The sequence below is a fragment of the Lissotriton vulgaris genome, chromosome 7 (assembly GCF_964263255.1).
Source record: "Lissotriton vulgaris chromosome 7, aLisVul1.2, whole genome shotgun sequence".
In the NCBI taxonomy this organism is placed as follows: Eukaryota; Metazoa; Chordata; class Amphibia; order Caudata; family Salamandridae; genus Lissotriton; species Lissotriton vulgaris.
The window spans coordinates 468,022,603-468,166,781 of NC_141695.1; the positions used below are offsets into that span (position 1 = coordinate 468,022,603).

General features: G+C 45.1%; 1 protein-coding gene across 1 annotated transcript; it reads right to left on the bottom strand.

Moving 5' to 3' along the window:
- Positions 1–49,772: 49,772 nt before the first annotated feature.
- Positions 49,773–113,416, bottom strand: LOC147701884 (vomeronasal type-2 receptor 26-like). The gene is made up of 5 exons (XM_086929382.1): positions 113,338–113,416; positions 110,399–110,646; positions 108,971–109,195; positions 88,261–88,360; positions 49,773–50,686 (listed from the first exon to the last, which is right to left on the bottom strand). The coding sequence occupies exons 1-5, from the start codon at positions 113,414–113,416 to the stop codon at positions 49,773–49,775; spliced, it is 1,566 nt and encodes a 521-aa protein (XP_086785508.1).
- Between the last annotated feature and the right edge of the window lie 30,763 nt (positions 113,417–144,179).

A 144,179-nucleotide genomic window follows, 5' to 3' on the forward strand; every position in this document is an offset into this window, starting at 1 on the left:
ATGTAACCTCTCTTTTTTTGTTATGTATGATGTCATGACTGACATCATGTGGAATCTAGAGGACCAGGAGAACAGGTAGCTCCAGAATATTCTCTGATTCCTGGGGATTTCCTAAGGGGTGGAAGGGGATAACCACCAACAGTTAAAACTCTTAAAAGGCGCATACCCCGACCAAACTAATTGGAATTCGGACAAAGAGATATAATGGGCACATTGATTCCATTTCATTATTAAGTAACATCCATCAAACAAAATGGAGTCATCTTAGTCCATTTTGGAAACTTTTTACTAAGAAAGTTGGTTTAGGAACAAGCTTGTCCGAATTCAAGAAAATGATTTGAAGGGGTGTCGTTTTTGGTTAAACCAGACTTCTCTCATGCAACAGTTGAGCGCAGGTGGCACCTTCATCAAATGTTTGTCCCTTCTCAACAGATTGAGGCCCTAGTCGACTTAATGAAAATGGCAAAGCTTAAAGTTAATCTAAATGGCCTTTCTCACAGTTTTACTTCAGGCTCAGGAATATCTCAACAAAATTAAGTTGAAACTGGGCAATGTCTACCACCCTAGCTGACCTTAATTGTGGTGTTGCAAGCTTTCCGTCCTCCAAAAATTGAGGAGGTGGAATCCAGGCTACTATGAAACCAGTCTTGTTTGGTAAATCAATTCAATGTTTTCTTTGATTAACACAGTGGGGTTGGGTGGCAGGGTCACTAGTTAGGCATACATCATTCAGGCATCTTCTGATTGCTTGGTTTTTGGAAGTATTGTGTAGATTTTTCTAGGCACGGTGGGGAGTAACCCAGATTTGCAAGAATTCTAAATATAGAAAATCTTAGGATTGTCACCCATAATGTTTGTGAATTAGGTGATCTGTGGAAAAGGCAGAAATGTTCACAGGGACTGCGACTTTTGAGAGCAGATTTAATCTACCTGCAAGAGACACACATTGAAGTGGCACAGAAAGGACTTTTTAAAATGATGGTACATACCCTGACAGGGGGTACTTCACAGAGCGCCTGCGACCGAGGGGTAGCAGTTTTTGCCAGAAGTAAGTCGCTTTAATGTACCCAAACCAAGGTGGACCCCCATGGGAGGTGGGTTTTAACTGAATGCAGGTCTTTATCCATGTCTTCTTTTACTTTATGCTCAGTTTACAGTAGCACCGCTGATGATCCAGGGATTTTTCACTGGCTCACAAGCGAGTTGGTACACTGGACTCTACCTATCATAATTTGTGGGGACCTGAATATTAATTTACTTTGGGATTGGGTCATGAATGGTTCCCAGGTTTATAATGGTCGAAAGGAAATTGCAAGCTCTTAGAGCTCTATGTCATGTCCACAGGCTTGTCAAGGTATGGTCTAGCCTGAGACAAATCAACTATGGGTATACCTGCTAATCCATGGCAAATCAGTCACATGCCCGATTAGATAATTTTTTAGTATCCACTTCTATGCTCCAAGATGTTAATATTGATCTTGTTCCCCGGTTTATGTCAGATCATAACCCTTTAATACTAGGGATTAAGAGGAAAGACCTCAGTAAATGGGCCTCTGCCTGGAGCTTTCAGAGAGCCTTATTATATAATAAGGAATACTGTAATCACTTGAAAGGGTGAATATCAGAATTGTTGGAACAAAATATTGGCTCTGCACAAATAGGGTGGTGTGGGATGCCCTAAAGAGATGCACATGGGGTGAAACTCTTCAGTTCTCAATAAGGAAGGGCAAAAAAGATAAATGTTTGCTACAAGAACTTCAAAAGAAATTGACGAGGTCTTAAGAAAAGCTTATTTGGGCAGTCGAGCAAAAGAAACAAGTGGATACGTGCCAGTTAGAGGTCGCGTCTGCTAAAGCAGCAATTGGCGAAATCCTAGCTGAAAAAGCCAGCTCCAGGTGGGCCGCCTCCAGGAAAAAGGCTTATGAATTTAGCAAATAAATTGGTCATCATCTAGCTATGAGAACTAGACAACAAATTACTAACAAAGTGATACAGTCGATTAATGATCCAATGTTTGGGGTGGTAACAGAGCCGGAGAAAATAAGGGCAGCTTTCCTTCAGTACCATCAAGCATTGTCTACCGAGAAAGGTTTTGGTGACAAAATGACTGGACTGTACGCTATTGATAAGTATCTTGACCCTATTTTGATGACTAGACTCAGTGAGGAGGATCATGACATTTTAGAAGGCCCCTCTTAGGAGGAGATTGTCACCGCACCGACCAGTCTGCCAGTTGTGAAAGTTGCCGGTTTAGACCTAATACCCATTGAATTTCATAAATCTTTATCAATCCAATTCAAGAGATTTTTAAAACCATGCTAGAGCAAATCTTGAGTGGTACTGTCCCTCCTCAGTCGTGGTCATCTGCAAAAAAAATTATTTAAAAAAAAAACAAATCTCTCCAGGAATAGGGCTCATATCACCCAACAACTAACCCTGGGCGAAGCACTACCTTACGCTCGTGGAGTTTGCAAAGTTTGCGCAACTTCGCACTACGCGAGGTGCACGTAGCACAGTGCGAACACGCGTAGTGCAGTGTTGCGTAATGCAGCGCTCATTTATTGCTTGTTCGCGGTCCTGACCGTCATGTTCGCGACCGCGAGCAAGCAAAATTACATCCCGGCGAGATTCTCAATGCGGGGAGGTAAGGTTTCTCATTGTGAGTGGTTGCGCTTGCTCGCGACCGCTCTCAATGAGAAACTAACAGTTCACGTTGAGAAAGCTGCAGCTCGAGTAATAATCTACTCGAGCAGCAGAAAACTACAGCTCGCACTGTGCAAGATGCCGTTTTTAATGATTGCACAGTGCCAGATGCTTGTCCGCACTGTGCAATCATTGAAAACGCATCTTGCACAGTGCGAACATGCTACTACGCAGCTCGCGTAGTGCTACGTGAAGTTCGCGTAGTGCGAAATGCACTTCGTGTAGCTTCGCGTAGCGCTACTTTGCGAACTACGCCCACCCCTACCAACAACTTTAATTAATGGGGACTCCAAAATCTATTCTAAAATACTAGCCTATCGCAAGTAATCAACAGATTGGTCTCCCAAATAGCAGCATGGGTTTATACCTGGAAGAGGTACTACTGATCACATAAGGAGGTTCATCATGCTGTTTGCTGCAACGCAGGTTACAGGGGACCCAATGGCGCTGATTTTGCTCGATGCCGAAAAGGCTTTTGATCAGGTCTCCTGGCTTTTCCTGTGGACCATCATGTGGAAAATGGGGATAGGGCCTGGTTTTGGCTTACGGAGCAATTTCTAATATCATGGAGAACTCTTCAAGGATGTCCTTGTTCTCCTTTTCTCTTCGCAATGTAAATTGACCCATTTATCAAGAAACTATTATGGCCTACGCTTATGATATAGTGCATGCAGCATTTGTTACTTCTGATCTGGTAAGGACAATTGAGGTGATTGAACTACAGTCTCAATGATTTGGGAATTTCTCAGGTTATGCTCTAAATAAAGAAAAGAAGCTGAATATTTTGAATAGGAAAATTTAACAGGCTGACTCTAGAGTGGTAAACAAGGCTAAATATCTTGGGGTGAATATTTAGGCTAATGTTGATTTGATCTTGGAAGAAAATCTAGCCCCTCTTGCCACCGAGATGAAGAGGTCATTGCACAGGCTGAATATTTTGCACCTTTCTTTAGCTGGTAGATACTCTTTTAGAGCCATTCCTGTAGAATGTGTGATTCAAATATTAAAGAAATTTGATAATTTCTTTGCACAATTTCTGTGGGCCTATTCTCAGCCTAGAAGATCTATAATGTTTTTATCACTCACAAAGGATAGAGGTGGACGGGTGCTCCCCAATTTAGAACTGTACTACTGGGAAATTATCTTTAAACAATGTTCCATATTGTTAGAAGACCGCTCCAATGATCAAATATCATTGTTTCCTTTGCCATTCAAACTTTTGGTTGGCCCAGAAGCTTGGAGTTGCTTGTGGCGGTGACTAGAACTAGGTTATTTTAAAGGAGTGAGGTTCAAGACACTTATGGGAGCCTACAATGCTGCTGTTCGTAAACGTCTCAGTATTGGCAGATTGAATTATAATACTTGTTGGACTTGGCCCTTTTGGCAGGTTCACCCCTGAACTTTTTGCCTTTTAATATTACATAATTATAGTGATTTCTGGTCTTTCCGCACTTTAACACTGTGTCCCAGTGTAAAGTGCGTGCGCAGTCTGAGTGCATGTGGTGAGATTGGCCTGCCCTCCCATAGGAATGCATGGGGAATATGTGACTCCATGGTAGTTCCTAATGTGTGGGGAGTGCAGGGTCGAGTTTGGTATGTGCGAACTCGTGAGATTAAATGCTGCACGATGATGTGCGCAGATTTATTGTGTCTGATGTGTGGAAGTGCCACTTTTAGAAGTTGGAATGTCTGTGCAGTGAATGTGAATTGACTGTCTGGATGGTGATTGGCTGGAGCTGGTTGGTGTGCCTGGATTCCAGGAGTCAGGATGGGTCTGCCTGGTGGTGAATGGGGAGATCTGCCTGTTGATGGCAGGCAGGGGTTGCACCTGGGACCTGAATAGGGCTGGGCCTTCCCTCCACAATGCTGGCTCCACCCCCTGTGGTGTGTCTGATGTCCCTGACCCATCCCGTGAATAGGTAGAGTAGCTGAGCAAAACAAAGTGCTCCAGAACCAGTTGCATCTGGTTGGCTCCTTGCCTGTACCTTTGGAGACAAAGGAAATGTCTGTATAAAAAGGCGCTGTGACCCCATGAAAATGTTCTTGTTTCCAACTCGAATCTACCAGAGGCGTGCTGCTGCTGGGGCCCAGGGGAAGGCTTACCTCCCTGGGCCCTGCCCAGCCCCTGGATGCCTGGCACCAGAGTGGTGCCCTTCTCCAGAGAGGCCCCGGATGGCAGTGGGCCGCTTCGCCGATGGCTCTCTTGTTGTTTCAAGGGCCCCGTGGGGATCAAGAGGTCCCCGGGACCCGTGTTCCCCCCCCAGAGCCATTGCGCTACACCAATGGGGCATTTCTTTTGCATAGAGGGCCCAGGGGCAGTGTCCGGCCCGTAGTTATTTCCCAAGTCAGAGGGCTCCAACGATGGCACCATTATTTTATGGCTGGCCCAGAGGGGCCCATAGTTTCCTCATTTTTTCCGCAGCCAGTGCGCTCCTTGGGGGCCATGTTTTCTGTTCAGAGCCTAGATGGCTCCAACGTTTGGGAGCAGTTTTATTCCTAAGGACCAGTGAGGGCCCATGCCGCAGTTTATTTCCCAACTGCCCAGCAAGTAGTGGGCAGCTGCACCGTTTAGGCATTGCTTTTAGGGGACATGTGATTTTGGACTCAGGAGTGGGATGCACTCCTTTGCCCCTACCTTGCCTTTTCACAGCTGCGCAGCACTTAGTACCAGCTGCAGCATTTAGGCTCCAGTTAATTATTCTCAGCTGCCCATTAAGTAGTGGACAGCTGCAACGTTTAGGCTTGGCGCAGTGGTGCAACCTTGACCTTCGCTGCTTCGGCAGCAGCCCTGACTTTATGGATATAGGGCGTTTGAGCCTCCTTATTTGAGATGGCCAGTTGGCCAGGGGGGGATTGTTACATTTATAGGGCGCAGGCCCTAATGTGATTTATGTGCTATTGTGATTTATGTGCTAATGCTTTGGGTGTTAGGAAATGTATTGTGTATAGTATGTTTTGCGCACCCTATTTTAATACCTCTAGATATGGTTTATGCATAGAAGGTTGTTTTACCTGTTTAGGCTTGTGTTAGGGAGATTATACTTCCCTGTGTGATTTACGCCCCTAGTGTAAAGTTTACTTAGGTGGTTAGGGTCTAATATAGTTAGAATTGTGGGATACTGTGCATGATGGATTTCATGTCACAGACTGTTGCAAAGCACAGTGGTTATCAGTGGTTACTGGCTGTACCTTCTATGACCTATTTTACTTGTATGTTTATGATTTAGTTCACTTTTACCAAGTTCACTTTGTGATGATCCTGACAGTGATCTATGTGGCCCTGTCAGGTGTAAATAATCCCATGTAAATATTGCCTGTGCCAGTTGGCACAATGTATATTGTGTGATTACTATCTGATGTGTTGTGAGAATACAAAGGCTGTTTTTGATATAACCTTGTGTGGAGTTCATTTTGTGAGGGGCCTGGGATGTTGTTGCTGGTGGGTGCGTGCGCAAATGCTTTACACATTGCCTCCGGGATAAGCCTTACTGCTCGTGTCACGTTGCCAAGAAGGTGAGCAGGGGTCATCTTGGCGTGTAACTCCCTTGCCCTAACTAGAGTTGTGGTTTATGCTTGGCTTTGGCGCAAGCCTTAGCCAACCAGAAATCTCATTTATAACAATACTCCAGCTAGAAATAATGAGAACCTTCCAGAGATATTTGGGGACCATTACTTGGCAACCTGGTTCAAGGCTGGGATAAACAAACTAGGAGGTTTTTTTCCCCTGATGCGATTATGTAATTTGGGAATGAATTTCGGTGTCAACCATAAGGAGTTCTTTACATATTTATTAATTAATAATTTTTACAGTGTAAGGGGGACGGCCCACTGGATTTGGCAAATGTGAACTTTTGGAGAAATTGGCTGATAGCAATTTTCCAAGAATTGGGACTATTTATAATATTCTTTATAGCCTGATGTCAGATGACATGAGTAAGATCTCCAGGAAATGGCATCTAAAATTAGGAATCACTAATGGCGTTTTTCAGCAAACCCTCCTATATGCGCAGACTGATTTACTCTCTGTTATGTTATGTTAAAAATTCTTATACCGCGCATGTTCACCGGAACGGTTTCTTGGCGCTCATAACAGATACAACGGGCAAGTGCCAATGATTACTCGAAGGCAGCTTTGAAAAGGAACGTCTTTAATGTCTTGCGAAAGCATTCATAGGAAGGGCAGTGACGGAGGAAGAGGGGAGGGAATTCCAAAAGGAAGGGCCAGGAAAGAAAAGCTGAGACTACCATGTTTCTTGCGATGGACATGAGGGATGCACAGGAGATTGTCGGCGGAAGAGCGTAGATTTTGTGTTGGTAAGTACCGCTTTAAGTTGGAAGAGATAAAAGCAGGTGCAAGATTGTAGAGAGCTTTAAAAATAGTGCATCCGAGTTTAAATGTGCACCGTTTGGCCACTGGAAGCCAGTGAAGGCTCCGCAGTAGTGGTGAAACGTGCTGGTGCTTGGGCTGGTGGAAAACCAAGTGGGCAGCCTGATTTTGTATCAGTTGGAGCCTCTGGAGCTGGTAAGCAGGGATCCCCACGTATAAGATGTTGGCCCTGGAGATGACAAGGGCCAAGACGACTAAAATGAGTGCCTCTCTGGTGAGAAATCTACAGATCATGCGTATCCTGCGCAGATGGTAGAAGCAGGATGATGTAACTGCAGAGATCTGCGACTTCATGGACAGATCACCAGAGATGACTACTCCGAGGCTTTTCACAGAGCTGACAGGGCGGGGGGGGGCACCAAGATAGAGGGGCCAATAGCTATCATTCCACGGATTGGCTGTGAATCTCCAAGCCCAGTTTCATAAAACTTGTTTTTCCCTTTATTACAAAGCGGGGCCCTCTCCGCGGCCACAGGCTTGCTTGCTGTTGCCACCAGACAGAGCAAAGCTTTAAGCCCATGAAGAAGTGCTAGGAAGCACGAAACGCGTCGGGCTCTGCTTTTAATTTCCTGTGAAGGCAGCTGTTCGTGTCTCATACCACAACCTCCATTAAATGATTGGTGAAAATTCTCCTGTGTGGGCCTTTCCATTTTCAGGCTAACTTTCGTGTGATGTTTAGCGGCCAAGCCTGTGGCCGCGGAGAGGGCCCCGCTTTGATACAAGTACCCTGCTGCAACGAGAAAAGCGTGTCAGCGTTTGGGACAGGAGGCCGGAAATGGAGGCATCAATAAGTTGGTATGGGGTCGAACCATGTCTCACAACCCACTTGGATTGTTTATTTGAACTTTGAGCACAATTCTGGAGCACGGCATCTCACTTGAGAAATACCTGCACTGCAAATACCATCATGCTACGGTGATGGCCACGCCCTTTGAGGCGGAGACTGTGACTGCTTTAATAATTGCTGTTGCCACCAGACAGAGCAAAGCTTTAAGCCCATGAAGAAGTGCTAGGAAGCACGAAACGCGTCGGGCTCTGCTTTTAATTTCCTGTGAAGGCAGCTGTTCGTGTCTCATACCACAACCTCCATTAAATGATTGGTGAAAATTCTCCTGTGTGGGCCTTTCCATTTTCAGGCTAACTTTCGTGTGATGTTTAGCGGCCAAGCCTGTGGCCGCGGAGAGGGCCCCGCTTTGATACAAGTACCCTGCTGCAACGAGAAAAGCGTGTCAGCGTTTGGGACAGGAGGCCGGAAATGGAGGCATCAATAAGTTGGTATGGGGTCGAACCATGTCTCACAACCCACTTGGATTGTTTATTTGAACTTTGAGCACAATTCTGGAGCACGGCATCTCACTTGAGAAATACCTGCACTGCAAATACCATCATGCTACGGTGATGGCCACGCCCTTTGAGGCGGAGACTGTGACTGCTTTAATAATTGCTGTTGCCACCAGACAGAGCAAAGCTTTAAGCCCATGAAGAAGTGCTAGGAAGCACGAAACGCGTCGGGCTCTGCTTTTAATTTCCTGTGAAGGCAGCTGTTCGTGTCTCATACCACAACCTCCATTAAATGATTGGTGAAAATTCTCCTGTGTGGGCCTTTCCATTTTCAGGCTAACTTTCGTGTGATGTTTAGCGGCCAAGCCTGTGGCCGCGGAGAGGGCCCCGCTTTGATACAAGTACCCTGCTGCAACGAGAAAAGCGTGTCAGCGTTTGGGACAGGAGGCCGGAAATGGAGGCATCAATAAGTTGGTATGGGGTCGAACCATGTCTCACAACCCACTTGGATTGTTTATTTGAACTTTGAGCACAATTCTGGAGCACGGCATCTCACTTGAGAAATACCTGCACTGCAAATACCATCATGCTACGGTGATGGCCACGCCCTTTGAGGCGGAGACTGTGACTGCTTTAATAATTGCTGTTGCCACCAGACAGAGCAAAGCTTTAAGCCCATGAAGAAGTGCTAGGAAGCACGAAACGCGTCGGGCTCTGCTTTTAATTTCCTGTGAAGGCAGCTGTTCGTGTCTCATACCACAACCTCCATTAAATGATTGGTGAAAATTCTCCTGTGTGGGCCTTTCCATTTTCAGGCTAACTTTCGTGTGATGTTTAGCGGCCAAGCCTGTGGCCGCGGAGAGGGCCCCGCTTTGATACAAGTACCCTGCTGCAACGAGAAAAGCGTGTCAGCGTTTGGGACAGGAGGCCGGAAATGGAGGCATCAATAAGTTGGTATGGGGTCGAACCATGTCTCACAACCCACTTGGATTGTTTATTTGAACTTTGAGCACAATTCTGGAGCACGGCATCTCACTTGAGAAATACCTGCACTGCAAATACCATCATGCTACGGTGATGGCCACGCCCTTTGAGGCGGAGACTGTGACTGCTTTAATAATTGCTGTTGCCACCAGACAGAGCAAAGCTTTAAGCCCATGAAGAAGTGCTAGGAAGCACGAAACGCGTCGGGCTCTGCTTTTAATTTCCTGTGAAGGCAGCTGTTCGTGTCTCATACCACAACCTCCATTAAATGATTGGTGAAAATTCTCCTGTGTGGGCCTTTCCATTTTCAGGCTAACTTTCGTGTGATGTTTAGCGGCCAAGCCTGTGGCCGCGGAGAGGGCCCCGCTTTGATACAAGTACCCTGCTGCAACGAGAAAAGCGTGTCAGCGTTTGGGACAGGAGGCCGGAAATGGAGGCATCAATAAGTTGGTATGGGGTCGAACCATGTCTCACAACCCACTTGGATTGTTTATTTGAACTTTGAGCACAATTCTGGAGCACGGCATCTCACTTGAGAAATACCTGCACTGCAAATACCATCATGCTACGGTGATGGCCACGCCCTTTGAGGCGGAGACTGTGACTGCTTTAATAATTGCTGTTGCCACCAGACAGAGCAAAGCTTTAAGCCCATGAAGAAGTGCTAGGAAGCACGAAACGCGTCGGGCTCTGCTTTTAATTTCCTGTGAAGGCAGCTGTTCGTGTCTCATACCACAACCTCCATTAAATGATTGGTGAAAATTCTCCTGTGTGGGCCTTTCCATTTTCAGGCTAACTTTCGTGTGATGTTTAGCGGCCAAGCCTGTGGCCGCGGAGAGGGCCCCGCTTTGATACAAGTACCCTGCTGCAACGAGAAAAGCGTGTCAGCGTTTGGGACAGGAGGCCGGAAATGGAGGCATCAATAAGTTGGTATGGGGTCGAACCATGTCTCACAACCCACTTGGATTGTTTATTTGAACTTTGAGCACAATTCTGGAGCACGGCATCTCACTTGAGAAATACCTGCACTGCAAATACCATCATGCTACGGTGATGGCCACGCCCTTTGAGGCGGAGACTGTGACTGCTTTAATAATTGCTGTTGCCACCAGACAGAGCAAAGCTTTAAGCCCATGAAGAAGTGCTAGGAAGCACGAAACGCGTCGGGCTCTGCTTTTAATTTCCTGTGAAGGCAGCTGTTCGTGTCTCATACCACAACCTCCATTAAATGATTGGTGAAAATTCTCCTGTGTGGGCCTTTCCATTTTCAGGCTAACTTTCGTGTGATGTTTAGCGGCCAAGCCTGTGGCCGCGGAGAGGGCCCCGCTTTGATACAAGTACCCTGCTGCAACGAGAAAAGCGTGTCAGCGTTTGGGACAGGAGGCCGGAAATGGAGGCATCAATAAGTTGGTATGGGGTCGAACCATGTCTCACAACCCACTTGGATTGTTTATTTGAACTTTGAGCACAATTCTGGAGCACGGCATCTCACTTGAGAAATACCTGCACTGCAAATACCATCATGCTACGGTGATGGCCACGCCCTTTGAGGCGGAGACTGTGACTGCTTTAATAATTGCTGTTGCCACCAGACAGAGCAAAGCTTTAAGCCCATGAAGAAGTGCTAGGAAGCACGAAACGCGTCGGGCTCTGCTTTTAATTTCCTGTGAAGGCAGCTGTTCGTGTCTCATACCACAACCTCCATTAAATGATTGGTGAAAATTCTCCTGTGTGGGCCTTTCCATTTTCAGGCTAACTTTCGTGTGATGTTTAGCGGCCAAGCCTGTGGCCGCGGAGAGGGCCCCGCTTTGATACAAGTACCCTGCTGCAACGAGAAAAGCGTGTCAGCGTTTGGGACAGGAGGCCGGAAATGGAGGCATCAATAAGTTGGTATGGGGTCGAACCATGTCTCACAACCCACTTGGATTGTTTATTTGAACTTTGAGCACAATTCTGGAGCACGGCATCTCACTTGAGAAATACCTGCACTGCAAATACCATCATGCTACGGTGATGGCCACGCCCTTTGAGGCGGAGACTGTGACTGCTTTAATAATTGCTGTTGCCACCAGACAGAGCAAAGCTTTAAGCCCATGAAGAAGTGCTAGGAAGCACGAAACGCGTCGGGCTCTGCTTTTAATTTCCTGTGAAGGCAGCTGTTCGTGTCTCATACCACAACCTCCATTAAATGATTGGTGAAAATTCTCCTGTGTGGGCCTTTCCATTTTCAGGCTAACTTTCGTGTGATGTTTAGCGGCCAAGCCTGTGGCCGCGGAGAGGGCCCCGCTTTGATACAAGTACCCTGCTGCAACGAGAAAAGCGTGTCAGCGTTTGGGACAGGAGGCCGGAAATGGAGGCATCAATAAGTTGGTATGGGGTCGAACCATGTCTCACAACCCACTTGGATTGTTTATTTGAACTTTGAGCACAATTCTGGAGCACGGCATCTCACTTGAGAAATACCTGCACTGCAAATACCATCATGCTACGGTGATGGCCACGCCCTTTGAGGCGGAGACTGTGACTGCTTTAATAATTGCTGTTGCCACCAGACAGAGCAAAGCTTTAAGCCCATGAAGAAGTGCTAGGAAGCACGAAACGCGTCGGGCTCTGCTTTTAATTTCCTGTGAAGGCAGCTGTTCGTGTCTCATACCACAACCTCCATTAAATGATTGGTGAAAATTCTCCTGTGTGGGCCTTTCCATTTTCAGGCTAACTTTCGTGTGATGTTTAGCGGCCAAGCCTGTGGCCGCGGAGAGGGCCCCGCTTTGATACAAGTACCCTGCTGCAACGAGAAAAGCGTGTCAGCGTTTGGGACAGGAGGCCGGAAATGGAGGCATCAATAAGTTGGTATGGGGTCGAACCATGTCTCACAACCCACTTGGATTGTTTATTTGAACTTTGAGCACAATTCTGGAGCACGGCATCTCACTTGAGAAATACCTGCACTGCAAATACCATCATGCTACGGTGATGGCCACGCCCTTTGAGGCGGAGACTGTGACTGCTTTAATAATTGCTGTTGCCACCAGACAGAGCAAAGCTTTAAGCCCATGAAGAAGTGCTAGGAAGCACGAAACGCGTCGGGCTCTGCTTTTAATTTCCTGTGAAGGCAGCTGTTCGTGTCTCATACCACAACCTCCATTAAATGATTGGTGAAAATTCTCCTGTGTGGGCCTTTCCATTTTCAGGCTAACTTTCGTGTGATGTTTAGCGGCCAAGCCTGTGGCCGCGGAGAGGGCCCCGCTTTGATACAAGTACCCTGCTGCAACGAGAAAAGCGTGTCAGCGTTTGGGACAGGAGGCCGGAAATGGAGGCATCAATAAGTTGGTATGGGGTCGAACCATGTCTCACAACCCACTTGGATTGTTTATTTGAACTTTGAGCACAATTCTGGAGCACGGCATCTCACTTGAGAAATACCTGCACTGCAAATACCATCATGCTACGGTGATGGCCACGCCCTTTGAGGCGGAGACTGTGACTGCTTTAATAATTGCTGTTGCCACCAGACAGAGCAAAGCTTTAAGCCCATGAAGAAGTGCTAGGAAGCACGAAACGCGTCGGGCTCTGCTTTTAATTTCCTGTGAAGGCAGCTGTTCGTGTCTCATACCACAACCTCCATTAAATGATTGGTGAAAATTCTCCTGTGTGGGCCTTTCCATTTTCAGGCTAACTTTCGTGTGATGTTTAGCGGACAAGCCTGTGGCCGCGGAGAGGGCCCCGCTTTGATACAAGTACCCTGCTGCAACGAGAAAAGCGTGTCAGCGTTTGGGACAGGAGGCCGGAAATGGAGGCATCAATAAGTTGGTATGGGGTCGAACCATGTCTCACAACCCACTTGGATTGTTTATTTGAACTTTGAGCACAATTCTGGAGCACGGCATCTCACTTGAGAAATACCTGCACTGCAAATACCATCATGCTACGGTGATGGCCACGCCCTTTGAGGCGGAGACTGTGACTGCTTTAATAATTGCTGTTGCCACCAGACAGAGCAAAGCTTTAAGCCCATGAAGAAGTGCTAGGAAGCACGAAACGCGTCGGGCTCTGCTTTTAATTTCCTGTGAAGGCAGCTGTTCGTGTCTCATACCACAACCTCCATTAAATGATTGGTGAAAATTCTCCTGTGTGGGCCTTTCCATTTTCAGGCTAACTTTCGTGTGATATATATATATATATATATATATATATATATATATATATATATATATATATATATTACCTACTGGCGGTCGCCAGTAGGTAGTTATAGTTAGGATTTTTTTCAATGTTAAATCTCAAAATTCTATTTGGAATAACTTTGGCACCGGTTGACGAATCTGCCTGAAAATTTCATGAAAATGGCCTCGTCGAGCTCCGGTCCTTCCCTGAAAGTTTGGGGGGGATACAATAAGCGGGGGCCGAGATAAAAGGGGGGTCCCAAAACGCGTTTTCCCCATGTTAATTTCCATAGGGCGGTCGATTTCACTTTTAGCCCGAACGGCTGAATGGATTTACACCAAACTTGGCAAAATTGTAGGGACTGGTAGCCCGATGTGCCTTTGCTATGTCTCAAGATATGTGCTCCAGTGGATTTTGAGTAATTTAGGTTCAAAAAAATATATATATCTATAGCAGCGCACCGGTGCGCGCACCAGGGAGCGCTCCGGGCGCGTGACGCGAGGTGCGCATGGAAAGCTGATTGGCTCTCGGGTGTCTGTAAACATTCCAAACAGTCCAGAGCGGTCGCCATCTTGTGTCTCGGTAAAATCGAGACATAAGAGGTGGCTAAAACAAAGTGGGAACTGACCATAAGGCGTCAGGGATAGACCCCTTTGACCCCCTAGGTTTGATGTGGGGGCTATAAAAGGGCCCCGCGGGGCATTTAAAATATATTTTTTTTTTTCGTTTTGCGCGGGGGAAGCGCTCGGTGCGCGCACCAGGTAGCGCACCGGGGAGCGTAAAATGAGGGGAAAAGATGACAGAGTTTTAAAAAAATGAAGTTTTTATTTAGAAATTGGAGGTAGTTCTTAAAAGAACTTTTTTTTTTCTTCTTTTTGTTGTTTTATATTTTTTTTGTGTTTTTGGAACTTTTTGAACTTTTTTTGGCTTTTCAAAACAGTTTTATATTTTTTTTGTATTTTTTTAGGGGGAGAAACAAAAAAAGGGAATTGAAACTGGCTCAACTGGAGCAAAAAAACAAAAAACCCAAAAAATTATTTCTTTTTGGGGCACTTGTGATTATCACCTGCAAGGACGATGAGCTTAATACTTTGTTCCCCATAGGAGATAAGCTTGCCACAAGCAGTACAAGTAATTTTAAAATCAGCAAATCTCGGCTGAATGCAAGGCATCACCTCAGATGTTTCTGGTTGCGAGGAAGTGGGTTGGTTTCTTTGGGAGGGGGTCCTTGATGACTGGGGGAGGTTACTGGCCAGTTCCCGGAACTCTGCACGAGAGTAGTTGTTTGGATGTTTTCTTGTCATGTGCCGAATCATGGTATAGTTACCAAAAGAATATTTCTTGTTTGGGTTGCCCCGTGAAAGTTCATCATTGCAGATGAGGCAAGTCACCTTGGGAGCATTCACCTTTTTTTTCCCCTCTGGAATTGAAAAAAACTGCCAAACAATGTGTGGTTTGGGTTTGTAAGGTGTATTTTCTTCTGGCAGCCATCTTCTTCTCCCCTCCTCCTCTTCCTCTTCCTCCTCCTCCTGTTCTTGACCACCAATATAATTTGGAGCTGGTCCTCTTGGTGGTGGTGGTGGTGGTGGTGGGGCAGATGCACCAGCTGATGCTACTACTGAAGCCATTATTTGGAGCAAAAAAGTAGAGAGAGCAACAAACAGGTCTTCCTCAGTCAAAGGACAAAGTCAGAATAAGGAAAAAAGGTGGGGTCTTTCATCATTTAGAAAAAAAAACTGTCCTGAACCAATGAGAAGTGTTATTTTCAGGTCACAAGACCAGGGGCTTCATCATTATGAAACTAAAACTGTTATGAACCAATGAAAAGTGTTATTTTCTGCTCACATGACCCGACGCGCTTACGCTACGCGCACGGGGGCGCGCAGCATAAGCGCGTCGGAAGTTTACGTTTTGCGATCGTATTCGCTCGAGTACTTCCGGGTGCGCTTACGCCGTGCGTATCACGCGGTCGCGGCTACGCGATACGTCACGATCATGTTTTCGTTTGCGATATTGGCGCTCACGAGACGCTCCCCGGAGCGCGCCCGGGGGCGCTTTTCAGAAATACGCTTTTCGGGCCGCACTCCGGGGCGCGCTCTGGGAGCGCTCCCCCCAAAAATTAAAAAAAAAAAATGGGATAATTGTAGAGACAGGTAGCCCTATTCTGAAGTGGTTTGTAAAAAAATTAACTTTAGAAAAATATGTATTGTGCTACATTGGGCTTAATATATGTTAGAGCCAAAATGTAGCCCAAATGTAGCCCAAAGTAGCCCAATGTAGCCCAAAGATGGCCACCAGAGACCAAAAATTGTAAATGTAGCCCAAATTTCAACTAGATGTAGCCCAACTGTAGCCCAATGACAGAATGTACCAGAGTGTTAAAAAGAACAACTAGAGTGCTAACAGTCTTATTTATAAAGTGAAACTTATAGTAAGGAATTAGCATTAAAAAAACCTTTGAAATTCACTGAAAAAAACCATAGGTTTCACACCAGTTATAGTTAGGAATTAGCATTTAAAAAACCTATTAAATTCACTGAAAAAACCATAGGTTTCACACCAGTTATAGTTAGCTGGAAATTTTACTGATATAAAACCATTGAAATTCCCACGTTATAGTTAGTCGGACTCACTATAACTTGCGCGTGCAATGCACTGCTGATGACATCACATATTACATCACTCATGACATGGTCAGTGACATCACTCATGACATCACTGATGACACCATCCAGTGAATATGTGTCTTTCTGAAAAATAAATATTAGTGAGTTATGTTTAAATATTTAAATACATATATTAGTGTTTCACTTTGTGTATAAGTGGCTACATGTGTTGATAAGTAGCTACATGCGTATGTATATGGGTTATTTGATATTTTTAGTAGTATCAGTATGAGTGTCTATGTGGTTTGGTGGAGGTATTACTTAGCACATAGATGCATGAGTGACTGACTCTTTGTTTGTATGTGTTTTGAAGACAGCATATGTACAGGACTGTATGGGTGGATGAGTGTCTATATGTGTTTGTTAGTGAGTGAATGACTGGCTCACTAGTGTCTTTATCAGTAACTACATATGTTTTAATCTAGTATATATGAATATTGATGTATATAAGTGAGTATATGTGAGAGTAAGAGATTGTAAGATTTCCTGTTTAAATAAGTATGTGTTTCTATAAGTGATTGTTTAAGAGAATAAATATGTGTCATTTTCAGTAGAAGTAAGGTGGAAGTGTGTGTATAACTCTATATTCAAATAAATGGTTGTTCAATAGTTTATTTGCACGTGTGAATATGTGTGTGAGTAACTTTTGGATGAATGTTGGTGTGTAACAGGATGTATAGGTGTATCTCTTCATATGATGAGTGAGTATATGTATGAGTGACTATATAGAACTGTTGGTGAATGAGTGGATGTGTATATAGATAGTGGAAGTACAGAATTGCTTGTTGTAACTGATATAGGTATGTCCATTTTTTAAAAATTTCAGTTTCTATTTTTGAATATGTGTCTCAAGGGTTACTTTACACTGAGAGGAGGTCTGTGACTGTGTCACAAGGATGGTGTCATCAGTGATGTCATGAGTGATGTCACTGACCATGTCATGAGTGATGTAATATGTGATGTCATCAGCAGTGCATTGCACGCGCAAGTTATAGTGAGTCCGACTAACTATAACGTGGGAATTTCAATGGTTTTATATCAGTAAAATTTCCAGCTAACTATAACTGGTGTGAAACCTATGGTTTTTTCAGTGAATTTAATAGGTTTTTTAAATGCTAATTCCTAACTATAACTGGTGTGAAACCTATGGTTTTTTTCAGTGAATATATATATATATATATATTACCTACTGGCGATCGCCAGTAGGTATATATAGTTAGGATTTTTTCTCTATGGGATTTTTGAAAATTCTATGTCTAATAACTTTGGCGTTTGTGGACGGAATTGGCTGAAATTTTCAGGAAAATGGAACATTTTGTTTCTGAGCAGCCCCTGACAATTTGGGGGGGTTTCATCAAGGGGGGGCCGAGAAAAAAGGGGGGTCCCAAAACGCGTTTTTCCCATGTTAATTTCCATAGGGCGGTTGGCCTCACTTTTAGCTCGAACGGCTGAATGGATTTGCACGAAACTTGGCAAAATTGTAGGGACTGTTAGCCCGATGTGCCTTTGCTAGGTCTCAATATATGTGCTCCAGTGGATTTTGAGTAATTTAGGTTCAAAAAAAGATATATATCTGGGCGGAGCCTAACCACACATCTGATCTGATTGGCTGTCAGCACTTCATCCAAGAAGTGTTGGCAGCCATCTTGGGACCAATATACATGATAGCACCTCATTAAAAAGCATTGTAGTTAATAGAGGGTTTTAGGACTTTAGTTACATTATAAATCATTTGTTGATGGTACCATACTCGTTTTAGGAATTGTGGTGGGTTCTAAGGTGATTTTACCATGTGAAAAAACCTTCTGCTGTGATATCATGAATATTGTTTGAAAGAAAACTAATATCTCATGATTTTCCCACAGTGGTTTGGAAGGGGATCTATAAGCTAAACTGAAAGCATATTTTCTGTAAATTCACATTATCTTTCTCAGTCATGTGAAAATGAAGTCTGACATTCTCAGTACAACATGTACATCCAACAAGGACAGAGACTGTCAGTTGATTCCTTTGTTCTCTACTGCAGCCTCCTAAAGTGTTCTAAAGAACAACTAGAGCGCTAACAGTCCTACGTATTACAAAGGTATAGCACACCTGGAGCCATCGTGATGGGAATAAAGTGGTAACTCTTAAAACATTTAATTTAAAAAGGAACAAAATGAGGGGGTATATTATGCAATAGAAGGTATTATTAGTGCTGCAGAAAGAAAAATTAGGGCACATTTTGAGTGACTTTTTAAATCCTCTTCTATTTCATTAAAAAATTCTGACATGCAGTCTCCCAAAATGGCCACCAGAGACAAAAGAGCCCAAATGTAGCCCAAATATCACCCAGATGTAGCCCAAGTATAGCCCAATGACAGAATGTCCCAGAGTGTTCTAAAGAACAACTAGAGCGCTAACAGTCCTACTTATTACAAAGGTATGGCACACCTGAAGCCATCTTGATTGGAATAAAGTGGTAACTCTTAAGACATTTAATTTAAAAAGGAACAAAATGAGGGGGTATATTTTGCCATATGAATTATGATTAGTGCTGCAGAAAGAAAAATTAGGGCACATTTTGAGTGACTTCTCAAACCCTCTTCAATTTCATTAAAAAATTCTGACATACAGTCTCCCAAGATGGCCACCAGAGACAAAAGAGCCTAAATGTAGCCCAAATATCACCCAGATGTACCCCAAGTATAGCCCAATGACAGAATGTCCCAGAGTGTTCTAAAGAACAACTAGAGCGCTAACAGTCTTACTTATGACAAAAGTATGGCACACCAGAAGCCATCTTGATTGGAATGAAGTGGTAAGTCTGAAAACACTCAATTTAAAAAGGAACAACATGAGGGGGTTAATTTTGCCATAGAAAGTATGATTAGTGCTTCAGAAAGAAAAATTAGGGATCATTTTGAGTGACTTCTCAAATCCTCTTCTATTTCATTAAAAAAATTCTGACATGCAGACTGAAACATGCACTTTGAATACCAGCAGCAGACGTCCCTGGTGAGCAGTAGCTTTACTACAGTGATCTAATGTGCAACTAGAGTGCTAACATTCAGAATTTATGGCAAATGTGTGACACATCTGAATGCCTTCTTGATGGAACCAAAGTAAACAAGCATTGAAAATGCAATAGATCTCGCCCTCGTTTAAGTTAAAGCCATTCTGTTTGTAATGAGGTGGCTTTTTAGCTTTGCTTTTATTAGTGTTTTTTCAACTTTCATGTAAATAACATGCATCTGTATGCATATAAGTATATGTATGCATGCCTTTATGTTTGTATTTATATAGATATACAGATGATATATGTTTATATATGTATGTATATATATATATATATTCACTGAAAAAACCATAGGTTATAGACCATATATAGTTAGGAATTAGCATTTACAAAACCTTGAAAATTCACTGAAAAAACCATAGGTTATAGGCCATATATAGTTAGGAATTAGCATTTACAAAACCTTGAAAATTCACTGAAAAAACCATAGGTTATAGACCATATATAGTTAGGAATTCGCATTTACAAAACCTTATTTTACTCACACAAAACCATTGAAATTCCATATATAGTTAGTTGCACTAACTATATATCGCGCACCCGCAATCCACTGCTGATGATGTCACATATTACATCATTCATGACATGGTCAGTGACATCACTGATGACATCACTGATGACATCTCAAATGACATCACTGATGACATCACTGATGACAACATCCAGTGACTGTATGTTTCTGTAAAGTTAAAATATGTCTTACATATTGAAGAATGAGTGGATGTATAAGTGTCTGGATGAAGGATTTAGTAGGTGCATGACTGACTGTATGAGTGAGTGATTAAATGTGTCTCACTGAGTGCATGGGTTAGTGACTAAACTGTCTTAATTTGTGCATCATTATGTCTGTTGTTCTGTAAACTGTTGCATGTGTTGATAAGTAGCTATATGAGTAACTATATGGGTTATTGATTGGTTGCCCAAGTATTTGTATGGGAGACTGAGTGTGTGTGTGGGTGGCTGGGAGGTGTATGACTCTGTGCATAGATGTGTGAGCAGTTGATTCACTAGATGTATGGTTTCAAAAGTGCATATGGAAACAGCTGTATGGGCGGTTGACTGTGTGCATGAGTGTATTGGTGAGTGAATGGATATCTCAGTGCTACATGTCAAAGTAAGTACATATGTAAAACACAGTACATGTGAGAGTTGACATATATAAATAACTGTGCATAAGAGCCAGTGAATGTGTGAGTGGCTGTATGGATCATTGTGAACTTGTATCAGGGATTGTATAAGAGAGTAAATATGTGTTAGTTTATGTTTGAATAAGTAAAGTTTGTATAACTGTATAGTTGAGGAAATGGAGGCGTGATTGATTCTTTGCATGACTGACTAGGTGTGTGAGTAACTCCATGGATGAGTGACAGTCTGTGAGTGTCTGTTTACACTGATTGTATCTAAGGTTATATTAGAGTCTGAATAGGTTCATCGTATTATCACATGAATGATATCATCAGTGATGTGATCAGTAATGTCAAATGAGATGTCATCAGTGATGTCATCAGTGATGTCATTTGAGATGTCATAAGTGATGTCATTTGAGATGTCATCAGTGATGTCATCAGTGATGTTACTGACCATGTCATGAATGATGTAATATGTGACATCATCAGCAGTGGATTGCGGGTGCGCGATATATAGTTAGTGCAACTAACTATATATGGAATTTCAATGGTTTTGTGTGAGTAAAATAAGGTTTTGTAAATGCGAATTCCTAACTATATATGGTCTATAACCTATGGTTTTTTCAGTGAATATATATATATATATATATATATATATATTATGTACAGAAAGGGCAGCACAACCGGATACTTTTTCAAAGTTAGTTTATTTCACAACACTCCACCGACGCGTTTCAGCCTCACGGCCTTTCTCACGGTCAGTGAGTCCTTTTTTGCTTTCCCATTATATACTGCCCCACATTAGCCATTAAGTGGCATTGTGGGATATGTAGTTTATAGCAAAAGATATTCAAACATAAAAGATAGACAAAAGGACTGGTGTGTTAACATTACTAGTATAGTACTTAGCGCCCTAAGTTATGTTCACTCAGGGAATGCTATGTTTCATATCATTCAAAGTTATTATGAATTTTCACTGTAATGGGTATAGTACCCTAGTATATGATTCATGTTAAGCTGAGTTCACGTTCACTCCAGATGTATGTGGAGATCTTCTCCGAAGTTCATGCCTTTAGGCTGTTTCGTTCGGAAACGGACAATGAAGCGGGATTCCATTTGTCGCAAGAGACGGACTGTGTCTCCTCCTCTCTCTGTTTTTGACAGCATTTTCAGTCCGAAAAAGTTCATAGCTCTCCAATCCCCATTTTGACAGGCAATCAAATGTTTAGCGGTGGCATACAACATGTTTTGATTTTTCACCGCTCGTATATGCTCCAATATTCTTTTTTTCAGCATGCATGTAGTCGACCCTATGTACTTCATACCGCATTTACACTCTATCACATACACCACATTTTTTGATGTGCATGTTATGTACTGCTTGATGGGCATGTCTTTTCCATCTGGTTCTCGCACTGTCTTTGTTTTTTTGCCTATTTTACATGCTTTACACGTAGTGCATGGCTTGAAGCCCACATTCTGTTCCATCCACCATTTGGGTTGTTCTTTGGCTTGGAAGAAGCTTTTAACTAGCAGATTTTGCAGAGACGTGTTTTTTTTGTACGTGATAGACGGGTGTTTACCCGCCAGGGGTCCCACATCAGGGTCACTGCTGATCAGATGCCAATATTTGTTCATTTTCTTGGCAATGATGCCACTCTCCTTGTTGTATGTCGTGACAAATCTAGGTGGATCTTTATCCTGTGGGGGTTTCTGTTTTTCAATGAGTGTTTCAGCTCTGCTGATTTTGTCTGCCTTTTTTTTGCAGTCTTTTAGTACATAGTCCTTGTATCCTCTTGCTAGGAATCTTGCTTTGCTTTCACATATCTTTTTTTCGGCTTCTTCTGGTTTGGAACAATTTCTTTTCAGCCTTATGTACTCTCCATACGGAATACTTTTGAGTAATGATTTAGGGTGGAAACTATTACCATGGAGTACGCTATTGGTCGCCGTTTTTTTTCTGAATAGTGTAGTCTCCAATTTGCCTTCTGAGACATATACTTTGGTGTCTAGAAAGTCAATTTCATCACTGCTTGTTGAACAGGTGAACTGTAGACCTTCCTCATTCTGATTTAAGGTTGTAAAAAACTTTTGGAATTGTTCGTCAGTTCCATTCCATATCAGAAAGAGGTCATCGATATATCTGACCCATAAGATGATCCGGTCCAGTTCTTCTTGGTCAGTTGTATACCATGCAACCATCTTCTCCCAATATCCCATAGTGACATTTGCATAATTGGGAGAAAAAGAAATCCCCATGGCTGTTCCGCACTCTTGCCTGTATAAAGTGTTGTTGAAAAGAAAGATGTTATTGGTAAGACAGAGCTGTATCATCTGTAGGAGCATAGAGGTATGTTCTATTTCTTTGATGCTGCGTTGTTGTAAGAAATATTTGCATGCTTTTAGTCCTACATCATGTCTTATGGATGTGTATAGAGATACAGCATCTATTGTCACCAGAAGATAGCCTGGGTTCCACGAAATGTCCATGAGGATTCTCAAAAAATCACCAGTGTCCTTCAGATAGGATGGCATACTCTGGGCAATGGGTGCGAGAAAGGTATCCACATATCTAGATACTTTTTCATACAATGAATCACAGCTGGAAACGATAGGTCTGCCGGGCAGACTGATCAGGGTTTTATGGATCTTCGGCAGGAAGTATATGCACGGAGTAATTGGAAATTCCGTGATCATATATTTCATTTCATCCTCATTGATCAATCCTTTAGTATGCCACGTCTTTAGGTTTCCATGTAATTCAGACATCATTTTTGTCATAGGATTCGATGTTAGTTTACTGTAATTCTGAGGTATGTTCAGTTGGCGTTCTGCTTCCAGTATGTAATCTCTTGTGTCTTGGATGACAATGTTGCCCCCCTTATCAGCGGGTTTTATTATTATGCTGGTGTTGTTCGCAAGATTTTGTATGGCCTTTTTTTCTTTTTTCGAAATGTTTTGGCGTTTGTTGTCTTTCACTTTTATCAGTTTGTCAATTTCTTCTGACATTGCCTCTGCGAACAAGTCGATTTTATTGCCTGGTGATAGGACTGGGCAGTAGCGAGATTTTTTCTTTAATCCGGTGCTTTTGCTTAGATTTGTTTGAATATCCATTTGGTGTAACATTTGTGTGTCTGTTACATCATCACTTCCAGGATTGTACATTGTATTGAATGTTTCTCTTAAATCAGAGAGTTGGTCGATGGTGGTTTCCTCTTCCGTTTCCATTGCTTGTTGTGTTGTTTCAGTCGCATTATTTGACATCAGTTTGTTGGCATGGATTTTAGCCAATTTAAGTTTTCTTATAAATTTGTATAGATCTATTTTGGTTTGGGGGTAGTCGAAATGTGCCTCTGGACAGAACGATAGGCCTTTGTTGAGAACTTTTTGTTCATCTTCTGTCAGTTGATAGCTCGATAAGTTCACGATTAAATTGGCTACTTCCTGCTCCGTAGGGGGTATTGCCTTCTTTCGCCGCTTGGACCTGCGGGTTTTTCTGGTGCTGGTGAGGGATTTGGTGGGTTTTGTATGCCTCTCCCTCTTCCTCTTCTCTGGAAGGGCATTCTCCCTCTGCCTCCTCTGGTGATGTCTTTCTCTAGATTCACCATTTTTACCTCGTCTAAAATGTTGAAGTTTTTTGACTGCTCACTCGTCAAATCCGCCAAGCTGGCATCTGATTCACTGCCGCTTGATGCTGGTATGTTCATAGGAAAGTTTTTTTTCAGATTATCATAGCGCTTTGCGAAAGTGAGAATCCGCCCATGTAGATAATCTAGTTCATCTCTTCTGAACTTTCGTTCTTTGCGTTCTTGTATTTCATCTTCATATGTGTCCAGTCGTGCTTCCATTTCAGATCTTAATTTTGTAATTTCATCCTGCTTTGTATCTTTGGAGATTGTATCTTCCAACTCTTTTATTTTGATCGTGATGTCATCAATGTCAATTTTGGCATGCTTGATGAGAATGCGCATCATATTTAAAGAACAGTCCGTATTATTGTCAAGCCATTCCATGATAAGATCTTCCTTTGTATCCGGGTGTGTGGGCATGGTAAAAATCCTCAATCCCCTCGGGATTCTCTTAACTTCCACATAATTCTCAAGTGCTATGATCTCCCAGCTTTTATTTATTTCCTTTTTGTATAGGCGCTCGAGTGTGTTCATTTGCTGTTTTAAAGTGACATTATCGCTTTCTGTTGTTTTTGTTTTCTTTGTCACTTCTGCTGTTATCGCCCCTGGTTTGAACATAGTAGACGCTTTTGTTGCACGTTTGGCAACTCTTGCTTCCATTGTTACACAGAGCTTTAATGTTAACACACCTCACTAAAAGAGCGTTCCTTCGTGAGTGATTAATTTAACTTTTGTTTTCTCCGGTCTGCTTTGTATTCCAAGTCCCGCGTTCTGTAAACGCTTAGACCACTCGCCGAAATGCAAATGCAGCCGCTTCGGTAACCCGCTGCTGAATAATACTGTGTATTAGTTCGCTCACCTCGTTGTGGTGTCCTTGTAGCTGCAGCCGAGCCTGCCGCTTCGTCCACAATGCCGAGGGCGTTATCTCCAACTCCAGGGCTGACTTGCCGATCGCAGGTTACCGGGCGCTCTCTCAGCCATTAATTGCAAACAATCCGATCCATTCCGCATGAGAGCGCTCGCCAGCGTGTGCTCGACCCGAAGGCAGGATCACAGCCCCAAATCAATTATGTACAGAAAGGGCAGCACAACCGGATACTTTTTCAAAGTTAGTTTATTTCACAACACTCCACCGACGCGTTTCAGCCTCACGGCCTTTCTCACGGTCAGTGAGTCCTTTTTTGCTTTCCCATTATATACTGCCCCACATTAGCCATTAAGTGGCATTGTGGGATATGTAGTTTATAGCAAAAGATATTCAAACATAAAAGATAGACAAAAGGACTGGTGTGTTAACATTACTAGTATAGTACTTAGCGCCCTAAGTTATGTTCACTCAGGGAATGCTATGTTTCATATCATTCAAAGTTATTATGAATTTTCACTGCCACTTAATGGCTAATGTGGGGCAGTATATAATGGGAAAGCAAAAAAGGACTCACTGACCGTGAGAAAGGCCGTGAGGCTGAAACGCGTCGGTGGAGTGTTGTGAAATAAACTAACTTTGAAAAAGTATCCGGTTGTGCTGCCCTTTCTGTACATAATTGATTTGGGGCTGTGATCCTGCCTTCGGGTCGAGCACACGCTGGTGAGCGCTCTCATGCGGAATGGATCGGATTGTTTGCAATTAATGGCTGAGAGAGCGCCCGGTAACCTGCGATCGGCAAGTCAGCCCTGGAGTTGGAGATAACGCCCTCGGCATTGTGGACGAAGCGGCAGGCTCGGCTGCAGCTACAAGGACACCACAACGAGGTGAGCGAACTAATACACAGTATTATTCAGCAGCGGGTTACCGAAGCGGCTGCATTTGCATTTCGGCGAGTGGTCTAAGCGTTTACAGAACGCGGGACTTGGAATACAAAGCAGACCGGAGAAAACAAAAGTTAAATTAATCACTCACGAAGGAACGCTCTTTTAGTGAGGTGTGTTAACATTAAAGCTCTGTGTAACAATGGAAGCAAGAGTTGCCAAACGTGCAACAAAAGCGTCTACTATGTTCAAACCAGGGGCGATAACAGCAGAAGTGACAAAGAAAACAAAAACAACAGAAAGCGATAATGTCACTTTAAAACAGCAAATGAACACACTCGAGCGCCTATACAAAAAGGAAATAAATAAAAGCTGGGAGATCATAGCACTTGAGAATTATGTGGAAGTTAAGAGAATCCCGAGGGGATTGAGGATTTTTACCATGCCCACACACCCGGATACAAAGGAAGATCTTATCATGGAATGGCTTGACAATAATACGGACTGTTCTTTAAATATGATGCGCATTCTCATCAAGCATGCCAAAATTGACATTGATGACATCACGATCAAAATAAAAGAGTTGGAAGATACAATCTCCAAAGATACAAAGCAGGATGAAATTACAAAATTAAGATCTGAAATGGAAGCACGACTGGACACATATGAAGATGAAATACAAGAACGCAAAGAACGAAAGTTCAGAAGAGATGAACTAGATTATCTACATGGGCGGATTCTCACTTTCGCAAAGCGCTATGATAATCTGAAAAAAAACTTTCCTATGAACATACCAGCATCAAGCGGCAGTGAATCAGATGCCAGCTTGGCGGATTTGACGAGTGAGCAGTCAAAAAACTTCAACATTTTAGACGAGGTAAAAATGGTGAATCTAGAGAAAGACATCACCAGAGGAGGCAGAGGGAGAATGCCCTTCCAGAGAAGAGGAAGAGGGAGAGGCATACAAAACCCACCAAATCCCTCACCAGCACCAGAAAAACCCGCAGGTCCAAGCGGCGAAAGAAGGCAATACCCCCTACGGAGCAGGAAGTAGCCAATTTAATCGTGAACTTATCGAGCTATCAACTGACAGAAGATGAACAAAAAGTTCTCAACAAAGGCCTATCGTTCTGTCCAGAGGCACATTTCGACTACCCCCAAACCAAAATAGATCTATACAAATTTATAAGAAAACTTAAATTGGCTAAAATCCATGCCAACAAACTGATGTCAAATAATGCGACTGAAACAACACAACAAGCAATGGAAACGGAAGAGGAAACCACCATCGACCAACTCTCTGATTTAAGAGAAACATTCAATACAATGTACAATCCTGGAAGTGATGATGTAACAGACACACAAATGTTACACCAAATGGATATTCAAACAAATCTAAGCAAAAGCACCGGATTAAAGAAAAAATCTCGCTACTGCCCAGTCCTATCACCAGGCAATAAAATCGACTTGTTCGCAGAGGCAATGTCAGAAGAAATTGACAAACTGATAAAAGTGAAAGACAACAAACGCCAAAACATTTCGAAAAAAGAAAAAAAGGCCATACAATATCTTGCGAACAACACCAGCATAATAATAAAACCCGCTGATAAGGGGGGCAACATTGTCATCCAAGACACAAGAGATTACATACTGGAAGCAGAACGCCAACTGAACATACCTCAGAATTACAGTAAACTAACATCGAATCCTATGACAAAAATGATGTCTGAATTACATGGAAACCTAAAGACGTGGCATACTAAAGGATTGATCAATGAGGATGAAATGAAATATATGATCACGGAATTTCCAATTACTCCGTGCATATACTTCCTGCCGAAGATCCATAAAACCCTGATCAGTCCGCCCGGCAGACCTATCGTTTCCAGCTGTGATTCATTGTATGAAAAAGTATCTAGATATGTGGATACCTTTCTCGCACCCATTGCCCAGAGTATGCCATCCTATCTGAAGGACACTGGTGATTTTTTGAGAATCCTCATGGACATTTCGTGGAACCCAGGCTATCTTCTGGTGACAATAGATGCTGTATCTCTATACACATCCATAAGACATGATGTAGGACTAAAAGCATGCAAATATTTCTTACAACAACGCAGCATCAAAGAAATAGAACATACCTCTATGCTCCTACAGATGATACAGCTCTGTCTTACCAATAACATCTTTCTTTTCAACAACACTTTATACAGGCAAGAGTGCGGAACAGCCATGGGGATTTCTTTTTCTCCCAATTATGCAAATGTCACTATGGGATATTGGGAGAAGATGGTCGCATGGTATACAACTGACCAAGAAGAACTGGACCGGATCATCTTATGGGTCAGATATATCGATGACCTCTTTCTGATATGGAATGGAACTGACGAACAATTCCAAAAGTTTTTTACAACCTTAAATCAGAATGAGGAAGGTCTACAGTTCACCTGTTCAACAAGCAGTGATGAAATTGACTTTCTAGACACCAAAGTATATGTCTCAGAAGGCAAATTGGAGACTACACTATTCAGAAAAAAAACGGCGACCAATAGCGTACTCCATGGTAATAGTTTCCACCCTAAATCATTACTCAAAAGTATTCCGTATGGAGAGTACATAAGGCTGAAAAGAAATTGTTCCAAACCAGAAGAAGCCGAAAAAAAGATATGTGAAAGCAAAGCAAGATTCCTAGCAAGAGGATACAAGGACTATGTACTAAAAGACTGCAAAAAAAGGCAGACAAAATCAGCAGAGCTGAAACACTCATTGAAAAACAGAAACCCCCACAGGATAAAGATCCACCTAGATTTGTCACGACATACAACAAGGAGAGTGGCATCATTGCCAAGAAAATGAACAAATATTGGCATCTGATCAGCAGTGACCCTGATGTGGGACCCCTGGCGGGTAAACACCCGTCTATCACGTACAAAAAAAACACGTCTCTGCAAAATCTGCTAGTTAAAAGCTTCTTCCAAGCCAAAGAACAACCCAAATGGTGGATGGAACAGAATGTGGGCTTCAAGCCATGCACTACGTGTAAAGCATGTAAAATAGGCAAAAAAACAAAGACAGTGCGAGAACCAGATGGAAAAGACATGCCCATCAAGCAGTACATAACATGCACATCAAAAAATGTGGTGTATGTGATAGAGTGTAAATGCGGTATGAAGTACATAGGGTCGACTACATGCATGCTGAAAAAAAGAATATTGGAGCATATACGAGCGGTGAAAAATCAAAACATGTTGTATGCCACCGCTAAACATTTGATTGCCTGTCAAAATGGGGATTGGAGAGCTATGAACTTTTTCGGACTGAAAATGCTGTCAAAAACAGAGAGAGGAGGAGACACAGTCCGTCTCTTGCGACAAATGGAATCCCGCTTCATTGTCTGTTTCCGAACGAAACAGCCTAAAGGCATGAACTTCGGAGAAGATCTCCACATACATCTGGAGTGAACGTGAACAAAGCTTAACATGAATCATATACTAGGGTACTATACCCATTACAGTGAAAATTCATAATAACTTTGAATGATATGAAACATAGCATTCCCTGAGTGAACATAACTTAGGGCGCTAAGTACTATACTAGTAATGTTAACACACCAGTCCTTTTGTCTATCTTTTATGTTTGAATATCTTTTGCTATAAACTACATATCCCACAATGCCACTTAATGGCTAATGTGGGGCAGTATATAATGGGAAAGCAAAAAAGGACTCACTGACCGTGAGAAAGGCCGTGAGGCTGAAACGCGTCGGTGGAGTGTTGTGAAATAAACTAACTTTGAAAAAGTATCCGGTTGTGCTGCCCTTTCTGTACATAATTGATTTGGGGCTGTGATCCTGCCTTCGGGTCGAGCACACGCTGGTGAGCGCTCTCATGCGGAATGGATCGGATTGTTTGCAATATATATATATATATATATATATATATTACGAAAACGCCATTCTTCAACAGATTCTCAAGAATAACGAGAGTGAGCCCAGAATTTGTGCCAAATTTTTCGGTGATTTATTTCTTAATCGCACCAGCCATCCGCCATAACGCGTTTCACCTCCCAAACGAGGCTTGATCACATGACGTTGGTTGAAACAAACAAGGGTCTTAAATATTCAAAAAAGTAGGTGCGGCATTATACTTAAAGTGACATGTGCATCATATACTATTTCAAATAACGCAAAGGTGGTGCAGGAAGCGGAAATAGTAAAAGTTAAATGGAACAAAACAGAATTGAGGGCAAGTGCCCAGCGTATTCAATTCTAATTCATTATTACTCCAACGGTTTAAGGTACACTTCATCAAGGATTCATTCATAATTGAATTCGTCAATCAAAACACTCAATATCCAAGATTATTCATTATAACCACATTGCAAAAAGCTATCAAAAATATATATATACAAATATTATATCATATATATACAAATTTATATACACATAAAAATGCATTGAAAAAATATATATTTATAATCCATCTATCCATATACACTAAGTCAGTTTTTACATATGTACACATTAAGTCCAGTCATGCATACATCTCTTATAAGAATATATGAGTGCTTGTGCATTCATTTTCGACTTAGACTTATAGATCTCTCGAGTGTTATAATTGGTGATGGATAAGAGTGAAAACACGAAAGCCTTGTACCGTTGTGTTCTAAATAAAATACCAAGATAAGCACTAAAGACTTGTTGATGTAAAAAACCCTTGCAAGCAGCTGTGAATTGAAAGTAATTAAAACCATAATATAAAGTGCCCGTGTTGCCTAATTAACAAACAATGTTACACTTTAAAAAAAAGAGAAATATTGTTTCACAGAAATGGAGGAGGAAGTTATTGGGAACCAAAGAGGTTAATTCCGCCTAATGGCTGTTATGATAGTTGTAATGAGACAAATCTCATGCTTCCGCTGGAGTAAAATAAAGAACATCTCCCAACTGAGAGTGACTGGGTACGATCATATAGCCCCAGTAATTACAAACAAAGAAAGAAATCCGCATAATAGGAGGTGACATGTGTACAGAAAAACTGATTCTTAATGATGGACATTGGGGCTCACAGGTCCTTGAGACAGGTGTATAAGTCCTCTCGGTCATTCAGTCCAGTTGGACTCTTGCTGTTCATTTCTAGAATGTATCTTGTCTCAAGGAGACGAAGTTTGCCCTCTCTGTCACCCCCCCGTTTGAGAGGCAAGACCGTATCCACTAGGTAATACTGAAGACCACTAGGGTCACTGTTATGCATCACCTCAAAGTGGCGTGCCACCGGGTATGATTGGTCCTTGCTGACTATGGCTCTAATGTGTTGGAGAATGCGTTTGTGCGCCACAGGTCGAGTACTGCCCACGTAGCATAAGCCACATGGGCATTGCAGGACATAAACGACAAACTCCATCTTACACGTTAGTCTTTTTGTGATGGGTATTGGACGTTCTCTATAGGGGCTTGTGTAATGGGTTTTGTTTACTTCATATTTGCAAGCTTTACAGAAAGCACATTTTCTGAAACCAGTACTCAGGGCTTCCCATGTCCCTGATATCGTAGCTTCTAGAGTATTACTCACCAGTGCATTCTCCATTGCTGGGGATTTGCGAAAGGTGATCTCAGGTCTTGGAGAGACATCACTACCAATTATGGGATCTCCCCTTATCAAATTCAAATTTTTAAGAAAGATCTTTTTAATGTCGGAATGCTGCCGGCAAAAGGGGACTATAACTCTAGAGTTAACATGCAGGCTATTTAGATTGTCTGTAGATTCCTTGCTCTTAGGTATTAGATCTGCCTTCTTGTAATGGAGTTGGTCTTTCTTATAGCCACCTCAAGAATATTATCATTATGGCCCCTTTCCAAAAAGCGTTTCCTGCATTCTTGTTGTGCCATTTTGAAGTCAACATCCGTGCTACAAATCCTTCTCATTCTTAGCATCTCCCCGTAGGGGATGCTGTTGATTAAGTGGCGAGGATGCTGACTTGCGGCATGAAGTACTGTGTTGCCTGCTGTTGCTTTTCTGTGTAATCTGGTTTCCAGTTGATGATTTTTAATATAGATTTGGACATCTAAAAAGTTTACAGAGGTGTCATCTATCTGAGAGGTGAATTGTAAATTGTATGAATTAGTATTTAGTTGTACCACAAATTGCTCTGCATCAGATTTCACACCTTTCCAAACAAAAAAGAGGTCGTCGATGTATCTTAAATACAGTAAGACATGTGAGCTCATAATGTCACCATATGTGCCCATGAGGACCCGCTCCTCCCACAGCCCCATATGTAGGCATGCAAAACTGGGGGAGAAGCAGGCCCCCATAGCGACCCCCCTCAACTGTTGGTATACCTGTCCATTGAAAAGGAAATAATTCTGTTCTAGACAGAGTTTTAACATGTCCAAAATCATGCGGTTGTGGTTGGAACATATGTCAGATCGTTTTGACAGGTAGTGTTCGACTGCCTTAATCCCATCCCGATGTCTTATGGAGGTATATAAGGCAGTGACATCCAAAGTCATCAAAATGTAGTCATCGTTCCATACCAAGTCATTGAGTTTGCAAATGAAGTCTGTGGTGTCTTTTACATAAGATGGTAATGTTAACACCCATTCCTTTAGAAAAAAGTCTATATACTTGGAAATATTTTCAGTTGCGCTATTTATTGCCGACAATATAGGTCTACCTGGTGGTGAGGATATATTTTTGTGGACCTTTGGCAATAAATATAGCGTTGGTATCACAGGACAGTCTTTTTTGAGGAATTTAAATTCGTCATTGGAGATTAAACCTGCACTTCTCCAAGCCACGAGTTTGGAATTTAACTCCGACCAGGCGGTCTTAATCACAATGAGGTTGCTCTTTTTGTAGCAGTCCAAGTCGCTGAGCTGGGATTTTGCTTCTTTTACATAATCGTCTCGATGCCATAAGACAATATTTCCCCCCTTGTCCGCCTGCTTCACAATGATGTTCTTGTCGGCCTTGAGTTTTTTAATAATAATATATATATCTTGGTGTCATGTGATCAAGGCCCGTGGGAAGGGCTGACGGGCTGAAACGCGTCATGGCGACATCTTGCACTGAAATAAAATAACTCTGCACCTAATTTGTGGTCAGGATCTGTTTTCTGGGAAAGAAACACAAGCAATAGAAGCGGAGTACCTTGGGTATATATATGTGTACAAGGCTCAGACGAGCCGAAATGTTATTGCGACATACAGCAAATAAAAAATTCTGCACTTACCTGCTGGTCCGTACATGCTGTGGTTGTGGCGAGGAAGAATTGCCTACTTCTCAGTCGTGGAAGCCTGTTGCGTAACAGAACAAAACGAAAATAATTACAGTGTCCCAGACAACAGCCTTTAGACGCGAGCATGTTTTGTGAATCAACCAGGCATGAGGATGCTAAAGATATGTTTAAAAAATCGAATGCGGGCGGAGCTCCAGCCAATAAACCAGATCCCAAGCAACCAAAAAGCAAATTTAATGAAACAATGACTAAATTGGAGCGTTTGTACGAGCGCAAAGTCAGGAAATGGTGGGAGGCTACCAGTCTGCAGGGTTACATTGAGGTGGATAGAGTCCCAAGAGGATTGCGAGTATACACTGTCCCCTCGTATGAAAACCCTGATCCCCAACTTTTAACTGACTGGGCAGAACACACGGCCCACTATTGTAAAGGCACTTTAGGATTGCTTGTGAATTACGCATGGAGCGACCGTGAAAAGACACTAGCAGAAATCAAACAGCTAGAAGAGGACCTACGTAAGGAGGAAGATGACAAGAAAATAACGGAAGCAATGGATCAAATGAAACCCAGATTATTGATATACGAGCAGAAAATCAAAACTCGCAAACAAGAGAAGTTTCAAAGAGACGAAAGAATTACACACAGGGCAGAGTATTAACATATGCTAAAAAAATTCGATGTCCCACGAAAAGAACTGAGTTCCAAAACAACAGTACCAGCTCGGACAGTGGAAACATCAGAATCTGATTTGACGGGTAACGAATCCAGTGATGACCAAGCCACACAGGTGGCGAGTGGATCCGATAAACAGACCCCTTTTCAGACCGAATTTCAAGTCATCAGACAATCTTGGCTACGGGGAGGAAAGAACAAGCCCCCAGAAGCAAATGTAAACGCAGGAGGACAAGAAGATCCGGTGGTGGCAGGAAAACCAAAAGGCGCAACTTGGACCAACCACAGACGGAACAACAGAAGATAAAGGGATCAACAAATCTCACAGTGGTAAACCTGACAACTAGACCACTGACCGGTGTGGAAAATAAAGTACTAAGTTTAGGCCTTACTTTCTGCCCTGATTCTTGCCTGGAATATACTCAGACCAGGATTGATCTGTTTAGTTTCGTGAGAAAGCTGAAACTTCATAAGTATTTCAAAACTAGGACTCATTTAAAAACAAGCAAAAAGCCAGCAGCAAGACTAACAGCAACAGATAGCCTTGCAGTCAATGATCTTCCAGGAATTGAAACACTTGAGGACTTGAGAAATGAGGTAATGATGGATGAACCAGATAGCCAAGACATAGTGCAACGTGCAATAGATGTGGGAATTGAACAAGATAGAGAAGAGAGCCCGTATAAACCATGCTCTACCTTCAACCCGCAAATACCATTTGATGCCCTGGATACCTTCTCTGAGGCAATAATAAAAGATCTTCAACAGTTTCGTAAGAAACAGAAGACGGAGAAAAGTGGATCGAACTTATCCCAGGATGAAAAAACAGCTCTAACTAATCTGGCTAATGACAATTCCACCATCATAAAGCCCTCAGACAAAGGGGGTAACGTGGTGGTGCAAACAAGGGAACAATACCATCATGAGGCAATGAGGCAATTATCGGATGTGAGTTGCTATCAGGAAACCACTTTCAAAGTATATCAACAAAGTATCCAGGCATATGATGAACTTATAAATAAGTGGTATAAGAGAGGTATGCTTGGGAACACCTATACTTACGCAGCTCCAACCCTATTTGCCCCACCTTTTATCACATCCCCAAGTTACACAAAGACAATCTGCACCCCCCTGGAAGACCTATTGTTTCTTCTGTTCAGGGACTGACGGAACATGTTTCCAAGTTTCTTGATTTCTTTCTGGCAAGCTTGGTAACAAAGTTAACTTTCTACGTGAAAGATACCAAGGACTTTTTAACTAAAATCCAAAATGTACAATGGCAGTCTGACTATTTACTTGTTGTCCTTGACATATCAAGTCTCTACACTTGTATTGAACATTCGAAAGGAATTGAGGCAGTTACTGTATATTTGAAAAAAAGACAACTTAGATATGCACAACACAACTGCATGCTAATTGAGTTTTTGCAATTCTGTTTGAATAATAACATTTTCCTTTTCGAAACATACTATTACAAACAAGTGTCTGGCACAGCGATGGGCACCTGCTTCGCTCCCAGCTATGCAAACTTGTTCGTTGGCTGGTGGGAGGAGCGGGTGTCCAGAACCTACAGGGACGACATGTCGAGTGGTACAGTGGTAAAATGGCATCGATACATCGATGATTTATTTATCATTTGGCATGGCACTGTGGAGACTGCACGTAATTACATCGCAACTCTAAATGATAATAACTTAAACCTGCACTTCACAGGAACAATTAGTCCATGCTCTGTGGACTACTTGGACCTGAGAGTGCAGATTGTTGGGGGTCAGATTGAAACTTCACTGTATCGAGAAGCAACCGCTGGAAATTCGATACTATATGCAACCAGCAGTCACCCCCCTAAACTAGTGCAAAGTGTCCCCTATGGGGAGCTGTTAAGACTCAGAAGGAATTGCACACGCGATTGTGATTTTGATACGGCAGCCACTGAAAGTATAGCCAGATTTGCCGTCGGAGGGTACAATCCTATTTCATTGAACAAAACACTTTGCAAGGTAAAAGCCATGACCAGGGATAAGCTATTGGAACAAAGGAAGGACAAAAAAATCGAGGGAGACAAATTCCGATTAATCACCCCACACTCAGCGGAAGCTAACCATCTGAAACAAATGCTGAGAAAAAAATGGCATATCCTGAAGGCGGATAATGTCATAGGTGATGATGTCCCCAATTTCCCTTTGGTCACATTTAAGAGGGCTAGATCCATCCGTGACCTACTGGTACAAAGCCACCTAGAGAAAATACCCCCAAAAATGAACACTTTAAAGAGCATGAAAGGTTTTTTCCCCTGTCACAAATGCAAAGCTTGCAGCAATAGCAAAAGAGCTCTCACATATACCATTCAAGACACTGGTATGGTGAAAAAAATCAGCAAGTTTATTACTTGCAGTACACCATATGTAGTGTATTGTCTAGTCTGTCCGTGCGGGCTCCAGTATATTGGCAGCTCGGTACATCCATTCAAAGTCCGAATACTAGAGCACATGAGAGCGATAGACAAGGTGGACCAAGCCTACCCTGTAGCAAGACACTTTGCAGAAAAACACCAAAGTGACCGAAACCAGTTACTTTGTTATGGGCTAGATTTAGTTCCCGACAACTTCAGAGGGGGGTCAGACTCAAGAAACTTCGTAGGTTGGAGTCGAGGTATATCATCGACCTCCACACAAAAACACCTTGGGGCATGAACAGTGGCGAAGACTTGATGGTACACATTGGTACATAAATAAATGGTAACAATTGTATAATGGAATTGCAAGATGTGGTAAATAGATCATTACCTGTAGATTTGTAGATATATATGTATATATGTACATAGGAACTAGCAGGCGATGATTTTTTCTGATGAAATATTCTTTCTTTTGGATCGAGGATTGGTCCGTGACATTCTTTGTAAATAGATATGAAGTCACGAGAAATACCTTGGTGGGTCTTTTGACCGCAAAAATATGAATTCGATTCAATGACTTAAGACAATGGAAAATAATGAAATATAAAGAAAAACAATGTATGAAAATGTATAGTGATAATAAATTGTATATGGTTGATTTGTTTTGAAAAACAGACTTGAATACATTTAAGGAAGGATAATGGCCGATACACGGCTCAATTTTGTTTGTAAATCAAGTAATTCGATTTAAAGTACGAAAAATGTATGTGTGAGGTGTTTATAATTTATGTACATTTCACTGTTCGAATATACTTGTGTAAAGAGTGGCAAAAATGCATGTTTAAAACATAATGTGCATAAAAGTTGATTCCATCTTTTGTAAATATTCACCACTCTAAGATGGCGCTGGTAAATGTCAGCAAGCCAGGAGTCCTTCCTTCACTGTAAGGATTGTTTTAAAAACATGCCGATGTCTAAGGGCCACCGACATCGAGAAAGGCTGAGTGGCGAAACGTGAGGGCGTCTGTCTTGTCTGTAAAATAAACAACCTTGGAAATGCCCCGTGAGTGCGGATAATTCTTTGTCAGAAAACAGAAGAATTGGAGCGTAATATATATATAAATATATATATATATATATATATATATATATATATATATATATATATATATATATATATATATATATATATATATATATATATATATATGGGCTATCAACGCTAGTGACGCAACATATCCTGTTGCACGTCACTTCAAGGAGCAGCACGATAACCAAAGCCAGTTGCTCAGGTATTTTGTGATCGATGCAGTGCCTCCCCTTCGCAGGGGAGGGAACCGTGAGGCAATTTTAAGAGCACTCAAGACCAGGTATATACTGGACTGCAAATTTCCATCAGGCCTCAACACCTGCGTCGATTTCTACACTTGCCTGCAATAGCGTATTGCACGCTCCCCTCTAAAATCCCCCCCACGTGTCTGTTCATTAGTCACTCTACAGTTTCTCACCTTCAAGGCATAATGATGTATTAACATCTGCCTGGAGAGACTGCTCTGTGAAGTTCCGTGGGCTTGCGGTCTCCCTTTTTTATTTAACTCAGTGAGACATTACACACTATGCATAGCATGTTAAGTTTAACACACTTTATGCTTTTTAGTATATTTGCACATACACAGAACAAGAAAACAAGGGAAAAAAACACATATGTTGATTTTTTGCACAGGTTCTTGTCGCACTTTCTCTCTTTTTTTTATTTTATTTTTTCCTGTTACATGAATCAGTTACATTAAGTGGGTATCTTTTTCAGGGATTTTTTTTCCTAATTTGCTTGACATGATATTTAAATGCACCCAGCGGGGTTTTCACAATGTTGCAATATTTTAGATCTAGAGTTGTTTTGCTACCGCTTATATTGTACTATATGTGTTTCTCTCAGCTAATCGTGAGCAGTACTAGGGTTTTTTTCTCCACAGGATTTATAAACATTAGCCACTTGGGTTGCATTACCGCTTAGAATTTTTCTATGGAGTATTTGCAGTTTTAAGATATCCCTATGAATCTTTGTCCGTGTCGGGCTATTTAGCATACAATACAATTTTATTGTGGAGACATCAATTGCTACATGTTTTGCATTATATCTTAGCATTTTGCTATCATTGTTTTTTTACATTTATATAAAGAATGTATGTATTTATCCCAACAATCATTAACTTATATGCTAACACAGTATCTGCTAGAACTCTCGATGTTCAATTATATCATTGAGTTTTATGTAGTAATTTCTCTATGTCTAGTAACCTTAGCTCTGACGACATCCAATCATGTAACAGGATTTTGCACTTTTGCACTTTAAAAAGTAACTGTTGCCTCATTAAGGTTATGTGACCAAGGCCTCTGGGTAGGCCGAAACGTTATGCTGGTGGCGAAATTTGAAAATAAATAATTAATTCACCGTCAAGCTTAGGTCAGCTCTACAATATATATATATATATTGTAGAAGCAATACGCCTTTGCGCTAACAGAAAGGCTCACCACGGCACTCTCCGCCCTCCGGGTCGATGCAGCTCCCGCAAAACTTCACAGTCACTTTCCATTAAAAATTGGCCAAGGTCCGACGCGTTTCGGGGCCAGAACGACCCTTCCTCATGGACAGCCACACAAACAACATGCCGGTATCACCTTCGTAATTCAAACGCCATTTATTTGAATTTAGACACCCTAAGTGGGTGTGGTTTACAAAGGTCAAATCGCCAGGAATGCTGATAATTAAAGTCCTAGAAGGTAAACAGTCTTTTATCCTTTAGTAGGTGGCATGATTGTGACAAGTATTCATCCTGATTATACCCTTAAGTAGGGATGGATACGGGCTGCTGAAGTTGCTGTATTTCATGGGGGTGTCGTGCTAGACAGGCGAGAAAAAGTAGTCACACCTCAGCCTTCACAGGTGCAGAACTCCTGTAAACCGCAAAGTGGAGCAGCTTTCAACGATCCAGGCAGACCGGCAAATTAATTGTAGAAGCAATGCGCCTTTGCGCTTACTGAAAGGCTCACCATGGCATTCTGGCCCCGAAACGCGTCGGACCTTGTCCAGCAGGACACCCCCTTTTCTTCTCCTTTCTCCTTAGGATTGGGAAGTGAGACATTTAACAACAGCCGTCAATAAGAGCAACTTTCTTCTGATCTTCCTAAACCTACTGTACCAACTTCCACTATTTAGTTACTACAAGCAGTTAGGAGTATAACTGAATGATCATTAGGGGTATTCAATTATTATTTGCTATTACAAATTCGTATATTCCCCGGCACCTTGGTTCTCTGCTGACCTGAAGGCCTTACGAACCAAATGCAAGGCCCTAGAAAGGAAATGGAGGCACTCTTATTCGGTCTCACGGAAGACTGCTTACAAAGAGGTTCTAAAGGAATACCACTCACAATGTAAAACTGCGAGAGCTGCTTACACTGTGAGTACAGAGACGCAAGATCATAATTGCCCATGTACTCTTTTTTCCGTTGTCAAAAAATTGACCGGAGCGGACACTATCCCGATACCCCCAGCTTTAGAGGAAGCCCAGTGTAACTCCATTGTGAAATTCTTCATTGCCAAGGTTGAGCACATATTCGATTCTATGAGCGCTCCCTTGACAGTAAATGAACATCAATCGGGACAGGTTGCAGGGATCGAACAGCCACTTCCAACGGCGAAGGTCACATACTGGCAACTGTTCGATGACCTCGTTCTTCTCCTGACTAAGCAGTGTAAGATCCGGCTCACCCCGTGATCCTGTACCTGCGAAAATTCTCAAACTACTGGATCTTGAACCCCGGCGGGTTCTCATGAGACTCTTAAATGCATCATTAATAGAGTCTCATGTGCTACAGGATTGGAAGCACGCAATGGTTGTTCCTCTCCTAAAAAAAGCAGGAGCTGATGTGTCTAATCTCGCCAACTTCAGACCCATATCCTTGTTGCCTGTTCTCTCAAAAGTGTTGGAAAGGCATGTTAACACTCAGTTAAACCATCTTGTGGAAAGTTCGGGATTTTTACACCCTTCCCAGTCCGGCTTTCGTGCGCATTATTCCACCGAGACCGCTCTACTCGGGGTGACGGAGAGCTTACGACACGGTATCGACCGCGGGGAAACATCTGCACTCATCCTTTTGGATCTGAGGGCGGCGTTCGATACCGTGTCCCATTCCACCCTTTTGAACTCTCTCCAGTCCCTGGGAGTGGATGGTCCGGCGTTGGCCTGGATTGCCTCCTTTTTAAGTGAGCGCACTTTCCAGGTCTTCTCCACAAAAGCCACATCTGCCACATGTCCATCGGCGTATGGCGTTCCGCAGGGGTCCATACTCAGCCCCTTGTTGTTTAACATCTACGTGAGACCCCTGGCTACCATCGTGGAGGATGCTGGGCTGACCATTTTTTCATACGCCGATGACACCCAAATTGTTTTCTCCCTTTCCAGCAGTTAGTGCAACAGTGTATTGATCCTGAAGACCAGATTGTCACGTATAGCTGAGTGGATGCAGAGGCATCTCCTCAAACTTAAGGTGATAAAACCGAGATCCTCATTTTAGGGAAGCATAAAGATCTTTGGGGCCCTCAACATTGGCCCAGTGACATGGGACCCCTTCCCCAGCCAACCTCTGTGGTTCGCAACCTCGGATTTCTCATAGACGACAAACTCTCTATGAGGCAGCAGGCCACTAAGGTGGCCGCCATCTGCTTTGCCACCTTGCGATGGCTCCAGAAAATTCTATGGATGCTGCCTCATGCCACCAGGAGACCCGTTGTCCAGGCGTTAGTAACATCTTGCCTGGACTATGGTAATGTCCTCTATCTCGGCGCCGACGCTGCTACCTTTAACAAACTCCAGGTTGTTCAAAATTCGTCGGCCCGACTTCTCTGTAACATCCCGAGGAGATCATCGGCCTCACAGGCTCTTTGCGATCTACACTGGCTCAGGGTCTCTAGCCGTATTAAATTCAAAGCCCTGTGTTATCTTTTTAAAATCAAGCAGGGTTCGGCCCCAAAATACTTGCAGAGTCTTGTCCAACCCTACAAGCCTAGTCGCACATTAAGATCTTCTGCCAACTGCGACTTCATTGTTCCAAGATTCAAGCTTGTAAGGATGGGGGGTCGGGCCTTCTCCCATCTAGGCCCCAAATACTGGAACGCGCTACCCATCACTTTGAAATCAGAGACCAACCTATTCTGTTTCAGGAAAAAACTGAAAACTATACTTTTCCAATGATCTTCATGCCGCTTTGTTTGATTTATGGTGCTGTTGAGGTGTCTGTTTTCTTCTTCAGTCTATCCCTTGCGCCGGGAAACCCACTGCGGGTAGCTGTTGCGCATTATAAATTCAAATATAAATAAATAAATTAAAAAAATAATTGACCCTGTACTGAATCTGATTGTTCCATTAGGAAAACGGGTACTATACCTTAACTTGGTTTTATAAATGTAATTCATTTTTTGGATGGTTTCGATATCGAACATGCTCAATATATTTTATACATGATATGGTACTATACCTGAATTGTGTATTTAAACTTGAAAATTTCAAAACCAGTTGATGTGTAATGCCAGAGTTTTTTCTCCCCCCAAAAAATGGTCTATTTACACATGAATTCACTATGAGCACATAGTAATGAATATCAGTGACAGTAACTGATTTTAACTGGAAATATAACAAGAATTTATTGTTGTTTTTCAACCTGATGCCATTGTAAATGTTACTCTTGAAATATCGTCTCTATTTTTATGACTTCAATACAATTGCACCTTTAAAGGTGGTACGAGGGAAACGCGGGTCATGTGACCAAGAACAACTTGTTGTTCAAAATGCGTTATCTGTTGACTGCTTGAATTGCCATTAAAAACGCTGCTGCAGAATTACGGGCTTGTGTGGATTTCTTACTTGGATTCCAGATTTGCATATATATATATGTATATCCAAAGCAAATATCCACTCCTCTCTGATGTACCCCCAGCCGGCAGCACTCCAAAGGATGGAAACGGACTATATATATATGTATGTATACTGTGCTCACGTGTTTCGGCTCCGCCTTTGTCAATAGGGGCTGGCACTGCCATGAGGCAGGTTTAAATATTCATGTTCTATTAACACAAAGAAAGGACACCCGACTTGCTCTCAGTTAGAGTGTCCACCACTGCTGAGTGGGTCATTTCATAATATAAAACCAAAATTAATGCCATGAACCAAGATTGAGAGCACGCCACATCAAACATATGCCCTGCATGGGCTTTTATAGCAGTGCTCCCATCTGCAAACAATAAACACAATGAAAATTGTAGTGATTATACCAAATAATTTCACCCTGGATGGGCTGTGTATCACTCATTTAACCCACTTGCCTACTTCTCAGTCGCAGAATCCTGGATATATATATATATAGAAACACCCATATCCCCTAGGCCTGCTTAGCGAATTTTTGGGGAAAAATAAAAAAGTAAATTTTTTTTAGCCCCCAGGGGGGCCGAATCCCGGGGGCAATTTACTTTTGCTAAAGGGGGGCCCAGAGTGTAACCCCAGCCCCAGGGACCGCCACCCCCTGGGACTTATTTTAATAGGGTGGAGGAGCTCTGAGGCCCCCCCAGCCCCAGGGACCGCCACCCCCAGGGGATTTGTTTTTTTTTATAATAAAAGGGGAGCCCAAAGGGGCCCCCAGCCATGGGGACCGCCACCCCGAGACTTTAATATTATGTATGCGGGGGGGCTCACGGCCCCCCGGCAGCCCCAGGGACCGCCACCCCCTGGGCTTCTTTTTTTAAAAATAAAAAAACAAAAAACCTGTGGGGGGGGGCTCAAGCCCCCCCCCCACATGCCCCAGGGACCGCCACCTCCCCCCGGGGCACTAATATTTAAAATAGCGGGGTCCGTGATGGACCCCCCGGCCCCGGGGACCACCACCCCCGGGGCTTTTAACTGGTGGAAGAGGGCTGGGCCCCTTGATGGCCCTGGGGACTGCCACCCCCCAGGGCCGGCTCCTGCAGTGCCTACCCCCGGGACACTGCTGTTTGCTTTGGTAGGGCACCATAGCAAACTGTTTTGGTTTTTGAAAGAGAGAGCAGAAAACCTGCTCTCTCTTTCAAAAACCAAAGCGGACTGCTTTTCTGCATGGGGAGCAGCATGTTAGCTGCTCCCCATGCAGAAGAGCAATGCCGGCTCCCGCAGGATGCAGGGAGCCAGCAGGGACCGTGGGGGGCTTGGGCCCCCCCCCACAGTCCACAACGGAGAGGACAGGCCCCGGGGGATGGGGTCCCCGGGGCAATAGGTTGCCCAAGAGGGGGGCCACGTGGCACCCCTCCACCATTAAAGATTTTTTAAAAAAAAAGATTGCATGCCCCAGGGGATGGGGTCCCCGTGGCCTCAAGTGGGCATAGGAGGGGGGCTATGCAGCCTCCCTCCGCAAAAATAATAAAAAAGTTGGCCATACCCCCGGGGATGGGGTCCCCGGGGTCGAAATTGGCCACAGGAGGTGGGCCACGCGGCCCACTTCCCTTAGAAAAAAAATATAAGCATTGGGTGAGGCCCTGGTGGATGGGGTCCCCAGGGCCAAATAAAAAAGAAAAAGAAGGGCGGCTACACAAGCCCCCCTTCTTAAAAGTATTTTTTTTTTAAACAAGATCGGGAGGAGGCCACACCCCTCCCTGCACCTCTCTGCAAACGCGCGCCCTGGTGCATTTTCAGAGGGGGAACTAATTCCCCTTGCATACTGGGGGTCCCAGGGGCCAACTAGCCCACTAGGAACCTCCAGTATGCATCAGGGGGCTGCGTTGCAGAGAGGTGTAAAAAGGGGCATGGCCTCAGAACACCTCTCTGCAATACAGCCCCCTGGCGCATACTGGAGGTTCCTGGTGGGCTATTTGGCCCCCAGGGAACCCCAGTATGCAAGGGGAATTAGTTCCTCCTCTGCAAATGTGCCAGGGGGCTGCATTGCAGTGGGGTGTAAAAAAGGGCGTGGCCTCATTACACCTCTCTGCAACGCAGCCCCATGGCGCATACTGGAGGTTCCTGGTGGGCTTTCTGGCCCCCAGGGACCCCCAGTATGCAAGGGGACTTAATACCCCAACTTAGAACACGCTACTGAGAGCGTTTGCACAGTGGTAAAGGTAGGGGGCAGGGCTTGAGGTGATATGAGTGCAAATATGCCCTGTCGCGTGTTTAAGTTGGGGAATTAATTCCTCTTCAATCCAGAGGTCCCCTAGGGGCCAACTACTCCAACAGGTACCTACAGTAAGCGCCATGGAGCTGCGTTGCAGAGTGTTGTAAAAAGCGGGCGTGCCCTCTGAAAACTTCTCTGCAACACAGCTCCCTGGCGCATACTGGAGGTACCTGGTGGGCTAGTTGGCTCACAGGGGACCTCAGGATTGAACAGGAATTAATTCCCCAACCTAAAACGCGCCACTGGTTTCACTTGGAAATTCTTCTAAGTGTGGAGTTTTGGAACTTAAAAAAATTCCTCTAAAATCAGCCGTATTACGAATTCCGATTTACTCACCCGTTATCAGGAGAGACCTCAGTGCTGCATCTTTCAGCCCTGAAAAGTAATTTTAATCGTGCTTACCAGTAACTTGAATTTCCTTCCATAGGTTATCATTGCGTGCTATTTAAAATATATATACATTTAAAAACTATAAAATAAAAAAATAAATATTACAATTTCAATATTTTTAAAAACATTTTTTTCAATTTATATTAAAAATATGTAATGTAATTTAAAAAATAAAATATCTAAAAATAAATACTTTAAAACAATGAAGGAAATCAGTTTAAAAAATATAACAATTAATACATTTAAAAATTATCATTTACAAAACCTTTGAAATTCACTGAAAAATCAAAGGTTTCACACACGTTATAGTTAGGAATTAGCATTTTAAAAACCTTAGAAATTCACTTAAAAAACTATAGATTTCTCACATGTTATAGTTAGCTGGACATTTCACTCATACAAAACCATTGAAAATCCCCCGTTATAGTTAGTTCAGCTAACTATAACTTGTGCGCCCGCAATGTACTGCTGATGACGTCACATATTACATTACTCATGACATGGTCAGTGACATCACTAATGACATCTCAAATGACATCACTGATGACATCACTGTTGACATCATCCAGTGAATGTGTGCCTTTCTGAAAAATATAAAATATTTGCAAATTAGGATGTGACCGCCACCCTGGCGGTCACATCCCGTATCATTAACCTTGAAGCAGCAACCGCCGCGAGGTTAAAAATGCATGTATTGCATTTACATGCACAAAGTGGCAGGCACCGCGCGGTGCCTGCCGCTTTGTTCATGTACATGCAAGGGGGTACCATAGGTACCCCCCATGTGTACCCCCACCCCCTGACACCCGGGGGCCCGCAACGGGCCCCACGGCGGAAAAGCGGCTGTGGAAAAGCATGTTTCCTGCCCCATCCTAATATGGCTGGCGGTGTCTGATAGACACCGCCACCATATTAGAGCTTTTACGCCACGGTCGGAAGGTGATTGCGACGGAAAAACGGCGGACAGTTTTCCCGTCCGCCGATGACCCCCCAGCCATCCTAATCTGGTGGGGGGTCTTTGGAGGCACTGCTGCAGTGATTCTGCATCCTCCGGGCCGGTGGTGGCTTCCACCGGACCGGAGGATGCGGATTCACCGCAATCCTAATCGGCCCCTATGTTAGGCAAATACATTTCTAGAGAGTAGTTTAGAGAAAGGTGACATAAAGGTAATTAGAGAGAGGGGAAATGAAATCATCAGGGAGGAAGGAAGATGGGGATTTAGTGATGAGTAGGGTGGAGAGACTAGATACAAGAATCTATAGAGTTAGAGAGCAGTGAAACAGATACAAAAGTGAGTTAATAAAGGGAGAAATAGAGTGAGGCAAAGTAGTAACAAGGAGATAAGCATGTACTAGAGAGAGGTAGCCAAAAGTAAAGAGAGAGGTAAACGGGCTAGAAAGTTAAAGTGAGTGATGCCAGTGATTGATAAAGAGAGGTAAATCAAAAAGTACCAATTTGTAGCATACAAATAGAAAAACAAATAGAGAGTCAGAGGTACAAATAGGCAGAGAACGGAGAAAGTTTGAGATAGAGAAGAGGAGAAAGTCGCCATATCTCACTTATAACCCCATTACTTTAATAGGGGCCTTTTGGAAGGCAAGGGCCCATGGCAGTTTCCCACATTGCCTATGCCTTAAATATCTCTGATAATTATCTCTTCCTCCTTGTGTCTGATTCTGGTGGCACTGAATAGCTAGCCATGAGAGTCTTAAAGGACTGCATATTGCAACCTTTTCGTGTCATAGGTGGTAATTGATAGAACCAGGCATTTGAAGGCCAACAAAGCCATTTTAAAGCATGACCAAACATTAATTAGGACCCTAGTGAGAGTTTGGCAAGCCTTGACTAGTTGATTGCATTTTATCAGCCTAACACCTTTCTGTTCACCAAACCTTATATTGCCCAAAGAATGACTAAGACTCATTCTTAAAGAAATAGGTACATTTGCATAATGATATTCATGCCAAAAAAGGAGTAGATTTATTTATTTCAGGAATTCACAAAACTTTTTCAGATTATCCCTGGGAGCGACACTGTTTTCTAGATTAAATCATGTAAAGGTGTTGTGTATACCATGTTTGCATTCACAAATGTATATATGTATGTTGTCAAGTGCAAATTAATCCGACTTGAGCAATTGCAGATACTGTTTTTTTGCTTTCTGCACAGGAATAATATTTTTCCTTATGGAGAAACCCCTTGACCATATACCCCCACCAATTATACGGGGGGTTCTCTTTCCATCTTGGAAATGTATTTACTCCTGCCCTTGAAAGGAATTCCTCTCTAAAGTTTTCAAGGATGTGGAGTGATGAGAAAATAGTGTTTTATTGTATTATATTGGAGTTCATGTAGCATTTTCCCTACCACTTGCAAGATTTAAAATGATCTATGGGTGGTTTGTTTCAATATATAATAACATTTCATGATCTTGCTGATATTTTGTTTGTCAATATGAACCCAAGCCCAGAAACAAGTATGTTTGAGAGTGGGCACAAATTTCTAATCATGCTATATGAACATGTAAGCCTATGTTTTAGGAATGAGACACATTGGGGACTATTCACAAAGATACATTTGCATGTGAGTAAATCTAAACATGTAAATGTACTCTTACATTTTTTAGTACATTTACTACTTTTGGAAATTCACCAATAATTATAGTACATTTTAGCACAAAGCCTAGACCTAAATGTCCCAATCCCCTTGAATGGGGTATGTATCCAAATTTATAGGTGTAAAGTTACTATTAGTAATTTTTCACATGTATACAGAGTTATCCACCAATGGGATGGAGATCTACCTATTGTAAATAGATAAGGAATATCTTTAAAATTTATCAAACTTTAGGAAAATGTATAAACATTTGTTTGCTAATTTTAAATGTTAATTAATGTTATATATTTATTTTTTTACAAAGCACAACACTAAAATGCTTCATCAATATTAACTTAATTTGAAACTATAGATGTAATTACTTTAAATATATTACATCAAATTAAAATGACTATTTTAAATTTTTATCAAGAAAATCCCACCAAAATTAAAAGTTATAATTATTTATTATGTAATAAAATAACAAATAATACATGTAAAATTAGTTGAGGTTAATTTAATTATTACTTAATATCACTTTTTAAATAAAAAAGGTTCTTCAAATATTTTATCATAAAATAATATAAATGTTTATTTATATATATTTTTTAACATTTAATTAAATTTACCTATATTTAAAAAAAGTCAAAATAAATCAATGTATTTTAACACAATCCCCTATGGGGTTCTACGTTATGTGGAAGGGTGTTGTAGTACCAGTGGCTGGCTATGTGAGGTTCTGGACGTACTCCATGTCTGAGCTGGTATATTTTTGCAATTTGCATTGATTGTGGTTCCTTTTTCAGTGTAGTACCTTTAGAATTGCACTTTGTGAATAGTGGTGTTCTTACTCTTTTGTGGGTGGGTGTGTGTCTCTCTTTAAACCCCTAACCCCCTCCTTACGCTCCCTAACCCCCTCTCATTTGGTATTAGATATTCTCCTTTTCCCAGGCTCTCCCCTGGTCCTTCACCTATTACCTACTGAATAGTAAACGTATTATATTCCATTATAGAAAAATCTACTTTACATGACTATGGAAGTGTCTTCCCATTGTGTTCTTGTGGTTTGAGAGTCTGCCATTTATTGCAGTATTATCCCTCTACCTGTGTTTGGTACTCGTGTGTAACATGCACTCGTCACTTTCTCTTGTAACACACTGTTTTCTACCTCTTACATTTGTTTGTTTTCGATACCTCTACAAGTGCCACCAGTGCCTACGTAACGTTTGTTCTTGTGCTTGACTGTCCTCCATATATAGCAGCATTATACCTCTATGTTTATTTAGTACGCTTTTATAACCGGCACACGTCACTTTTTCCTCCTGTAATGCACCGTTTGCTACCTCTTGTATTTTGTTGGCTCACAATTGTCACTTTTGTAATGCACTGTTTGCTACCTCTTGTATTTTGTTGGCTCACAATTGTAATTTTTGCTTCATTTAATGTAACGTTTGCTTTTGTATTTTGCTCACTTGTAATGTTCTCATGTATCAGTTATGTTCCTATTGTGAAGCGCTCTGACGCTTTCCGGTGAAGTCCGCGCTATATAAAAACGCATAAATAAATAAATAAATAAATAAATGTGTGGATCTCCCCTTAGAAAATATAGGATAGGTAGAGGTGGAGTTGAACCTGTCCAACTGTAGGTTTGTGAATTGCATTCTGTAGTGAGTATTACTACTGTAGTACTACTACAAAATGTAGTTTGTGAGTGAGGTCCTCTGTCTTTAGCCATCTGGGAAGAAGAGTTTTTTAAGCATAGCTTGTCACCGCAGCACAACTGTCTGTAAAAAGTATTATTACCAATTATTTTGGCTAAGGTTTGGCGCCACTCAGGCGAGTAGTATCCTCTGATATAATGTTATTGGCTATTTGATGTATCATTCCAAAACACAGGAAGTCCTTGCATTGGAATGCTTGCAATGAGACCAATAACTCCCATAAACTGCCCGATCCAAAACCCATAATTATGTCATGGAGAGATAAAACTGGGTCACAATCACCCGAATTCCCTCTTATGAACCCATTTTGAGCAGGTTACTCCCCCATATTTTTCTAGTTGTACATACTGAAACCATGCCGAAGAGAGTATGACATATGCGTTGATGGTAATAGGCTCTGGCGGTAAAAAGGTGCATTCCATTCTCCCTAGTTGCTTTACAGCTGTTCATGTCTATCTGATCCCATAACTGTGGCACTATGAAGCTGAAACATTTGTGCCTGCAGATAAGAAATCTCTCTTCAGTTGGCATAGGAACAATGTTTTCCTGAGCAGAGGTATGACTCTTCTTATTAGAATGCTGTTCTTACTATGTGACGTATATTCTATCATAACAAATCAGGAGGAACCAAGTCATATGTATGCTAGGTATCAGTTCTTTGATGTGTTGATAAAAATATATATTTATTTGCTATCATTTAATGTGATCCTAAGTATGAATCTGCTTTGCACTGCTGGAATGAATGCATCACAACAATCACAATTAACAAGTGCTGCACTCACAGTATGTTTGCCAAACATATTTCCCAGTTGCCGCAGCTAACCATGGCCAAGTCTGGTTTTCTTTATTAAATACTCCTTGGAGTTCCTCTCAGGCTTCAGAAGAATGGTATACATTTTGGGGAAAAATATACAGCAAAGGAGCCCAGCACTGGATGCTTGGATTGCAAATATTTCCTCTGCTACAATATATTTTCCTCGGGTGCTCAAATAGGTGGGGATGAACAAAATCCAAACACTACAGAACACCAGCATGCTGAAAGTGATCATTTTGGCTTCATTAAAACTGGTAGGTAACTTCCTTGCTATAAACGCTACCACAAAGCTGGTACTCGACAACAGCCCCAAATACCCCAGTGCCCCATAGAAAAGTGCGAAGGAACCTTCGTTGCACTCGATGGTTATCGTACCAATTTCATTTTTCATGTTAAGGTCCACAAAGGGGGGTGAAAGTGCCAACCAGACAATGCATATGACGACCTGGGGAAGTGAAGACAGCAGAAGGAGATACAATGGAAATGTTGGCTTCACCCACTTTATGAATATACTCCCAGGTCTTGTAGCATTGAACGCAATGACCACAGTGATGGTCTTTGCCAAAATGGTGGAGATGCAGATGGTGAACACAATGCTGAAAACGACCTGGCGAAGCACACAGGTCACTCTTTTAGGTTCCCCAATAAATATGGCGGAGCAAAGGAAGCAAAGGAGGATGGAAACCAGAAGAAGAAAACTGAGGGCTCGATTGTTCGCTCTGACGATTGGGGTGTCCCGGTGCCTCACCAAAACGCACAGAGCTGATAAGGTGATGGCTGAGAAGATGGCGCAGACAATCACCAGCGCTGCCCCCAGAGGCTCATGGTAGGAAAGGAACAATAGGGGTTTTGGGATGCACTTATCACGGACTTCATTTGACCACTGATGATCCGGGCATTTTACACACTCAACAGCATCTGGAAGAAAACAGAAAAATGAAACATTATTTTACCTAGAGTTGAAAGAATCACCCTCATCTTTTTCAGTGCTCACAAAATGCTTCCATTTTCAGTTCTAACAAAATGCTTAAATACGGTTATTAGTGAAGCTGTTCTCTGCAGAAGCTCTGTGTTATTGACACTGTTCACAGTTTAAAAGCTATTGGGGTTCTATGCAAGTCATAGCTCAAAGGGACTTGAGCTATGACTGAAATGAACCATTATCCTTCTAATTGGTAGAATCGTTTCCATGGCAGTGACTCCTTTTTAGGTCTGGCCTTAAGAGATCTTTAAACTGTTTTTCCAGCTTATGTTTTCACAAAAATAATAGATGATACTACATAATCTTAATTACAGAAAATGGGATCTAATTCAGCGCACTTCAGTCATTGGTCATATAGAGTGTCATTCAAATATTGGTTCGTCCCACAGAACACCATATGTGCAATGGGGCAGTCTCTCATTTCTCCTCTGCTATTGGCTTTTCTACCAACCTTTAGTCAGTCAACTGGAAAACCATTTGGTATCCAGACTGTGTTAGTGAAAGCGTTTCACCTTCTTATTATGTGTTACGCCACAACTATCTTCAGGAGACGTTTTTAGTATATGTTGTATCGCCTCTTCTGCATTTGCTAACAAGTGCTATTTGAGTTATCAGAGCTCTGGCAGTTTCACAGCATCCACTAACAGCTGCTCCTTTCCTATGCTCGGAAAGTTTCTGGCAGGCATTCTGCTTCCTGCAAAACTGAATGGTGGTTTGGTTGGTCTTTGTGTATAACCCCCAGACAGTGAGACAAAGGGAACAGAGGTGTTGCCAGGAGGGGCCATCTCTGACTTGACGGAGGGATGGAGCTACCACCAACCACACTTGCACATCACAAAGACTCTGTCATAGCACACTCACAAAAGGTTTCACATTAGTCTTTTGTGCCCGCAGACAAGCTATGGTCAGTGCAGGGAGGAAGAAAATTCTAGTTACTTTCGGGGGTGGAAAACTCTAAAAGCTTCTCACACTTCAAAGCTTGCACCAACTGTAAATATTGAACCCCCAGACCCAACTCTTCAGCACACCCCTGGACCTTAGAAGGATGGCTGTGCCGCTATGCTGCAAGATGGAGTGCTACTCTGCTGCCTTGCTACTCTGCTCACCTGCAGCCATGCTGTCTGATTGAAGAGGAATGGACCTGCACCTTGAACCCAGGAGCATTAGAGTGACTTCAAGGGCTAGTTGGCAGGCTTCCTGATCAGATCCTTAGGGATAGAAAAGGCTCCAACCACCTTAAACCGAGCATCTGCACTCTGTCTGCTGTGTGTTTTGCCTTCCAAGTGGTGGCACCCTTGTCCTGGACCTTTGGAAGTGGGACCAAATGTGCTCTACCAGCTCAGTTGTGGTCCAAGCAGACCTGACAGTGCGTTTCATATCCTCTTGGCTCCTCATCATAACCACTGTTGTGTGTTGCCTCCTCGATGTAGGACCTGGCATCGCAGCCCCGCAATTCCGCTGAACTGCCACTGCATGACAAATCCTCGATGCAGGACCTCGCATCGCAGCCCTGCAGCTACCCGGAATCACCACTGAATGATGCATCCTCAATGCAGGACCTTGCATTGCAACCTACAACGTATCAGAACCGCTGCTGCTTGATCACAACAGTCCACAGCCAAATTTAAGGTACTTTTTTCAGCAGGCCTAACTTGGTCACTGTATCTGGTCCACGCTCCATCATGGTCAGATTGTGACTTGTCTCGTTACGGCTCAACCAGATAACCACAGTTTGCGCTTTTTGCTTTTAGGTACTATTTTCACTTAAATCTTTAACATTGCATATCTCCCGTTCTACTGATTGGATTTCTGCCATTTGACCTCAAATAATTCAATATATTTTAATCTACTTTTTTAATATAAGGAGTTGTTGTCTAAGATTCTAACTAGGGTATGCCTTCATATAAGCTATCCTCTGAAGGACATGCCAAGCACTACTTTTGAACTGGTCTTTGGGCAGTTCCATCAATCCAAGCCTTTAGGTCTACCTATTCATCAATATGTGTCTGATTTTGTGAAAAGAGAGTGGAAGGATGCAGACAAGATTTTTTCCTAGGTTTGTGTCTTGTTTGTATCCTTTTAAATGACTCTTCAATGCTGTTCAGGAAGCCTTCGGGTGTTCCGATCATCTTGAGTCTATGAAGAAGCAAGTGGAATTTGTGTCTAACATTTCCTTTGATATTGCCTGAGCTTCTGCACTTGCTGGAGGTGGAGTCATCTATGCTAGACAGAACCTCTTTTTAAAGGAATGGCACACTGGTGCAGCCCAAAGGGTGGTCACCTTACGCATGCCTTTTAAGATTCCTAGGTTATTTGCTGCTGATGTTGTACCTCATCAAATATTTCTCAGGTTTTGTGTCCTGAAGGAGGACTTTCAGTTCCAGGTACTGCACTTGATTTGGTGGTCAGGCTCTTCAACAGTTTTCTCATTTTGTGACACATGGGTCGGCCTTTAATCCCTCCCTGGGATTTGCCATTAGTGCTTAACCCTCTGTAGGGAAAGGGGGTTCCTTTTGAACCTCTCCTTTCAATTGATTTGAAATACTTGTCTTTTCGGGATGCATTCCTAGTTCCGGTTACCTCTGCTAGGAGGATTGGAGAGGTAGGAGTGTTGTTGTGTGTGAGAAGTTGGCCTGGCATATGCTGTCCACTATTCTAGTGGGCACCTTGCACCAATCCAAGTGACCCTTATTGATGGTAAGTTAAAGACAACCTTTATAGACAACTTTCCTAGTGGTAGCTGTGGACAGCAGCCTTCAGGCTAAGTCTTGGAGGAATGTAAAGCAGCTTGTTTTACCAGTCTATAATCTTGTGAATGATCAAATGAAAGGAGAACTACACCAGGTACATATATAAAAAATATATCTATTTATTCTAAACACATCCCACTAGTCTCTTTATGAGGCTTGTGGCAAAAGTACATTTGATAAACTTAATAGCACACAGTAAATTAGCACAATATACGTTGAGCCCTAGGGGTGTACCAAACCATATATCAATAAAGTGGTATAAGGACCACGACTTGCATAGATACAAGGCTTAGTGCCTTTATAACCGCTGGGGCCACCAGGAACCACCAAATGTAGTGACACAGGGGACCCACGGGAGACGCGTGCAGTGTCTAAACATTGCTGCGAATCACCATTGCCTTCTATGGGGAAAGTCGCAATTGGAATTTTAAGAATAAAGGATACTTTGAAGAGGACTTGGAGCAAATGCCTTTAGAACTATAGGCTCTAGAGTCAACACCCACATGAGCACTGGAGTACTCGAGTTACCTCACCCATGGAATATGGGTGCATAGGTGTCTTTTGATGTCGGGTTTCGCCGTTGATTTCAATGGCGATCTGCTGCAAAAGTGCTTCTAGCGTCCAAGTGGAGAGTGTCCAGAGTGATCCAAGCCTGGATTGAAGATGAGAAGAACCTGAAAGCAGAGGGGACAGAGTCTGGGTCACTAGCCAGTGACCAGGAAGGCGATTAGCAGATGCCCACCGATATCAGGTTCTTGCAGGTGAAGAAGGTAAAGCTTGACTCTTCAGCCACGAGAACCAGGAGTTGTCGACGATGACCAGGCACTGGATTCGAGCTGTCCCATGAAGGATGTCGAGTGCTGTGGAGTCGGTGCCCAGATTGGACCAAACAAGCCTTGGCAACAGCAACCCACGCAGAAAGCAGAGATTGGCTTCAATGCAGACCAATAAGATCTGAGGGACTCACTCTTTAGTGGGAAGTCAGGGCCCATCTCGAGCAACCAGGGAAGTCCACGGAAAAATAGAGTTGCCTTTGAGGAGACCCACCAGTTGACGGACCAGTGATCTCAAAGGAACCTCAAGCTGAAATGCAATGAGCAGACCCACTGGACACTCGTGCAGTGTAGGCCCACAATCTTTGGTGCAGATAGTGCTCGGGGCTTGGGCTACAAGTAACCCAATGCACAACTTCGAAAAATCTCGGGAAGTTGATGCAATAGCAAATATGCATGCTGTCCTGGAGTTCCTGTCCCACGTCACTCGTGAGGGCTGCCGGTCTCAGCTTTGCTGGGATCTTGTGTCGGCCTCTGAGAAGTCTGGAAGTCTATGTCATGTGTCGCAAATACTTTGGAGTCCGGCGGGAGCTTTGGATATCCAAACCGGCAAGATTCTTTGTTGGTGCCTGTTTGAACAGAGGAGTCACTCATTGATCCCAAGGGAGATTCTTCCGTCCTCTAGTCTTGAGTAGAGCATGGAAGATCCAGGATTCAGTATCAGATTTTTGTCCAGGTGGAATCTAAAGTCCTGTTGCCAGGGTTCCCTTACTAATACTGAGAAAAGGGGTTGGACATACTCTGAGGACCTACCTATGGGGGGGTTTGGAAAGAGGGGCGATTACACCCGTTTCCTTTGTCCAGTTTTGCACCAGGCTGGTAGCCCCTGCAACCGGTTTGAACTGGGCAATGCACAGGGAAGCCAACTGTGCCCCAGTACAGACATCTAAGCACTTTGAGAGTGCCCCCACACAGCCCCAATACACTAAAGCCTGTCCGGTCGCACCCATGGACCGTTCTCCAGCCTCTCCTGCAAATTCATCGGCACCGACAACATCTCCGCTACGACCACAACACAGATTCCCGACCCCAACCACCTAGAATGCATCCTTCTCAACACCCGCTCGGTCCACAGGCACGCCATTGACCTTTGGAACCTATTAGACACCATCTCTCCTGACGTTGCCTTCCTAACGGAAACATGGATGAACGCTTCCTCCGCCCCTGACATCGCCATTGCCATCCCTGATGACTATAAGATCACACGCAAGGACCGCACCGACCATACAGGAGGTGGAATCGCTATCGTCCATAAGAAATCAATCCGCATCTCAACCAGCTCTGACGCCAACCTCGCTAACTCCGAACACCTTCACTTCCAGATCCACATCGACCCCAAGACCACACTCAGAGGCACCCTCCTCTACAGACCACCAGGACCCCGCGCAAAATTCACTGAAGACATCACGGACTTCATCACCCCACACGCGCTCCCCTCCAAAGACTACATCCTTCTGGGAGACCTCAACTTCCACCTTGAAAAGATCAACGACCGCAACACCGCCACCCTCTTGGACAACCTAGCCAACCTCGGACTTAAACAACTGGTCACTTCCCCCACCCACATCGCAGGTCACACACTCGACCCCATCTTCACCTCCAGCAACCATGTCTCCTTCAGCCACACTACGGATCTCCTCTGGACTGACCACAGCTGCGTTCACTTCACCTACAACAAACCGAAACCCATCATCCACCTCTAACCAACTCTACAAAGAAACTGGAACAAAATCACCACGGAGCAGATCTCCACATCGCTCCTTCAAACCTCCCCAGCCCTCTCTTCTAACGCCAACGAAGCCGCCTCTAACCTCACCCTTTGGCTTTCCAACACCGCCGACACCTTAGCACCACTGAAGAAACGTCAAAGCAAACCTGGCAGCAAAAAGGCCTCATGGTTCAACGATGATCTTAAGAAGTCCAAGAAACTGTGCCGCTCCCTTGAAAAGGCCTGGAAAAAAGACCCATCCACCAGCAACAAGGACGCCTTCAAAAGCGCCATCCGTACTCACCACCAACTGATCCGAAAAGCCAAGAAAACAGCATTCAAGGATCGACTTGACAACAACGCCCACAACAGCAAGGAACTTTTCAACATCGTCAAGGATTTTTCCAACCCCTCGGCCAACTCCAACGACATCACCCCCTCTCAAACCCTCTGCGATTCCCTAGCCTCTTTTTTCCACAACAAGATTGCTGACATCCACAACAGCTTTGACAACCAACCCGGAAGCCAACCTACCCTACCATCAGCTGACCATCTTCCCCCCGCTAACACCCTTAACGCCTGGAACCCTATCTCCACTGAGGACACCATCCGCCTGATGAATTCCATCCACTCTGGATCCCCCACAGACCCATGCCCTCACCACATCTTCAACAAAGCAGACTCCATCATAGCTCCGCACCTCCGAGACGTCATCAACTGCTCCTTCAACTCCGCTACCTTCCCAGAAGATTGGAAACACGCTGAACTCACCGCCCTTCTGAAAAAACCAACAGCAGACCCCACCGAACTCAAAAACTACCGCCCCATCTCGCTTCTTCCATTCCCGGCCAAAGTCATCGAGAAAGCTGTCAACAACCAGCTCGCCGCCTTCCTCGAAGCCAACAATTCACTCGACCCCTCACAATCTGGCTTCCGAGCCAAACACAGCACTGAGACCGCTCTCATCGCAGCAACAGACGACATTCGAACTCTACTGGACAATGGAGATACAGTCGCCCTCATCCTCCTCGACCTTTCTGCAGCCTTCGACACAGTCTGCCACAGCACCCTTTTACAACGCCTCAGAAACATCGGAATCCAAGGAAAGGCACTGGAATGGATCACCTCGTTCCTCACCGGAAGAACACAGCGAGTCCGCCTCCCACCATTCAAGTCCGAGGCCTCTGAAATCATCTGCGGCGTACCACAAGGATCCTCACTCAGTCCCACCCTCTTCAACGTATACATGAGCCCCCTCGCGGCCATCGCCCGCCAACACAACCTCAACATCATCTCTTACGCGGATGACACTCAACTGATCCTATCTCTCACCAAGGACCCCAGCACCGCCAAAACTAACCTTCACAAAGGAATGAAAGAAGTCGCTGAATGGATGAAACAAAGCCGACTGAAACTGAACTCAGACAAAACAGAAGTCCTCATCTTAGGTAAATCCCCCTCTGCATGGGACAACTCCTGGTGGCCAGAAGCCCTCGGAAATGCACCCATCCCGACAGACCACGCACGGAACCTTGGCGTCATCCTGGATTCTTCACTCTCAATGAACAGACAAGTCAGCGCCGTATCCTCTTCCTGCTTTAACATTCTTCGCATGCTCAGAAAAACATTTCGCTGGATCCCCACCGAAACAAGGAAAACAGTCACCCATGCTCTGGTCACGAGCCGACTGGACTACGGAAACACCCTCTACGCAGGTACCACCGCTAAACTCCAGAATAAACTACAACGAATCCAAAAACGCCTCAGCCAGGCTCATATTAGACATCCCACGCAACGAACACATCTCTGGTCACCTTAAAGATCTCCACTGGCTACCCGTCAATAAGAGGATTACTTTCCGACTGCTCACCCACGCACACAAATCACTCTACGACATCGGACCAGACTGCCTCAACTCTCGACTGTCCTTCTACACCCCCCCCCCGCCAACTTCGCTCTTCCAACCAAGCATTCGCCACTGTACCTCGCATCAACAAGACCACCATGGGAGGCAGATCCTTCTCTTACCTGGCTGCCAAAACATGGAACTCACTCCCCGCTTACCTTCGCCTCACCCAGAATCACCTAGCGTTCAGAAAGCAGCTTAAAACGTGGTTATTTGACAAATAATCCTTCTCCCCCTCCTAAGCGCCTTGAAACCCTCAGGGTATGTAGTGCGCTATATAAATTTTATGACTTGACTTGACTTGACTAGGAGGTGGTTACACCTCCTTGTGACAAGAAACCTATTGTCCAGGCCTCCCCTGCCGGAGTTTCGGTCAGCAGCAGGAGGCCAGACTCGTGTCTGTGGCTGCAGCATCCATTTTGTGATGCTGGGGCTCGTTTACACTATTACCAGGTAGACCAATGTGTACATGTCTTCTCCCTCTAGAAGGATGGAATTCTACCCCCACCGCCAGGAATGGCGGGAGGATAGGATTCCAAAGTGTTTGACACCAAACACAACATGTTTCCATGCAGCCAATCCAAAGTTAGCATTAACCGCGAGGTTATAATGCACTTAAGAGTATATGGTCTGGCTGCATTACAGAGCAGCTTCAAAGAATAGATTCTGAAAGCTGCAGAGGGGTCCTGCTCGTGCATGGGCACCCTCTCACACAAAACCAAGCACCTTGCCTTCAGGATTGATAAAGCCGGCCATAGGAGTGACTGATAGGTTTATATGTGTCAGTGATTAAAGGTAGTTACAGGTAACCTATATCGTAGTAAGGGGTGCAGTCCTGTGGTGCCATTTTGGAAGGCTTCCCAGGGGTGGCATTATACTTGCTGCAGCCACTGGTAGGCCTCTGTGGTACCTATGCCCTTAGTACCTACGGTACCATATACTAGGGACTCACAAGGTTAACCCAGTAACCAATCTGGAGGGTACCTAATGTACATGCAATCAACTTAGAGAGGAAGCAGCTAGGCTGGGGTCCTGGATAGCAGGGCCCCAGCCAGACTACAGTCGAAAAACAGTGAAACACCAGCATAAAGTGGGGGTAACCATAGAAAGCAGATTCTACTCTCCTACATTGTGCAAACCTCCTTTCTTAAAGATTTCGGAGAATTGCACTTTGTTTATGCATACTTTGGCTTTCTTTCCCAAGATGACTTCCAAGATGCTCAGCGAAGAACTTGCCTTACTTCCTGTATTTTTTCCTTCTCCTTCTTTTAGGAAAGGGCAGCTTTTTCCTTTGTTGGATGTCAAAAGAGCGTTTGATATATACCTTCAGAGATCTGAGACTTATGGGAAGTGTGAACCTTTTATGTAGCCTTTGGTCTTCAAATTAGGGAAACAAGGTTTTAATGCTTTTTTGAGTAGATTGATTTGTTCTACTATTGTATTGGCTTATTCGTTGTCTAATATACCTCTTCCTGAAGGGATCCAGGGTACATTTACTAGAGAGTGGGGGTTTGGGGTGGATGTTCAGAGCACTCATCTAGCAAACATCTGTAGAGCGACCACGTTGCCCTTGTCACATTCGTTTGTAAAACATTACCATATTGAAAATGTATTTTCCGCATTGAGGGCTTGTGAACAGTCAAACACTCAGTGGAACAATGATAGAACTAAAATGACAACTACTGGCTAAGAAAATGCTTCTCATATAATTTTTGATGTGTTACAACCCCTGAGGTGTAGGAGTCGACAATTGAGGTACCCTGGTCTCTGAGTATAGGACAAGGCTGTATTGCATCGAGTTTGTGAAAGACAGAAACCACATTACGGCATTTCTTGCATCTAAAATCATTTTGTAGTCTCGTGCGCCATACTGTCTATATAAAGCAAACGTGTTAGCCTACTGAGCTTTCTTACTCAACTTGTAGTCTTCCAGTTTAAGCATCTGCTTTGAAAACAGGAGCTTCACCGTCTGATCTATCTCAGACTATAACAACATGGGTAGCGTTTTGATAGGTCTCGCAGAGCCTAGGTGTAATGAGTGTGGGAATAGAGTGGTCGGTTTCCGATCTAGTAGCTATGATTGAACTGAAACAGACTTCTAGGCACCCGATGGCACACTGGGACCCTTGCCTGGGTGAGTGCTTATACACACCGTGTGCATGGGATCAGCAATCTGCAAAGCACAATCCATGGGTGACCCTTTATTCTTCAAACTGCCACCTGGCTGCTAAAGCTTCACTTCTTTTGTCTTGAGTTGTACCATTTGTTCATAGCTGAAACGGATGCCTCCAGGACCCTTTCACCACCCTGGAAAACACAGATGCACTCAGCCAGACACCTTTCATGATGACAAGAGACAGAAATTACGTGGTAAGTGTTTTATACTACTCAAGCTGTGTATTTATGTAAGATAAACAGATGAATGTGTGTCTGTGAAAATGTCAGCTTTGTGTGTGTAATTAGTGAGGGCAGAAGTCTGCAGAATCTCACGGATTTTTCAGTGCTTAATTTGTAAAATAATAAGTCCAGGTGCTCAAATTTTTGCAGGAGGCCACACCCACGTCCCTGGCTCCACCCACTTCCTCTACTGGCTCCTCCCACATGTTTCCCAGATTTCAAAGTGGCCTTGGCTAACAATTAAAGACTGGCAGAAGAGTCAGTTGCACAGTACACTACCCGTTGGCTGCTCACCACTTCCAATACCACTCCCCCACACTCAGTTAAGCACACCAATGGATGGGAACCTGCACTGTAGGAAGGTGAAACACCAGTGACGACTGCCTGTGCAGTCTATGTAGCAGCATTATGGTACGGCTAGGTGAGCTGTCCTCAATAGCGGCCAATTGGACCCATAATGTGTGCTACCTTTAGCCAGTACAAGGCTTTGAAGAACGAACAGAGCACATTGTGTTGTAGGACTTCTAGTTTTACTTTAGAACTTTGCAGGAATGGGTGTTGATGGCAGAAAACAAGATTTCTTAAATGTGCCACTCAAGGCAAAATAAATCTTTTTTTTAACTTAAAAGCCAGCAGCAGTGGAGGAAGAACTGCATCCGTGGGCTTACATTATAAAAAGTTATTTAACATAATGAGCCATTTCAATGCATTGTAGACAAATGTAACACTGAACACTAGTACACAGCTGATGGCAGAAGACCAAGTGTTAGACTTGGCTGTCTCTAGTTGGCAGAGGTATACACTTCTGACAAATAGGGACTCACCTCCTCTAGTCAGGGCAAGGGGATCACACACTTAGATAACCCCTGCTCACCCCCTCAGTAGCTTGGCAAAGCAGATAGGCTTATCTCAGAGGCAGTGCGTTAAGCATTTACGACCACATACAGTAATAAAGTGAAGACACTACAAATGGACACGACACAGTAGTATTATAAAAATACGAAGGTTTATATAAGGCTTAGCACAAGACCAAATAACGAAAAAAATATAGCATAATCTTAATAAATACTCTTAGAAGGAAAAATAATAGGTCAAGCGTAGTTTCTTCTTAGCACCAAGGCCCAGATGTAGGTAAAATAGATTTACCGAATTTTAATTACCGAATTCTACCGATTCGGTAATTAAAAATCGGTAAATCTTAGGGGTGGATATGTAGGAACATCCAGATGTTCCTTTTACCAAATCGGTAAATATCTGTATTTACCGATTCGGTAAATACCGACCGGTAATGCCCCATTCATTCCTATGGGCTTTGAAGCCCATAGGAATGAATGGGGCATTACCGGTCGGTATTTACCGAATCGGTAAATTCCGATTTTGACAAGGGTGCAGGGGGTGTCACTTTGACACCCTCAAGCACCCCCAAAAAAGATTCGGGGGCCATGTGGCAGGCATACCTGCCCTAAGGGCAGGTCTGCCTGTCATATGGCACAGGTGTGCATGCACACATGTGCATGCACACCGGAATCGGTATTTTACCATGAAGTTGGATTTCATGGTAAAATACCGATTCTGTAAGGCTTGTGGGACTCAGAAGAGTCCCACCTACATCTCATTGTTACCGAATCGGTAATAATACCGATTCGGTATTTTACAGATTCGGTAAATTTACCGATCGGTAAATTTACCGAATCTGTAAAATATGTGGCCCTACATACCATTTTGTGAATCTCGGTCGGTAACGGCCGAAAATGCCGATTTTCGGCCGTTACCGACCGACCTACATCCGGCCCAAAGTCTTTAGTAACAAAAGGCAAGTCTTCTTCTTTTAGATCACAGTTCTTGGCAACAATGTAACCCACGCGGGAGTCACACGACGTCGAGGCAAAGTTAATCCAAAGGTTTGGCGTCGACCGTGAGGAGCCCTACGTCAAGCCCGGAGTCACACGGACCCCCAACAACACAGTACCTTGGAAAAGTGAAGCACACGATGATCAGCGGCGTCGAGCAATCCGACGTCGCGTCTTCAGTGTCAATCAGGCCTCAGTAGTTGTCGATGTCCAGGATGATGTTGCAAGAGCGAGCAGCGCTCACGGCGTCAAGAGGGCTCGCGGTCGAGGCGTCGGCAGCGGCTTCGCTACTAGCGTCGATCGTGCCCGGCGGTCGGCGTCGAGGAAGCAGGACACTGGAGCCGTTACTCACGATGTTGAGCTGGATTCGGCGTCGTCCGTCGGCGTCGAGATTGCTGGATTCTTTCAGAGGTGCTGGACTTTCAGGTTCCAGCAACAAGCACTGTGAAGTCCTTTAGCCCTGTGACTTCAACAAGAGGCTGGCACTCTTCCAGCCCTTGGAGATTTCCTTGGCAAAGTTCGAGAGTACACACTCAGTTCCTCTCTCCTGGTTCCTTGGCAAAAATAAAGAAGCAACTGCAGGATTCCCCCCAGCAAACAGCACTCTGGCAGAAGGGGCAGGCAAGTCCTTGGATCAGCAGGCTTCTTGTCCTTGGTTCAGGGTTCCTTGTCAGAATTGATCTAAAGTCTTGGTTCAGGGGTCCTTCTCTTATACCCCTTTTTGGCTTTGATCCCTTTGTCCATGCAGGGGAACTCCCCCTCATTCCGGGTCTGTGGTGGGTGTAGCCAGGTGGTGACACCTGGCCGATTCACGGTGCAGGGCACGGTGCAGGGCTGGGTCCTCAGACGCCCAGCAGGAGGTGGAGCCAGTATTGTCACTGACAGGAGCAGAGCTATCCGTCGCTCGGCAGGAGGTGGAGCCAGCATTGTATCGGGCAGGGCCGGCTATCAAGAGCTACTCTTCCCCTACTCTCAATGCAGATTTACCACTCACCCCACACTGACTCATTCAGAACTCTGGAGCCACCCAGCCCCTGTCACACACACACCAAACCAGCAGAAACCAGAAATAGTTAGACAAGAAAGTAGTCACTTTCTAAAAGTGCTATTTTCAAACCCCAGAGTCCAAAAACCATCCACCCAAACGGATGCGTTATGAAACTCTGAGTTCAGGGATACCAAACTCGACATTGCACCATGCTCCCCGAGCCCGCTAGGATCATACCATTAATAATCCCGGCAGCCCATTCTAACTAATGGAGAGCAGGCGACCTTACGATAGTGAAGTACGAATATGGCGGTAGTTCACTATTAGGACATGCCAACCTAGTCAGGCTTGTCCTACCTGCTTACAATGCACCCTGCCCCTGGGCGTACCATAGGGGTGACTAATATGAAGTTAAGGGAAGGTTTGGAGGACTGGTAAGTAGGCGTACTTGCGCAGCCCACGTGACAGTACAAGACCGCACTTAGGTCTTGCGATGACAGACCTGTAGACATACTTTTACTAGGTCGCTCTTGTGGGTGGCACACTAGTGGCATTTGTATTTACAAGCCCCGGCACTCTGCGTGCACTAGACTAGGGACTGACAGTAAACCAAATAAGCCAAACATGGAATTCAATCAATACAGTAATTTAACATAGGGAGCACTTGCACCGCGGCACTGATCAGCAGTGGCACAGTGCCCAGAGAGATATACCAGCAAAAACATCGTAAACAGAGGAGGCAAACAGAAAAGAAATGGAGGAGAGACTCAAGCCAATGATGTCAGGTCTAACACGTGTCCCCTCCAGCTGAAATGTGGGGAGAACTACCCTTAACCTAGGGAGTCCTCATCACTAAGGCGGAAAAATCTGGACAGACCATCAGCATTGGCGTGATCTGTACCAGGGCGGTGTTCCACCGTAAAGTCCATCCCCTGTAGGGAAATGGACCACATCAACAGTTTCGGATTCTCACCCCTCATCTGCATCAACCATCTAAGGGGCCTGTGGTCTGTCTGAACCCGGAAGTGAGTCCCAAACAGGTAGGGTCTTAGCTTCTTCAGCGCCCAGACCACAGCAAATGCTTCTCGCTCTATCACACTCCACCTCTGTTCCCTGGGAAGTAACCTCCTACTGATGAAGGCTACGGGTAAGTCTCAGCCCTCTTCATTCACCTGAGCTAGAACAGCTCCCACGCCATGCTCTGAAGCGTCCGTCTGGACAACAAATTCTTTAGAAAAGTTGGGTGCCTGGAGTATGGGTGCCGTACACATTGCAGTTTTCACGGTGTCAAAGGCCGTTTGACAGGCGTCAGTCCAAATCACATTTCGCGTCTGCTTCCTGGAAGTCAGCGACGTCAAGGGTTGCACAATGTTACCGTAATCCTTGACAAACCTCCTGTAGTAACCTGTGAGTCCTAAGAAGGCTCTCACCTGTGTTTGGGTTTTGGGCGGTGCCCAAGCCAGGATGGTATCGATCTTGGGTTGCAGGGGGGCCACCTTGCCGCTCCCTACTTGGTGCCCCAAGTACACCACGGAACCCTGCCCAATCTGGCACTTACTGGCTTTGATTGTGAGGCCTGCTCTGCGCAAGGCCAACAACACTTCCTGGAGGTGGCGCAAGTGTTCCTCCCAAATGGCGCTGAACACGGCGATGTCGTCCAGGTAGGCGGCACTGAAATCCTCCAGTCCACCCAAGACCTGGTTGACCAACCTCTGGAAGGTGGCAGGGGCATTCTTCATCCCAAAGGGCATAACCTGGAACTGGTAGAGCCCATCTGGTGTGGAGAATGCGGACCTCTCCTTTGCCCCATCAGTCAAACCGATCTGCCAGTACCCAGACGTCAGATCAAACGTACTAAGGTATCGGGCAGCCCCCAACCGATCTACGAGCTCATCAGCTCTGGGGATGGGGTGCGCGTCAGTCTTGGTGACTGAATTGAGTCCTCGGTAATCCACGCAGAACCGAAGTTCGGGTGAAGCACCAGGCGCCGCAGCCTTCGGGACCAAGACCACTGGGCTGGCCCAAGGACTGCTAGAGGACTCAACCACCCCTAAGGCAAACATTTTGGAGACCTCCTCCTTAATGTATGCTCTGACCTTGTCAGTCACCCTGTAAGCCTTGTGCTTCACAGGAGGGCTGTCCCCGGTGTCCATGTCATGGACACACCAGTGAGTGACACCAGGAACCAAGGAGAACAGATCAGGGAATTGTCCCAACAGTTGGCGACAATCTTGCTGCTGCTCAAGGGTCAGTGTGTCAGAGAGGACAACACTATCCACTGACCCGTCTTGCTCTTTCGCGTACAGGAGGTCAGGGAGAGGCTCGCTCTCCTCCTCCATTCCAGCATCTGTAGCGAGGAGCATGCCCACTTCGGACCTTTCTAAGTGGGGCTTTAACCGGTTGACATGCAGGACCCTCAAGGGTTTCCTGGGAGATTTCAAGTCCACCAAGTAGGTGACATCGCTCTTCTTCTCCACAACCTTAAACGGTCCAGTCCACCTGTCCTTGAGCGCACAAGGTTCCACAGGGGATATGACCCAAACTTCTTGACCAGGCTGAAGTTCGACCAGAGTGGCATTCCGGTCGTACCACCGCTTCATCTCTTCCTGGCTGGCCTCCAGATTTGTAGCAACAAGTAGGGGAAAGGATGGGATCAGTTGCGATCCAGTAGGGCTGATATTTACCATTCACAGGGAAAGGAATGGAAGGTCCAGCCACAGTCGTAGCCCCAAGAGCGGAGACAACAAGGAGGTGACTGGGCTGTTCCTAAAGGAATGGAGGGAGAAAAGGGAGGGAGGTGACGGTCACTAGGAAAGGGCTGGTGCTTAGGTGCAGGACCACCCATGGGTATCCAGATTTGCCCGAGCAAGATCTCTGAAGCACTGAGTCTGGTTCCTAAAGGCCAGCATGTAACTGTATACATCCTGGGGAGGTTTCCTGGGAGATTGCTCCCAGTCTTCTTTGACCGGACTCAAAGGTCCTCTTGCCGGGTGCCCGTACAAAAGCTCAAAGGGGCTGAACCCTAGAGACTTCTGCGGTACCTCTCGGTAAGCAAACAGCAGGCACGGCAAGAGGACGTCCCATTTAAGCCTCATTGGTTCTTCAAGACCCATGATCATGCCTTTAAGGGTCCGGTTGAATCTCTCAACCAGCCCATTACCTTGAGGGTGGTAAGGAGTGGTGAACTTGTAGGTTACCCCACACTCCTTCCACAGAGACTTCATATAGTTGGAAATGAAGTTGGTGCCCCGGTCTGACACCACCTCTCTGGGGAACACCATGCGGGAGAAAACACCCATCAGCGCCGTCACTGTTCGGAGAGGGATGGCTTCCAGGTACCGTGTGGCATGGTCCACCAAGACCAGGATGAACCTGTTGCCCAGGGCTGTCTTGGGGTCCAGGGGCCCAACAATGTCAATCCCCACCCGGTCAAAGGGGGTACTGACAACTGGAAAAGGTTGGAGGGGAGCCTTCTGCTTCCTTCCGCTTTTCCCACTTGCCTGGCAAGTGTGACAAGTTTTACAATGGATGTCTACATCCCTTCTCATCTGAGGCCAATAAAAATGGGTGACAAGCCTGTCATAGGTCTTGTCCTGCCCCAGATATCCAGCTAACGGAACGTCATGAGCCAAACCCAGTAGGAAGGCTCTGAAGCGCTGGGGTACCACCAGCATATGGGCTGACCCAGGCTCAGCAGCCTTAGGCTCGCTATACAGGAGGTCGTTCTCCCAGTAGACAAAATGCGATCCTGAGTGATCACCTGTGGTCTGGGCTGAGGCCTGCTGCCTCATACCCACAAGAGAAAGGCACACTTTCTGTTCTGCACAAAATTCTTCCCTGGAGGGACCACCATCCTGCTGCCAGTGGGTCAGCTCGGGCAGGTCTCCCAGTTCAGCAACTTGTTCCGCTGTGGGCTCCAGGGCATCCCCCTCGGGGTCTACCTCCTCTTGGATCACAGGAACAGTGGGGGCCGGTTTCCCACGCCTCCTGCCTCTTCTCTTCACAGCTGGGTCCTGGGCCATACTTTCAGGCTCCGGGACCCCATCAACACCCTTACTCGCTGTCATCGATCGAGTGGTCGCACAACCCCACTCTGGCAAACCCAACATTTTCAAATGCAATGCTCGCTCCACCTTAGCCCAAGGGGAGTCTTCCAAATCATTACCCAGGAGACAATCAACAGGCATGGCGGTCCTCACAGCAACCTGAAGAGTACCTGAAACTCCCCCCCATTCAAAGGAAACCTGAGCTACCTCACACTCTTTCTGGGAGTTGTCGGCAGCTATCACGGGGTAGAATGCGTGGGCAACCACCTGCTCTCTGGACACCAAGTGACACTTGACAGCTGTCACACTCGCTCCGGTGTCTCTGAGAGCCTCCACTCTATGGCCATTAATGGTCACCCACTGCCTATATTTATTAGTGTTACTAGGCATAGGGGTGGCGGGACCATTTCCATGTCTCCTAGCGAAACCAGGGACATCTCTGTGGGACCCCTCCCACCATGGGCAACCATCTCCTCCCCTCCCAGGGCTACACTCGCCAACTGACGGGGGGGTGCACGTGGTGGTGTATTCGAGTCCCTCATGGGACACTGGGGATCGTAATAACAATGTCCCACCTGCTTACAAACATAGCAGGTCATGGGGCCCCTATAAACAGGTTTACCTGTCGGGCTCCAGATTTCTTCACAGGGGGAGGCTGGGAACCTTTCCCTTGGTTCCCTTGGGGATTACTTTGGGGCCCTTTCTGGGACTCCTTCTGTTTACCCTTGTCCTCCCCACTCTTCTGCTGGGAACCCTGCCCACCTTTGGCTGAGTCTCCCACTGGACCCTGGTACTGACCCAGCGATCCGCCTCCTCAGCAAGTTTTCTAGGGTTATATATCTTGCTATCAAAAAGGTGCTGGCGCAGCTCTGGAAAACAGTTATTCCACAAGTGCTCCCAAGCAAACAAATCATAAAGAGCTTAGTAACTTTCCACTTTGCAGCCCTTTACCCAACCATCCATGGCTCTGCAAAAATATGGCACATACTCAACCCACGTCGTACCAGGTAATTTCTTACATTCTGTAAAAGCTTGTCTGTACTTCTCTGGGGTTAGGCCACACCTCAACATTAAAGCATCCTTCATATGAGTATACGACATCCTATCCTTCATAGGAATATCTAACAGGGTATCTCTCCCCTCATTCACAAAGCGACCCCACAACCCCGCTCCCCAATCCTTCTCAGGGATCCGGTGGGCCAACAATGCTAACTCATACGCTTTAAACCATTGGCCAATATCTTCATTCTTATGATAATCTTTGATCACATCTTTGGGAAAATAAAACCTACTTTCTGCAGGCACAGATGGGATGCTGCCACCAGAGGGATTCAACTCTAAACTCTTCGCTTGGAGCTCCATCTCCCTCATCATTTTCTCACGTTCTAAAGCTAACTTTTCTCTTTCGAACTCCAATCTTTTGATCTCCATATCAGCTTCTCTCCTTCCTCTCGCATTCTCTATCTTCAACTGCCCATCTATCTTACGTTTTGCCATTTCCATGTTGTAGGCGCGTTCCTTCCCCCTTTCTTCTCTTTCTTCAGGGGAAAGACCTTTGGAGGAAACACTGCTACCGGAAGGAGATGCGGGCCCATTCACTGGCACCTCCTCCTCCCCTTACCCTGGCGGTACCACCACCGCATCAGAGGGATCTCTGGCCGCTAACCAGGCCTCCAGAGATTTGATAACTTCCCCTTTGTTTTTGCAACTTTTGGTAGGAACTTTCAACTGCTTGCAATATTAGTCCAATTGCTTTCGGCTGTAATCTCCGATCTTACTTCTATCAAATTCCTCCACAACAACAGGGGTAGTGCTTCCGGCATCACTCATGGTCAAAACTGGCAGTGTTCGAACAAGCTTCAGAAAAGCGGAGAACAAAAATAGAATATCCTATCCAAAAAACAGATTGTGGCTGCGCTATGGTCTGCTTTCACTATGTAGCGTACACTAATCACTGCACATGGGTCGTAAACGCAAAGTTCAAATCCCACCGCTGACCCACCAATGTTAGACTTGGCTGTCTCTAGTTGGCAGAGGTATACACTTCTGACAAATAGGGACTCACCTCCTCTAGTCAGGGCAAGGGGATCACACAATTAGATAACCCCTGCTCACCACCTCGGTAGCTTGGCAAAGCAGATAGGCTTATCTCAGATAAGCATTTACAACCACATACAGTAATAAAGTGAAGACACTACAAATGGACACGACACAGTAGTATTATAAAAATACGAAGGTTTATATAAGGCTTAGCACAAGACCAAATAACGACAAAAATATACCATAATCTTAATAAATACTCTTGGAAGGAAAAATAATAGTTCAAGCGTAGTTTCTTCTTAGCACAAAGTCTTTAGTAACAAAAGGCGTCTTCTTCTTTTAGATCACAGTTCTTGACAACAATGTAACCCACACGGGAGTCACACAACGTCGAGGCAAAGTTAATCCAAAGGTTTGGCATCGACCGCGAGGAGCGCTACGTCAAGCCCGGAGTCACACGGACCCCCAACGACACAGTACCTTGGAAAAGTGAAGCGCACGATGATCAGCGGCGTCGAGCAATCCGGCGTCGCGTCTTCGGTGTCGATCAGGCCTCAGTAGTCGTCGATGTCGAGGATGATGTTGCAAGAGTGAGCAGCGCTCACGGCGTCGAGAGGGCTCGGGGTCGAGGCGTCGGCAGCGGCTTCGCTACTAGCGTCGATCGGGCCTGGCGGCTGGCGTCGAGGAAGCGGGACACTGGAGCCGTTACTCACGATGTCGAGCTGGATTTGGCGTCGTCCGTCGGCGTCGAGATTGCTGGATTCTTTCAGAGGGGCTGGACTTTCAGGTTCCAGCAACAAGCACTTTAGCAAACGGTGAAGTCCTTTAGCCCTGTGACTTCAACAGGAGGCTGGCACTCTTCCAGCCCTTGGAGATTTCCTTGGCAAAGTTCGAGAGTACACACTCAGTTCCTCTCTCCTGGTTCCTTGGCAAAAATAAAGAAGCAACTGCAGGATTCCCCCCAGCAAACAGCACTCTGGCAGAAGGGGTAGGCAAGTCCTTGGATCAGCAGGCTTCTTGTCCCTGGTTCAGGGTTCCTTGTCAGAATTGATCTAAAGTCTTGGTTCAGGGGTCCTTCTCTTATACCCCTTTTTGGCTTTGATCCCTTTGTCCATGCAGGGGAACTCCCCCTCATTCCGGGTCTGTGGTGGGTGTAGCCAGGTGGTGACACCTGGCCGATTCACGGTGCAGGGCTGGGTCCTCAGACGCCCAGCAGGAGGTGGAGCCAGTATTGTCACTGGCAGGAGCAGAGCTATCCGTCACTCGGCAGGAGGTGGAGCCAGCATTGTATCAGGCAGGGCCGGCTATCAAGAGCTACTCTTCCCCTACTCTCAATGCAGATGTACCACTCACCCCACACTGACTCATTCAGAACTCTGGAGCCACCCAGCCCCTGTCACACACACACCAAACCAGCAGAAACCAGAAATAGTTAGACAAGAAAGTAGTCACTTTCTAAACTTGCTATTTTCAAACCCAGAGTCCAAAAACCATCCACCCAAACGGATGGGTTATCAAACTCCGAGTTCAGGGATACCAAACTCGACATTGCACCATGCTCCCCGAGCCCGCTAGGATCATACCATTAATAATCCCGGCAGCCCATTCTAACTAATGGAGAGCAGGCGACCTTACGATAGTGAAGTACGAATATGGCGGTAGTTCACTATTAGGACATGCCAACCTATTCAGGCTTGTCCTACCTTACGCTTAGAATGCACCCTGCCCTCGGGCCTACCATAGGGGTGACTAATATGAAGTTATGGGAAGGTTCGGAGGACTGGCAAGTAGGCGTACTTGCGCAGCCCGCGTGACAGTACAAGACCGCACGTAGGTCTCGCGATGACAGACCTGTAGACATACTTTTACTAGGCCGCTCTTGTGGGTGGCACAACACGTGCTGCAAGCCCACTACGGCATTTGTATTTACAAGCCCCGGCACTCCGCGTGCACTAGACTAGGGACTGACAGTAAACCAAATAAGCAAAACATGGAATTCAATCAATACAGTAATTTAACATAGGGAGCACTTGCACTGCGGCACTGATCAGCAGTGGCACAGTGCCCAGAGCGATATACCAGCAAAAACATCGTAAACAGAGGAGGCAAACAGAAAAAAAATGGAGGAGAGACTCAAGCCAATGATGCAAAATTGGTTCGAGTGGCACGTTCAGGTAATCTTGTTTTTCTGCCTTCAGCTTTGTGCCAGTGTTAAGTGTTATTTTTGTCTTCAAAGCATTCAATGACTGATTATGCTAAATAAGGTTTTATAGTGTGTAGGGCTGATGGCTGCAGTTCTTCCGCCACTGTTACTGGCTTTTAACTTTAAAAAAAGATTTATTTCACTGCAAAAGTTAAAAGCCAGCAGCAGTGGAGAAGAGCTGCAGCCGTGAGCCCCACACACTATAAAATGTTATTTAGCATAATCAGTCACATTAGGGTTTTGAGGGGGGCGGCCGACCAGCGGGAGGCCTGCCACCCCCGGGGGTCTTTGGGGCCAGGAGGGAGGGGGGCTGGCATTGGGCGGTTGGGCTCCTTTTGGGCTGGGGGCTTGGGCTGGTTGGGCTGGTGGCTATATGACTGGCCATTTTGGGGTTACTGACCACCATGTTCGTGGCAGTAACTCAGCAGTCAGAGGTTGCCCTGGCGCACGTTTTTGTTTGAGGCGTAGTGAGGCGTCGGGAGGCGTAAGGCATGCGCCGGTTCTTTAGAGGACGGACCAGTGTGTGGAAGGCTTCGCGGCGGTGATCGCTGTGATGACGTAGGGATGGCGCGGGGTAACGATCCCCGGGTCCTGGAGGCTTTGCGTTTACTCCGAGAGGCGGGGCGGCTGGACCTGGTGACACCGGAGGTGCAGGTGAGGCCGCCGCTGCGCGCTGCCTTCGGCGCCGCGCCACGGAGGGCTCGTGGTGCAGGTGGGAGGGGCGGGAGTGGCCTGGAGGGCAGGCGGCGTGGTCGGGCGGCCCTGAAGACTGGCACGATGCGGAGGAAGGCAGGGGGAAAGAAGGTCGGGCATGCGCAGTTGGCTCTAGAGTTCGTGGAGGGGGCTGGGGGGCGGGAGGTGGGGGCAGGAGGGAGGAATGGCTCCGAGGTGCTTAAGGGCGGGGAGGGGGGAGAGGACGTGCTGCAGCAGGTGGGGGGGTGGGAGGGTGACGGGCCAAGCGAGAGACAAGGGGCAGGGGGGTGGCGAGGGGAGCAGGAGGGGCTGGGGGGTTTCCCCCTTATTAATTGCAGAATCAGAGGTGGAGAAAGAGGGGGAGGGGGAGGGGATGGGGGTCAGGGGTGGAGGGGCCGGATTTGGATGGGGGGTCAGCTTCGGGGGAGAAGGAGGACGTGATGGGCCCTAGCAGGCCGCCGTCTGCGGCGGGGGAGAGGAGAGACGTAGAGGGGGAGTTGGGGGAGGGGCTTTGGGGTGAGGCGGGACAGGGCGAGGGGGAGGGGGGCAGCCTGAGGGAGGGGTGGGATAGGAGTGGGGGGAAGGGGGGTTGGGTGCGCTGGGGTGGGGTTTGGGGGACAGGGGTGGGGGCGGGGGCGGGGGCAGAGGGCGGAGTTTGAGTGGGCCTAGGCTGGGGGGGATGAGGGAACCGCGGTGGGTGCCCTGTTAGGGTGGGGGTGAATGGGTCTGGCAGGGTCGGGGGGAGGATGGCGGGAGAGGCCGGCGACAAGGGGGGGACACTCCACAGGATGGGGAAGGGGTCGCTGAGGGGTTGGGGCGAGGAAGGAGAGTTTGGGGGATGGGGGTAAGTTTTTTCCCCGGCATGCTGAACTCCACGTTTTTTCCTTGGCAGGGGCAGTGGGATAGGCGCTCGGGTGAGCAGCTTGCGGCTCCAGTCCACCGAGGGGATGGGCCGGCTCTGCCTGGTATGGGCGGTCGCGCTCTAACGTGGGACCTGGCAGGAGTGTGCGGCAGATGGCGGGTCAAAAGGTCCCCGCCTGCCCACCCCGAAGGGTCGAGACGGCCGCCGGGGGTCGGGGAGCCCAAGGCGAATTTGAAAACACGGAGCACGAGTCATGTTTGATGGATGGGAGGAGAGTGATTGTGGAATTGGTTGCGTTGATGAGGGTGTGTAGGGAGAAGGTGGGGTTGAGTCGAGTGGAGGTACGGGAGAGTGAGCAGGAATGGCACGGGCACGAGGATGAAGAGTTTGAGGATGAGGGGGAGATCAGGGACAGGGGGAGTTGTAATGCTGTTGGCAGTGTGTTACAGGTTCCACCGCGGCTGGACGGAGCCGGGGTGACGGCCCCCTCACCTCCACTGGTTAGGCGGTGGGATCCAGTCCGGACGCCGGCCTTGATGCCAGGTAAGGTGGGAGACGGAGCGAGGAGTGGTGTGAGCAGGAAGCGCAGTGCGCAGGTGTTGGTGGGGATGGAAGCAAGTGGGGAGGACCTGGTGCGATTGGTGAAAGGGCGTTATGTGACGGATGCGGGGGTAGGCACGGACGGGGCGGCATCGGGGGCAGCGGTGACAGCGACAGGCGCCGGGGCGGTCAGCGTCGGGGGCGCAGCGGCGGGTGGCGCGAGGACGGAAGGGGCGGTCGCCGGGGGAAGGAGAATTGCGTGGTGCCAGTGCGGAAGCTTCCCTACATTGAATTGAATTTAATTGAATTGAATTTGAATTTGTAGAGCGCGAATTGCTGCCCTGAGGCGTCCAAGCGCTAGTAATAACCAGAACCTACCAGAGAGACAGAGGGGGGGTTGAAGTTAAGGAGGTGAGTTAAAAAGGAAGGTTTTGAGCTGTTTGCGAAACGAGGTGAGATTAGAGTTGTCTCTGAGGTGAAGTGGAAGGGCATTCCACGTCCTGGAGGCATTGTGGGTGAAGGTCCTGCCGCCGGACCTGGATCTTTTTATTCTAGGAGTCACTGCTAGAAAGGTCTGGCTGGAGCGGAGACTTCTGTTAGGCGTGTAGTGAGTGACTAGATTGCGAGTAATACTCGGACCAGTGTCCCAGAAGGCTTGATTGGCAATGCACATTGCTTTTGTATAGCCACCTGTTTGGCTTCCATGGGAAGGAGGGGGAAGATTTTCTTTAGCATCCTCATGATGCCAAAACAGGTGGCTGACAGTTTTGTGGCCTGCATAGTGAACGATAGAGATCTGTACAACCAGACTCCGAGGCTCTTGATACTGTCTTTGGGAGTTGGTGGAAAACCCAGACACGGGGGCCATAGGGCATTGGGGAGGCGGAGATCTGGGGGGCCTAGGAGCATCAGCTCCGTTTTGTCCCCGTTCAGCTTGAGGGATGAAGAGGACATCCAAGTCTTCACCTCTTCTAGGCACTCTCTGAGCCCGCCTGACGCCGGTAGGTTGTCATCCTGCATCAGTGAGACCACCAGCTGTGTGTCGTTCGCATACGAGATGATCTTAATCCCGAAAGGACGGACGACATCAGCCAGTGGCCTCATGTATAGATTGAAGAGTGTGGGGCTCAGAGAGGAACCCTGGGGGACTCCACACTTCAGAGGTCTACTGGAGGAGACGGACTCACCCTCAAAGACTCTAAAGGATCTATCCTCTAGAAAGGACTTGAACCACGACCAGGCTTTGTCCTTGATCCCGGCACAGGACATACGGTACAGCAGAGTGTCATGACTGACCGTATCGAACGCTGCGCTTAGGTCGGGGAGGATCACTGCCACTGATCCTCCTTGATCCAGGATTATTCTAGCTTCCTCGGTGACCATGAGGAGGGTGGTCTCGGTCCCATGTTTTGGTCTGAAGCGCGTCTGTGTGGAGTCTAGTAAGTGAAAACTTTCCAAAAAGTTTACTAGATGATGATTTACATGTTTTTCTAAGATCTTGCTCACCCAGGGGAGCAGGGAGATGGGTCGATAGTTGCCCAGGTCAGTTGGGTCTAGATTAGGCTTTTTTAGTAGAGCTCTGACCTTGGCCTGCTTCCAGATGACCGGAACCATGCAAGAGGTGATTGATGCATTTAGTACCTCCCTAATTATAGGCAGGGTGACCTGGGAGGCGGCCATTATTATGTCTGGCGGGGCTGGGTCGTCCGGAGACCCGGATTTGACTCTCTTCGCAAAGGATTCAAGAGTTGTAAGGTCCAGTAGGGGGAAGTGAGTCAAAGTGGATTGCGGAAGTAGGGGGGGGTATTGTGCTGGGGATTTATTAGGTTGGATAGAGGAGGTGATGTTTTTGATGGGGGGGGAAGGCTGAGTAGATGATGTTTACTTTTTGGTAGAAGAATTCAGCAACGTTATTGCAGTGGGTGGTGGACTTTTCGACCTGCACGGCGGGAGAGGCTTCATTAACTGTTTTATGATGTGAAAAATCTCCTTCGGTTTCGATTTGGCCATCACTATTCTATCAGAGAAATATGTGGCCTGGGCTGTTTTTACTTGCGTTTTGTATTCGCTGATGGATTCTCGGTAGCGGGTGTTATTGTCCACCGCGTAATCTGAGCTCCAACGTCTTTCCAATCTTCTGCATAGACGTTTCTTGTCCCTGAGAGAGTCCGTGTACCAGGGGGCAGTTTTGTGAGGGCGTTTCAGCGTAGTCTTCCTTACTGGGAGTGTTGTGTCTAGGGTTTGTGTGATCCAGTTTACGTAGGCCTGGTTGGCTAAGCCAGGGTCCTCGTGATCAGAGGGTAGAGTACTAGCAAGTTTGGTAGCCCAGTTATCCACCGCAAGGCGGGACCAAGCTCGCATAAGCTTGGTAGTGGGTACAGTCGATGGAGATTTAACCGTGGTCCAGCTGATGGGAACCATGAAGTGGTCTGTCCATGGCAGGGGAATAGATGGGCCGGCCAGGAGATCAGGGCAATTGCTGAAAACAGGGTCCAGCAGGTGACCCTTAACGTGAGTAGGGGTTGTAACATGTTGGGTAAGTTGCAGGGCTGCTAGATCGTCTGCTAAGGTAACGGCTATGTGGTCCAGTGAAGAGTCAAAATGCAAGTTGAGAGCTCCAAGCAGGGTAAAGTTGGACGTGGTATTGACTCGTTCGGCCACACTTAACGGCAGGTTACCGTGGAATTGCTTCGAGGGGCCAGGGGGGCGGTAGACAAGAATGCCTGAGAAGCAACTGTTGGGTGGGAGTTCGATGTTGAAAGCAAGACTCTCACAGTCCAGGATGGTTTCCGGGGCAACTCTACAGTGATACTGTTCTTTGTAAATAATTGCCAGACCTCCTCCTCTCCCTTTGGTCGGTCTAGCCGACTGATTTGGAAGCCTGACGGGAGAGCGTCTACAACCGCAGGGTCAGACTCAGATGTCAGCCAGGTTTCCGTCAGAAACAGTATATCTGGATTGTGTTCCTCTATTAACAGTGACAAAAATAGGAGACAGCGGAAACTCCCGCTGGCTGGGTGGTGATATCGTGCACACTTCTACTTGAACCTTCTCGGTTCTCCTCTTAATCTTTATAACAATGATAATTCATTCAGCGTTTTTTCTTAATTCAATCATTGATATTTATTTCATCATCATGATCATCAGTATAAATCCTTTACTCAGGACACTTCATATTTACATTTTCCATCTACCCAATGCATTTCGGGTCTACGGCGACCCTTCTTCGGGGGTCTGTGTAAGAAAAATCAAGGAAAATACAATCAGCCTCATAAACATCTCTGTGTTCTTAAACAACATCATGCTTTGTTTTTCATGATAAACAAGACTGTAACCATAACGAAAATAACACCAACTTTCTAGCAGTCATGCCTGGTAATATTGTAAACCCATTTCGATTAAACCAGTTCTCACTGAATGACCTATCTCTCCATTCTATCAGTATACGAACTCCGTTATTCCCTGAATTTTAAATTAACCTGAAAAGTACAAAAAAGCCGCTAAAGCAGAGAAAGCTGACATAAACAATTTAAATGTTCGGCAATCGTTCTCGACTTACAGAAAATGATGAGCGTCCCAAGATTCAAACTGTCTTCCAATCAGCTAATCCAAACCTCCTTGTGTTATGCTATCTATGCTTTAAGTCATGGGATTGGCTACACTTGCGATCACGTGATCGCGATCGTAATACATTTTCTATTGCTGATTAGTAACGATTCAACATATGAATCGGGAACATATTAAAGTCTAAAACATTCCCACTAAGCTTCACCGTCAGGAAACTGAAATGTGTCATATTCATTCAAATGTAAATCGGACTACGAAAAAATGGAAAAAACGTAAATAAATAAAAACATTAATAATAACTTTGTGCACAAATATAGATCTCTGTAAGCTCAGTTCAGTGCTAAGTGAACACTTAAATTAGGTGGCAAAGAAATTCAGGATTTGTTGACCATATACTGTAATAGAAACACAAAGGTGTCAGCCATTTTAGGTTGGGATAATGTCATCACTTATAGCTATGCAAGGAAATTATTTCAGCTTTCCCAAAATGTATTTATAAAAAGCAGGATAATTCTATCCTGTCATTCAATCCATTCGGTTGAAGGCTCCCCATTTTTTTTATCCAGAAGTATTCGGATCTCAGTCTTTGCTTATGAGAGTCTCTGTCTGGATAATGTTTAATTACTTCCAGTATGGTAAAACGAAGTTGTGCAACATTGTGTCCTGCTTCCAACCAGTGTACAGTTAGTGTGGATTTCAAATTTTTCAACCGGATGTTGCTCTTGTGTTCTGTTATTCTAATTTTTATTTTCCGTTCAGTTTGGCCAATGTACAATTTTCCACACGGGCACTTGATGCCATAAATCACGTTCTTGGTGTCACAAGTTCCAGAGTGTAGCAAAGCAATCTTTTTTCCGGTCATAGGGTGTGTGAACATTTGCCCTACCATCACATTGTTACAATGTATGCAATTCTCGCATCTCTGCATACCTTTGTAGTTTAGTTCATTCTGTTTAGTTTTCTTTTTCAACAGTTCTTTCATATTTCTTGACCTATTATATGCGAACGTTATTTGATTGGCAAATAATGGTTCTAGATCCGGTTCTTGTGTAATGAGTGCCCAGTGTTTTCTCATAATGTTAGCTATCCTTGTTGACTGTGTTGAATGTTTCAAGACACAAACTGTCATTTTAGTGTCACTTCTCTCTTTTGTTTCAAGTAAGGACTCTCTTTTCATGTTCAAGACTTTAGTCTTTGATTCTTCCAGTAATGGTTTTGGGTAACCTCGTTGTAAATATTTATGAATCTGTTTGTCGATCGTGGTGAGTAAATCATGAGGATCAGAAGTAATCCTTTTTTGACGAATGAATTGAGACAATGGAAGATGTTTCTTCAGAGAATGATGGTGAAAACTCTTGTAGTGTAAACCACTGTTCCTGTCTGTTTCCTTCGTGTATACACTGGTTCTTATCTTGTTTTGTTCAAGATGGATTTTGACATCCAGAAATGCCAATTCTTTTTGATCCATTTGGTAAGTGAATTTGATCCGTTCATGAATTGAATTCAAACTTTGGATGTTGTTGATTAGTTGTTGCTGTTCTCCTTTCCATGTCAAAAAGATATCATCGATGTATCGTTTGAATACCATTAAGCCCGTTGTCTAGTTAGTATTGTGAATTATATGGTCATGTTCAAACTTCGCCATAAAGGTGTTTGCGTAGGACGGCGCCCCCGCAAACCCCATGGAGGTACCACTGCATTGTTCATAAAAGTCATCCTCCCAGTTGAAATAACTGTGTAATAGCGCAAACTGTAAAAGTTCCAACATTAATACTTTCTCTCCACCAATCACTTCATTCTCCAGTAGGCACCATTCCATTGCTTCAATGCCCTCACTGTGAGGGATAGAGGTGTAGAGTGCTGTTACATCGATCGAGCACAGCCATATTTCTTCGTCTGTTGGAATATTTACTGTAGTCAACATGTTCAAAAATGAGGTGGTGTCTTTTATGTGTGTACTCCATTTTTGTACTAGAGGTTGCAAGAACCAATCTAGGTATTGGCCCAGTGGTTCTGATAGTGATCCACATTCGGACACTATGGGTCTGAATGGAGGTCTCTTTGAGTCTTTATGTATCTTTGGGAGCATGTAAAATTGGGGTCTCCTTGGATGTTTGATATTCAAAAATTGATATGTCTTCAAGGAAATCCACTTCATCTCGAGGGCTTTATCCAAAATTGTTTTTGAGTGTCGCAGCAAAAGTTTCAGTGGGATCTTGTTCCAGCTTATGGTATACATTAACATCATGTAGATGAGTCTGTACACTCTCTTTATAATAGGTTGTGTTCATCACCACGATTGCTCCCCCTTTGTCTGCCTTCATGATAGTGATATCAATTGCGTCTCTTAGGGATTGTAAGGTTTGCCATTCCCTTCTTGAAACATTACTGGTGGTACCACTGGAGTAATTGATTTTCTGAATTTCAGATGTTATAATTCTTTCGTATGCATCTATGGTTTTATGTGAGGTTGGTGCACAAAAAGTGCTCTTGGGTCTGAATTCTTTCAGATCGGTTGTTGGTCTTTCAGTAGGTGGCAAGTTACTGAAGAAATTCTTTAATCTTAAATTTCATAGGAATTTGAAAATTGATATTTCCGTTTCTTGGGCATTTGATTTGTACCTTGGAACAAAAGTGAGACCTTTATTTAATACTTTTGTTTGAGCCTCCGTCAATTGTCTGTCTGATATATTAATGACTAGGTCGGTTTCTTTTTCTTTGATCTCAATTCCCTTTCCGCCTCCGTTTCTTTCACTTGTGTTTTTTCTTTTTCCTTTTCCCCTCCTTGTTTTGAGGGTTCTGTTGTTGTTAGACTTGTTGATGGGGCATTGTTTGCCGCCGGACTGATGTCTAAAAAAGGCACTTTATTTTGTTGATCTTTCCGTTTATCTTTCAATAAAGGTCTCCTGTTTTGAGCAGTGTCTGAGTCAGACACCATGCTTTCTTGAGATGAACTAACGTTAGTTTGCGGTTGTTGCCATTTCCTTTGATTGTACACTTCCGCCCAACTATAAACTTCTTCAAGCTTATAGTCTATGGTGTCTCTCCTGTATTTTTTAATCTTTCTATCCACATTTCCTTTGCATACCTTTCCAGTTTTTTGTTAGTTTCTTCAAGTGTGGCTGATAGATCTTCATATTGATTCAACTCATTTTTTATACCTGCCAGTTCTTCTTCTATTGTTTTTAGTTCTTTTGACAACTCTTCCACAATCAACAAAATAAGATCCAAACTGCATTTATTCAAGATTAGGTACCATTTATTTAGGAAAGCCTTGTTATTCCTGAAACTTTTGCTGCGACACTCAAAACAATTTTGGATAAAGCCCTCAAGATGAAGTGGATTTCCTTGAAGACATATCAATTTTTGAATATCAAACATCCAAGGAGACCCCAATTTTACATGCTCCCAAAGATACATAAAGACTCAAAGAGACCTCCATTCAGACCCATAGTGTCCGCATGTGGATCACTATCAGAACCACTGGGCCAATACCTAGATTGGTTCTTGCAACCTCTAGTACAAAAATGGAGTACACACATAAAAGACACCACCTCATTTTTGAACATGTTGACTACAGTAAATATTCCAACAGACGAAGAAATATGGCTGTGCTCGATCGATGTAACAGCACTCTACACCTCTATCCCTCACAGTGAGGGCATTGAAGCGATGGAATGGTGCCTACTGGAGAATGAAGTGATTGGTGGAGAGAAAGTATTAATGTTGGAACTTTTACAGTTTGCGCTATTACACAGTTATTTCAACTGGGAGGATGACTTTTAGGAACAATGCAGTGGTACCTCCATGGGGGTTGCGGGGGCGCCGTCCTACGCTCACAATACTAACTGGACAACGGGCTTAATGGTATTCAAACGATACATCGATGATATCTTTTTGATATGGAAAGGAGAACAGCAACAACTAATCAACAACATCCAAAGTTTGAATTCAATTCATGAACGGATCAAATTCACTTACCAAATGGATCAAAAAGAATTGGCATTTCTGGATGTCAAAATCCATCTTGAACAAAACAAGATAAGAACCAGTGTATACACGAAGGAAACAGACAGGAACAGTGGTTTACACTACAAGAGTTTTCACCATCATTCTCTGAAGAAACATCTTCCATTGTCTCAATTCATTCGTCAAAAAAGGATTACTTCTGATCCTCATGATTTACTCACCACGATCGACAAACAGATTCATAAATATTTACAACGAGGTTACCCAAAACCATTACTGGAAGAATCAAAGACTAAAGTCTTGAACATGAAAAGAGAGTCCTTACTTGAAACAAAAGAGAGAAGTGACACTAAAATGACAGTTTGTGTCTTGAAACATTCAACACAGTCAACAAGGATAGCTAACATTATGAGAAAACACTGGGCACTCATTACACAAGAACCGGATCTAGAACCATTATTTGCCAATCAAATAACGTTCGCATATAATAGGTCAAGAAATATGAAAGAACTGTTGAAAAAGAAAACTAAACAGAATGAACTAAACTACAAAGGTATGCAGAGATGCGAGAATTGCATACATTGTAACAATGTGATGGTAGGGCAAATGTTCACACACCCTATGACCGGAAAAAAGATTGCTTTGCTACACTCTGGAACTTGTGACACCAAGAACGTGATTTATGGCATCAAGTGCCTGTGTGGAAAATTGTACATTGGCCAAACTGAACGGAAAATAAAAATTAGAATAACAGAACACAAGAGCAACATCCGGTTGAAAAATTTGAAATCCACACTAACTGTACACTGGTTGGAAGCAGGACACAATGTTGCACAACTTCGTTTTACCATACTGGAAGTAATTAAACATTATCCAGACAGAGACTCTCATAAGCAAAGACTGAGATCCGAATACTTCTGGATAAAAAAAATGGGGAGCCTTCAACTGAATGGATTGAATGACAGGATAGAATTATCCGGCTTTTTATAAATACATTTTGGGAAAGCTGAAATAATTTCCTTGCATAGCTATAAGTGATGACATTATCCCAACCTAAAATGGCTGACACCTTTGTGTTTCTATTACAGTATATGGTCAACAAATCCTGAATTTCTTTGCCACCTAATTTAAGTGTTCACTTAGCACTGAACTGAGCTTACAGAGATCTATATTTGTGCACAAAGTTGTTATTAATGTTTTTATTTATTTACGTTTTTTCCATTTTTTCGTAGTCCGATTTACATTTGAATGAATATGACACATTTCAGTTTCCTGACGGTGAAGCTTAGTGGGAATGTTTTAGACTTTAATATGTTCCCGATTCATATGTTGAATCGTTACTAATCAGCAATAGAAAATGTATTACGATCGCGATCACGTGATCGCAAGTGTAGCCAATCCCATGACTTAAAGCATAGATAGCATAACACAAGGAGGTTTGGATTAGCTGATTGGAAGACAGTTTGAATCTTGGGACGCTCACCATTTTCTGTACGTCGAGAACGATTGCCGAACATTTAAATTGTTTATGTCAGCTTTCTCTGCTTTAGCGGCTTTTTTGTACTTTTCAGGTTAATTTAAAATTCAGGGAATAACGGAGTTCGTATACTGATAGAATGGAGAGATAGGTCATTCAGTGAGAACTGGTTTAATCGAAATGGGTTTACAATATTACCAGGCATGACTGCTAGAAAGTTGGTGTTATTTTCGTTATGGTTACAGTCTTGTTTATCATGAAAAACAAAGCATGATGTTGTTTAAGAACACAGAGATGTTTATGAGGCTGATTGTATTTTCCTTGATTTTTCTTACACAGACCCCCGAAGAAGGGTCGCCGTAGACCCGAAATGCATTGGGTAGATGGAAAATGTAAATATGAAGTGTCCTGAGTAAAGGATTTATACTGATGATCATGATGATGAAATAAATATCAATGATTGAATTAAGAAAAAACGCTGAATGAATTATCATTGTTATAAAGATTAAGAGGAGAACCGAGAAGGTTCAAGTAGAAGTGTGCACGATATCACCACCCAGCCAGCAGGAGTTTCCGCTGTCTCCTATTTTTGTCTATGGTAATAAAGTGTTCAGAGACTAAACACTTGGTGAATGTTGCACAACAACGAACTGAATGAAATTTAGAGGAACAATTAACTTTTGATTCTCGAGTGCGAGATGGACTCCTAAATGATTTAGCCTCTATTAACAGTGCCATTTCGGCGCTGTGTTTCGGCAGGGAGCGACAGTTCAGTAGGAACATGCGGAAGTCATAAGTGAGTTCCAGGCTAGGTTTGATGTTAGGGGTGTATGGCATTTAGGACATACATGTGGCAGGGCGTCGGCGTGATAAGTATGCCGAGAACAGATGTTGGCGGAGGGCCTAAGGCTGTGGAGGATTTCTGCACTATAGTATCTGTGCTCTGAAGCTTGCAATATAGGGGGGGTGGCCCTGGGCCCGAACTCGGCGCCAACGTGCGCAGACGAGCTTGCCTTATGCACGCCTTCGGCGCGCAATCGTCGCGCCCGCTGCGCTCGTCCGCTACATGGGGGTGACGAAACCGCTGGGGGCCCACCTCTCATTGGCAAGGAAGGAGAAGATATGGAAGGGGGAGTATGTGGAGATGTTAAAGCTCCTGCACAGGGAGCTGACGGCCAAGGAAGGGTCTAAGGAGTTGGCCAGGCGCCCCAAGGTGCCGCTGACGATTGACAATTGGTCGGCGGCATTTCTCATATACGCTAGCGTATACTGCAAGAAGTACCCGGACACGGCGGTAGCGTTGTTTAAATATATGGACGTGATTCGGAGGGCGCAAGTGACGTATGGCAGGTAGGCCTGGTCACATTATGATGAGGAGTTTCGGTCACGGATGGCGGCGGACCCGGATGTAAAGTGGGGTGAGCTTGACTCTGACTTGTATCAGCAGATGATGGGAGGGGCGAAGTTTGGTCGCACGGTGTATACAGCGAGCGGTTTGCCCCTCGTGCCACCCCCCTTTTCAGCTCGCCCCACCCGCGGGGGAGTGGGGCAGGGAGAGAGTGCAGGACAGAGCTCGGTCGGAGCATTTTGGGATTTCAACAAGGGGGCATGGGGTCGGCAAGGGTGCCGTTTTCGGCACGAATGTTTGAAGTGCGGCAGACGGCACCCAGTGGTGCGTTGCTGGGGAGTCGGAGGTCTGTCGGGGCAGCAGCACGCAGCAGGTGCACAACAGCACGCGTCAGCAGACAACCAAGTGGGGGAACTCGGAGGAGGCAGGGGGGAGGCAGAAGGGGGCAGGACCTGTGTGAAAAGGCTTTTTCGCCGGTTAGGCGGGACCGGCGGGAGGCGCTGCGGGCGGCCTCTCCGCGGGTGGATGATGCGGTTGTGTTGCAACGGGGCTTCAGTGAGGGTGTCCAACTGGGGTACGAGGGGCCACGGGTTGCCCGCTGGGCGGACAGCTTGAAGTCGGTGAATGCGCGGAAAGGGGGGTGAGGGAGAAGTTGTTAAGAAGGTGAAGGAGGGCTAGATGGTGGGCCCGTTCGCGGAGCCGCCGTCGCCGAACCTGGTTATCTCCCCGATTGGGGGGGTCTCCAAATAGGAGTCGGGTCATTTCAGGCTCATACCGCACTTGTCGTGGCCGGAGGGGGCGTCGGCGAACGATTTCAGATCGGCGGATCTCGTGTCAGTGTCGGGCTTGTCGGATGATGTGGCGCGGAAGATTGTGGCAGCGGTGGGGCGGGGGGCTCTGATGGCGAAGTGTGAATTTAAATCGGCGTTCAGGTTGCTCCCGGGGCACCCGGAGGGTCACCAGTGGTAGGGAATTCAATTTGATGTGAGCAATTTTTGTGGACGAGGCGCTGCCAATGGGGTGCTCGATTTCATGCGCATTGTTTGAGCGTTTCAGCTCCTTCCTGCAGTGGGCTTTTTCCTGGCGCACAGGCCCCTGGCGCACACGCACTATTTGGATGATTTCTTTCTGGTGGGACGGCCCAGTTCGATGGATTGTCAGCAACAGCTGGGCAATTTCCAGGACATAATGGGTTACCTGGGAGTTCCCCTGGCGCCAGAGAAGACGCACGGTCCCAGTAGGGTGCTGTAATTTTTAGGCATAGAGCTCGACTCGGCAGCCATAGAAGCATGCCTACCGGAAGACGAACAGGCGAAAAGGTTGGTGTTGATGAGCAGCAGGTTTGGGAGATGGAAGGTGACGGTGCGGGAAGAGCAGGTGTTGTGGGTCACTAGAATTTTGCGGGTCGGGTGGTGTGCGCGGGGTGGACGTTTTGTCGTCGTTTGGGTTTGGCGCGGTCAGGTTTGGTGTTGCCGCATCAGCACGTGATTTGGGAACGTGGCTGGCTTTTGGGGGGCGATTCAAGGGGGTGCCCCTGGAGGACTGGGAGTGGGACGTCACGGTGTATCCGACACGGCGGGTGTTGGTGGTTTCGGTTTGTACTGGGCGGGTCGCTGGTGCGCAGAGCAGTGGCCGCCGCAGTGGCAGGTGGGGGGGGACGCATCATCGCCGTTTTCGAATTGTTCCCGTGGTTGGGGGCGGTGTCGGTTTGGGCTGGGGAGCTGGCCCATAAGCGGGTCTTGTTCCGAGTAGATACCATGTCTGTGGTGCAAGTGGTGAGCTGACAGCCGGCCCGGGACACGCAGGTGCAAACATGGATGAGAGTGTTCGTCCTTCGCTGCCTAGAGCAGGACATCTTATTTCAGGCCAGACATGTTCCGGGGGTGGACAAGGACATTGCGGATGCTTTGTTTCGTCACAGTGGCATAGTTTCCGTGGGCTAGCCGCGGAAGTGGAGGAGACCAAAACGCCGGTTCCGAGGGAGCTGTGGTCGGTGAGAGATGCAGGGTCTTTCAACGGGCGTGGTCGTCGGTGGCAGCATCCACGCGGGAGGTGTATGTAAAGGCTTGGGATGAGTTTTGGCGGTCTGGAGTGGTAAGGCAAAGGGACTGATGGCAGCGGGAGGAGCAGGTGGTGCGTCATGCTGGTGTTGAGGGATAAGGGTCTGTCGAAGGTGGCGATTGCGGGGAGTTGGTGGTGGTGGCGTCATGCGCGGTGAGGACGGACGAGTGACGGCGGGTTAGGTGCGGTGGGTCCTGCGGCACGCCCTGCGGTGGATGGGTGAGGACCCCTAGACTTTGGGACGTATTCCTTTAGAATAAGGGCTTGGGGGCGGAGGACATCGAACGGCTGGGGAGGTGGAAGTCGGATTGCTACACACCATGTGTCGGTCGCAGTGGGTGGGTGGGATGCTATGACATGGATGTTTTTTCCGCTCTCTTACATGTGTGTCTTTGCAGGTGCTGTGGCGGGTCCGGCTACGGCGGTGTTGGGCATTCATTTGTTAAGAGAGCAGAGAGGGCTGAGTGGGACAGGCATCAGAACTTGAATTTGGAGCTGGACGACAAATTGGTTAGATGTCATTGGCGGGGCAAAGGGGGGATGCGTTGGCACAAATTGATGCATATGTTGAACAATGTGGTGAGGGGGGGTGTGTCCGGATGTGGTGCTCATTCATGTGGGGGAAAATGATTTGGTGTTGTGAGGGGGTCTGGCCCTGGTGAAACAAGTGAAACAGGACTGGTTGGAAAATTCGGAAGACATGGGTAGGAGGTCATGTGATCTGGTCTGGGTTATGGACAGGGCAAGGAGGGAAATCACCAGAGATGAAGGAGTTTTGTGCGAAGGAAGGGATAGGGCGCATGGCGCATCCGGAACTGTGGTACAGGGCTGTTTAATTTTCAGAGAGGACGGGGTTCACTTGTCACGTTACGGGATGGAACTGTATAGTGTCCAGATGAAATAGGCCCTGGATGTAGCTTTGGGGGTGCAAGGTATCTAAAGGGGGGATTTACTAGGGGGGTCGAAAGTCACTAAGTGGCTTTTGAGTGGCGCCTTCCTACAGATAAAGGGGGCTAAGGGTAGGAGGCCTGGGCTTGTTTGACAAGGGGTGGGGATTGCAGTGGTCAAGGAATGTTTATTGAGGTAAGGAGGCATGTTGCAGGCGGTATGTTGTGGTTATGTTGTGGGTGTGTTGTGTTATGTAAAATGGGGGGAAAATCATTTAGGGGAGGGGGTGGGGGCGTGGTTAGGTACTGCATATTTAGTGAGGTGTAGTTTTGTTTGGCACAGACCAAGGTTTCTTTATTTAGGATGCACCTGCTTTCAATAAAGCGGCCTTTGTCACACTTTAATACTTGTCTGTGGTCGTTTCCTCCCCCCTACCCTCCTGGGTGGGCCCCAATGGGATTTTGGGGGGGACGGCCGACCAGCGGGAGGCCTGCCGCCCCGGGGGTCATTGGGGCAAGGAGGGAGGGGGGGTTTAGAAGACCACAGGGTTCCGGGATTGGGCTCCTTGGGCTGGCGTTGGGCGGTTGGGCTCCTTTTGGGCTGGGAGCTTGGGCTGGTTGGGCTGGTGGCTTTATGACTGGCCATTTCGGGGTTACTGACCACCATTTTCGTGGCAGTAACCCAGCAGTCAGAGGGGGCCTTGGCGCGCGTTTTTGCCCACCCTCCCTCCCTGTGTTGGTGGTGGGGGTGTCTGGTTCTGGGGGAGCAGGGTCTTTTCAGTATCCCTTTCCTGGGGGGGGGTTCTACATCTGGGTCATGCATGGGTCAGGCTTGGGGGTGAAAGGGGGGGTTTGTTCCCCAGAGGAGTTTTCTTGGGAGCACGGTGCATCTGGTTTCGAGGTTGTGGAGTTCTTGTGTCGCTGGAGCAGGTGCAGGGGTGCAATACAAGAGGTTGGCACTTTCCTACAGATAAAGGGGGCTAAGGGTAGGATGCCTGGGTTTGTTTGACAAGGGGTGGGGATTGCAGAGGTCAAGGAATGTTTATTGCGGTAAGGAGGCATGTTGCAGGCCATATGTTGTGGTTATGTTGTGGGTGTGTTGTGTTGTGTTATGTAAAATGGGGGTACAATAATTTAGGGGAGGGGGTGGGTGGGTTGGTTAGGTACTGCATATTTAGTGAGGTGTAGTTTTGTTCGGCACAGGTCAAGGTTTGTTTATTTAGGATGAACCTGCTTCCAATAAAGCAGCCTTTGTCACACTTTAATACTTGTCTGTGGTTGTTTCCTCCCCCCCCCCTGCCCTCCTGGGTGGCTCCAAGAATGCTTTGTAGACAAATATAACACTGAACATTGGCACAAAGCTGATTACAGAAAACCAAGATTACCTGAATGTGCCACTCGAAGCAATGTTGTGTCTCGTTTCACGTTCAGATAGTCTTGTTTTTCTGCCATCAGCTGTGTACTAGTGTTCAATGTTATATCTGTCTACAAAGCATTCAAATTGCTTATTATGCTAAATAAAGTTTTATTGTGTGAGGCCCACGGCTGCAGTTCAGAAAAAGTTAAAAACCAGCAACAGTGGCACCTACACTGAGCAGCGCGCATCTAATTAGTATTCATATTGCATGTGGATTCAATTAGAGTTTTGACCCAGCCCTTAGAAATAAGTGCTGGTGCTAAGCACCAGGACAAATTAAGCACAGGGATTTTTATGTATTTCCACGGAATTCCAAAGAGTAAAACTCAGCAAGTGCTGCCCACCCCTAACAAAAAGAGTGTGTCCTTCTGAAAAATTCACCAAGCCCTTTCCTGGTGATCATGCCACTGCATTATAAAATGGAGCTCAGATTGATTCTATTAGGACCCTTGATACTACTTGGAAATATATATCTCTTAATGCGACAAAGAGGAGGCATAAGAAAAAAGAAACAAGATCTATATGCTCTCCTTTCATGTTTTTTATCACCAAGAAACTTGGCCCTGATGAAGTTCACCGTGGGAATGAAACACGTTGGCTCTCCAGTGTTGTCATCAAAGAAACATAAAGATTTTTGGAACGCATATAACTAATTGGACTGATACATACATTGAGCTTTGATATTGCAGTGCACTCCACATGTGTGTTGGATTGTTCTGACCTTTCAGTTGTACCTTTGGAGCAGCAGGTGCTGTGTTTGTACACATGGCAAGATACATTTATTATGCATATTGGGACAAAGAGGGAGGTGGGGTTTTGGTGCTTTGGCTTTCAGTTTCATCTTTTTGCATACAAAAACTAACATACTGCACTGCATGAGGCTAGTATATCATGCCTTAAAGGAAAACGAGATGCATTTAAAAAAGAAAAAATGGGAACACTGCCAGTCCTTAAAAAATATTTTCCCAAGGGGACCCCTTCCCTTTTGAAATTTGCCAGTGTTTTGCAACAACAATTGCAGTTGCAAAACATTCATACATGGGCTTGTGCTCACTATTAGGAAGGGAAGGAAACTCACCTTCCTAATTGCGAGTCGGAAAACCAAAATAGGCTTTGTACATGGCCCATGCTGTTTTTGCATGCGCAAACGGTGGTACATTTGACCCCGGATATGTCTTTTAGGCGACTTGAAGGAGTTTTAGGGAGTTTTTTTTATGGCATTATAGGAAAGGCAAATTGGCAATTGCCTGAAATTGCCATATGAGCAGGGAGGACTCAAACTGACAGATTTCACATTTTATTTTTGGGCTGCATTCATAGGTCGAATTCAGGGCTTATTGAATGGGGATAACTTGAGGAAGTGCAAAGTTGGCTATCAATTAGCATTAGGACCAGATATCAGATATGCAATACGTAAGCTTACAGACCCTAATTATTTCAAAAGGGTAAGATTTAAGGTGATGTGGAATGTGGTTCAAGTTTGGCGTGTAATATGTACTAGGTTTTCTCTGCCAACTATACATGCGCTCACTCCATTATGGGGTAATCCACTTTTCCCCAATATCTTTTATGACAATGTGGGGCAAGCCTGGGGAGATAGGGGACTATAAAATCTGGGCCATTTATTTGGTAATCAGGGAGTACGATCTTTGCTGCACTACAGGAAACATTTGGTCTACCGCAAAGATCATTTTAAAAATATCTCCAGGTCAGGGACTATCTCATCCACAAATGCGAATTTAACCACTACCAAGAGATCTCAGAAGTTTTTACATTACTCTATCAATCTTCAAAATGCGGCATAGGTACATTTTATCGGGAGCTTATGTTGCCTTTTTTAAAGATGATAGCGCGCAGATAGCGGCAACATGGAGCCAATGATTAGCAACTACAATAACAGGATCAGAAATACAAAAGGCACAGGAAACACTTGATCAGGCAATAATTTCTGTGAATCACAAAATGCAATAATTTAAAACAGTATATATGCTTTATTATACACTCTACAGTATTTCCAAATGGACATCCTCTATGAACTCATCTTGTGTATATTGCCAAATATGTAATCTTTATGCTGCAGATATTGTACATATGTTTATTGATTGTCCAGCACTAAAAAACCTTTAGCCTAAATAACAAAGAGATATTAATTGGCCTACAGGGTGGGGACAATCATAGTCTTAAATCCCTGACACCAATCATCACATTTAGCGTGCGCTTAAGCATTGCAAGGTCATGGGTGGATATAATACCACTAGAGTTGCTGAATGTTGGTCATTACTTCGACAAACGTATGAGTGCGCAATGGCAATAGCTAAAGATATGGACCCAGATGAGTTATAAAAGTGGTTAAGATCTGGTCCAAACTTCAATGGATGTAATTCATTCACAGCATGAAGGGTTAATTGTGGTAGACAAAGTCTTTTTATGCTGGCATTACTAATATCTATTTTTCTTTCTTCAGTTCTGATGGTTTTTTCCTTCTTGTTTTTCTTTTGTTAATTGAAAATAAAAAATGTTATAAAAAAAGGGGCACTTGACTCTCTCAGGGGAGCGAAGCAAGACCTATTTGGGGGAGGGTAGTTAGGGCTAGCAATCGCCATTCACTGGCAAGCATTAACAACACTCAATAAATGGTTGTCAAATCAGTGATCTTTATTTGAAAAAAGAAAAGTACATTGATTGCACGCACATTATAAAGTACTATGCATTCATTTACAAATATATACATCAAGTAGATTGTAATTCCTTTGGTGACATTCTAAAAATCACATTTGACCCGCTAATGTTCATAACCCCCAAAATCACAGAACCCCCTACCCCACATATACCAGATAGATTACCATTATATGTGGGATATCACTTTCGAATAAAGCAGGCCTATTGACTTTGTCATGGAGTCACCACATAAATTCATATGGTAATCCTATTAGCTTTGTCAAGAGACCACTGTTTTAATATATAGGGAAAGCCTATTTACCTAATGGCTTTGTCACAGGATTACCACATTAAAAGTAAAGGAAGCCTATTGCCTTTGTCATGGGGTTATCACATTATAAGGCCAATGATCATATGTTGACAAATCACCATCATATCACAAAATCAGGATCCGTGTTTAAATACAATCCTTATTCTCAAGAAACTATTGCAATGTTTATCAAAAATCACTGTTAGCAATATACTTTAAATAAAGCACTTACAATCAACTTAAACTGTGTCTGAGTCTTTCTTATACCCATTTAGACCACATACACTGCAGCCATAAGTCAACCACCAGGAGTCCCTGCACTCACAGGCTGTAAACAGAAAGTTACAGCCTTAGAAATGGTTAAAATAAAAGTTACACAGTCTGGAGGTCATGCATTTCCTGACTAGAAATAGAGTCAGTTTATTCATTTCTTCCGTGTGAGCTGCATCTCCACACAGCTCTCCTTTAATTTTTGGTGATGCCTCTGCCATCCTGGGGACACCAGTATCACAATTCCATAGGCAGAATAAGCCCCACAGAGCATTATAAAGCGCTACCTGGCTCGAGCTATGATTATTTTATTAGCGGTTGTGTTTGCCAATCCTTTTTCTTTTGTTCTTTATTTTTTATTCATGGGGGCCTGGCAGATTTCAGAGTAGAGGTAGTGAGCGAGCCTCAAGGCCCCCTCAACCACAACCTACTCTCTCATGCTCAGCCAACTCCATCGGCCAATGTGGGTGCCAGCCATTCTTTTCTCTCCTGCCTCTGCTTCCTGGCTGTGGGGGGGTCTCCACCTCTCTATACACAGGTAAGGAAGGTAATAGAGGGGTTCAATGTTGCTTTGACCACATGAGCATTAGTTATAGTTACAGTGTGCAGTGGTGCTTATGGCACTCTGGGAACTCTATCAATGCTGATGGGTACTGGGGATGTGGTCCCAGGACCACTTATTACTGAGCTGCCCCAGAAACTTGGCACTCCCATGGTCTGTGATGGATCTCTCAACTTCTTTCTCATAATCTTCTCCTTTCTTTCTTAGATCTTCAGTCCCAATTCTCCTTACCCCCCAGTTCTCGCTCACAATACAACACGCTACTTCCTATTCTCTTGTTATACCTTAAATCCTTACAAACCTCTAATGCCATTCCCGTCGCTTGTCGTTCCATATCTTTGGCAATAGATTCCTCTCCTTCCGCATCACTTTTTTATAATTCTTTTTGCTCCGATACAGTCAGATGCAAAACTAAAATTTAATTAGCCTGGGAACGTGACCTTTCACTAGAATGGTCAACTGTCTTTTGGGACAAAATTTGGTCCAAAATTCATAAGACCTCTAAAGCTGCCAATACTACCCAAACTCTGTATTTTATTTATAACCGTATTCTTTTTACTCCTTTGGTTTTATCGACTTTCTCCTCAGACACCCCCTCCACCTGCTGGTCATGCCCCTGTCTTTCTGCAGATTTGAAACATATGCTATTTGATTACCCTCCTATCCTCCAATTTTGGAAATTAGTTTGGCTTCAACTCCAAAAAATCTTTCAGTTTCAGATTCCTTTTTCCCTCACCCACATCCTTTTAGGTTCTCTATCCCCTGCTCTCCCCAATCTCCCCAACATTATCTACTCATTGATCGTTTGATCGCTATTGCCTTCCATCAAATTCCTCTAATTGGAATCAAGCCACTAATGTTTCTTTCCGTTCGTGGTGGAATGTGGTGTGTTTCCATCACCGACTAGACACTAATTATGTCTCCCCCGTTTCCCTAGCACTTAAAAGAGACCTCCTGTGGCTCCCTTTAGTAAATTATCTCTCTTCATCTGCCCCATCAGTTGCTACCCGTGATGTTAATTCTGTTGAAGTACACAAACCACCGTAATTCTCCCATTGCCCCTTTTTCTCAATATCAATTGCTACTGTTGTTTATTGTTATTTCTCCCATACTGTTTAATATATTCTGTTTTTGTAGTTTATTATGCTGGCTCTGTCGTTCCACATTTATGATTTTGGATACATTCATCTCTTACTTATTTGTATTTAGTATTTACAATATCATCATTTTCCCATTATTGTATAATTTGATGATTTATCCTATTGTCTGTTTTTTTCACTCCTGTTTCCATTCCTGCTTGTTTTCTTTACTCTTCAATAAACTCAAACTTAAAAAAAGAGACCTCTTTGGATACCCGGGCAGCCCCTTCCATTAGTTCACTAGTCAGCCAGATACAAAACTCAGTGGGAAAAGAGCTGTCCCCAGGACTGGTTCGGATTGACCACAGAGGAGGGGCTGCTCCTTGCTCTGGCTACCCCTATGGGTGGGCACACAGGCTCTGCAAAAGGAGACAAGGGTTTCACCATATTGGATTTTAGGTATGAGAGGCACTGTGGGATTGTTTGTTGTGAAGCAGACAGGAACTGCTGCAAAAGTGGATACGGTTGTCCCTGGGAACATTTACCCAATTCGTTAAGTAGGGTCAATGAGTCATTCAACCCATATGCTAGTGCCAGGCATCAATGTGGCTTCCCCTGGAACACTCTTTAGAACACAAACCTGTTGCTGTCCTACACTGGAGTGAGTTCTAACCCCCATGTGCTGTTACTGAGGTCCTAAAGCGCTTGGCTGTGTCTGGCTAGACTCTCCATACCACTCCTGAAAAACAAGCAATTACATTTTAATTGATAGCACGTAGGAATGATTTTAAGTAACAATTCCGAAAATGGCAGTTTTAGAAAGTTTGAATTTTCTTGTTCCCACCTTTTGGGGGTTACAGCCTGTATCTTGGGTCACATGACTAGGCTGGCAGTTGGTCTTCGTGTATTGTTCTCAGGCAGGAAGACAAATTGAGAATAAGAGTTGGCAGATTAGGCCATCTCTGACTGAATGAGGGGGAGGAGCTGTCACCTACCATACTTGCACATCACATTTTCCCTGCCCAGCACACTCATAAAGGATTTTGACACTAGCATTTCGTGACCCGAGACAAGCTGGGCCAGGCCAGGGAGGCAAGCAATTCTGAACACCTCTGGAGGTGGAACCCTCCAGAAACTTCTCCTACTTCAAATGGGGCACCAGGTATAAATAATGCACCTGAAAGCCAATCTGATGCAGGGGACTCCTCCTTTTTTTTCAATGTATTTATCGCTCAGACCCAACTATCCATTTAACCTCTGGACCTGTGGAAGACTCAGAAGGACTGCGGTGCTTCTCTGCAAGAACCCAGCACCTGGACTATATTTGCGGTGAGTATTGTATTGCCCCCCAAGTGGTGCCACTCCAGTCCTGGACCCCTGGAAGTGGGCCTGAAGGTGCCCTACCAGCCCAGTTGTGGTCCTGAGAGCAGAACTGAAGCAGGAAGGAGCATCTCCTCGCAGCCACTTCGGAACCATCACAAAGCAATGCATCCCCAATGCAGTCCATCGGATTGCAGCCCACAGCTTCCTCTGAACTGCTGCTGAGTGACACATCCTTGATGCAGGCCTTCACAGGACAAGCCCCTTATTGACAGCATCACAACGACGAGGCAGGTTTCCACATTACAGCCCCACAGCTTCCTCTAAGATACTGCTGCGCAACACATCCTCAACACGGGATCTCGCAATGCCCTGCAAGAAGTATTTAAGGTACTTTGTTCAGTTGGCCTAACTTGGTCCTCGTATCCGGCAATGCTCCATCATGGTCAGCCTGAACGTGTGACTTTGTTGCAGTCCCTCATGACCACATAACCACAGTTGGTGTGTTGTGCTTCTAGGTACAATTTTCACTTAAATCTTTAACGCTGCTTATTTACGGTTCAACTGCTTGTAATTTTGGTCTGACAAATGTATTTATTATTACTCTGTTTTTCTAAATTGGTGTGGGGTTCATCTTGTGTTTTCACTTCATTACTGTATGAAGTGCTGCATAAATATTTCACACATTGCATTGAAGTCAGGGCCACTGGAATTATGCGATTGTGTGTCCGCATAATTATGGACCTGCTGCATTTGCCATATAATCCATCATCTGCTGCTTAATCTGCAGATTTTTCTTTAGCTCAAATGGTTCCAAGGTTACTGAAAATGCTGTGGAACGCCATTTGCAAAAGTAGACTGGTCACCTTTCTATTGCTTATTGCTAGCTTTGCCTGCTACTGTTGTTAATGAGGTACAACCTAAACCCAGACACTGTGCCGAACAGTGTGCCGCATTACTCAGCATAATTTGCTTTGTCCTGCTGCGTAATTTATTCAACTCTGCTGCATAATTCCAGTTGCCCTGCTCTAAGCTAAGCATGACTGCTTTGTGCAAAGCAACCTGAGGGTTAAACAGAGGTTAATTTGGGGTTTCATTGTGACTTCACTGTGCCCAAACTTGTTGCTGCTACTTGGGTAGTGTATTACCCCCTCAACCAGTAACCTAATTTCCTACAGAAACCTTTTGAACTTCAATACCTCGAGGACTGGGACCAACATTCCAAGCCTATCTGCCTAATGTGTGTGGCAGTAGATTCAGGCTCTTCCCGTACAGTGCGTCTCAACACAGCAAATATGATTCAGAATACCTCGCGTAGAAAGTATTGTACCTTTTGGAGCCCTCTTCTGTACAACCAGCAGCCTAATCCCCCTCCACCACTGAAGGATTCCGAGCTTCAAAGAAGTGACTGTGTGTGAATGTAGAAATCTTGAATGGGCGATGGCGCCAAAATTATCCAGTTGGCAAGAGGATTTCCCTGGGCATGTAATTAGAATTTCTCCCTCTCAAAGCTTTTTCCACCAAAACCAACAGCCTCTCCAGGACCGAATCCAATGGCTCTCTGATGCTGTGGAGCCCTCTTAGTCTACAGTGTGCTGCACTGCCCGCAGAAGATTTTACATTTTTGAGACAAAGTCCCCAGGGTTGAACTTGATTTCTGTATCTGACCCACACTCCATCATGGTATACCCCAAATTGCACCTGGGTTCTGGTCTACTTCGAACAGCTAAATGAGGGTGGCGCTTAACATTTTGGTGCTATTTTTATTTTAAGCTTTACAATTCATACCTACAGTTACCCTTATTGGATTATTGTCAATTTCGTTTCATTTATTTTATTTTATTTAAAATCGATTTGGGATTTTTATTATTTTGTGTTTTGACTTTATTACTGTTCTGATATTTTATAAATACTTTTTACATTGCCCTAAATTAAGCCTGCTCTGTGCCATAGCTACCAGAGGTTGAGCTTAAGTTAATTTAGTGACTTTATGGGTTCACCTTTAAAAGGATTGGGATTATTACTTATGGTGGTTAGTCACCCCCTCAACTGGAAAGGGGCGACCACTCGGTCCCCCCGAACGTATGGCAGGGTGCCCGGATCCCCCCGGGAAACCATTTTGGGCGGGGTCGTGTCTCGGCTGGTGTGCCCGAAGCGGCGTAGCCGGGGCGCGCCTTTTCCCGCCCAAGAAGGGGTTGTCCTAGACACCTACACCGTTGGTCACGCCCCGTAGGCGTACCAGAGGAGGGTACACGCCCTCCCGAAGAGGAATAAAAGGAGCAACAATCCAGAGAAGCATCCTCTTGTTCCTGTGCTTGGAAGCTGCACTCTCTCGTTGCACGTGAGCCCTAGACGGAACAAGGAGCAATTTTGAGAACTTGTAATTTTTGTGTTTCTCTTCCAGGTGCCTTCCCTCCCAGCATCGGCGGACCACCGGATCCAGGACCTCGTCGAGCAGCTAAGCAGCGAGGGTCGAGTCTCTGACAACGATGCCTGGCAAGAAGGTCGGAAAGAAGGCAGGGACGGAGCAGATGCTCTGCATGCTGATGAAAGACATGGCGGACATGAAAAAGCAAATGGCGGCAATGAATAATACGGGCAGACCGAAGAAGGTCATCGGACCAGCATTGCCGGGAGTAGTCCCCGCAGGGAGAGGTAAAAGGGCCAGGAATAGGGCGGCAGGGGGGGAGTCCCCAGTTCCCGAGTCACCCCCGGTAAGCCCGGTTAGTCCAGTCGAGGCCCCGGTACCTGTACCGATCCCGGATGCGGGCCAGCCGATTCCGGTAGTAGTTACGCCCACCAGCGAGGAGGAAATGCCTCCTGAGTTGGCCGCCCAGTTGGCCGCATGGCTTGGAAAGAATACCGAGGGTGCAGCGGCGCCCGGAGACACGGCCAAAGAGGCTAGGTTGCTAATGAAGCAGTTGCGGCAATCGCGAGATGCTGCGAAGGCGAATGTCCCTCTTGTCCCCTCACAGATTCCCTCGGAAGAACCAGCGGCTGGCGGTGGAAAATCAGCAGGACCGGCTATGGAGTCTGGTAAGCAGCCATTGCCAATGGCAAATGGGGGGTCTTTGCCCTCGAGGAGGGAGAAAGTAGTTCAGCATATTCCTCTGGCCACGAAAGAGATGATTTGGGCTGATAAATATGTCAATATGTTTTCGCTCCTGACTGATCATCACGAGATTGAGTATGTTAAGGCTCAGAAGGATTTGTTGCATCCGAGTGTGTGGCGCGCAAAAATGGCGGGCTTCAGGGTGGATGAGACGATCTCGAATTGGGCCAAGGCCTTTGGGATGTTTACTGCTATTATGGGTGAACGTAAGCCAGAGATTATGACTGAATTAGCCTGTTATCAGACACGTATAATGGATTTCTATGAAACATATGAGGGCGATCTATGGAGGGGTTATGATAGTAAGTTTCGTAAGGCCAAGGAGCACGATTCGTCTCTGACGTGGGACTGTCTCGACTCCGTCTCTTGGCAGAAGCAGCTCTTGCCGGGCACGACGAAGTCGTCCGCGCTTGGCGAGTATGGGTTGGCGCCTTCCCGCCATCAATCGGCGGCGCCCTTTCGAGCAATCCCCGCAGGTGATCACCAACCCAGGAGTGGTGGGAATGGGGGTAGAAAAGGGGTTTGCTGGAATTTTAACAGAGGCAAGTGCACGAGGCCACATGGGACATGTAAGTTCAGGCATGAGTGTGCAGGTTGCGGACATTCTTCACACCCGGAGAGTTCGTACAGAGCCAAGAATGGGGATACCGGGGGTAGAGGAGGTACCAAACAGGTCTAATATCGGCCAAGGGGTACCACTACCTACCCCCGTAGATATCATGGCAATGATCCCCTGGCTAAACGAATTCCCTGATCATGTCTCCGCTGGGGTGTTACGAGACGGCTTTTCGTATGGCTTCCACATCCCGGCAGGGGATTTTCGGGGGGACTCACTGTGCAGAAATCAACTGTCCGTTCAGCAGCACCCGATGGTGGTAGAAAACAAGATTGCGAAGGAAGTTGCCCGGGGCCGGGTCGCCGGCCCATATAGGCACCCGCCTGTTCCTAATTTCATTTGTTCACCGTTGGGAGTAGTCCCCAAGAAGGACCCAGGTGAGTTTCGGTTAATTCATAACTTGTCGGCTCCTAGGGGTCTTTCGGTAAACGATGCGATTGATCCTGGAGTCTGTTCGGTGCGATACGCATCCTTTGATGAGGCCGTCGCCATGTTGAATCGCCTGGGGCCCGGAGCGCTGATGGCTAAATCAGATATTGAGTCAGCATTCCGGTTGCTCCCGGTACATCCTCAAGATCAGCGTCTGTTAGGTTTTTTGTTTCAAGGACGCTATTACATGGACAGATGTATGCCAATGGGCTGCTCCATCTCTTGTGCTTATTTTGAGAAATTCAGCTGTTTTCTGCAATGGGCGTTCACCAGAGCTACGGGCTATACGCAGGTTATGCACTACCTAGATGATTTTTTGTTCTTGGGGCCAGCCGGGGACAGGGAATCTGCACAGGCTTTACAGGAATTCTGCAACCTCATGAAACGATTCGGCGTGCCATTGGCATAAGGGAAAACTGTGGGGCCATCTACTTCACTCGAGTTTCTTGGAATCGAGCTCGATTCAGTGGAGGGATGCTTCCGTTTGCCCAGGGACAAAGTTGTGAAATTTAGGGCCTCGCTAGAATTGTGCATTAGCAAGGAGAAGGTAACTCTCCATCAGTTGCAGAAAGCGGTGGGCCAGCTTAACTTTGCCCTCAGAGTGATGCCAATGGCCCGCCCCTTTTCCCGCTCTATTGCACAAGCCATGGTCGGTCTCAAAGAAGGACACCACCGCACAAGACTGTCTGCAGAGGTTCGCCAGGATATGCGCATATGGTTGGCATTTCTGGCGGATTTCAACGGTCGAGTGGCATGGAGCAAACCACCAGCATCCTCGGACGAGCTGGGTTTGTGGACCGACTCGGCAGGGAGTGTGGGATTTGGCGCCATCTTTGGTAATCGATGGTCGGCGCAAACATGGCCGGCGTGGTGGCACACCAGTGGGCTAACAGGTAACATTGGGTTTCTTGAATTGTTCCCCATTTTTGTGGCCCTGAAGGCATGGCCGGACAATTTCCGTGATCGCTCTGTGGTATTTTGGTCCGATAACATGACCGTGGTTGAATGCATAAATAACCAGGCAGCGCGCTGCAAGTTGATTCTGAGATTGTTAAAGGAAATTGTACTACTGTGCATGAGACTGAACGTTCAGTTTAGGGCAAGGCATGTGCCGGGTGTACTGAACCAGGCGGCTGATGCACTCTCTCGTTCCCACATGCAGGCCTTCAGGGGTTATCTACCTTCTGCGGATCTAGTGGCGGCACCATTTCCCGAGGCTCTCTGGTCACTCGGTGCCCCGGATTACAGGACCTCGTGGGAGCCAGCTTAGCCCCCAGGACATGGAAGGCGTACGAAGGAGCGTTTCGTTCCTATTGTGCATGTTTGGGTCCAGCAGGAGGGGATAAGTGGGGACAGGAGGAGTATGTACTGAGGTTTTTAGTAGCACTCCACAAGGCAGGCCGATCAGCAGCGACGGCCAATAGGCACCGGGCCGCCATTGCATTCATGGCGCAGGCTTACGGCATCAAGGACCCTACATCGTCCTTTTTGGTTAAGAAGGCACTACGAGGGTGGCAACGCCTCGAGGGTCATAGAGTAGACGAGAGGCGCCCGATTGGGTTAGAAAGATTGTCCCTGTTGATGTCAGTGCTCCCCGCGACATGTTCCTCCCAGTCCGAAGTAGTGCTGTTCCGGGCCGCTTTCGCATTAGCATTCCATGGGGCTATGCGGGTGAGCGAGCTGGTGGCAAGAAACAAGAAGGATGTGGGGGGAGGTCTATGTCGGGAACACGTTCAGATCAAGGGTGATTCAATGGTAATCACAATAGCCAGGTCTAAAACCGACCAGGGTGCGATGGGGGACAGTATTGTGGTCCAGCGCATGCGAGGGTCCCCCATGTGCCCGGTGCAGTGCGTTGAGGAATACCTGGCGCAAAGGGCGGTAGCATGGGGGGGAAGCTTGCTGAGACACACTGACGCCACCCCACTGACAAGGTTTCAGTTTCAGCGGGTGTTAACTTTGGCAATCGCGGCAGCGGGCTTGGACCCGAGCGATTTTGGGACCCATTCCTTCAGGATAGGGGCTGCTACAGAAGCTACAGCCAGGGGTCAAAGTGTGGAAATGGTGAAACAATTGGGACGATGGTCCTCGAACTGTTATAAAAGGTATGTGCGGTTGCACATGTTGTGAAGCTAATGTCATGCACTCACGCTTCTTGTCTTTTGTTTGGTTTACAGTTTCGCGAGCTTGCGAGGCGGGGCGGACTGTGCAGTCGACCCGACACCTGGGAACCAGCGGTCAAAGATCACCGGCCGAGGAAAGAGTGGTGTGGGTCGTGGGCCACTCATACGTGAGGCGTGCCGCGGACGTATTCAAAGCAGGTGACATGATTCACGCAGCTGGGGAATACGGGTACAGGGTGACCTTCCATGGAAGGGGCGGGCTCTGTATTGACCGGTTTCAGTGTTTTGTCGAGGAACTGTTAGGGCGGACAAGGTCACCGCCGTCTATAATCATAGTGCATCTGGGGGGCAATGACTTGGTGGCGCTCGGTTGGTGAGTACTCCTCGAGCGGGTTCTATCCACTGTTAGCTGGTTGGCAAAGAGGATTCCGGGGTGCACGATAGCATGGTCACACATGATTCCAAGGAAGGTGTGGCGGGGGGCCCTCTCTGTGTCAGCTTTGAATCATTCAGTAAAGAAAGTTAATAACAAGCTGGGTAGATTGTTTCGTTCAGGACAGTTGCACTGTATTCCGCATGGATGTATCCGGGGGGATAACATGTATCTCGAAGACGGGGTTCATTTGTCCCGGGAGGGGAATGTCTTACTCATAGGAGACTTCATAGCATGGTTACGGGGTTTGTATAGTCATGACCTTTAGTAGGAGTGTGGGGGGTCCGGATAGCCGGTCAACTATCCGGCCTGTGGCGGTAAGGTCATGATCGGTGAGCAGTAATTTCAAGATCCCTAGAGGGGGCGCCACCCATTATGGATGGGAGCGCCCGGGGGGAGGCGGCCATTGGCCCCTCACAAGGGGAGGCGGCACCCACTAAGTATGGGGTCGCCGAAGGGAAGGCAGTCATAGGCCCCTCCCAGGGGAGGAGGCGGCTCGATGCCCCTCCTAGGAATTTCCCGGGGCCAGGATATCCGCGACGGCGGATGTGGTGAACAGTGTGGGGTGGGAGGGGGGTCCACGCTACCTTCTAGACACCTCACACGAGTCCTCGGACGACCACTAAGATGGCGTCGAGTTAAATAAGGGGCCCCCGCTAAGACAAGGGAAATTGGAAGTTGGCACAGAGGTACAGTCCTCTGTGCGACCGCCCCTCACACCGTGAGGGGGGAGTTCTGGTAGTAGGGATCTGACACCGGTTACGACCTTGCCGTTGGCCCGTAATGTTAGGATGTACAATTTTTAGAAAGTATGCATTTGCAGGATGTTTAGACTCGGCTAGGAGAACCTTTGTATAAGAGATTTGTTAAGGTTAGCCAATAAACGTGACTGCAGTGAAATGTATAAATGAAAATTGTACATGATATGAAACTGTTATTTTAATGTTTTAATTTTGTTTCATATTTTAATAAATACGGCCGGGAGGGTAACTCCCTCCCGCCTTCCAAAAGTTCAGAACTGGGTCCGTCTTCCCATCCTTGGGGATTGTGTTGGGAGGGGGTGATAGGCATCCCGGCCATATAATAACCCAATTTCCTACAATTTGGAGCACCAGTGCAAATGTACTAGCTTCTGTGGTATAACACCTTCATTTACAACCCACCAATTTTAAGGATGTTCTCTCCTTTCGTTTCCTAGTAGGGAACTTACTCCTGCCCTTAATAGGAGTAGGCCTTAAACATTTTCAAGAGAGGGAAAAGGGCCAGAAACCCTTGTGAATACCTGAAAAAAGAAACTTGCACATGTAAATGGTTTTATGAATGAGCTCTATTATTCTGCAGGCAGGCTTTGACCAGATGTGTTCACCACAGGTAAGTAAGAGATTAAACAAATCCAGCTCGACCTCCCTATCTAAACATGTCAAACAAAAAATGCTTGAGTTGAAAACAATGGTCAGAAACCTTTTTCACCAAATCAAAGCGGGTATCAAAAAGCTATGAATAGGTTACGTCACCCACAGAATTTTGTGGCATGCTTCATCATGGGTGACCCAAGTCAAGGTAGCATTAATTTATGTACCCACAGGTATCCCTTTTAATATGTGTTGCACTCTAAGAAATGCAAGAAAAACATTTAACCTACTTTGTTTCACATACTACCTGCAGAAACATATTAAAAAAGCAAAAGATAGCTATTAACCGGCACAAAAATGTGCACCCAGTGTATAGTGCACACTGCAAAACCACACATAATAAAAAGTGTTCTGAGTTCTCATGTTTTCCTTGCATTTCTTAGCGTGATGCATGGTAAGAGAGTCAAGCAGGCAGCGATGCGAACCTCGTAAAGTCCTGATAAAGGCCTGTGATCCATATGGGATTAACGGTTAACCTGAAAATTGTTGGCTAAATGATAGTAGATTGATGATCCATTGCGAATCATCCATAATCCACACAATTGTATTTTGATTCACATCCAAAGTATCAAATATTAAAAGGGAAACCTGCGCAGTACACTCTGCGATAATTATGTATAAAGAATCTGTATCCCTGCAATTTATCCAGTCCACTTTATCAGAGCTCCTGTCTAACGGTTGAGTGTGCCAATGGGTCATTCACCTACCTTGGTGTTAATAGGTCACCAATAATGAAACATGCCACCAACATACGTGTGTGAGGTGGCCTATCCATATATTTTTCATACCTGCTTTGATTTGGTGACATGCACAGACGTTGACCAGATGCCTTGTGTGGTAAGTTACTTCATCTTCGGTTTTTAAACTTCACAACCTCAGGGGGCACCTAATGTGATATAATAATAGTTGTAAAAGTATTGAACACTTGTAGCTAGAGGGAACAAAAAGATACAGTTGTCAGTGGATGGCGCCTCTCCTCCAATGGGGTTGGTGGAATGATTGTTCAGAGGCATGCACTTACATTTTGAAATAGCTCTGATGATGGACTGGCAATAAAACACAAACTTGGCAAGAAAAATGGATGTGACATCAAATTCGCACCAAGAAAGTAAATGCAGCAGGGGTGGTGGTTCCAGTCCACAGGACTAGAAGGAAAGGTGCATGATTCGCGGCCCAAGCAAATATGTTGAACAAGAAGCCAAACAGAACTTGTCTCTGCACATTCTGTGAAGTTTTCGAAAACACCTGCTAAAATCATTCTGAATTGAAGTAATAAAATAATCCTGTACCTTGGAGCCTAGCATGGCGCACAGGGGCACTATTTCTCCAAAGCAGCAAATAATGCATGTGCAAGAAAATTATGTTCTTGACACAAAACACTGACTCCAGGATAGGGAAATGTTTATTTGTTATAAGACAAGATGTGTCGGTATTTTGACTGCCCCAGCAATAGCAGTTTCAATGTCAGGACAAATAACACCAGTTTCGAATATTGTGCCAGGTCACCCTACACTTTTCCTGTGGCAATTAATAGCCAATCAAAATATCAGTGACAAAGGTTCAAACCATTGCCAACTAGAGAACCCCATTTCTGACAGCACTATACAAAGGTAAGGCATTATATGCAAGGGTGCCAAGGAGTTGGCCTAACGGCTAGGGCGGTCAACCTCGAATCTGAAGAACTGGGTTTGAGTCTCAGCAATGACACTGAACATCCTGTGATTCTGGGCAAACAAGTTAACAATGTAATCTCCCCGTGCCTAACAAAAGTGAATGTGTCCTCGTGTAATGCAACTGGTGCTATGTAAAGCGCTCTGATAACCAATTCGGGTCAAGTTCGGGCTATATAAAATTCTGTAAAATAATTTTTTTTAAAAATCACGTGTCATGATACACCCATCACATGATAAGGCTTATCCATTGTTCTACTCAAGTAGTTCATGGTGTTACGTTTTATATGATTCTGCTGAAACATGAATTGGCGCAGTTGATAATGGGGTGCTTAAAGTTTCACCCTACCAAGAGTACTGTTTCAATGTGCCGGAGCTCTTCATTCATGTGCAAGCCTGTCTAGGTGAACACTTATATTTAAAGAGCCCAGGGTCCCTCCTAGTGTTAATTCTGCATACTGTGTGTTAGGGGTAAGAGGTTACTCAATGCTGGAAATGGTGTACTGTGGCTATTACTTATGCTATCAGGATAGGAAACTACAGAACTTTCAAAATGCCGCAGCCAGACTTGTCCTCAACCTCCCCCGCGCAGCCACATCACCGAACACCTTTGAGAACTCCACTGGCTCCCAGTGAAAAGCTTCTCACACACACCTACAAAGCCCTCCATGACACTGGACCAGCATATCTGAACCACTGCTTCTCATTTCACCAGGCACCTCTGCTCCACCCAACTGGCCCTGGCTACCATCCACAGATCCACAAGACTAGTACCGGAGGAAGGTCCTTCTCCTACCTCGCCACCAAGACCTGGAACACCCAACCTCTTCATCTCAAGCAATGCTCGTCGCTGACCCAATTCATAAAGGATCTACAGACCTGGCTCTTCGGCTGAGACCCAGTGCCCAGACGGATCAGCAGCCTCCCGTCCCCCACTCAGTGCCTTGAGATCCTCACGGATGAGTAGCTGTGCTTTACAAACCTGTGCTTAATTGATTGATTGACAGTTACAGGAACAAACATCAACCAATAGAAATATCCATCAGATTATATTAGTTCATGGCATGACCGTATCAACATTCACAAAAATATATAAAACACAAATTGCCTTGCTAGTACCCATATTGCTACACAATATTTAAAGCACTTGACACTTTCAAATCAATAGCATACCAACGAGAAAAGCATACATTTCATACCCTTTTCCTAAATACCTATTTCTTAAAATCGTCATTGCCCCAGGAGTAGAAAAAACACTAGTTTCCACACAGTTCTCGTACAAGAAGTTATTTTGCCATGTACCCCTAACTTTGTCCATATACTGAGAATAAATTAGGTATGGTAGTCATTTAGCATTCTAAAATCCATTTGCAGTCCCAGCTCCCCACTCTGCTCCCACTGTAGAGCATGTGCACCAGCCCGACCGGCAGTGCTGTAGGAACATGAGTAGTTCATAGGCTGACCAGCCCGACCATGACTTGATCAGTTACAAAACACACATCTAAAGTAGGATGACTTTTTATAACAAATCCACAACCCTCAAAATTCCACTAGAAAGATTTAACTCTAAAGTAGAGCCTGTTCCTGCAGCACATATGCCCATAAAGTTAATTTAACATCCTGGAGTTTCAAGCATACCAGTGTTATTAGTGATCTCTCCCTCTGAACATGGGAGGCAGTCAAAGCAGCAAGAGGGGTATCCAAGTCGAGCAGCTCTCCTATGACCAGGGGAGCAGTTTTCACTGCACACTGAGCGAGGGAGCTGAAAATGGACAAAACAAACAATGTTTTAGCCATAAGCATTGGACTCATCAACAATGTGGATATGGCATTGTCAGCTTTTTGGTAAACCCTGAGCTTGTAGACCTTGGCTACCATCATGATAGAGTCAATGGCTTGATGAGTTTCTCTTTGGTTGCCAGGGCAATACAAACCCGAGAACAAGTATGTAGCAGCCATAAAGGTATGCGTTGGTACATTTTTCCAAAATCAGTATTGTGCACTACTGAGGTGCTACAAGAAATGCAGAACCATAAAAATTTAATTCGACTTTGACATTTTTCAAATGTTCTAAATATATCTAAAATATCTTTTAAGACACTGTAATTTACTTTGAGCACACGCATATGTGTGTTATTGTAAACAGCATAGCTAACAAATGTGTACGTGAAAGGCTTACCCCCAGATTCATCAAAGTAACGTTTTGCGAGTCCTTATTAGCGAATTTTAAAGATTCGCTATTAAAGACTCGCAAAACGGGATGCATGTAGAAATCGCAATATTTTATGCGATTTCTACTGCTTCATTATTTGCGATTCGCTAATTGCTAATTGCAAATAAGGAATGGCTTTCCCATTCATTCCTATGGGCCTAATGGCCCATAGGAATGAATGGGGAGTCATTCCTTATTTGCGATTCGCAATTAGCGAATCACAAATAAGGAAGCAATTTCAAGAGTGCCAGGGTGTCCAAAGGACACCCTGTAGCACCCCTGAAATGGTAATGTACTCTGGTGTTGCGCACACACATGTCCAAAGGACATGTGGTTATGTAACATACAACTTAGAAAAATGCACTAAAGTGCATTTTTCTACGTTTTTGCTATTTACCACGTAGATAGACTTCGCGGTAAATAGCGGCCCCAGATTGCGAATTCGCAATTTTCAAATGGTTCATGAATTGCATTTAAGGAATCTCCAATTGAGATTCCTTAAATGCAATTAATCACAATTTAGCGATTTCTAGAATTGCGATTTTTGCATTTGGCACGATGAATCCCAAATGCAAAAATAGCGTTCGGAAAGGGCCAGATTCTCAGAATCTGGCCCTTTGCGAGTCGATTTCACCTTGATGAATCTACCTGTTGGTGCACTAAATCCAATGGATAAGTATTTTATGGCTTAGAAAGTGCGTTGCATTTTTTTTATTTAAAAGGACCTTTGAGAAAAGCCCCTTTGGGTGTGTGACTGGTTGTCAAGGCAATGCCTACAGCCAAGGGACTGAAGGCGCTAGCTGAGCTAGGAGGGAGTGAGCTCTCAGCTAAAAGAAAGAGAAGGACAGGAATCTATTGAAGTGCGAGACAGAACCAGAGACCAGACACTTCCATGAGATTGTCTTCCTTAATAAAAGACAGACGATTCAGTCTTTGCACTGATAAAAGCCATGTTTCACCAATAATAGTTCACATGCAGAGAGGATTATCAGTTATGATGAGCTGTTGTCTTCAACCAAAAAAGATCAGAAAAAGTCATAGCTTACCTGCTGCTGAGAAAGACAACTTTCACAACGCATTAGGTGAAGAAAATAATTCCTAAGCAGGGCTCTATCGTGTCTTTGATGACTTTCCTGTAGAAATCAGTATAGAGGGAGAGCGCGTATTTCCCTTTCTACTATATATGATGTATGTAACTGCTTATTCTGTAATTTGTTTTTCCCCACAATGCCCTGAATGTTGAAGGAGCACTCTACCTCCAACTTCTAAGTCTTCTTGTTTCAGTTGTTGACCAGCATTTCTTGTCTACAGCAGTACTTCCATGTATATAAGTTTGAGCCAGCTGCTGATTCAGCTCCTGTACATGATTCACATGTAGTTCTGGAGTCAGAGACGGCAGAACATAGACACGTGGGGGCTCTTTTATGAGAAAGTCACGCAGTAAGGGCAGCACATTGACTTGCTGCGCTGCACTGCATGAGAGGGAAGGGGCAGGAATGTGCTGTATTTAAAGCTATATGGCGCATTCCTGTCCTTTCCTCTGATCTGGCACCTTTGTGGCAGCCTAGCAGCCTAGTGCTGTGTGCAGGATTGTTTTTGTGCAGGAAGGGGCCCCTTCCTGCACGAAAGCAATCCTGGAAGGCATAGTACTCTTTTTATGAGTAAAAGAAACTAGGAGAAATATAGATATTTCTCCTTCTTATTTCTCTCCTGGGAAAGCGGAACTTTTTGGCCAATTCCTAGGTTTACTAGTTCTGGTAAATATGGGAATGCATCAAAAACTATGGGCGTTGCATGCGAACACCCATGCAACGCCCCTGGAACGCCTTCCCAGGGCACTGTAACGCAATGTACCAATGCTGTGTTGTGTTACTCCAGATTTATGAAGCCACTCAGAGCCACACAAAGTGGTTTTCTGTGTCTTAATAAATCTTACTTAGCATTTGCTCCAGGCATGTACCACATTCGTCAAACGTGATGCAAACCTCCTCCTAAATGTACCCCATAATTGGAAGAATAATGGTATATGATTGAAATAGCCTCCAGGAAAGAGGTGCCCAATCATTTATTAGACCATTTTAATATTTCTAGCAAAATAACTGCTAATACATGACAGGTCTATACAAATGTCAAGAACTGATATTAAAGTTGTGGTTCATACTGATGTCAAAAGCACAAGAGAAATGTTATTGAATTTGTACGTCAGAGGGCCAAAAGTATCCCCAAACAATATTACTGATTGAAAGGGTCATCCAGGGAAGTTGCCAGAGATTGCACTGCACAATGTCAAAGATATTAGAATCTTGGACCCACATTTAGAATGGATAACCTTTAGCATAATAGATTTTGGGTAACTTCATAAATATTTTTTTTGTGTGGGAAGTAGCCTTGTAGGTGGTATCAGTCTCCAGAACATTCAAAAGGTGTTGTTTCTATCAGAATGCATGAACTTTTTTTCAGTTTTGAATTTACCTTTGTGTGTCCTCTGCTCCACACAATAGCACTGTCATTGATTGTGATATCCCGATGTTCAGCCAAGGAGTCAAATGTGCCAATCTTTACGTACTGGGTGGCCCCATCTGGTAGGAGTTGCCAGTTTAAAATGTCATAGAGAGCTGGAGGGTCCCCATTCTGGTCGAAAAATTGTTTCTCACCACCAGAGTTTGTAAAGAAAACTTTACGAATGAAATTGAGCAGCTGCATGCAAGGGGAGAACAGAAAATCAGAGGTATGAAAAGATCGAAATTAAATTTAAGAAAAAAGTTTTCAAAAATATTTTCAGGTAAACGATAGGATCCAGGCATTTATGCAAATTCTAACCTCTCTTTAGATCAGTTTTAATAATTGGTGGAAAGGATATAATAATAATTATTTTATTGTTTGATTACTTAAAATCTTACAATTTGACATATAACATCTACTGAAATGTAAAAGCATTAAAAACAAGATTAAAAAATGCAACATCAAATTCTAAACCCGTTACAATAAAAATATACCAAAAGTGTAAACACGGTTTCATACTGTTCATAGGTTTTCCTAATTATAATCTCCCAGTTTTACTTTCACTCTTTATAAAAACTTTACAAAAGCCGAATTCATACTTATATCATTAGAATGCAAACACCTTATCAAAGCCTGCCTACATGTCTTTATTCCTCGAGCACTAAGACATGTTTTAAGCATAGCTTTTCTTTCAGTTTGGAGTCTAGGGCAATACATAACAAGTGGACAGTATTCTCCACTCCGGTTTCACGCAATCTGCATACTGTATCCCCTCCGACGTCATCCATGGGGGAAAGTGACTTAGTCCGGGGAGCACACCAAATCTTGCTTTTATAAAGATTTGTTTATTTTTTAATGTCCATGGTATTTCCAAATATGCTTGAATCTGCTTTTTTGTAAACCCATCAATTATTGGCCATGCATGTTTTCTTTTTGCCAATATATATTTGTCTCGTATGATCGATAAATGATTTGTTGATCTGTTGATTGCCTGTTTAAATGATTCCGTGTTTATTGTATTGTTCCAAATTGGCATGACAGCAAATTCTTCCAATGCTTTTTTAGATAATTCCAGGCTTGTGATTTTCTATTGTTATTTATCTCTTGCCATAGTAACTGAGACAATTGATTGTCTTGATCATTTTTTATCCTGTTCCATGCTTTGATAAATTGACCCTTTCATGCGTAAAACTGGTTATTTAGACCAAACTCCAGCCTTTTTTGCGTGGGTGACACAATATTTGGTAGATGAAAAAGGGATTTAAAAGTTTTTGAGACTGCATTATTTATAGTCCCAATTAATGCCTCACTGCCATATGTAAGAGTGGGGTGGAGTTTTGCCGATATAACCTTTAAAAGTGGACGATAAGTAAGATTTCCTAATGATTTCTGCAGTACCCTTAATGCTGCCATCAAAGCATTTGCCTTCCTTTGTATATCCAATTCTTGTGGGCGAAAGTTTCCTTTTTCATCGAATAGTACTCCCAAGTACCTGTATGTTTCAACTTGTTCTAGTTGAATATCCTCCATATACCCTTCGGGTTTATGTTTTGAGCTTACATTTTCAGTGATAACCATAACTTGAGTCTTGGTTTCATTTATCACCATTCTGTTTTCTTTTGAGTTGTAGTACCACTTTTGTTTGGCTTAAAAGGATCACATCATCTGCATATAGCAGCTTGGAAATTTGTTTGCAGGCTTATTTTGGTGGATATGCATTTACTTCATCCAGGGTCTCCTTTAATTCTGCTAGAAACAAGTTAAAAAGTAAGGGGGCCAGTACGCATCCCTGCTTAAGACCTGCTGTTGTTATTATTTCCTTTGTTAGTGTGTGGCCATCCCCCATCTGCACTCTGACCCATGTGTTGCTGTACAAAAGTTGGATAAGTTTTAGCAATTTGTCTGGAATATTTTTTGCTGTAATATTCTCCATAGGAGGCATCTTTGGACAGGATCGAGGGCAAATCTACACAGCATAAGTACAGCGGCTGTTTCTTTAACAATGATTTGTCAATTAAAACTGATAATGTTCATATATTTGTTATGTTCCAAGTCCCTTAACATACCCAGTCTGATTCGGAGGTAATACCTTGTTATACATTGCCCATTCAGTAAGATTTATAAGTAGGATCCCTGCAAACAACTTAGCATCAGCATCTTGTAATGTTATGAGCCGGTAATTTTCAGGGTGTGCCCAGTTTCCTTTTTTATAAGTAGGCGATAATAACAACCCTCTTCAGGATTCTGGTATAGTTCCTGTCCGTACCATTTCTTTAAACACTTCTGTAGGTTATTCTGACCATAAATCCATTATTTGTTTGTAGAGGGCAAACAGAACTCTATTAGGACCTGGTGCCCCATCTCTCTGTTTAGTAATCAATTTAGTTACTTGGGATTTAGATATGTCAATTTGACCATCAATGTCATACTTTGTTGTGTTTGGTCTGCTCTGGGTACTTTTCTTTATTTTCATTTTTAGTTTTGAATCAGAATTTAGATGTGTTTCAAGAAATCGAACCCATTCTTGTTCGGATAAAGTCGATGAACCCACTAACTTATTCGGTCTCACTAAACCATTTATTATTTTCCAGAATTCCCTTAAATTTGTTTGGTTGCTTGCGTAAAACAGTTTTGACCAGAAGTCTTGCTTAGCATGATTTCTTTCATTCCGTATCAGTTTCCTTAAATTCTGATTTAAGGTTTTTAATTTAATTGATAATTCATCATTTTACGGGAAATGTATAATCTGTATTCCTAAGGTATTACGAGTACTTTTCAATTTTTTTATTGTGTAAGGAAGATTAATATGTGATTTCCTTTTCTCTCCTTGTGTAGTTTGGTTCTTCTTAACTACAGATATAGCGACCTGAGGTTTGACAAGTTTACAAGTGAAGTTTACCCATTGTTCAATTGGTGAACTCAAGCTTTTATTTTTAAAACAATATTTAATGAGTTTCTGCACCAAATCATTGGTTTCCTCTTTGTTATTTAAAGTCCAAATAGCTTTCCTGTAGTTGATCGTTCCCGTCTGACCGTGCATGGACATGTAGGTTTGGTGTTTTTTACTCAAGTTTGTAGTGATTATCTATTGACTATGATCACTATCTGGAACCTTCCTCAATTGAAACGAGGTAATATTACTATAAAAGTGATGCGATTGTATAATCTGTCCTTGTCTTTGCATTATAGGACTGCAAAGTAAATGCTGGTGGTGAATCTAACATAAATCTCCCATTTAGTATTCGTAGTCCCATCGCTTCTATATCCGTTACAAATTGTGTTCAAATTTTACTTCGAGGGTGATTTGTCTCCATTTCTAATAGCTGGTGAGGGCTAGCCCAGTGATGATCTCGTGACTGTGTGACGTCATCTCTGGTAAATGGTATTAATAGATTTAGAATAAAATCCCCTGTCAAACTAAAATCTACAAGTGGGTCAACCAACATTTGTTCCAACAGAAAGCTATTAAGAGTGGCACACATTTTTTCTCTCACACTTTGAGTTGGGTTTCTATATACATTAATTAAAATTAAGATCTTTGGTTTATTATGATCATTTGCTTTGAATTTCAACTTTACCGTTAGGATGTTAGGACTGATTGTATCTAGTTGCTCATGATCAGCTAGTAAGTCAATGGATATAAAAGTTGCTAAACCCCCTTTCAGACAGCCATATTTATGGGTTTTGTTTGCAGGCTCAAAGTAGCCTTTGTATCCCTGTAGTATGATTGGATTGATTTCCCATGTTTCCTGAGGAAAAATAATTTGGTATGGGTTATAGATAGAATTTAAGTGGGCACTGTTAACCTTACTTCCTTCCACGTTTATGTTCCATGAACACATCATACATTTTTTTGTGTCCTTTTTTTACTCCTTTATCGAAGCAATAGCTATATTCCGTCATAGGTCTTTATTACCATGTAATGCAGAAGCTATCAATTTTTCATTTATTCCCTCTGACTTTTTCTATTTTGCTTTGGGCTAATATTACCTCAATATTTTGATCAGATCTGCCAATGGCATTTTTTAATACGAAGCAAATTTGATTGTTGTTCTTTGCCTTCTCTGTCATATTTTCATCATTAATGAGAGGGGTTGGTTAAACCTTTGGAACTGGCTTACTAATTATTATACCCAAGCTGTTCAATATTTGTTGTTCACTTATGACTTCTTCTGCAATTAGCGCAGAATTTACAGTAATCAAGGTTGATGCCTGGGTGCCCTCGATATTTGATATGAATCCTATAGATTCTATATCCTTACTTGTCACTTTTGCTAGAGATAGGATTGACTTAATTAGGCGAAGGATGTTCCCTCTATTTAGTGTATCTTGATTACCTTTCGAGTCAAATTCTGGTTTAAAAATCAGCTGCACCTTCTCATTAGTTGAATGTTCTTTATACCTATCTTCTTCCATGTTTTGTATGGCTCTATATGTAACTTGTTACTCCCCACCGTATCTTTCAATGACCAGATGATCCTAATTTGGTAATCGCCTTGTCATTTCTGCTTGTTCTATTATATTTCTCCCCTTAATATTTGGAGTGAATTTCTTTTGCTTTTCTATATTTTGTCCAATCTGTTGTTGGGATATTGTGGAAAGGATATACAAAGTGTTCATATTCTAGGACCGTGCAAAAAACTGCCTATCGATCAGGTTCTGACAGTCTTTAGATCAGTTGTGAAAACTAATAAAATTCAAAGATCGTCATCATGCATGTGCTTGATATGGTGGCCATCTTTAAATTCCATTATTAAACAGGCATTGACAAATAGGTCTCACCTCAGTCATATATTGACTTTGCCAAAATGTTGTTCTACCTATAGCTGCTACATATTACCCATTCCTGAATTGCAGTATCTGTTGGGTAGCCCATATGTTGCAGTACACCAGATATAACCAAACTATTCATCATGATGCCCAACTATGCATGCATGTACAATTAAAAAGGTTTAATCATAGTGTGCCTATTGCATCAAGCACTATAGTCACACTATACATGCTATCACCGGTATGTCACCTCTGATGCCTTCTGGAAATTGAAGATGTCACTGTAGGGAGTTAAAGCATAGAATGATGTCAACTGTTGAATCCCTTTGGATTTTGAGGATGATTCCATCATCTAAGGTAACTGCCATATCATCACGTGGCAGCTACCTTAGATGAAAGAATTGCTTCCATAATTCCTGTTTGGTTGCTTGACTGGGCCTTGCTTTGCGCTCCAGTTTTTTTCTATGCTGAGCACTTTTCCCCCTTCACAGCAGTGTGTGCTACAAATTATGTTTTTTGCCAGCTCTATTTTGTTCCTTTGGCCGATCAAAAATATTCAAGATGTTCCAACAAAGCAATGGATTAAGTGGTCATCCACATCCACAACACAGAGAAATAAAAAAACATTGGGAAAGCCAATGAGCTAGCTTGAATGTACTAATGGTAGCAAACATACCCATGATCACATTCAGCCTATTAAAGATATTGCTTTTGGCAAATACATGACATCTCTTTCAATAAGTTTAGAGCTGGATGAACCTTTTGGTCTCTCTGGCTTTTTCCTGGTGGAATGCATTCTGGAAAGGGTTCTCAGAGCTGGCACTGACCCAACCTTGAGAACACCTATGTCCTATTCTAATCAAAGCCTCATGCAGCATGGAGCTGTGGGGACCATTTTTGGCAAGGTCGATTTTGGTTTCTGGTTCTAGTCCAGCCTTCATTAGGGGGTACACCTGGTAGAACCTAGGGCACAAAGTCAATAGAAAAAATTCAAAACACTTGCCAGACTTAGATGGAAAAACACTTTCCCTTATAAAGGGCAGCGCTTTATGCAGCATAGCATGAAAAAACTGTGAAAAGCACTAAATAGAAAATAAGAAAGAAAGAAAAGAGAAGACTGGATGCAGCAAACCAAATTACAGTGCCAGAAAATAAAGATAGTAAAATGTGCTATGTGCGTGAAGTAGAGCACAAAGTAAGAGAGAAAGTTTCTCTGTTGGTTGATACTTCCTTACCACTCGTCGTTTTAAGTGGAGGGCTAAAAGGGAACGAAGAAAACAATTTGAATATCAATATGTGAATTTATCACTGAATACCATACATTTAAGTGAAATATATATTTTTGGTAGTCTGAATAAGTGCACCAACACTTTATGGGGCAGATTTACAAAGTTGCCTCACACTGCAGCACAGCAACCAAAGTGGCAACATTGCGTGAGAGGCCAGAGCAAGACATTGCCTTATCTACAAAGATATGGTGCTGCTGCTCTCTTCCCTTATGCTGGTGCATAATCAGGCTGCTTAGCAAAGATGTCTACGTGATGCATAGATTAGGTTTTATACTGGAAGGGTACCCTTCCAATATAAAATACTACCCTTAAAATAAAAAGTGCAACTTTTTACTTTGAATGTGTGTTGTACAGTGTAGCACACATTCAAAGAAAAAGTTTGGATAGTGTGGAGGACTAAAAACACTTCTACTTTTTAACGCTTGTTTCAAACAGGTGTTACTTTTTGGTGCAAAGTACTGTAAACAAATGAAAGTAGATAGGGATCTGTGTAAAAAACATGGGTTGATCTACGTGCTCATCCATGCACCACACATGGTATGCCTCCTTTATGCAAAGTAAGGCACAGACTGAGAACTGAGAGGTTCACCCACTTGCCTTAAGAGTAGAGATAAAAGGACAATGTGACTCACTGCAGAAAAGTGTAGCCAGGTGTTCCTTTGAGATATAAAATAGTACCTCATACATTCCAATGCAAACACCCTATAGCAGATGGATAATACATCAGACAGCCAATGGCATCATGGTAGAGAATAATACTGCTTTGGGGAGGAGCTGTGTATGTTTAAGATTGGTAACTATAGGTAAATTAGACAACAATAAGTCTGCATGGAAGACAGCCTCTTCAGGCAACCTCATACAACTGCTGACCAATATCGTCTGCCATAAACACAAAACACTAGGGGGGGTCATTGGGATGATGGGCGGACTTAGTCCGCGCGAAATCCCATCGGGGGAAGGGATCGCCTGCGATAAGGGCGGGGAACTGTCGGGGTATTAGGATGCACCCGCCACAGTGGCGGGCGCATCATGCATGTTTAACATTGCGGCGGGCGGTGTTTACACCAGCACTCTCTGCAATGTTAAAAATGCTTGTTATGCATTTGCATACACAAAGCTGCAGGCATCGTGCAGTGCCTGCCGCATTGTGTATGCAAATGCAGGGGGGTACCACAGGTACCCCCCATGTGCACCCCCACCTCGCCTTCACCATGGGGGCCTGCAACGGGCCCCCAAAGTGAAGACAGCATGCTTTTCCGTGGCAGCATTGCCACAACGGAAAGGCATCAGACCAAGCCCATCAGACACCGCCACCATATTGAAAGAGCCAGGACCAGAATGGGACGGGCCGCCATTATGGCGGTCGCCCTAGCTCCGGGACCCACAAGAGAGGGGGGGGACGCGTCACCAGTGACGCGGCCCCCTCGTACCTGGCAGCCAATGAGCGCCGTGCACAGACCAGTGAACCGGAAGCACTTTAATACTTCCGGTTCAGATCCATCACTGGAAGTAACTCCTGGGCTCCTCCTTCCTTAAAAGGGGGAGCCTGCGAGGGAGGCAGCCTCTTGGCTCCGCTGCTGCCTCACCCTTAGCATTCACGCATGGGCCGGCTGGCCCCCACCCATTATAGTAATTGTTTGCTTGTTTTTCTGCAGGTATAAGCATCGAGGGAGGACATCGGAGCTTGGAGAGCGGGAGAGTGGCATCGGGCGAGCGGCGTCGCGATTCGGCTTTGGGGCGGAGCACCGCTGGACGACAGAGCTAGCAGCGCTTTTGTCTTTTATTTGCAGGTTGCGACTGGCGGAGAAAGAGCAGAATCTGGTGAGCAGGGGCAGCGGTGGGCGCAGATACATTTTAGCAGGTGCCCGTCTAGCTCAGCCAGTTGATTCCTCCGGGGGGGGGGGCTGAGGGGGACATTGGCCGGCACTGCGCCCATTAGCGCGTCTCAGGGAATAAGGAGACTTGCCTTTTGTGTAGAGATCTGTCCCTTCCCTTCGGCTTCACACAAGATCCGCTCCTGCTGCAGCTAAAATCGTATTTAAACCTCAGGTGCATCATAATAGTCTGGGGGTTTAATATAGTAGCAATCTGATCAAGTTTCCCCGGGTGCAGCTCAAGAGGAGCAGTCAGCTGCGAGTGAGCCTTGTGTGGACAAATGGCGATTTGGGATGGGTGATTTTCGGGGCATCTGTTTTTCCCCCTTTTTAAAGAGGGACGACGTTTTGGGAGCAGCAGAGCTACAACTAGAGGAGCTCATTAGAAAAGGTTGTGCTTGTAAGTAAGCATGAGCGGAAAATCCGTTCCGCTCGCGGATTTTGCGAATTTTCAGTAAATTCGCGATCCGCGAACTCCCGCGAATTTACCGAGAATTCGCAAATCCGCGAGCGGCGGATTTTTCCGGGGGCAAAAATTGAAGCCTGCCTGTTGTAACTATTTTAGGATGGCGCCGGCAAGCTGCCAGCGCCATCCTAAAATAGTTAGTAAGTTAGCTTCAACAGGAAGCTCTAATAGATAAAATAAAGCAGGTGCTCGATTTTATCTATTAGAGCTTCCTGTTGAAGCTAATTTAGTAACTATTTTAGGATGGACCTGGCAGCTTGCCGGCGCCATCCTAAAATATTTACCATGCCCTTCCTGTGACTTCTTCACAATCTACCGTGGAAAATCAGCTGTGATGCTGGATAAAGGCTTTTGCATCCGTGACTTTCACGAGCGCAATACCCGTGCTGTTTCTGTGACCAGGAGCTTATTTCTCTTCATCTGCTGAACTGATCTTTCTCTGACCTTTTATACACACTGAAAGCATGTGTGAACTCACATGGTAGCCCTGCCCGTTTGGCCCAGCCCACACACGCGCGGTTTGCACCGTCTTCCCGCCATTCACCCACTATGATGGACAGCTCACTCAAGGGACCCCTGCGCCCTTCGGGGCGATTGCATAGTAACACGCACATGGTCGCTCGAACTAGTTGATGCTCAAAATCAGTGACTCATTCATTAGCCCAAAAACAATCATGAGCGTCTTCGAGGCAGGACAGGTGTGCCTCTTCCCAAATCTACTGTGGAAAATCAGCTGTGATGCTGGGTAGAGGCCTTTGCATCCTTGACTTTCACGAGCGCAATCCCCGTGCTGTTCCTGTGACTAGGAGCTTCTTTCTCTTCATATTATTGTGTTCGCACGGGTTGCTGCAAGTTCGCACGCGTTTTGTACAATTTCGCAATTTGCGAAATTGTACAAAACCCTCGCGAACTTGCAGAAACCCGTGCGAACATAAAAAAAAAATCCGCAAATTCGAGAGAATTCGCGGATTTTGCAGATTGCGAGTTCACAAATCCGCAAAATCCGCGAACGCGAGATCCGCAAAATTCGCCCATGCTTACTTGTAAGCATTAGCAGGCGCAGCGCTGCGAAACCGGAATATTTCAATTTTTCTTCACAGCACCAGCTCGCATCTCAGGGAGGACATCACTCATCTTCCGGGGCGACAGTCGGTTGGCGAGCACTGGAGTAAAGAGAGGCAGCATCAGCTAACCAGCAGTACATCGCTTCTGGGAGCCCTAGAGGGCTTGAGCGGGCGGCTCGTCTGAGCTTACTGGGCTAGCCAGTAGGTCTTGGCTCTGGTCGCGTGACTGCACAGGTTGGCTGGGGCCCCTGCAACGCACGGTAAGAGGGGACACGGTCTCCTGGTGGGAACTGTCACGTGGTTCAGGTTCCCGCGGTCCGTTACACGTAGGAAGGGCGCGCTATCGCCTTGGCCCCTAAGGCACGGCGGGCCGAAAAGCGTTCCCACACAGAGGTCATGCTGGAATCGTTGGTTCAGCAAGTACAAGCCATTGGTCAGACCCTCAATAGATTGCAGGACAAGGTGGAAGGCCCAGAAGCAGTAGTACGGAAGGCCTAAGAGGCCTATTGTGCCCCCAAGGAATAACTCCCCCCCCTTCACCAAAGCGGAATCGGAGCAAGCAAGGTGGTAAAAGTAGAGGGGAGGGCTCAAGGGATCCAGATAGTCCTGTGGCAGCACCGGAGCCTGAGCTCCCCGTGGGGGATGGGGGTGTGGGGCCGCCTGAAGGACAGTTGGCCGGGCCAAGGCCCCACCAGAAGGTAGGAGCAGTCATGGAAGTACCTGGGCAGGCCGATATGACGGCCAGTTTAGCGGCGTTTCTGCCATGGTTGGATTCAATTGGAAACTGGTCACATGCCACGGGGGCGTCCGCTGGCGGGAGTGATGCGATGGAACGAGCAAAAAAGTTGCTCTTGGAACTCGGAGTTGGCAAAACAAAGGAGGGCCCGGCATTACCGGCAGGGAGCCCACAGCAGGTACCTGCTGGCCCAATTCCTAATGGGGCAACCGTGGGGTCACGAGACCAGGTGTCAGGCACCAGTAGCGACAGTCTGCCAGGAACAAGCAACAGCGAGAAGGAGCCGGAGGCACCAAAGAAGGCTGATGTAGCAGCATCTTTTTTTTTTTTTTTTTTGTAGCAGCATCAGCAGGTATAAATCAGCATTTGACGCCTCTGGGAGTAGGGGAAATGCGCTCTGGGAGGGAGCGTTTGGGTCTGCATCTGTCTAAAGAGATGAAAGAAAAGATATGGAGGGGGAATACGTGAACATGTTTTTTCTATTAATTGATGAAGCGGACAGAGAAGAGGCTAGGAAAAATAAGGAATGGACCCATCCTAGAGAATGGTCTAACATTTTACTGAAGTACAGGGTAGAGGAAAACTTGGCAAATTGGATACAGGGTTTCTTCACGTACATGTCTGTAATGCTTGAACGATTCCCAGAAGTGGTGTCGGAAATGGCAATTTACCAGAACAGAAAACCCTCGCTCATGCAGACAAGGGAAGGGACGGGTGGAAAGATTATGATAAGGCTTTTAAGCGGGCGAAGGCTGAGGACTCTCCCCTGAGGTGGGACCAGACTGATATGTTCCTCCATCTGAAATATTTGGTGGTGGCCTCGCCGGATGCTGTGCGGGTACCGGTTCCAGGCACAGGCCGCTCCCCGCCCTTTAAGGCAAGGTTGCTGGGAACACGGGGGTAGTACGGCCAGATCAGGGGGCGGTAGCAAGAAAGGGGGTTCTTCGATTTTAACAAACGTACCTGTTCCAGGGCCCCTGGCACGTATAAATTCAGGCCCGCTTGTGGATATTGTGGTAACACCTCTCACCCTGAGTCCAAACGCAACAAGAAAGCTAGAGAAAAAGGGGTAAAAAAATAGAGTAATGAAATCTTATTAGAAAAGGCTAGATCTCTGGTGAACATTGGCACCATGATACCTTGGTTTGAACGGTACACTTGCACTGTTTCAGCGAGCATCATCAGGGAGGGTTTTGTGGACGCTTTCAGAATACCTGTAAGAATCAGGTGTCGGTTAGATCAAACATGAGCATAGCAAGAGCAGACATTCTCAAAGAGTTGAACCTTGGGAGGGTGGCTGGACCATTTGAGGACGTCCCAATGGCAGATTTTGAGTGCTCACCCCTAGGGGTGGTATCGAAAAAGGCGCCGGGGCGAATTCAGATTAATCCACAACTTATCCGCAACTAGGGGCAGCTCAGTGAATGATGCCATCGCAGACACGCTGTAAAGTGTCAAGTACACATCTTTTGATCAGGCAGTGGCCATGCTGAGAACTTTAGGTCAGGGTGACCTGCTTGCAAAGTCTGACATTGAATCAGCCTTCCGCTTGCTGCCTGTTCACCCCGCTGATTGCCTCCTCCTAGGTTTTCAATTTGAAGGCAAGTACTATGTGGACAAGTGCATGCCAATGGGATGCTCAGTGTCTTGTGCTTATTTTGAAAAATTCAGGGGCATATTATCAAGGGGGTTTATCTCTGCTTTTTTGGCTTTAAAAGCCAAGAAAGCGGAGATAAAATTATCTCCCTATTACCTAGCTGTCGCTAACACCAGTTAGCGACAGCTAGTAGGACATAGCGACCATCTTGGGCCCCACTTTGCATGTCAGTGATATTTATCACTAATGACATGCAAAGTGGGCGTGCCAAGATGTTAGCAACTGAAAACAGTCGCTAACATCGCTATCTCCTATTGCCAACTTTTGGAGATATTCACGCTAAACCCGAATATCTCCAAAAGCTAACACCTGCCCTGAGCAGTTCTTAGCCATGTTATCCAATGGGAGGTGGATAACATGGCTAAGAGCATTAGCTCGGTAATGCATGTATATCGCTGACTTTTCAGCGATATTCATGAATTGCGGCGATTTTTATCGCATTTGCGATAAACCTTGATAATACCAAGGTTTATTTGCGGTAAAAATCGCTGCAACTCAGCTGTAATTTTTTGTCTCTAACCAAGCAATAGCGATAATTATCGCTATTGCTTGGTAATATGCCCCTCAGTTCCTTCTTAGAATGGTCATTCAGGGACAAGTCCGGGCATCAGTGGGTCCTCCATTACCTGGACGATTTTCTTTTTCTACGGGCCCCGGGCTCAGGGGAATGCAGGACAGCCTTGCAGCAATTTTGCGATCTCATGCTGGAATTTGGGGTACCATTGGCTCCTGATAAAACGGTGGACCCAACAACCCTCATTGAATTTCTAGGGATTGAGTTAGACTCTGTTCAAGGGGTGTCCAGGCTGCCACGTGACAAAGTCAGGGAGTTTGGGCACGCCTTGGAATGCTGCATTTGCAGAGAGAAGGTTACACTACATCAATTGCAGCAAGTGGTGGGCCAGTTAAATAACCTTCAATCTACTGCTCTATAACCAGTAAAATTTTGCATTGCGCATCATTCCTATGGCGCGTCCTTTCTCCCGCACTATTGCTCACGCCATGTCTGGTCTCAAGGAGAAGCATCACCACACTAGGTTGACCAAGGAGGTCACATAGGACATGCAGATATGGAGGACTTTCCTGCGTGATTTTATTGGCAAAGTGGTGCGGCCTAGCCCACCCGTGTCCAGCTCCGAGTTAGGTTTAATGACCGACGCTGCAGGCAGCGAGGGGTTTGGAGCCATTCTGGGGCACGACTGGGTGGCAGAACATTGGCCGGAGTGATGGAAAAGTCAGGGCTCACCAACAACATCACTTTTCTCGAGCTCTTCCCAAATCTGGTAGCTTTGGTCGTTTGGTCAGACTCATTGAGAGACCAGTCAGTCATATTTTGGTCTGACAACATGGGAGTGGTGGAATGCATAAACAATCAGTCGGCCAAATGTGAGATGTTGCTACGCTTCCTAAAAGAAATAGTGTTGCAGTGCATGAGGTTGAATGTGCTCTTCCGAGCAAAACATGTCCTAGGGGTGTTGAATCACACAGCTGACGATTGTCTCGTTTTAAAATGCAGGCTTTCAGGGCACACATCCCAGAGGCAGCGCCCCACCTGACACCTTTCCCAGAACAACTCTGGCAACTTGGTGCCCCAGAGTACCGCACCTCATGGCTGCAAGCCTGGCGCCTAGGACAAGGAGTGCATATGAAGGGGCGTTTGGTGATTTTTGTCTTTTTCTAGGGGAACAGTGGGGCGGCAAATGGCTAGATCATGAGTCAGTAGTAGCGTACCTTGCTTTCATGTCGGAACAGGGCCGCACAGTAGCAGCCGCAAGGAGGCATATCGCACCAATATCTTATTTTGCGAAGTTGCACGGGAAAGGTGACCCCACTGAACATTTTGTGATACAGCAGGCTTTGAAAGGGTGGCAACGCCTGCGAGGGACCGAGCCCGATGTGAGGAGGCCTGTTGGCCTAGCAACACTGGGAAAGTTAGTAGTGGCCCTACCACAGGTTTGTACATCACCTGGTGAGGACGCCCTTTTCCAGGCAGCATTCTGCCTAGCATTTTACGGTGCTTTCAGGGTAGGTGAGCTAGTCGCAAGGAATAAGCAGGACTGGCTGGGGAAGGGATCCAAGCAGGACATGTGAAATTGGGTGAAGGCTCTGTGATGATTTGCATACCAAAATCTAAAACTGATCAGGAAGGTAGGGGGGATTCCGTGGTCTTGCACAGGGCGGGGAACACAGCATGCTGCCCGGTCACCAGGTTAGAGGAATTCATGGCCCAAAGGGCTCTAATTTTAGGGGGACCATTGTTTATACACAAGGATAGGACACCCCTCACAGTGTTCCAGTTTAGAAGAGTAATGATTAAGGCACTTGAGGAATCAGGTTTAGATCCCGCCAATTTCAGGACTCACTCTTTCAGGATATGTGCAGCCTCCGAGGCAGCGGCAAGGGGCCTGGGGAAGGAACGTGTTAAAAAGATTGGCAGGTGGACTTCCAACTGCTATAAAAGATATGTGCCACTGCACTTACTGTAGGATCAAGGTAGCATTTTCATTTAGGCCATTTTGCCCTATACCCTATTCTTTTGACTCACGAAAGAGGGAAGTTTGTTTTTGGTACAGGATGTTTCATTGTGTCTTTGCATGACATGCCGGCGTGGCGTTGCACTAACCTCCTTTTCTCTTTTTTATGTTACTTGCAGTTTCTTCATCCTGTGACTCATGGGAGAAACATGCGTCGGTTCAGACGGTGGCTGTTCGCAGCGAAGCAACTAAAGAGGTAACACAAGTTTACTCTTCGTACCAGAAGAACCAAGAGATTTGGGTGGTAGGACACTCATATGTTCGCCGTCTGAATTCTTTCTTTACGGGATACATCAAAGATAGGGTGACAAGCTTAGGGTCAAAAATGTCATTTTTTGGGCAGGGAGGTCTGTGCGTGGGACAATTCAGAGAGCTGGTGAACCATGCTTTATGCACAAGCTCGGGTGAATCAGTCAGGGCGTTGAACCACACAGTAAAGCGGCTCAACAACAAATTCGACAAATTGTTTAGGACCCCTAGATTAAGAACAATACCACACAGGTACATCAGGGGAGAACAGTTTTTTCTACAGGACGGGGTGCACCTTTCACATAAAGGGAATCATTCATTTATGGATGACATCATAGCCTGGCTCAGGGTTTGAAACAGAGTACATGACCTTTCTAGTTGCAGGAGGGGGGCCAGATAGTCGGTCAACCATGCTGGCCTGTAAGGTCAACACTGGTAAGCATAGTCTGCAGTCTTAGCAGTCAGCACCATGTAACTCCGGGGGTAGTGACTGCCATACAACTCTGTACTAGGGTACCCACAACCCTACAATATAGCACTAGGGCAATCAGCAGGCTACAACTCTGTACTAGGATACTCACTACCCTAAAACTCAGTACTATGGTACTCACCACCATACAACTCAATACCAGAGTGTCAGACCTCCCCATATGCACACAATTATTAAACACATAAGACCGCAAGACAGAGTACGAGACTCAATAGGGATTTGAAAAAGAGTAAATTCAACTGGCATGTAGCACACATTTAAGTAGGCAAAACAGGGAAGTAAACAAGAACTGCTTATGGCATGAAATAAACATTGCAGCATAACAACCACGGGGGGAAGGATCACTTGTCCTTCATAACTTTGGGTATGCCGTAACTGTTCCGAGTAGTCCCAATGTTAACCCTCATGCACGTGCTGGTAAAAGGTGTGGTATTGAGTGGTATATCTTGTTCTCCGCCTTCCCTCGCACGTGTGTGCATAATGATCGGGTTGTTTTTTCATGCAACCTCCATCCAGGAGGCATTACCCATTGTTAAAAACAGTAGTGATAAGTGATTGTGACGTGAAAAAGTGATGGAATAAAATTGTCTCTCTTGATCAGAAAAATTATTTATTAGTTCTGTATTAGAGGCAATGGATTTAAAAATTAAGTCGGTGAACGTGAGTGATTATGACTCGTTCACACTAAGTGAAAAAAGGTCGACATGTTTCAGCCCTTTCTTATGCCTGGTAGGTCATGTGGGCTTTCTTCAGGACCGTGGTGTGAAATAGAGACCTCTCACGCCTCTATTAGTGGTAAGAAAAAAGGTTTAAGTAATGGAACATAACGTTATGTTGCTCCATAGGAGGTCAAATTGTACCTGCAAAGAAAGAGGACATAGTAGACACAGGGTAAAGGGTGAAGGGAAACATATAAGACTATACGACTGGTTAAATGCACCAGGAACACATAAATCGCACTGTGGCGTAGCAACTGAAAAATGGCAATACTTTGCACTGACTGCCCCACTCAAAGAATAGGGTCGACTATCTCTTAATTGGCATGGGAGTTCTAATGATTCAATTGGTTTTACAGAAATGGCAAGTGGTGGGAGTTATGGTGAGAGTGGCGTATGGTTACAGGTGCCGGTTTTCAAGCGTATTTGTGTAATTATCTCAAACGCGTTCATTCCATACCAAACATTTTGTGTCATACGGCAGCGTGATCATACTGTGCTGCATTCCCTCTACAGTTAAAGCTATAGAACATGTTATTCTCTCTGCACATAGTTATGTAACATACCTCCGTTCTTGGCTACATTAAGCCTCTTCGGTATCAGGGTGGGTCAGGGAGGCACACCACAATGGTAAACATACGATCAGAACATGGTGTTCTTGTTTGGTAATACTTTACGATTTCGCAGCGTAGTGTGGTCCTCGTGGTACCTCTGGCTCTCCATTCACTCCTTGTGCTGACTCTGCCACCTCTGTCCCGGAATACGAGAGGCGTTTCCGGGCTAGTGATTTTATAGGTAGTGAAGGAAATAGGGGTAGAGGAAAGACTATGGTTGTTTACTTAAATAGGACGTTAACTAAATGAAATTATGTTTTAATTACTTGTGGGCGAATTCAATAATCCAAGATATGTTTTGGCTCAGTTATAGAACAACTGTTGAATTAGTAACCTGAAAGGTGATTTTTAATCTGGTTATTTCCAAGAAGTTTTATGATAGGCTCTATAATGAGGGATTTCATCAGGACAGTGTGATTATTCATATGTCTCATCCACTGAAAATTGTGCCCCACGGTATGTTATCGTTCAGACCATTAACATCAGTGCCGAGTCTGTGCACCCACCGTTGCTCTTTTTCAAAGAGGATTTTTTCTGCGTTGTGGTCTTCATTGTGCAATGTTTCTAAAATAACCCACTGTAGATCTTTTACAGTGTGGCCAGCTTCCAAATAGTGGCTTGACATCTTTGTGGTCGCCTTTTTACATTTCACATTACTGCGATGTTCACACAGTCGTTGTTTTACCTTCCTACATGTCATGCCTATATAGTTTTTCTGGCAGGGGCATGTGATCATGTAGATGGCATGACTTGTGTTGCAGTTGGTGTGATGTAGGATTCTCCATTTGAAATCTGGGAGTAGTTGTATCTCTTTTGTCGCTTTTGTGAGGGGACAAACAGAACAGGTTCCACATGGGTAATGACCAGTTACTGGGCTCATGTCCAGTGGTGAATTTACTGTTGTCGGTTGTTTGGCAGGTTGAGGTCTGGTATGGACCAAGATGTCCTTAAGGTTGCGGGTTCTCTTATTGGCAAAATGGGGTTTAGGCCATTGAATGTTGGCTGAAGTTAAGATCCTCCAGTTTTTATTGACTATCTTTTTTAGTCTATTACTTGCTGGACCATATGTGGTTACACAAGTTGTAATGTCAACTTCTGGTTCTTTTGGTGTGGATTCCAAGAGACTTTCTCGATGTTGGTTGTGGGCTCTCTTTTTGCATTTTTCAATAATTCTCTTTGGGTAATGTCTTTCTTCCAATTTTTCGCTCAGCTCATTGGCTTGTTCTTTGTACTCCGTCAATTTGCTGCAATTTTGTCGTAGTCTCAGAAATTGGCTGAAAGGGAGGTTTTCCCTTAGAGGTTTTGGGTGAAAACTCTGGTAGGAGAGTAAGCTGTTTTTGGATGTTGGCTTTGAATAAGTTTTTGTTTGTAAAGTTGAACCCTCAGAGTAGATAGTAATGTCCAGGAAATCAATTTGCTTTTTATTCGCTGTATAGGTGAATTTTAGCCATTCATCCCGGGTATTGATCCAGGTGTGGAAGTTGATGAGGCTAGACATATCTCCTTGCCAGATGAGAATCACATCATCGATGTATCGACGCCAGAACAGAATCTGTTGTTGAAAAGGATTGACTGGGTTATTAATGTGTGTTTCCTCAAATTGACTCACGTAAAGCCCCGCCACACTAGGCGCAAATGTACTTCCCATGGAAGTTCCATGGCATTGTTGAAACATGATGTCATTGTATTTAAAATAGTTTTCGGTCAATGCCAGCCTGCAACATTCGAGAACAAAATGTCTGGGGGTCTTATGTTCCCAGTCAATGTTGAAAACTATGGTCTCAAGTGTTTCCAATGTTTTTTCTTGAGGTAAGCTCGTGTAGAGGCTTTCTACGTCCAATCCTACGAGTATCATGTTGTCTTCTGAGTATGTGAAATTCTGGAGCAGATTCAGGAGATCCCTTGTGTCCTTCAGGTAGGTAGGGGTCCTTTGGACTATAGGTTTGAGGTATTGGTCCGCAAACTGTGATAGTGGTTCAAGGACCGAACCTATTCCTGACACAATGGGCCTTCCAGGCGGAGGTGAGCGTGGTTTGTGTATCTTTGGGAGCGAGTAAAAATAAGGTATTCTAGGGTTGTTAGTCTCCAAAAATTGTGCTTCTTTTTTTGAGATCCAATTGTTTGTCTCAGCTTCTGTTACCATTAGTGTTATGGTCTTCTGCAGTCTGGGTGTTAGATCTACATCTATTCTCTTGTAGAATTTCTGATCTGAAAGTAGTTCTTTGCATTGTTGATCATAACCTTCTTTTGAGAGGAGTACTTCTCCGCCCCCTTTGTCCGCTTGCTTTATGACGAGATTCTCATCGTCCTTTAGTTCTCTCAATGCCTGTTGTTCTGCTCTTGATAGGTTTTGGAAGGGTTTCGTTGTGTTGTCTTTTAAGCCATCAATTTCCTTCATGACAGCTTGTTCAAACGTGACAATTTCAATGGGTACTTGTGTGTTCAGAGGACAGAAGGTGGACTTCTTCCTTAGGGTGGTGTCTCCATCCGGGGGTTGAGTGGTTTGGTAACTGAAGAAGGCTTTGAGTTTGAGCTTTCTGCAGAATTCAGCAATCTCGCATTTCATCTTGAAGGTGTCCAGATTAGGTGTCGGGACATACCCAAGGCCTTTGTTGAGTACTTCCTCTTGGTCTTTTGTCAGTACCTTTTCTGTAAGGTTTACGACGAGGGAGTTGTGTTGGTTCCTGTTTTTCCTCTGGTTACGCTCCTGGTTTGGACCTGGCGTGTTTGGTCCTGCCAAGTTACCCTTTTCTGTTTCGGGCCTCAACTGTTCTGGCCTCTCCCTAAAAAAGGCGGCCCCTGTTGGTAATTGCCCCTCATCGGTTGTTGCATTTGATGTGGAGGACCTTGATAGTATGGGTCCACCCAGCCTTGGAAGTGGGGATTAAACGGGGGAAATGGCATCATGGGTGGATTCATTGGGAACTGTGGAGTACGCCAGTAATTACGGCCACGTCGGTTCCCTCTTTTATTACGAAACCTACCTCGTTGGTCATTGGAGAAATCATCTCCACTCCAGTCAGAACCATCCGTAGAAGAATCACTATTGGAACTATTGTTAGACGCATTGTCATTAGGCTTGTAGTCCTTATGGCTGTAGGGATGTATGCGTTCTAAGGAAAACTTTTTCAGTTCTTTTCCCAGTTTTTGTAATTTCTGCTGGGTCAGGAATTCCTGAGATTGACTCATCTCTTTATTGATTTCTTCCAGTCGTTGTTTGTACACGGTTACGTGCACCATGTTATTGAGTTTGGTCTCAATAATCTGGATTTTAATGGTTAGTTTATCTGTGATCTTAGTTGCTGTTTTTATTATTAACACAAGATAGTCCCTTGTGCACTTCCAAGATATTGCTGACCAGTCTTTGCGAAATGCTAGATCTTTTAAGAAGATGCGTGGTGCATTTGTCACCCATAGTCCTTTAGGCGCAGCATTCACTCCGAGATATTCGGTCATTATGATCCCATGTACAGCTGTTCTCACTTGCTCTTTTTTTAGTTCCGAAAGTTCATCCCAATCATCATTATTGGCCAATGTTTGGGAACATAAGACCCCCAGACATTTTGTTCTTGAATGTCGCAGGCTGGCATTGACCGAAAACTTTTTTAAATACAATGACATCTTGTTTCAACAATGCCATGGAACTTCCATGGGAAGTACATTTGCGCCTAGTGTGGCGGGGCTTTACGTGAGTCAATTTGAGGAAACACACATTAATAACCCAGTCAATCCTTTTCAACAACAGATTCTGTTCTGGCGTGGATACATCGATGATGTGATTCTCATCTGGCAAGGAGATATGTCTAGCCTCATCAACTTCCACACCTGGATCAATACCCGGGATGAATGGCTAAAATTCACCTATACAGCCAATAAAAAACAAATTGATTTCCTGGACATTACTATCTACTCTGATACTACTAATAAAAGAGGGAACCGACGTGGCCGTAATTACTGGCGTACACCACAGTTCCCAATGAATCCACCCATGATGCCATTTCCCCCGTTTAATCCCCACTTCCAAGGCTGGGTGGACCCATACTATCAAGGTCCTCCACATCAAATGCAACAACCGATGAGGGGCAATTACCAACAGGGGCGCCTTTTTTAGGGAGAGGCCAAAACAGTCAAGGCCCGAAACAGAAAGGGGTAACTTGGCAGGACCAAACACGCCAGGTCCAAACCAGGAGCGTAACCAGAGGAAAAACAGGAACCAACACAACTCCCTCATCGTAAACCTTACAGAAAAGGTACTGACAAAAGACCAAGAGGAAGTACTCAACAAAGGCCTTGGGTATGTCCCGACACCTAATCTGGACACCTTCAAGATGAAATGCGAGATTGCTGAATTCTGCAGAAAGCTCAAACTCAAAGCCTTCTTCAGTAACCAAACCACTCAACCCCCGGATGGAGACACCACCCTAAGGAAGAAGTCCACCTTCTGTCCTCTGAACACACAAGTACCCATTGAAATTGTCACGTTTGAGCAAGCTGTCATGAAGGAAATTGATGGCTTAAAAGACAACACAACGAATCAAGAGCAGAACAACAGGCATTGAGAGAACTAAAGGACGATGAGAATCTCGTCATAAAGCAAGCGGACAAAGGGGGCGGAGTAGTACTCCTCTCAAAAGAAGGTTATGATCAACAATGCAAAGAACTACTTTCAGATCAGAAATTCTACAAGAGAATAGATGTAAATCCAACACCCAGACTACAGAAGACCATAACACTAATGGTAACAGAAGCTGAGACAAACAATTGGATCTCAAAAAAAGAAGCACAATTTTTGGAGACTAACAACCCTAGAATACCTTATTTTTATTCGCTCCCAAAGATACACAAACCACGCTCACCTCCGCCTGGAAGGCCCATTGTGTCAGGAATAGGTTCGGTCCTTGAACCACTATCACAGTTTGCGGACCAATACCTCAAACCTATAGTCCAAAGGACCCCTACCTACCTGAAGGACACAAGGGATCTCCTGAATCTGCACCAGAATTTCACATACTCAGAAGACAACATGATACTCGTAGGATTGGACGTAGAAAGCCTCTACACGAGCTTACCTCAAGAAAAAACATTGGAAACACTTGAGACCATAGTTTTCAACATTGACTGGGAACATAAGACCCCCAGACATTTTGTTCTCGAATGTTGCAGGCTGGCATTGACCGAAAACTATTTTAAATACAATGACATCATGTTTCAACAATGCCATGGAACTTCCATGGGAAGTACATTTGCGCCTAGTGTGGCGGGGCTTTACGTGAGTCAATTTGAGGAAACACACATTAATAACCCAGTCAATCCTTTTCAACAACAGATTCTGTTCTGGCGTCGATACATCGATGATGTGATTCTCATCTGGCAAGGAGATATGTCTAGCCTCATCAACTTTCACACCTGGATCAATACCCGGGATGAATGGCTAAAATTCACCTATACAGCCAATAAAAAACAAATTGATTTCCTGGACATTACTATCTACTCTGAGGGTTTAACTTTACAAACAAAAACTTATTCAAAACCAACATCCAAAAACAGCTTACTCTCCTACCAGAGTTTTCACCCGAAAACTCTAAGGGAAAACCTCCCTTTCAGCCAATTTCTGAGTCTACGACGAAATTGCAGCAAATTGACGGAGTACAAAGAACAAGCCAATGAGCTGAGCGAAAATTTGGAAGAAAGACATTACCCTAAGAGAATTATTGAAAAATGCAAAAAGCGAGCCCGCAACCAACATCGAGAAAGTCTCTTGGAATCCACACCAAATGAACCAGAAGTTGACATTACAACTTGTGTAACCACATATGGTCCAGCAAGTAATAGACTAAAAAAGATAGTCAATAAAAACTGGAGGATCTTAACTTCAGCCAACATTCAATGGCCTAAACCCCGTTTTGCCAATAAGAGAACCCGCAACCTTAAGGACATCTTGGTCCATACCAGACCTCAACCTGCCAAACAACCGACAACAGTAAATTCACCACTGGACATGAGCCCAGTAACTGGTCATTAGCCATGGGGAACCTGTTCTGTTTGTCCCCTCACAAAAGCGACAAAAGAGATACAACTACTCCCAGATTTCAAATGGAGAATCCTACATCACACCAACTGCAACACAAGTCATGCCATCTACATGATCACATGCCCCTGCAAGAAAAACTATATAGGCATGACATGTAGGAAGGTAAAACAACGACTGTGTGAACATCGCAGTAATGTGAAATGTAAAAAGGCGACCACAAAGATGTCAAGCCACTATTTGGAAGCTGGCCACACTGTAAAAGATCTACAGTGGGTTATTTTAGAAACATTGCACAATAAAGACCACAACGCAGAAAAAATCCTCTTTGAAAAAAAGACAACGGTGGGTGCACAGACTCGGCACTGATGTTAATGGTCTGAACGATAACATACCGTGGGGCACAATTTTCAGTGGATGAGACATATGAATAATCACACTGTCCTGATGAAATCCCTCATTATAGAGCCTATCATAAAACCTCTTGGAAATAACCAGATTAAAAATCACCTTTCAGGTTACTAATTCAATAGTTGTTCTATAACTGAGCCAAAACATATCTCGGATTATTGAATTCGCCCACAAGTAATTAAAACATAATTTCATTTAGTTAACGTCCTATTTAAGTAAACAACCATAGTCTTTCCTCTACCCCTATTGCCTTCAATACCTATAAAATCACTAGCCCGGAAACGCCTCTCGTATTCCGGGACAGAGGTGGCAGAGTCAGCACAAGGAGTGAATGGAGAGCCAGAGTTACCACGAGGACCACAACGCTGCGAAACCGTAAAGTATTACCAAACAAGAACACCATGTTCTGATCGTATGTTTACCATTGTAGTGTGCCTCCCTGACCCACCCTGATACCGAAGAGGCTTAATGTAGCCAAGAACGAAGGTATGTTACATAACTATGTGCAGAGAGAATAACATGTTCTCTAGCTTTAACTGTAGAGGGAATGCAGCACAGTATGATCACGCTGCCTTATGACACAAAATGTTTGGTATGGAATGAACGCGTTTGAGATAATTACACGAATACGCTTGAAAACCGGCACCTGTAACCATACGCCACTCTCACCATAACTCCCACCACTTACCATTTCTGTAAAACCAATTGAATCATTAGAACTCCCATGCCAATTAAGAGATAGTCGACCCTATTCTTTGAGTGGGGCAGTCAGTGCAAAGTATTGCCATTTTTTAGTTGCTACGCCACAGTGCGATGTATGTGTTCCTGGTGCATTTAACCAGTCGTATAGTCTTATATGTTACCTTTCACCCTGTGTCTACTATGTCCTCTTTCTTTGCAGGTACAATTTGACCTCCTATGGAGCAACATAACGTTATGTTCCATTACTTAAACCTTTTTTCTTACCACTAATAGAGGCGTGAGAGGTCTCTATTTCACACCACGGTCCTGAAGAAAGCCCACATGACCTACCAGGCATAAGAAAGGGCTGAAACATGTCGACCTTTTTTCACTTAGTGTGAACGAGTCATAATGACTCACGTTCACACTAAGTGAAAAAAGGTCGACATGACTTAATTTTTAAATCCATTGCCTCTAATACAGAACTAATAAATATTTTTTCTGATCAAGAGAGACAATTTTATTCCATCACTTTTTCACGTCACAATCACTTATCACTACTGTTTTTAACAATGGGTAATGCCTCCTGGATGGAGGTTGCATGAAAAAACAACCCGATGATTATGCACACACGTGCGAGGGACGGCGGAGAACAAGATATACCGCTCAATACCACACCTTTTACCAGCACGTGCATGAGGGTTAACATTGGGACTACTCAGAACAGTTACGGCATACCCAAAGTTATGCAGGACAAGTGATCCTTCCCTCCCTGATCAGAATATATAACTCGAGGAAATTGGTTGGATCACAAATTCCTCTTTCCCTCCACATTGATTCTGGTTTCTAGCATAACAACCACAGCAATAAAAATAAACGTATTGAACATCAATAAAAAAAATCCACTTTCCCCTTGTGAGTGATCCAACAGCCGACATTCTTCTAAAATCACCAGCAACAGGAGAGACACTATAGCATGGTATTAAAATGAGCATAAATGTCCTAGAATGTCAAAATGATATGACCTCACTGGTACCCCCAAACAGCTAAGGAAAACAAAAGGCAAGGGAATTAGGTAAGATATCCGTGTGCCATGCTGGAATATTCTTAAATGCGGCGTGACACAAGGAATCCTTCTGTGCTCCGCTCCGGTCAGCGTAGAATACTTCAGCCACACGTTGTATCACATGACGGTTGAAAAGTATTGAAAAAGCATAACCTGTGCATGCATGTCGGTCAGCGTATCACTCTTTTACTTGAACACCTCTCATAATATGCAACCTACACTGTGACTTCATGGCGTTCCATATCAGCATGCAGGAAGGAGCCTCCACAGACCAGCGCTTTCCACCACCATGACATGGAAGGCAAGGAACAAGGTTGGTGCCGCAGCTTGTGCCCTCCTGAGCTTGCGATTACACGCTTGAGCTCAAAACCAACGGTAGGCAAAGTCAAAGCTCATGCAGATTTTTTAAATAAAAAAACACTGTCGCTCAATATCACATCAAAGGTTTTGTAGGTCAACGGAATTGCAAATAATAAAAAAACAAAAAAACAAAGACGCCGTGATGTCTCCATGTGACCCAATCCTGTCAATGATCATGTAGATTTTTGGTGATGTCTCTCTGCCAAATGCCAGTCCAGACCAAAAAAAAATAATTAAAGTATAGGAACCTCCCACACAAACAACAGGAGCCGATGTACGTTTTTAGTTGCTTTATTCCTCAGAGCGCCGGGGCTACGTCTTCTCTGAAACCCGGCTAGCGCCACACAAAATGGCCGCCTTCCGGTTCCTGTACCCACTTCCGGTACCGGCTCTAGTTGGAACAACTAGACCGTTACCACATATCTCCCCCCTTCATGCAATGAACACATATACAAGATTACACACTCTTACTTAGTGTCCATATCAAAGTCCTTGAATCCCCCGGGGGTCCTTACGATTCTTCCTGCTCTCGTTTTCACCACTCCATCTTCTCTTTCACTTCCCTGCTCCTCTGATACCGGCAACGTGCCTCATGTCTCCGCTCCTTCATGTCTACCTCTAGGCCTCTCTTTCTCTGTTCCTTTCCTGTTCCTGCCACTTGCCATCTCTTCTTCTCTGACACTCCCATCCACTTCAATGTCTCTCTCTTCTACTTTCTGTGTGCCCTCTTCAGCTTGCTCTTGTCTCCTTCCTCGACATTCCTCACTTCTCTTCTCTACATATTCATTCTCTTCTCCTGTCTCAGCTCCCCACTTCAAGATTTTGTTGCACTTTGCCATTCTGTCCTGCGACCATACTTTGCCATTGCTGAGCAGTGCCGATCTGGCATATGGCTCTAGTACCTGTAGGGGCGGTGTGAACTTGCTTTCCCCCTTTCTTCTCATGGTCGCTACCTTCACTCTCACCCAGTCACCCTTCTCTAGTGACACTCCTTGTACGTTTTGTCTCTTGTTGAAATGTTCAGTGTACGTCTCCTACGCTTTCTCCAGATTCCTTCTGACTATGGCTGGTGACCATTTGCTCTGCACCACCATTTTTCTCCATGCAACATTATTATTATTATTATTATTATTATGTTCTTATATAGCGCCAGATTCGACCCCCGAAGGGGTATCTCCGCGCTTGCCTGGGAACCCGTCCTGGCTTTTCCCTGTGAGATAGCCCCTACAGGCCATCCCCAAGGTGAAAGCCAGGCATCCCGCTGCAGGGGGGCCGTTGTGGAGATTAAGCAAGCTTAATGCCCAGAGTTGCAGAGTGTGAACCCATGATTAGGTCAGGCACCGAAGCGAGAATTATCGAGTCCATGAACATTTGAGCTCAAGACCCTGCCGCGTCGGGAATTGAACCCTGGTCCCGGGTCTGACCTCTGCTTCAGGGTCTGCCTGCTCTAACCAGTGAGCCACACTTCTCCACATTGTCTTTTGTAAATGGCTCTCTCCCCCTTAATACCAAAAAGGGGCTGTATCCAGTGCAGCCTGGTGTGATGCGGTAGGCCCACAACATTTTAGGCAACTCCTTCTCCCAATCCTTTCCATCATTTATGGCTGCTTGTATAGTGCCCATTATTACCCTGTTAAAACGATCCACCATTCCGTTCCCTGCGGGGTGGTACATGGGGCATGCTTGACCTCAATCCCATTCCTGGACATGAAAGCTTCCCATTTCGCTGAAGTAAATTGTGGTCCATTGTCGCACGTGATGATTTTGGGAATACCTTCTTTGATGAATATGGTACTCAGAAATGTTACCACTGTTTCGGTATCTACTGCGTCTTTCACTTCCACCTCTGGCCATTTGGAGTACTTGTCGATCAGTACGATGGCGTACTTCTGTATGCCTTCCACGTTCAGGACGGGTCCAATGATATCGATGGACACCATCTCCCATGGTCCTTCCGGCACCGGGAATTTCCCTAACGGTGATCTCAACATGGACTGGGACTTGTCCGCCTTGGAGCATGACTCACATAGTCTAACGTACTGTTCCACTTGTGCGTCGATTGCCGGCCACCAATACGCTTGTCGAGCTAGGGCTTTGGTCTTTGTGATCCCCTGGTGTCCTTCATGCAACAAAGCCATCAAGTGATCTATGATCCCCTGGGGGGACCACTTTGTCACCCCTGAGAAGGAACAGGGGGTTTCCGCCAGTGACAGTTCATCCCTTACTTCCCAGTACCTCCTCAAAGTCTCCTTCAGGTGCCTCTTCTCTGGCCACCCGTGGACGACGTATCCTTTTATCACTTCCATATCTTCATCCAGTTTGTAGGCCTCTTCCCATTCCTGCGCACTGATCACTTTCTCCGTGTCCTGTATTGTTGCCACCATGTAGCCTTCCCACCTCGGCGTCTCTTGCTTGTCCACCCCTTCCTTAGCCGCCGCTCGACTCAGAAAGTCTGCCACCTTGTTCTGTGCTCCCTGTATGTGCTCCACCTCGTACACAAAGTCTAGCAGTTGTAGTGTCATTTTGGCAATTCTTGGTGTAGCGTGAGCATGACCATTTGATGTTAGGACCTTAATCAGGGGCTTGTGGTCGGTTCGAACTAGGAACTTGGCACCCCACAAATATTGTCTGAAGCGCTCCATCGCCCACACCACAGCTAACATCTCCTTTTCGATGACGCTGAATCTTTCTTCGTTGGGTGCCAGGGACCTTGAGGCGAAGCTGACCGTTGATATCTCTCCGTTGCCTGACTTCTGCATTAACACTGCTCCCAGGCCTCGGTCACTGGCGTCCGTGGGGAGTATGGACTCAGCCTCCGGGTCGAGCCCTTTCAGGGGTATGGCTTCACTCATTTCACACTTCAATGTCTCGAATTCCTCCTGCTCTTCCTTGTTCCATTTGAAACCATTCCTTTCCTTCAGTAACTGGCGCAAGCAGTGCATCTTGGTGGCAAAGTTGGGAATGAATTTGCTATAATATTCGGCCGTTCCCAGGAACGACCTGACGTCTTCCTTCATCCCTGGGGCTGGCGCGCCCACTATCGCTTGCATGTTGTCTCTCTTTGGCTCTATCCCCTTTTCGCTGACTTCATGACCGAGTTAGATTACTGACGGTACACCAAACTTGCGCTTGGTCCACTCTGCAGTGAGCCAGTTTTCTTGCAAGGTGCGTAGCACGGTGTGTAGCTTCTCATTATGCTCCTGTTTGGATGCACCCATGACCAGAATATCGTCTTGGAAGAATTGAACTGCTTCCACCTTTCGAAAGAGTCTGTGCATCAGTTTTTGGAATACAGCGGCCGCCGATGCCAACCCGAATGGCATCCTCACAAATTTGTAGCACCCAAAAGGTGTTATGAATGACATAAGGTGACTGCATGATGGATGGAGTTTTACCTGGTGTTAGGCAGATGACAGGTCCACTGTCGAGAACCATTTGATGCCTTTTGTCTTGGCAAGCATCTCATTTATGCGGGGAAGGGGAAATTTGTCGATCAAGATGTTTTTGTTAAGTTCCCTGAGGTCAACACACAGCCTCACCTTTCCATTTGGCTTTTGAGCTACCACCAAGGGTGAGAGCCACTCTGCGCTCTCTATGGCCTGTATCAGCTCGCTTTTCTCCAGTCTGTCAAGTTCCGCTTGCACTGCCTCCCGGCACTGGAAAGGACTGTTCCTCACCTTGTGGATGACCGGTTTAGCTCCTTCCTTCAACCTTATGAGGTGTTTGTACTTGGCCAACTCTCCTATCTGTCCGTTGAACACTTTGGGGTATTCTCTGTGCCAGGCTTCATCTTCACGTCCTTCCTCCATTTACATCAGCAGCACCTTTTCTATGCCTCCTGGGTTCAATTGTATTCCTAACGCTCCCTGGTCCTTCCAGCTGAGCACCGACGGTCCCTTTTCCGCAATGTACAATTTGCAATTTGCTTGACGGCCTCTGAACTCAAAGAGCAACGGGCAGTAGCCCAGCATGGGTATCCTCTGCCCCGTGTACGTGACAGGTCTTACATCCATGGGGCGCATTTCTTCTTTTATTTTGGTCACAAACTTTTCTGCCCACACCTGCCTTTGTATTATGGTGATGGGGGCTCCAGAATCCGCTATTATCTCAATGGGTACACCTATGTGCATGTTGAGCCTTGGTTTATCTGACTCTTTACATCCTATGTCCAAGACCTGGGCATCAATGTAGAGGACTTCCTCCAAATCGTCTTCCTCCTCCTGTGTGTCTTCTTCCTCTGGGTTTTCTTGGTCTATGTATCTGACAGTGGCTCCCTTGGGTTTCCGGTGGCACACCTTTTCATAATGGCCGAAAACACTGCAGTACGCACACTTTGCCCTAAATGCCAGGCACACTTTGTCGTTTCCCATGTGCGACGTACTTCCACACCTGTAACAGCTTGGTCGCTCTCCTCTTCCCGTCTTCTCCGCTGCCCCTCCTGATTGTGTGCTCCGTCTGTTATCTTGGCCTCTTGGTAGTGCCCTCTGCTTGGCCCTTTCGCCCTTATAGTGCGTCATGACTCTACAGACCATCTGTGTGCCTCCTGCATCTTTCCGGGCTGCTTGGGTGCATCGCTTGGACATCTCCACTTTCTTCACTAGGGTCCAGACTTCCTTCAGGGGGGCATCACCGTTTACCCACAGTTTCTCTTGAACGTGTGTGCTGGAACTGTGCATTATGATTTGGTCCCATATCAGCTCATCGTGGAGAGTACCAAATTTACATGTCAGTGCTAGTTTCTGTAGTGCTGCCACGTACTCATCGACCGTCTCTCCGCTCTCTTGTTTCCTCTGGAAGAAATTGTGTCTGTCGATGGCCACGCACACTGCTGTAGTAAATCCTCAATGGCGTGTCTAAACACGTCGGTGTCGGTCGCGTCCCTTGGGCCCTTGACGATGGTGTCAAACACTCTGAGCCCAGGATGCAGGTCAGGACAGGTACCTTCAGCTAAGTGCAACACCAGCGTAACACCCCTCTCTGCGGCTAACAGTCGGACCCCCGATTCTTCTGACAGAGTGCTCCGCCAGCCCCTCTGCTCTCGATCTCCTACAGCACACGTTGGGTCAGTGACAGGTCAGCTACTCGGACAAGTCAGACAATTAACTAGCTAAGCCTACCTTAGTTATACCATTTTGCAGGGCAAAGTACCTCCCCGAGTGTTGCAAATTCGTGTATCCCCTTAATTTGATTGGTCAGAAAGGAGAGGAGGGGTCATCACACCATACCAGTATGAGATCATTTTCATTCATTAATAACGTTCAATGTTCCTGCCCATAATTTACTTTCCCATGATTGTTATTCCACCCAGCAAAATTATTTTCAATTTATACAATGTTATAACTATTTTGTAAGTTGTCTTCTTCTCGTGGAGTCAAATGTTCATCGTCTCATTAATATTGCGTGTAAGTTTCAATGCCAATGCTTCTCGTGGAGTCAAATGTTCATCTTCTCATGAATATTGCGACTAAGTTTCAATGCCAATGCTTCAGGGATTTAGAGTTTCCCTGCTCAGATGCAGCTCCTTCAAAATGGGGTTCAGAAACACCCTTCAGGCCTAAATACGAGCTTGCAGCAAAGTCAAAGAGAAACAATGAAATAAATGAATGCCCTGTATACCACTTATCTCTGCTCTGTTCCCATTACTTTATTTTAACTCTACCATTAGTAGTTAGGCAGAAGGAACAAGGTTTAGTTAAAGCAGCAGCAGGTGCTTTAGTATGTGAAACATGAAGCGGCCATCTTAATTCTAGTGCGCAGTTGCAAGAAATTCCCACCAAGCAAAAGATACGTCACACCACATGAGTGTGGCAGACGTTTCCCACGTTTTCGAATGCCATTTTAATGCATTCAGGTTACTGTTAATAAAAGCACATTGTCAAGCTTCCCCTAGATACTAAAAATGTTGTGCAGTGCTATTATTAGTAAGACAAAACATATTGATTAATAACTTGTATGTTATTTCGAGAGGATTGAATCCAGCAAGTCTCTTTATGTATGAAACCTTGCTCCATCACTAATGGACAGATGGATAGGCCGTACTTCATAATTATTATGAAGATTCTGGATTGTCGAGAATAAGCACACACAGAATTAGGAATTTATGCATTAGGTTGCGCATGCATGTTGCAATTGAGCTGTATACATTAGGATTATAGGTGATTAAGTTAGCGTGAGAAAAAAAATATGGAATTATTTACAAAATAAAGCAGTTATAGGAACCTGTTTGATACAAAGAAAACGTTGAACTAGCAGACTATATTCAAGGGCTCAAGAGATGGGTTGCAATGGAGTTGCCTGATAGCTCATTGGTAGATAGAACAAGCCAATAGTGACATTCATAGAGAATACTGTCGGAGAAGCGAGAGCAGACCTGAATGGATACTGTTATTAAAGACCTAGCCTACTTTTACATATAGCAACAACAGTGCTGAATGGAAACCACTAAGGAAGACCTAGTGAATTTTTGCATATAGCAACAACGGACCAAATTGGGAACTGTCTCTTTCAACACGGTCTCGATTGATTGTAAAGTGAGCTGTATCATCGTCCTTGGACATTTTGCCCTTTGAATTGATGTTTTTTAGGAATGAACATTATTTGGAGGTGGTTTTTGTAATACAACGTTATTGGAAACGAATAGTTAATGGTAATAACAGAGGACCAGAGAGAGGATCAGATTGAACTTGGTGCCTTCCTCATGGAAGAGGCTAGATATTTGTAAACCTTTGTGTTTTACGGGTTTTTGATTGGCTACTTGCAGTTAAAGGGAAAGAATATTGGCTTCCTCACATACTGGTCTTGAAGGAAGGGGTAGACCTGTCAAATATCAGATACCCTCTACCATAAAGGAAAGAGACTTTATGTATAGGTCTATTAGACAAAAAAAGACGGAGAAGTAAGTAAAATAATTTTCCTGGAGGGCAGTTTGTACTGATTGTGAATTTTGTTACCAATGGAAGACAATGGTTAGAGAATCGAATGACTGTTTGGAAACTATGGAGGTGGCCATTAGGGAGGGCTTGAAGATTTGGAAATGTTTTGAATAACTTGATATCACTACAAACTGTTGGATAACGATGACAGGCACTCTCAACCACCTTGCAGTAAAGTAATTTTTTGAATGTGTTTTGATACATTTAAAGTAGGTTCCTGTAGAGTGGTGAATGATATTGTGGTATGGCGGGATGCGCACCCTCCAGTGACAGCCGTGAGGGGAACGGCTACTCTTACCTTACCTGCGGGTCGATTATCACCAAGGATCACTGACACCATTGCCTGCACACACAGGGAGACCAGGCTGCTGAGAGCGCACGCAAGGCCCAGGACTACGTTACTCAGAGGGCCCCGCTCGTCGCGCTCCCTGTGACATCGGCGCTGTGCGCCAGGAACCACCAAAACCGGGCAGGCTCTCCCGCAGCGCGGGACACGCACTCTCCAGTGACAGCCGTGAGGGGAACGGCTACTCTTACCTTACCTGCGGGGCCGATTATCACCAAGGATCACTGACACCATTGCCTGCACACACAGGGGGACCAGGCTGCTGAGAGCGCACGCGAGGCCCGGGACTATGCTACACAGAGGGCCTCATGCGTCGCGCTCCCTGTGACGTTGGCGCTATGCGCCAGGAACCACCAAAACCGGGCAAACTCTCCCGCAGCGCGGGACCCATGCAGGCGTGCCCGGGCAAAGCCCGGGCCAAGGGCGGGCCCATCCGCGTCCGTCAGCGGCAGGAAGAGGCTGGGCTTGGCACCCTCGCGAACATCTGGACTGCTTGCCATGGACAGAAAATAAGGTACTGATAATTATCCCCAATTGAGCATATTGTTCTTGTAATTTTATCCCCCATTTTCCAGAATTGGATATATAATTGCCCATTTAAAAGTTCACATTGTCTAGCAATATCTTGATTACTCAACGTAGTGGGTTATTTACCAAGCCCCAGCTCCCTTGCCATAAACCTACAAAATGGGGAAACGAGTATGTGGGTAAAAGAAGCAAGCGGCACCGGTGCAAGTCCAAAACTCCAAACCCACATCAATTGACCGGATGCTGGTGAAAGCCCTGGGTGCTGTTGCTACAGAAATAGAAAGGACAGAGAGAAGACTATCGATAACACCAAATCTCAACCTCATATCACCATCATATAGCCCTAGCGTAGACACCAAGGTGGCACCTATAGCGCCCATAGAGCCCCTAAACACCCCAGTAGTAGAGCTAGAGTCCACCATAGAGTCACCTGAAGTTGGTATAAGACAGCAACCGGGCAGAAGCATTAAAGCTAGAACAAAGCCCAAAGCAAAACCACCTGTAAGGCAAAAAAAACTCCAACTAGACTCTAACTCAGTAGAAGGACCTAGGTTTGATAATACCGCAGAGTCACACAATAGTGACACTACTGATCAGCCTGGGTGGGTGTCTTTACTGGTGAAAAATCTACACAACCAAGTGAGGGTTATCATTAAGGAGGAACTTTGCCATTTAATGGAAAGGATAGATGGGCTATCTCTCAGGGTCGACAATTTTTTACAACTTAAAGAGTAAAATGAGGCTACCCCCATTTTAGAAGATAGAGCATGTCCACAGGTTAGTAGGGATAATTACCTGGCAGTACCTGTTACAGTAACCATAGAACAAACTCCCACCACTAATCAGACAAACGCCCAACAGGCCAGGGGGCTGAACGATTTAGTAACCCCCATGGCGCAGGCAAGTGCAGTGAATTTTAGTCAAGCAATGCCCACAAAAAATAGGGAAGCACAGAAATCCCCAAGAAAGGACAAACAAGGAATTGGGTTGGCTTTGCCCCACAAAAACAAAACTTATGTTCCACCAGTTATTAATCTTCCACCAGCCTCAACTCATTATGTGGTGGTGCTAGCAGGGGCACCGGCCGTAAGAGATGGTTTGGCAGAATCGCACTGAGAACTGAAAAATAAATGCATTAATTGGCTAGTGAACAACAGCAATCAGGGATACGGGATATCGGACGAGATCCTATCCACCAGAAGGGTGGGATGGATAGGTGAACGTAGCAAGGACATACCAGGGGAATGCATAATAATGAATTTTAGTGTAAGTCTGCATTTGAAAAGTGTAGGTGGGTTCAAGAGACCATCTCTTCAGACCAAAGCGGTAACACAAGGGGGGGGTGGCAATTTTGATCAGAGCTAAGGCTGGGATAAGGCTGGTGAAATTTGAGGCAGATCACTCTGGGAGATGGTTGGTGGCATTGTTTACTATAGGTCAGACCTCATTCACATGTGCAGTGTACTACGGGCCCAATCAGGATGCTCCAGGGTCCCTAATGAAGCTCAAAGCTAGCTTAGTGGAGACTGTAGGACCAGTAATATTAGGGGATGATTTCAATATGATATTTGATGGTTAGGTGAGCGTAGCAAGGACATACCAGGGGAATGCATATTCATGAATTTTAGGAATTCCAAGATAGCGCAAAGTATTTTAGCAACAGAGTACGGGAGGAATACAGGTAGCATCATACCACTCCATCTAAGCTACTTCTATCCTCCAAACAGACCACAAACATTGTATAACCACCAGAGGATGGGCTGGAGACCTTTCCCCACAAACAATACTCCACTCACAGGAGCAGCACACTGGACCACCTATACTTGTTTTATTATTCCGACAGGGAATAGATTCAGTCCACTTGATGGGGTGGACTGACTAAAAGGAGAAGTCACTTACAATAAGGAGATTATCTCCGCCCCATCCAGGGACTGGTGGACAAAGTGTAGAGGGGCACTTTCTCCTAACAGGGATGGCCCAGCTAGTAGAAGCTTGTGCGGCTCCACTAGCACTTATAGCACTATCCCCAGCGGAGTTTGTGCCGGAGGGAAAACTGTGAACTCCAGCTCACTATAAGGCCCCCAGCTGAGTTCGATTCTGATGCGTTAATTTCCCCATTGATGCCTGCTACTATATTGACGCCTGAAATATCAAATTAAACAAATTACCAAGATACTGTCCTGGAATGTGGCAGGCATCAAAAACAAACTGGGTGATCCTGACTGGGAGTCTTTTATTAGTCAACATGAGGTTTGCATGTACCAAGAGACCTGGGTTTGTGAGGAGGTCACCAACCCTGACTATGCCATTTTTAATATTCCGGCCATAACAAGGGGTGTAGGGAGACCGTCTGGGGGGGCTCATGATC

What these genes read in the sequence shown, in the direction of transcription:
- LOC147701884 (XM_086929382.1), bottom strand. Translation starts at nt 113,416, where the DNA reads ATGGAAGAAGATAGGTATAAAGAACATTCAACTAATGAGAAGGTGCAG. An exon ending in ACCAGAATTTGACTCGAAAG is followed by an intron (nt 110,647 to 113,337) that starts GTAATCAAGATA and finishes GATCCTTTTAAG; the next exon opens with CCAAACAAAAGTGGTACTAC. An exon ending in GCTTCGAGTGGCACATTCAG is followed by an intron (nt 50,687 to 88,260) that starts GTAATCTTGGTT and finishes GTTTTCTTCCAG; the next exon opens with ATGCTGTTGAGTGTGTAAAA.